This window comes from Styela clava, chromosome 14 (assembly GCF_964204865.1).
Source record: "Styela clava chromosome 14, kaStyClav1.hap1.2, whole genome shotgun sequence".
NCBI classification, from domain to species: domain Eukaryota; kingdom Metazoa; phylum Chordata; class Ascidiacea; order Stolidobranchia; family Styelidae; genus Styela; species Styela clava.
In genome coordinates, this window is record NC_135263.1 from 9,262,322 (window position 1) to 9,406,500 (window position 144,179).

The 144,179-nt window shown below is 32.7% G+C and overlaps 9 protein-coding genes and 1 pseudogene across 12 annotated transcripts in view; 7 read left to right on the plus strand and 3 right to left on the minus strand.

Annotated features, from left to right (window-relative positions):
• The first annotated feature begins 12,370 nt into the window (after positions 1 to 12,370).
• Positions 12,371 to 35,179, plus strand: LOC120340846 (protein Wnt-2b-A-like). Of its 3 annotated transcripts, XM_039409229.2 has the most exons (9): positions 12,371 to 12,790; positions 26,658 to 26,753; positions 26,828 to 26,967; positions 27,180 to 27,203; positions 29,654 to 29,791; positions 29,977 to 30,116; positions 32,158 to 32,443; positions 32,935 to 33,104; positions 33,499 to 35,179. In XM_039409229.2, the coding sequence occupies exons 1-9, from the start codon at positions 12,666 to 12,668 to the stop codon at positions 33,838 to 33,840; spliced, it is 1,461 nt and encodes a 486-aa protein (XP_039265163.2). In that variant the 5' UTR covers positions 12,371 to 12,665; the 3' UTR covers positions 33,841 to 35,179. The 3 variants fall into 3 exon arrangements, with proteins under 3 accessions (XP_039265163.2, XP_039265164.2, XP_039265165.2); XM_039409230.2 differs by lacking the exon at positions 27,180 to 27,203 and having other exon boundaries at positions 29,633 to 29,791; XM_039409231.2 differs by lacking the exon at positions 27,180 to 27,203.
• A 6,195-nt stretch (positions 35,180 to 41,374) lies between these two features.
• Positions 41,375 to 44,638, minus strand: LOC120341130 (uncharacterized). Of its 2 annotated transcripts, XM_039409574.2 has the most exons (5): positions 44,014 to 44,264; positions 43,612 to 43,698; positions 43,247 to 43,291; positions 42,625 to 42,729; positions 41,375 to 42,232 (listed from the first exon to the last, which is right to left on the minus strand). In XM_039409574.2, exons 1-5 carry the CDS (start codon positions 44,042 to 44,044, stop codon positions 42,186 to 42,188), a joined length of 315 nt encoding a protein of 104 aa, XP_039265508.2. In that variant the 5' UTR covers positions 44,045 to 44,264; the 3' UTR covers positions 41,375 to 42,185. The 2 variants fall into 2 exon arrangements, with proteins under 2 accessions (XP_039265508.2, XP_077976023.1); XM_078119897.1 differs by lacking the exon at positions 43,612 to 43,698 and having other exon boundaries at positions 44,014 to 44,638.
• Positions 44,639 to 46,469: 1,831 nt separating this feature from the next.
• LOC120341600 (uncharacterized) lies at positions 46,470 to 49,040 on the minus strand. The gene is made up of 5 exons (XM_039410138.2): positions 48,893 to 49,040; positions 48,473 to 48,559; positions 47,873 to 47,917; positions 47,248 to 47,355; positions 46,470 to 46,883 (listed from the first exon to the last, which is right to left on the minus strand). Exons 1-5 carry the CDS (start codon positions 48,921 to 48,923, stop codon positions 46,837 to 46,839), a joined length of 318 nt encoding a protein of 105 aa, XP_039266072.2. The 5' UTR covers positions 48,924 to 49,040; the 3' UTR covers positions 46,470 to 46,836.
• Positions 49,041 to 52,140: 3,100 nt separating this feature from the next.
• Positions 52,141 to 55,221, plus strand: LOC120341344 (b(0,+)-type amino acid transporter 1-like). Its single transcript, XM_039409832.2, has 5 exons — positions 52,141 to 52,848; positions 52,978 to 53,125; positions 53,456 to 53,643; positions 54,017 to 54,223; positions 54,662 to 55,221. Exons 1-5 carry the CDS (start codon positions 52,141 to 52,143, stop codon positions 54,923 to 54,925), a joined length of 1,515 nt encoding a protein of 504 aa, XP_039265766.1. The 3' UTR covers positions 54,926 to 55,221.
• Positions 55,222 to 56,519: 1,298 nt separating this feature from the next.
• On the plus strand, positions 56,520 to 59,329 carry LOC120341343 (b(0,+)-type amino acid transporter 1-like). Its single transcript, XM_039409831.2, has 5 exons — positions 56,520 to 57,227; positions 57,357 to 57,504; positions 57,841 to 58,028; positions 58,414 to 58,620; positions 59,066 to 59,329. The coding sequence occupies exons 1-5, from the start codon at positions 56,520 to 56,522 to the stop codon at positions 59,327 to 59,329; spliced, it is 1,515 nt and encodes a 504-aa protein (XP_039265765.2).
• A 669-nt stretch (positions 59,330 to 59,998) lies between these two features.
• LOC144432049 (b(0,+)-type amino acid transporter 1-like) lies at positions 59,999 to 63,144 on the plus strand. Its single transcript, XM_078120063.1, has 6 exons — positions 59,999 to 60,021; positions 60,247 to 60,416; positions 61,179 to 61,325; positions 61,662 to 61,849; positions 62,231 to 62,437; positions 62,881 to 63,144. The coding sequence occupies exons 1-6, from the start codon at positions 59,999 to 60,001 to the stop codon at positions 63,142 to 63,144; spliced, it is 999 nt and encodes a 332-aa protein (XP_077976189.1).
• A 1,420-nt stretch (positions 63,145 to 64,564) lies between these two features.
• On the plus strand, positions 64,565 to 67,560 carry LOC144432050 (b(0,+)-type amino acid transporter 1-like; annotated as a pseudogene).
• A 1,698-nt stretch (positions 67,561 to 69,258) lies between these two features.
• LOC120341341 (b(0,+)-type amino acid transporter 1-like) lies at positions 69,259 to 71,843 on the plus strand. The gene is made up of 5 exons (XM_039409829.2): positions 69,259 to 69,966; positions 70,276 to 70,423; positions 70,735 to 70,922; positions 71,057 to 71,263; positions 71,583 to 71,843. The coding sequence occupies exons 1-5, from the start codon at positions 69,259 to 69,261 to the stop codon at positions 71,841 to 71,843; spliced, it is 1,512 nt and encodes a 503-aa protein (XP_039265763.2).
• Positions 71,844 to 73,380: 1,537 nt separating this feature from the next.
• LOC120340800 (uncharacterized) lies at positions 73,381 to 99,629 on the minus strand. The gene is made up of 18 exons (XM_039409168.2): positions 99,452 to 99,629; positions 94,710 to 94,847; positions 94,160 to 94,261; positions 93,513 to 93,619; positions 87,632 to 87,725; positions 87,247 to 87,346; positions 82,373 to 82,476; positions 81,993 to 82,181; positions 81,616 to 81,729; positions 81,144 to 81,292; positions 80,882 to 81,054; positions 78,929 to 79,228; positions 78,562 to 78,645; positions 78,205 to 78,300; positions 75,776 to 75,988; positions 75,315 to 75,476; positions 75,111 to 75,176; positions 73,381 to 74,703 (listed from the first exon to the last, which is right to left on the minus strand). The coding sequence occupies exons 1-18, from the start codon at positions 99,524 to 99,526 to the stop codon at positions 74,654 to 74,656; spliced, it is 2,316 nt and encodes a 771-aa protein (XP_039265102.2). The 5' UTR covers positions 99,527 to 99,629; the 3' UTR covers positions 73,381 to 74,653.
• Positions 99,630 to 134,424: 34,795 nt separating this feature from the next.
• LOC120341449 (uncharacterized) overlaps positions 134,425 to 144,179 on the plus strand; it is a 13,196-nt gene continuing 3,441 nt past the window's right edge. The window contains exons 1-11 of the mRNA XM_039409953.2: positions 134,425 to 134,573; positions 138,437 to 138,574; positions 138,859 to 138,960; positions 139,196 to 139,302; positions 140,093 to 140,186; positions 140,815 to 140,911; positions 142,278 to 142,378; positions 142,507 to 142,674; positions 142,914 to 142,997; positions 143,165 to 143,304; positions 143,514 to 143,659. Of these exons, the coding sequence (XP_039265887.2) occupies positions 134,499 to 134,573; positions 138,437 to 138,574; positions 138,859 to 138,960; positions 139,196 to 139,302; positions 140,093 to 140,186; positions 140,815 to 140,911; positions 142,278 to 142,378; positions 142,507 to 142,674; positions 142,914 to 142,997; positions 143,165 to 143,304; positions 143,514 to 143,659 (1,252 nt within the window). The 5' untranslated portion in view covers positions 134,425 to 134,498. The remainder of the gene's footprint in view (positions 134,574 to 138,436; positions 138,575 to 138,858; positions 138,961 to 139,195; positions 139,303 to 140,092; positions 140,187 to 140,814; positions 140,912 to 142,277; positions 142,379 to 142,506; positions 142,675 to 142,913; positions 142,998 to 143,164; positions 143,305 to 143,513; positions 143,660 to 144,179) is intronic.

The window sequence follows — 144,179 nt, forward strand, 5'->3', positions numbered from 1 at the left end:
AACCTATTCAATACAAAAAAATCAAATAGGACAGTCATTTTGAACAAAACAGGCAAATGTTTTTTTTATTTAAAACAATTGTTTTAAAACAATTCTCTTTGAACAAATCCTTACCGACGACTTATTTATCATAGGGTTGCCATACGTCATATTTTTCCCTGACATGTCCAGGATTTTAGTGGTCAAATTTACGCCAGGAAAAAAATGTTAAAAAGAGTTCAAAAGTCAGAGATTTTCGAATACAGCGAATCCCTGCTACAAATAATCGAGTTTTCATAATATTGCGCATCCACGAAATCTTATTTTCAGAGATATATCACATTCTAGCATTTTTGTGCAACACGGATTGCGTCGCCTTCAGATAATTGTGATGTCACATATAACCTGAATTGCAGGTATTTTGTAATCGGTATTTTGGTTGCACTTGCACTACCGCATCTGTACTTTATTCCGTTCTAGGGTTTAGTAACTAGTGCTAAAGATTAAGCAACAATTTTGATCCTTTCGTTTTGTTCTGTATTTATTCCATTATCACGAGAAAGCGACGACAGCTTGTGTCTTTAAATACATCGCGAATTTTTACCATAATATAAGTGTTTTGGTTGCAAAATCGGTCAATGTCGCTCATTAAAATTTTGACAAGGATTTTATCTCCCCAGATATGGTAACCCTACTTTATCATTGTGATGTAAGCTCATTTCGTTTGAGGCGTCAATCAACTACAGAGGGATTAATATGATTAACCCGATGAAAAAGAAAAAGCTTGATTAAAATTGTGACTCTACTTTACAGTCAAGATTTAAAAAAGAATCACTGTCACAATTATGGACATCTCTTCATAACGAATACCCATCACTAAGTAATCGAGCAATCAAACTGTTGTCTGTATTTTCAACCAGTTACTTATGCGTTATGCGAAAAAAACATTTTCATCACTAAGCTTTAATTAAAACGAAGCAAAGAAATCGACTGCACGCTGCTGCAGAGCTATGTGCTGCAGCAGAAACTTCTTTGAGGCCTCGTTTGCGATCCTAAATTGGAAACGAAACAGAAGCAAAATTCTCACTAGAATTGTTGTGTAATTGAGTGCCCGACATTGCAACATATTACGCAAATATATTATGTTGTTCTGTTCCGGCCATTTCAATTTTTTGCCGGTCCGCGAGTACATTTAATTTAATGTTACCGGTCCGCGAGGGTAGAAAGGTTGGGAACCACTGCTATAGTCAACTGCAGCTTTGCGGACGATCTGAGGACAACGGGTAGGTGCAAAGAGGCGAGATGTCACTGCGCTGGGGGAAGTAATAGCAACTCATCCAATGTATTCTGCCATGTCCAAATTATGAGATGTCTTCGAAAACGAATTAGATTATGATTCCATATTCGACAAGAATATGCCACGACACTAGAAGAAGAAAGCACTTTCAAAACTAAACTGTAACATTTTATTCTGGCGGCAAATTTTGAGATTTGTTGCATGAATTTTTTAATTCATTTATCGTAGAACTTTATTTTGTAAAACCTGGATGGTTTAAAACGAACATTGCTGCTGGACATCAAGAAAGAATGTCACACTGCTGCAAGAAAGGATGAAACAGACTATAATAGACTACTTCAAGCGATTTGGAATTCAAAATATGTCGCAGTCTATAAAAAAAACACCAATCGTATTACAAAATTAAAGAAAACCTCCAAGCCAAATTATCATCAATGTCAACCGCAATATATTTACTGCTTTCAGTTCGTTCAAATTTTTAGTATGGTTAAAGCCAATTATAAAGTCGGTAATATCTTTTCAAATATATATTCCAAAACGATATAAATTTGGTTCAAGTCAAATACAATCTTTCTGAATTTCAGAACTTTTCCAGTCTCAAGCTCTGACATGCATGGAGCAGATTTAACATAACAGTATCATCTTCAAACAAAGTCAAATATAAAGCGAGATACGAATAATAAATCATTGATATAAGAACCAAAACGAAGGTTAACAGTTATTAAATTAATTAACTAGAGATAAATGTTATCCTACATTCGGCCCACCCTGTACAAAAAGAAAAATAAATCGTTAAGTGTAGCACCTTGTGGAACTCCACATTTACTTTAGTCTATTTGATACAAATACATTCCTCATTTTTAACGTATTTCTGATGTTCATCCAAATATGCAGATTCATGTGTGCATTACGTTTTTGTTGAGTAATACATCTTATCCCCTTTTGTGTTTTTAAACCAACTCGAAGATGATCGTGAGTAATTATTTACCTTTGCCGTGAGACCAATATGCATCGACGTTTTTCACAGGGCTTTGTTACTCAGGTCTCGGAGTTGGGTGTACGGAGTTTGAAGTAAAAATTCATGAATAATTCAGCCTTTGGTTTTAGAATCATCTACCACAAGGCCTTTTCCTACAGCCACGGAGTTTGGTATATATACGGGATGAGTCTTAAAACGCTAATGCTTTTTTGGTATCACATATTTTCTGCAGGATCCCTAAGCCGTTGTTTTATCATGAATTTAGCTGGTTTCGGTACGATTGTGCACCATATGTTCAAGTGGACAATTTTAGCCAGCACTGATTAACGAAACAGTCTGCCTCTAACATTATTAATGTCCATATATTTGTGTATATCTCTATTGCCGTTTTTTTCCAACTGCTTCGGTATTTGGTTCCAGTATTTCCTATTGATTACACAAATGATCATATGTAATCATCATCCTTTACTATGACACCACCCAATATGCAGAGACATCCGCCACAAAGATTTGTTTATTCAGGCAATAAAGTTTGGTATATACGTCGGTCTTGTCCTACGGCACAGAAAATGTGATGCTACTGCAGCAGTATGGGAAATTTTATTCTGTTTATTTTTTATCTTTTATGTACTAATACCTTACATCAGTAAGAGATTCTTCTTCACTCCGAAAGTATCATTTCACAGTTCATTATTATTTAGTAATATCGACATATATGTAAATATTTAGTTTTCCGGCTACTTATAATTTGCTCTAAATATGTTATTATGAAGAGTTTATGACATTATCTGCCTCTTTAATGAGTTATTTCATAGAAATATGTCAGCAGTCATGAATCGACCTACTGTGTCTTTTTGTAAATACATGCGGTGACATCAAACAACCAAGATTGCTTGTAATCTTTTGATATCAATGTTAAATGACAGCTGTACAGCGATGGCCTTGCTTAACAGAATGATTATGATCAACATATAAACAAAACACCGAAACAGTTTATTGAAAACATCGTGGGTATGATATTATCATATACGTGTTGTCAAAATAAAAAGTCATTTGTTCGATTTGGGTAATCAAATATAGTTTACGCAATCTAAATGGATTACTGCGTTTTGTTCCAAGATAATTTAAAATAATATATGGATTCTGAGGTGCCCAGCACCAATATAGCAATTTTGAGGTATGTGACAAAGTATAACAAACAATACAATATTCGATATTATAAGGAAGTAAAACGTGGAACCCAATTTATGAAGACACCCACAAATCTTGAATATTTAAATTAATCATCTCGAGGCTGTCTTGCTAAGAAGCTCGGTAAATGAATTTCCGGTGTCCGTTTTTCTTCGACCCATTTTTGAGTCACCACTCGAATGATTCAGAAAATTAACGTGTTAAAATAGATAATTATTTGTCATTCACGCTTTTCTCAAATATAATTTCAGAAATTTGACATGATAAAAGTATTTTTCGGGAATACATATCAGACTAAAATCCATTTAGTTCATTTACCAACATTCTCGTGCGTGTGCTTTTGACAGGTATATCAATCTTTGGGGCAATTAAGACAAACGTAATCATAAATATATTAGATAAGCAACGGAATTTCACTTCAGGTTAGTAACATCAATTTTAACGACGTAAAAACACTTTCTACATTGTAATAAGGACAGAAATCTAGCACCTTTTTTCGGAATGAGTTTTTCTTATATACACTTTCACAAAAAAATTGTAAAATCACTGGGAAATGGTCGGTGATTGATATACAGTAAAAAGTTTTAGTGGTTTTTGCACAGTAATTTTTTCAGTGGAACTCCGCGTGCGTAAAACAGAGGCACGGCGCCTGCGCATTCGCTTCTTACATATCGCGCATGCTTCATGGCGCATGGACTCCCGCCTCGTGTTTCATTTCGAACTGGTTTATATATATTTATATATACTAACATTTTTGTAACACTCGTGGAAATAAAAACCTAATTATAATATACATAAAACTTTATGCAATATCTGGACAATTCTTCGTCTGAAAATCTCCTTGATTACACTGAAATGCAGTAATGAAGTCAATACCTTACCAATTTTTTAAAATTGTAATATGCCTTTTGATTTTTTGTTTATACAAGTATAATTTGATGACAAATTTCAGTTTTTCTAAGTAAATTATTAGCAATATTTAATTTCGCTAATGTATGTATGCATTTACCGATTTAATTAATTTTTGATAATATTGAAAATATATAATTTAAATAGTTCTAGTAAAATAGTTCTATTTTCAGATGAGACAATGATATATATATATGTAAGTCAAGTTTTAGTCCAGGCATTTTCACCTTCCAAACATGATTTTACCCATCGAATCCTTTAGGCTTTTATACAATATTTGTTATACTAATTAACATTTATTAATAAAAGAATTTTACGAAATCACATAGAAATTACCTTAATTAATTATTATTAACTTTTGTGATAACATTCCGCAATTCTAAAAGCGTATAATTAGGTTTTTAATGTTTCCTTTTACTAGTTCTCAATAAAACCACATTTATGTTTGGGATGTGGTAGAATGACGACAAACCCTCGCTAATCTAAGGCAGTATTATTTTTTATTTTATTTTTTAATGAAACGAAAAGTTATATATTTTATATTAAGACGTCAACAAAATCTGTGGACAGAAATCTACTTTTACTCGAATCATATGATACGAGAAATATGAAATATGGACAACCGATACACATTCAAACTTACTCCTTAAAAGTAATAAGTAAAGGGTCCAAATTGAAAATAAATAATGTATCGATTCATGGAAAAAAAAATGATTTCATTAACGATACCAAAAGCGAAAGAAAGCGTGATTCTGAGTTCGTTATCGTGAAATTTTGTTAGGACTTTCCACGTCATATTTGGGTGTTTTACGTCATTAATTTCAATTTTTAAATCGAAAGTGAAGCAATTGACATCAATTTTATAAAACACCGTTTTTTCATTAGTTTTGCGCATAGTTTGCATATGCAAACCTTATACACATCCGAGAGTATTCGAATAGCACGATTGTTGTGTTTGCCTAAAGGAGTAATGGTTATTTTAAACAACAATATCAACAAAATACACATATGTTTAAACTAACAAAAAATACTATAATACGACAATTATCTTTTAATATAGCAAATTATTTCATAATAGCCGTAATTATTATTTTTTGTATTGTTCACCTTTATATTATTCTACCTTATTACGCCTCAAATTCAAAGCGGCTTGTTTCTTGCGTCACACAAATTAATGAAACGTGTATTCAATCTCGACTATTAAAATGATGTAATAATTTCATGAAATTTTATAAAATACCAAAAATTTCTTGATTATTTAATATAAAGATTGTTATAAATATTTATTGGTTTAAAACGTTAGACCAAATGTGATATTATTTTCAAGCGATCTGATTATTTTATGAGCTAAATTAATAAATCAGATAAATATACACCGGCTGTGAGGATAAATTTTACCCATGTATAAAAAACGGTACTCCTGAGGTATTTGAACCAAGATGGCGGACACCGGAAGATAGTATGTGTACCAGGTTAGGTTAGGTCATAATTTTATCCCAATTTTTCTTATTTTAGTTCTATTATGCGTTCGGGGCCTAGCCAAGTGACTGTCGTAGTACTTGTACCTGAAAATATGGCCTAACCCTAACCTGGTACACATACTATACGTTTCGGTGTCCATCTTGGTTGATATACTTCGGGAGTACCCCAAAACCAGTATTGTAGATTACAATAATCCTTACAGGGTTATAAATTTCATAATATTATGTTTTCATATCGCACTGAATATACCAAAAGTGCATTTGAATTGAACTCTCAGCTGATTGCCACTGATGTTATTCGCCATTTTGATTTCATTTGCATTTCAGTAGACGAACTAAAAAACGATTCACTGGCTTATATAATGGGCCGTCCCATTATTTTATTTGATCTAAAAAATCTCTTGTTGTCTATACGAGTGCAAAGCAATAGGCAGTTATAACAAAATGAGTTACTATCATTAGTACTACGTTACGACAACAGTTAGATACATCATAATTAATAAAATATGACTTTTGATGTTTCGCTAGAAGTTACTCACATGTTCAAAATCGTTTGGATGAAGCACCGTGAAACCTGAGATTCCTAGTAGCCAAGCTGTTGGAATATTGAACAACTTTCCTATATATGGAATCTCATAAATAAAAACACCATATAATTTTATATCTCCCAAGAGAGAAAACGAGAATATCGGTTGGAGACCGAAGACTTATCGATCGAAACTGCGGTTTTGATTTATGACTCTATAGTGACACCGCGTGTCCTATCACTAATTAATTATTAACTCGCTAATTATACGACATAATTTATCCTAAATCAATAGGCTCCTGGTCCGAGATATGGTGAATGAACATGCAAAATTTGGAGCAGATTCAACCTCGCCTTCTTGAGATATCGCGTTCATCTAACAGACAGACAGACGTACAGACAGACAGACAAATACCTATCAACATACTTACCGATCTTAAGATCGATAAGTAACAATACATACACACTCTTATACACAAAAACACAATAAGTATATTGAACCTCATCATGGCAGGTTCATCGAACAATTCTATAATTGTTAAGTTCTAGGAAGTCATCCAGGAATCATCTGTATAAATTCTTGAATAATCACAAAATTGAATTATCCTGATTGTGCAACATTCAGTATGATGAGGTGCAACCAAAATGATTTTTAAATTGCATAATGAAGTATTAGGATAATCTTACGATCAAAGTCTGTTTTAATGCTTCTAGTCATTTGAACTAATGATGTGGGGTTATTGTTATTGTAAAGCATAGTTATGTTCTTACTAAGTGCATGGTTAATTTTGCTATCAGGTTCAAAATTGTTAATTGTCGATATGCTTGTTAGCAAATGTCACGGTACTTTAAAATCATATATCTTAGTAGAAATGCTGTCAAAACTGTCTAAAGTTGAAAAGGAGCTACCGACAGAAATTGCAAAATGCGGTTTACAATAATATGATTTATGATATTGATTGCTGTTGAAACTTTCAATACAGCAAGCCAAGACATTGAATGCTTTTCACACATTCATAATACTACATTAGATGACCTGACAATGATCACAACATGTAGATAGATCGCGTCAAACAGACTCATTTTAAAACAGTTCTTGACATGCACCAGTCTGTTTTTATTGCTATCTGAAACAGCAAGGTATGAGTTGATTCATTTCATCTGTTCAATTTCGTTATAATAACTTGATATTTTTAAGAACGTGGATGAATGAAAACATTAAATTATTTTTAATGGCTATTTGTTTTTGTTATATAGATTGATATATTATACTAATTGCTTTGTGTTTGAGTGCATAGTGCGATTTTGTCTTTGATGAAATATTTTTTTACTTAATTTAAAAACAGTATTTCAAACAGATTCTTCTATTCATTTCCAATTTCTCTCGTCAGTTGCTTACATTCGTCAATGCAATATCATTTGATCTAAAATTATCATTATGATTATTGTCTCTGTGAAATCACGCACTTCCAAACATTCAAGTTTGCCAAACCCAGGAATCGAATCACACCCTTTCGACGTTTGCAATGTTAAGAACGTTATTGAGAATTGGTACCGGTAAATACTCAAGAATATCTCTTCATTTTTGCTTTTGTGATCTCGAAATAGATGCGTGGAGTGTTCGGCTATTTTTATTACACAAGTGGCACTATTAAGAGTATGTGACCCTGCCCCTGCAGACTCGCCTTTTCTTCTTGCCCCACGAGCTATCAAACGAAATTTATTTTTTCCCCTTATTTGGCAATTATTTTTTTTTAATTGTTGATTATATGGTTGATCTATTTTTGTTTGTACGAACTGTGATCTATATTCCATATATTAATATTCAAGAACTTTATAGAGTGTATCTATCTACTTGACCTATACTCTATTTTGAAGGCAGAATTTGGACAGGAATGCTGGGCATAAGCTGGTTAAGCACTGTTTTTATTGACTATCTTCAATCTCGCAATCAACTTGCAAATAGCATAAAAAACGTTGCTAATACTATTTTCTACAAAAAATATGAAACTTGCAATAACTTAGCGTCTGCACTGGAAAACTACCGTTTTGATATTATACTTTAAAACCATTTATAAAAGTTCAACGAAGGTAGTAATTACACCACAATTATGTTGCTTAATTATGAATATTTTTATCCTAATCTCCTAATGTTACACAATTACCGAAAAAAAAATTGCAGGATTTGCACCGCAACGGAAGCGGTTAAAAAGCTTCGGAAATGGCATTTTTACGAGCGTGACCCAGCTTTGTGACCCACCCGCGACGATATTTGAACGATATTTACCCAACAAGTTAATACTTCCCCCAAAGCGATCTGAAATATTATCCTTTTCAAGGCATGGATCGAAGCTTCAGGGTGAAATTTATGCCCCATCAGCCTTGCTATATGAAGTCTTATAAGCGGTTGTATTTGCAAGGCCATCGTAGGGTCAATTGTTTTCGACCCACGTTTGAATTTAATATTGGATGCGACGCGTATTAATTTGTTTATCTTTCCGTTTCGTAGGATATCTATACATAACATTATGTTTTGAGATATAAACGAACAAAATAAAATTACCCGAGTTTCTTCTATTGTTTTACTAATTAAATTTCCGCTTCATTTAAAAAAAAAATTTGCCAATGCAAAGGCGGTAAATTTTATACCCATGACATACCCATTAAGTTGAGTCCTTTCAAATCCGATATATGATTTTCAGTCAACACTATATAGACAGTATAGAAAGTGCACGGGCGACTATGTATCGGCATTGCTTGTTGCAAAATTAAATCAAGAAACATTTCAGGTGGTGAACATTTCAGAATATTGAAAGACTTTCTGAAAACTGACATGATGCAATTGTGTCCTCTCGTCCTTTCAGCGGTCATGTAGATCAAAAGGTTGCAGACATTAGAACTAGCAATTTACATGATGTCTTATTGACTTATGTCATGTATAATCAAGTATTAACAAGACAACATCAGACTTAGTACGGTCACTTATATATACGTTGATTGGAGGTTTTAAAGTTTTCGTAACTCTGTGTAAGCAATCGTGCATCTGCTATTGAAAAGTCAATGTCAGCCATTTTGATCATGAAAAATGATTGATTGCATTGTATCTAAGCTTTTGAATTATGAGTTCTTTAAGAATCGCCGTCTGAATAGTGAGGGGAGTATGCAAGTTTGAAAATATTGATATTATAATCACCGAATGTGATAATAATATATTTCAGTATATAGTTTTTTTTTTGTTGTTGTAAAATCATCTTAATTTTTTAGATTTCTTCAATCTATATAAAAAAGAGCAAAGTAATCTTTCACTCTTTCTATTATAATGAACTACACCTTCCCAATATTATTGATATGTGACGAAATAAAGTCCATATCTCTTTTATCCTATATTGACTTTCAAATGATAAAATGTTATGTTTTATACGAATTATGCAAACACAACATGTATTGCTAAAAATCGAACAATTGGATATGGTATCGTTAGTATGTTGCAACAATTTAATCAAAATATTTGAAAATCAGTCCAAAAATTTCGTAATAATTCTATAAACATAAATCTGTTGTTTGATGTTATAAATGATTTCATCCGCACATGATTTGTTTGAATTATTTCCAGTTGTCAAAATTGCAAACACAAACAAATAGTCATTTTTTATCAGGTGTGGATGATTTTAACGGTTCTTCATCATCGATGTTCAATATTACATTTCGCCGACAATATGTGTTAAACTAATTTCATGGATCATTTTAAGTCAAATTTTTTTTATTAAAATTCAGAAGTCTGATATATCCGACGACTTTGCTTAACCTCATACTTTCCGTTCTGTAATTGCAATTTTACGGTCGCGCTGTCTTTCTTTGAAATGATGAGTTGCCGTCCGAAGTGATTTTACTGTATTACTTTGTGTCACTCTCAGTAAACAGAATATGAAGATAAATTTCGTGGGAAAGCGCTTGGATTAAATTTTGAGGTAGAAATATTAATTTTCAAGCAAATGAATACGAGTTTTATTTCAAAATCGATAATAATGTGTTTCTGAATGATTATTTTTTATATTATATTACATTTGCTCATGCAAAAGAAATTGGTTTTCATTTTAAGCAAATAATCATAGTTGGTTTGTAGCAAACTTCATTCTTATCTGTCAACTTGATATATGTAACGAAATTTTGCCTCTCGAATTGAATATATTTAAATATCCAATACGATACTTTACCTCAACGAATATACTCAATAAGATTTTTCCTTCATTCCTGCATTTTTGTCACAATTACATTAAAAAAAATGAATGCTATTGCGGCCCTAAACAGCAAAACATTTTTTAAAGATGTTTTCGTGTCTAAAATAACAATTGTTTTCTTCGGTCTATAGCCTTAATATAGTTTTGTTCCATGTATTCCATTTCTTAGACTTGGTTATAACATAACAAAATATATTTTTATTCCTACATCTCAATCCTGAATTCGCCCCTTTTCGCATAAAGATAAATAAATAATTATTTACCCGTGCGGCGTCACAGTGATATGACTGAAAAAGTGCGTCTTTGTATTGTTACATTGCTGTAATCCGGGTTTGTTTGCCACATTTTGTCGCCAGATTATCGTTATAGAACTGAACAGCTATCGTGTGCACGCGTAAACACTATTGCCAACTACTGAGAAATATTACAATGATTCTAGTAGGTTTTGTCGGAAGCGATATAATCACTTCGCAACATCGGTGTATATATATATATATATATAGATTTCATTTATCCTTGTTCTTACAACATTGACAATGTTGCTGTCTATAGACATTTGAATTCACAATCGTTTAGTCACATTCATTTTCTGTTATATTTTCTTCTCCTGTAAGCTTTTATCTGTCGTCAACAGTACTATTTCTAATGCTTTTGCTCTTTTAGTAGATCAAAATTAATAATCAGTAATTCAGTATATGAAAACTTAATGCAAAGAATATTGTGTTAAATAAAAAGTCAATGAATGCTCTTTGAACTTTCTAGGCACTAAAGGGTTTCTCATACTTGGGCATAAAATGAAGTACCGCAAATTAGAACATATTTTAGCAACAAGTCGTGTTACGAATAATATCTTCGTTTGGCCACCCCTTCAACAGTCCTATGATACAGTTTTATGCCTTGTAATATTTCAGTAAAATGACAGTATTTGATCAACAATCGTGAATATTTAGCGAGTGAAACTAATTTGTAACCAACAAAAACCACAGACATAATGCGCTTGGAAGGCGTGTATGAACCACAGCTACCTCATGATTGACTAAGAGTAAATTTTATCTCAAAATATGATTCCTTTATTACTATGAAATGCTAGTGAACTTGATAACGATTTTTAATTAGAGTATCCTAAATTGGAAAGAATGTCCGAGAGGAAACAAGGGAAAAAGTTTCAGAAACGATTATCGAAGTCGTTGTGTACATGTAGACAAGATTTGTGTTGAAGTATAAAAGGAACAATTTTGAAACTAGTTTACCAAACAAAATGTACAACCAGTGCGGCGAACTTCACTACTATGTAGATTGGATTAATAAAGATTAAGAATTCAGTGAACTTTATCAAGTGAAAATTACGTTCTCGAAATTGCTAATTTTAGAAATGAACCGTGAAACGCTTAAAACAACCTCAGACAAGTTTTATCCATGCGAACGATGTAATTAAAAATCTTATTACTATGGTTGTAAGAAATAGAGCTGAACGTGTACCGTGTTTGTGCTGTGTACGATGTATTCGTATTTGTTTCCAGTAGCACAGAAATTGCTTCTGACAGTAAATTTATAAGTCTATCATCTGAATTGAAAAACTTGGTAGACAAATCTGTTACAGCTCACGTGAAGTCATTTTGGTTAAACTGCAACTTGTTCAAATTGTACGCAGCTCCATGAAATGTAAAACGTTTGCTTTTGTCTCATTGTGATTATAACAATACGTCGATGGAGATACCTAAGGTCTTGTGTTGAATAGGTATAATGGCAGTTCAACATTTTTACAGATATATAAAATAGCAGGAACTGTAAACTTCATTCTAAACTTGACAAAAAGGCAAATCGTCCTAGGCATTCGTAGAATTAGTAGATCGTGAGACTAAACAACGACTTTAAACCTAATCTGATCGTAGACCGACCACTAACATTGGATCTGCGGGAACAAATCATTTACAACGACGCACGCGAATCATATTTAGACCGTCGTAACGTTTATCTGTCTACGTTTTGAAAGATATCAACTTGCTGGTCAAAGCTGATGAATACACTCAATCTTCATAAAACGACAAAAACGAATTGGATATAAATGGCGCTGGAGTTTTTGTGCAGGGACTATTATAACAACTACCATCGACCGACTTCAAATATTATTATCGTTCTCATCATCGTCAACTATTGTGGAATGTTTCCTGTAGCTCAATCTTCATGGCTGTGAGTACTGTTATAACGATTTCTTCTTGACAAGTTAGCTATATCAGCTCGTTAGTTTATGTTTGTTTCAGTTTTTCGTTTAAGACATCGAGTTGACTGGGGAATAATTTTAATGTTCCAAAAGTGTATTTCTAAACATAGCTATCTAATGTGTATGTAACTAAGTGTGAATGAAGCTAATTTTTTTCGAATGCATATGAGAATGGCGAAAAGTACTGTCTTGGAGCCGAGACTCACAAACAGAAAAACTTCATATTTGACTTTTTAGGATTTATAAAAATTAAACTAGTGACTTAAACGCAAGGGCTTGTCGAAAATGTGCTCTAAAAAGTCAATGTTTGGTCATTTTTTTAGGAGAGGATGAAACTATTTACGTTGACGTAATAGGTTTTTATTTTTCCCGTTGCTTTGTTTGTTTACAATGAAATTCGGCAAAAGCTTGCAACTTTTTATACCCCGAAACATAATTCTATTCGTTTCACTGGTCATTTCGCAATTATTCAATCTTCTCTGCAGAGAAGGGTTGAATGAATCATCAACATAAGTTGTTCTCGAGCAATTGAAGTTTTACGAAATAGAAAGAGGTTTTTGAGTGTTGTATAGGTATTTTTAATGCCAATTTGACAAACGATATGCGTATTATATGATTTAATATTCAAAAATTATTACTGCATTTTTTATGAATCGAATTGATTCATTTCACAAACACAAATTTTGAAGATGAGATCCTTCGGTACTGCTTCCTCCCATAAATATTACTGAAAACTGAAAGCGATCGCCCATAAAACACCCACAGAAGATAAAAATTGTGAATCATAATTTGTAGTTCCCAAAGACGGGCAAAACCTCAAATATCTTACACAAACTTGTGCAACAATATGATATTTTATTTTAAGTGTAAATATATTGATGAAATAATAAAATATAAATTCCTCAAATAAAAATGTAGATATAGAAATCACATACCAAATAAAACGCACTGCAGATGAATATTTCATTTATCGTTACCCGTGTTTTTTTAATCTAATGTGTTAATTATTTCAAATCCCTATTTTTTAATTCGTCCCACGTAATGTTTTTCATCAAGTGGTACTCTAAAATATTCTAACACACATGATGTGTAACAAGTGTGAAGCGTTCATATTGTCATAATATACGTCGAAAGAGTAAATTAGATGCCACAATTTGCAAGATGAGTATTACAATAATAATATTTATACATCTTCACATATCTAATAAAAAATCTAATTTTCAAATGCGCTTCGTCATGTGTCACATTTTTGAACTTCGACACAGTGTTATAATACAAGTGTACAACGGTTTCACATTAAATTTTATATCCATTTCATACAATGCAAATCTTTAAAAATACATACATCCGCTCGTGATGACGTATAGAAGTCAGATACCGCTATTTCAACTTCCTATTTGGATGTATCTCTTTCAATAATTTTAGATAAAACGAGCCAATGAGTTAGTTAAAATAGGACTCAAGTGGTAATTAACGATAAATATGCGATAATTTAAAAAAACGTTTCCTAACTTGAAAAAATGATGGATTTGTTTAACGTACAATTGCTTTTTTATTGATATTGATACTTTTAAGGTATCACAAACATTTTTTTAGGTGTTCACACTTCCAAACAGTCATTTTTTGTATCAATAATTTATAAGCAAAATGGAGTATCTTTATCCTTTTTGCATATCCTGCCTAAATGTTCACACCACTGGTAGCAAAGTTAGGTAATCTGCAATCATAAAAAATGTTAGTCCATGATGCCAACATATTGTGGCAGTTCAAAAATTGCAGCATTTCAAATCAGAACTTTCAATAAACTGTAGGTGACTGTAATCAAAACAAGATAACACTTTTAGAATTATGGATGTTGTCAGCGATAAAGTACTGTGAGGCACTTTGATACTCACGAGTGGTTACAATCGCGGCCTAAACCGCAATATTATTGTGTATTTTCAATTGTTGAAACGATCGTTAACGGTATTTTAAATCGAAAATAAAGTGCTTTTTGCCATCGCAGCATTTCATCTTGAATTTTAAACTACACGTGAATGAAGTGCGTATTAATCGATTTTTATGATTAACTTATAAAAAGACGTGGTGGGTGGAGTGTTTTTAGGAATTTAAAGAACCGTTGAATCATTTAATTTTGCGGCAGGAACTTTAGATTGGAGACGAAAATCGTTTTATTACATAACATATTCATGGTCGATATCCGAATAAGACAAAACGACAAATGTTTTCAGATTTAAATGCATGTACTAATAGGGTATTTTGATCTACCTATATATGAACTTAAAATGGCAAAATGGTTGTCTAGCACGGTGGGTGCATCAAGTTACAAAATATGTTAAACGATGAGCGTGATAGAACATGATCTATCTAGAGTTCCAGGCAATTAGACCAAACATTTAATTCGACGACAGAGATCTCCTTTTTGATAATGATAGATTAAATTGTCACAAGATCATGAAAATTGGACTAAAACTACTCACATTTTTATTAAAATAAAATTTTGTATTTGAATGATGTTTTATATCATTTAGGTCCTTTATTATTTTAAATTTCCAATGCTTATCATCACATTTTATAAAACAAGGACATAGTTTATTGAATATGATCTTTTCTATTTCTATCTAAATCATGTTGGCATTGTGGATAAACGGATTAGGATGACAGACAGGGTCAACCACACTTTGGCATTCGGGGATACGGATAATTGGGTGTTGATATGGGTAATTGTAGGTTGAATGTGTAGAAAAGATTATTTTTATAAATTGTGGAAATGATTTTTAGATTCTCTTGGGAACTCATTGAAACGGGCATCGATCAACTAGCGTATTATTTTATTTTGATGTCTCTTTGTTATATTTTGTTTGCCGGCAACTAAGTCAATTTTTCATACATATAACTCATTTATGTTTATTTATTTTATATGATTCCGTTTCTAAATATATGAACAATGCAGCACATTCAAAATTCATCCTCAGGTTAAATTTTTCTGACGCAGCATCTCACATTCGCTTGCAATGCGTTTGGGCAATATTCGGCTTCCGCCTAATTAGAAAATGTTTGAGGGGCTTAGCATTGGGAGCTGGACAAACTGTCGCCGACATATGACACTGATGGGATCCCAATATCAAACGAATTTACTTGACCCAGGCTTTTTTTGCTGACCGCTGACGGAGCATACGAGTCTGCCACACCCAAATCTTTCAAAAAGCCACGCTGTCGTGTAAATTGGGCAAGGCACACTAATCCTGATGAGACAGAAGTATTTTTAACATATTGTCCAGGCTTGCTTATTCTTAACATTATACCTAATTAACTGGGGTTTACTTGATTCTAATAATGTTTTGGTAAATGATATTCACACAAAAGATACTTCAAATATATGTAGTCGAACCAATGTATAACAGTTCACCCAAGTTTGATACTGACATTAAATTTGATTTTCCTAAATTTAATACTTAAATCTGTTTGATCCGGTTTTGGGTAGTATCTAGATTTCATTTATGCTGTTATTTGTTATTATGCCAAAGAGTCTATAATTGGCCTCAACCCCTGTTCCCTTCTAGACTGGCATCTATAAGGTAAACAATTTCAATATTTGGCGCCAGTTCTCGATCGCGACTATGCAATTTCAACTGATAAGATGAACACAAGTGTATATGTAATTTGTTCAGACAAACAACGTTACTGAATAATCTGTCGCAAGAAGACGACATAATTCAGAAGCAATGAATACTTTTGAATAAAATCAGAAACATAACTAGTAGGCTATGTAGTTGGATTTCAACTTGCATCGAACCGGGTATTGTTAAGCCTGGACCGTAGCTTGCTCGTGTCCAGCTGTGAGGGGATCACAAAAAACAGTAGAATACTGTATATGTATATTAGCTATTCAATAATCGTGAAATGTCTACATAATTTACTCATCTTCGCTAATGTTTACCAACAAAGTTCAAATCTTTATTTAAATTCATTATGTATGCATAAAACTTGTCTGGTCAAACTTGACGATTTAGTTTGAATGTGTGGTTATACTTGTAATAAACTGTGTATTCAGCACATAACTCAGTGCAGACACAGGCGCCGTTTCAGAGGATTCTCTAATAGTGCATTATCCAATCCATCCCTTTTTAAACGGCATAGTATGCATACAGTGGTTAAGCCGTTCAGTCGAAAGCATGACGACAATAAACCATCAGTTATTGACAAACTGCGCCGTATTTTTTTCTGCTATCGAAAAAAATGAATAAGTCACAAAAAACAAACGTTGCATTCAAATTGTCAAACGTAGATTTTTTTTGTGTTTCTCGCACTGTGCACTGCCTTAAAAACGAAAGTTTTTCTTGTGAATTCTTTGAAAGAATGATCCAGGTTCTTCTGGGCGGCGTTTCAAAGTTTGAAGTGACACAAAATGACTTGTCGACGGGTGATGAGAAGCGCGCGCAAAATGTCGGATTACTTGCTTGTGCGGTATGTAAACGACTTCGCGATTGACAATCGACACACTACGGTAATTTGAGATGAAATTTCCCGCATAACCGTTATCCTCTCTTCAGTCAATGAGCGTGACGGCCCGGGGTCGCAAGGGACACGCTTCTATTCCCAGGTAGCGTGCTATGCACACGAAAAGTATCAACCCACTATTTCCTTTGTTGACACTTTCGCACGACATTACCGTCTTAAGTAAAGGCCGTGTCAAAACTGACCCCTAAACTACCTGCATCCGGACTCGCCAACTCATTTGGCATAACGTTTCAATAGGCCTGTCAGACACTCCTCTATTTTTCCTTGCACGGCAGTAAGTTGACATCCGTTATATCGTAAAAATCATTTTGCATACGGACAAAAAACGTCTCTTGTCGACAACATTATAAGCGCACGAGATGGGTTGCTCTATTTTGTAGGATTTGCCTAATTGTACAATATGGTACAATTGTACCATATCGTCTCGTGCATTTTAGATTCATCATTTTAAACCCACAATGGTGCACATATGAAATGGGCGTTTAGAACCTTTCAAATTCCTGAATTTACTCTGTTTCTTCAAATTTTAGTGTCTGCCCATTTAAACGGAAAAGAGGATTATGGAAAACAATAATCACAACACGATGAAAATATTATTTCTCCAAAATATTTATTTTGATTTATGCTAAATTATATGAGTCGTGCAAGACGAACCTAGTTTAAATATAGACATTTTTAGTACTAAACAGTACAATTCGAGCATATCAAAACTTTTTCACTCAACACTTTTTACCTTTGACCTCTCTGTGGTTCATGCCCAGTTTTGAAAGGGCTATTTTAGTCGGAATTAACAAATCGTTGTTTATGTGTCTATTCTCCTATTTATGAGCAAAGATGAACATGTAATAACAAAATATAAGGTAAATTGTTTTTGACTGTGTCACATCATGTATCGAAGGAATTGCTTTGTTATTTCTATTTGTCTACAAGTTCAATTTTGTTGAAAAACTGTAAATATAAGTAAGTGGACTCGATATTGAAACCATGTCGTTACAATATTTCAGTTTTTTCATTATTTATTGATCAGAGTAGCATTTTTGTTGATGACATTAAAAATACCTGAGTGAGTTTCCACCTTTTACTCTTAATCCGTGTAAATTATCTTCAGCTCATGATCGTTCACTGCTTCGATCACCATACCGCGTAGCAGCGTTGTACACCATAATTTAATGAGTGCGAATTGTCACTGTGGCACGCCCGGCTATTTAATGAGTAATTACAGTAATTAAATTCTCAACTTTAACCACAATGAGCGACATAACTTCACAAGACTAGTTTTTATCAGCTTGTTCTATGTAATCGAAATTTATAGTATAAAGTGCTTGTCATATTAAACGTTATTGTGCAAATCCATTTTGTTTCTAGTATATACTGAAAATCTACGAATATGGAGAAGAACTAGTTGCATATTCTGTTGTAAATCAGTCGAAAACAGAAACTCCAAGTCGTTGCGGGAAACACTGATAACTTTCAGGGACATCTCGTTTTATATCGGAAAAGTATAAAATTGACCGATATAATTATTCGTATAAAAGTTGAACAATTTTAAACTATTTGACCTTGAGTACTAAACTTTTTTAAAAATATTTGATAGCTTAAGTCACCATGTTTTTGAAATCGCGTGCGGTAAGATCAAATGTGTCAGTTTGACAGCTGCTCAGCGATGGCCTTGCCTAGCAGATTGATTACGATCAACATATAAACAAAACAGAGAAATATTTTCCATAAGTAACCACAGTTTAATGAGAACATCCCGGGTAGATTAGTAAGTATTACCATGTTGTCAAAATATAAAATCCGTTGTCTGCGCCTGATTACTAAACACGCCTTACGTAATTAAACCGAAATCTGCGAAAGAAAAACGCATCGCTGATTTTTGACAGAAAAAATCACAATTACATTCAAAAATAAAATTATACAAACAATGTATTTTATGATTTTTTTTACTCTGCTACTGTTATGAAAATCAGCATTTTGTTTCAGTGGGTTTTAAAATCTTTTTCATAGCCTCAAATTATATGCCATACATCTTTAGTAATTCGTTATATTATCGTTGTTTTAAATTCACGCAGTAGCACTTATTTTGCCATTTCATTGTATACATAGCTTATCAAGAAACATTTCGCCAACAAACGTATTTCTTAAATCGATACACGCAAATAGGTCTAGATAGCTTACTCTTCAAAAACAAATACGCTTTGTAAACAGGTGATGGTATGTAAGTTATGTACGTTGACAGCCAAAGGGAGTTGCAGGCATATTGTTGGTTACAATCTCCACACAACGGAACAGTCGAACAAATTTGTCAATTCAATTTAACTTGTTGATATCTGTGTATAACACATCAATAAATGCACCATTAAACAGACTGAAATTGTATGAATAATAAAATAAATAAAATTGAAACATTCATACTTGTTAAATATCCAAATTAGAAATTGCTCGTTTTTTTTTCTTCTATATATATAGGACTAATTTATTACTCAGTGTGGTACCTCGCTAGCAGTACCTGATTGACTCAATAAATGTATTTTCACCAGAAAAGAGATGCAATGTTTGTGCAATTTTACGGCGCACTAAATGAACATTTTAAGTGTGGGGTAATCCATGAGAGTGGAGACGAAAGGCCGCTTTTACAAATTTTCTGGTTCACGCTAATCGAGAAAACTTTCCTCAAATTGACAAGCCCACTCCATCACTTTCCATATTGCATCTTACTTGGATTTCCGAAGACCTTATTTAAATAAACCTTTCGGAAAGTTAAAGCTAATTATCATTTTACCAAAGAATTTCACGCGAGTTGTCAACATTAGCAATTCAGTTGATTGGAAAACACTCGGTGTATACATTTTTGTCTGCTGTCCGCACAAATGGACAAAGTCAAACAAGTATGGCCGTGGAAACTGTCTAAAATAAATTTCTTGAAGTTATGCTGAATATTTACTTCTTATCAGTCGAGAGAGTGTACGGTAGTCCCGATTTATTTGCAGTTCTAGTTATATTAAACTGTTTTTAAATATCAGACTTAGATATGAATATTATTGCAACGCAATCTGAAAGTTGTCGCGCAATGTTTCTCTGGTTGTGCAAGCACAAGGGTTTCACCACATTTTCTAAAAATACGTTTGGTTACTTTACTGTATTGAAAACAATCCTCAACTTATTAGTGAAATTTTTTTGCAGACATTTTACATGAAATACATGTGCCCATACCTCCCTCACTCCCACAAGAGATAAACAGTCTAAAATAAGTTTACTTCATGAAAGAACTGTATAAATTAAGGAAGGTAAACCAGTCTATGCAATTATTAGTCGTGTTGCAAGAGTCTTGCATCCTTGCATTATATTCATACGAATCACCGACTGATGGTTAAAAACATATATTGTTACTGATAGACTACGATTTTATTGAATAAAACTGAAATTTACGTAATACCAAGAATATTGGGTCTAAACAATCCCAACCAGACTATATGTCTTAACCAAGTTTTTGATTTTCACAAGACTGTTTATTGTCAGAGAAACAAACGAGATTTTGTTCTAGATCTTGACAGAATGATAATCGACATAAGATATATTTGATATGGAAGACTGTTTCATTTCAAAATTTTATAAACAAATTCAGGCAAATACACAGAAAATTCCTAAAAATTTATCTGCAAAGATAGATTTGATTTATGAAGAAAAAAATTCAGAACATTTTTTTTATGGCTAGTCTGGTAGAAAAATTTGTTTGCATTTCTGACTGTTATGCTACAAAATAGAATGCAACATTTAGCATACTGTTGCCATAGAAAACAATGATTGTAAATAAAATGATAAAGATGTTTTTGATATAAAGGGCCGTTTGTCATAAAATATAGGAATGTGTTAAAAATAATCTGCTGCAAATACGACATACTTTGAAAGAATTCAAATCGCTGTAGATTGCTTTCTCAAAATTACTCAAAATTATGTCATATTTTAGGTTTGCTGCATATAAAAATTTAAATGATGAACATTGCTAAACAGGCACTAATTTTGGATATTGGTTATGAAAATATTAAAGCACAACAAATCTCTACAAAACCTATAGAATTAATGTTACATAAGAATATGATACCAGAGTGTCGCTGCTTATGAGTGATTTTATTCATGAGAGCGTCTCTTGCTGCATACTAAGACTTTATGCCATTCTTATAAAATGGCTTGGGCCCACTACGCCACATACAACGACCGAAAAACGAGAAAGTTAGACAAACATAGCGTGTGAAAATATGTTTGTATGCTTCGTAATTTGGTGGCCGTAAATTCAGAGGTATTTAATGCAACGCCATCAAACTAAAAACTTAAAAAGATCAAAACCTTTTTATTTGTATACCACATCATAACCATTTGTCTGTAAAATGTTTTGTCAAAAGCGAGTATTTGCTAATAGCAAATACTACAAAATTGACATTAGACGGCGGAAGCATTGAAGTTTCGGCGATTGATACACATGATATATTCTTGTATTGTACGATATTATAATTGAAATCATTTCAAAATCATTGAAAGTAATTTTTATTATTGAAATATTTGTAGCTTGTCAAACACAGCCAATAAGCTAGCTTGTAATGTGAGCAAGGGTTCCACAAACAACATGTTTTTAAAGCGAAACGATCATTTACATCCGCCGACAATATAACACACGATTATATTGTGTGAGCGTTTTATATCGTTTTACAATACGATAAGCATAAGTTTCAATAGAATTGACTTTTTACCTGTTTAAATCGAGCAATATCATACTAGTGTATTATGTCGTTCAATTGCTGCTTAGTTCTATTGCTGTTCTATTCCATCTTTTTGACTGTAATGTTAAATACATTTTGAGTCATCTTTTCAAATTTTATAAATGTTTTAATTTTTATGCATGAGCTATATTACAAGACCGTATCTTTGAACTATAATACGCCTCATCTGGGGCAGTATTTCTCGAGGTCAACGCCCTATGTCACAAATATAATTACGTTTGGATAAACTTTTTGTGGTTGTATAAAATATTTATTTACGTAATAAAGTTTTATAGTCTGGGTATAAACTGGGCTAATTATTGTGTTATACAGTCAATACAAAGAGTTTATATTTGTTGGTTTGATTATTGAAGCAATTTCTGGACCTCTTTGAAAAAATAACACATTCATATATATACAATAAATACTACTAACAATTTTATAACAATTAAATTAAAAAATGATACAGTGTGATGTCATTGATGATTACAAATTGTAATAAACTGCAATCACTCAAACACCCAGTACAAATAGTTAATTACTTATATATACACTTCGATTCATCAAAAAACTATTTCATTTACGTATATCTACAGATCACATTAAAAAATCTGTTTAATTTTGTCCACTGTATATACTAAACATAAAGCATTTTATGCTACTAGGCGTGCGTGGAATGTATCAATCAGATTGACTGAACAATCAATGTCCTGAACGAGATAATATTAGTCGATATACTTTTGAAGAATTTTCGTAAGCCGTATTCTATTCTAGATAAAATGCCAAAAATTGTTTGTTTTTTCAGGGATTAATTAAAAAATGAATGCTGCAATAAGGGTTGCAGTGGCACTCGTGACTGGTGAAAATCGATTAATGTAATTCGCCAACGCTTGTAATTTCATTACAGAAAAGTTTATTTGGGTTCGTTAGAACAAAAATGAGTGAATAAAAAAACTCATTATGCATGCTTCGCTGAAAATTACCCAGAATGACTTTAGAAATATTATACATGAGATAATGGGAAAACGGCGTTTAACTTCACATCTCGGTTTTTTAACTATATATAATGTTATTAATAAGTTGTAATGTATTTCAAAATCGCAATTTCAAAAAAGCATTATCATACAGTTAACACTTCTAGGAAGACAACAGTTACAAAAATTATAATGTGTCTAAACTAATGTATTTTTTTGAATCATTGCGGAACAAATCCATTTCAATCGCAGCTGGCCGAAATCCGCCATTATAACAGGATAACCCGCCATGGTTCATGGGTTATATTTATAAAACCGTAAATTAATTGACATAAAATAAAAATTTAAAGTAAAATGGTGTATAAATTTTACAATCAGTTAAACAGTGTGGACTGTTACCAAACATTTCAATTTGGATTGCGTTTACGGTACCTCACGCTGCGAGTCTAATTTTGTCACACCTGTCATCCGGAGGTGTTAATGTGCCATCTTCACGCCGAATTAAAATATTCAAGTGTAAAATAATCAACTCATATCGATGTTTATGACTCCCACGGAGGATATTTTATAATCGTGACAATGTCCGGGGGTTTCAATGTTTACGTTTATATCATCTGTGATTTGTCACACGGGTGAGTAAAGACATGATTACGATTGTTAACCTGAAAAAACATTTATTTCAAATGTGTAAGTATTCTTGAACGTATGTCCCGATTTATCTTTTTTTATCATATTGTTGAAACCCCCTTCAGAAAGCAAAAATAACAGTTAAGTTGAACAGATTGCTTTATTGTTATTTTTGCCGAGCTCATTGGTTTATGTTTGTAATTATGAATTGTTCTGAACAAATCAACACGGTTGTAGCGTTGGCTGTGTTAAGTTACGATAGTTACTTAGAGTATTTTACTTGCGGGCCGTTTATTTGAGATAAAAAGTAAAAAGTTCCAGGCATACTTATAATTAATTAGGTATCTGTGTTCTCATTGAGATGTTTATATATGTCAAAATACTTTCATCTCAAACCAAAATAAGCCCGACAGCAGATGTTCATTCTCCGCATTGGTCGCTGTTTTCAAATATAATGTAGTGCTTTATTCTTAATTGTATCAAATTTGAAATCGGGGCTAGCTAGAGAACAACCAAGTATGATTGAGAAAAATTATCTATATTCTACACTTGACAACTGATTAACTTTTCGATACTAAACATCCACGCGTGTGAGCAACGAATATGTATAAATATACAATTAAAATCAATAAAATTAATCCCCAACGAGGACCAGTAGACAAAGTGGTTCAAGACAAACGATCATAATAATGTAAAACAATATTTGATGGCAAACATATGAGGACATAATTGTTCGAATTCCACCGAAGATATGGACAGAAAGCACTTAGTCATTTGTACACAATCGAGTGTTAACAATTTGGAACTCATCGCCCAATGTTGGTCCAACTACGTCAATACCTGTTACTAAATACTTACTAAAGCCTTCCTTATTATACACGGAGTTTGTATTATGTTTGTATTTCACAACCGATTCGATAAAATCTAATTATGCTTGGCAAATCACTTTAAAACACTAGTAACGTCAATTTTCAGCATTCTCGAATAACCTCTCTTATAGACGAAATATACGGATATTAGTATGCAGTTGCTTACGTATACTAATCGAAACATTTCGATTTTCATTTGAGGTGAAAAAGGGAAAACAGACACATTTATTCACTGTTCATAATGGTCGGCAACCGATGCCATCGCCATGATTGTTTAAAATATAAAATCATCGTGGCATGATCATTAAAATAACACTCTGAGCAACTAAAAATGCTCTTTATTGATACATCATTAAATGTTCCTAATTCATCATGTAGCCATTTTGTAAAGCTTTCGGCATGGACCCATTTTACTATGATTATGCAGATTATATGGGTGTAAAAATTGACCAAATAATAAACTCCTAGTTAGGACGGAATTATTTACTCGTAATTACAGAATTTTCATTTTTCAGTCAATAATTTTCGAAAATTTAGTTGTTTATGTTGTGATAACGTTAATCTAAATATCAAATTTTATTTTGAAAACTTTTTGATTTTCAAAGTGTATCAGGAACTGTTTGTATTCATAAGATGACAGGTATATTTATCTCAATTTTAACAACATGTTCGAAATCAGGAAATTTCAATTACGCATCCACCAGTGAACTGTTTTATGTATTACATAAAAATAAGAAATAAAATGAAGCAACAAATTCGAAATTTTCGTATTTTCAATTTTTAAAAATTGCTTTGCCAAAAAGTAAACGTTTTTTTTCTTCAAATGAAAGCAAAAAATATTGTAGTGTTTAAAATTTCGCATCATATTGAACAGGCAGGACTATATCTATTAACAAATATTTTTTTGTTTAGTCGTTTTGTAGTGTTTTCAATGAGCGTAACATAAATATTTTTTTAAACAGCTTTAATGTGTTTTGATAGTCATGAAAACATAACTTAATAATAGAAAAGTGGATTCTATTTTTAGTAACTTCAAATACTCAGCAAAAAATGTATCCACGAATCTAAGTCTGAAATGTTTGGAACAGTGATAAAAATAATTTTTTTATGGCTGCCAGTGCACATTCGCCTGCGAATTGTGTTTGCAATTTGGATCGATTTTCATATGGCTTTGGAGTTATGATAAAACAATCTAATATATGTATCGGATCTTTGCATAAACGAGGGACATTATTATGTTATTAACGTGCAAATAAAATGCTATTATATCCATGACGTAATTAACAATGACGAAATAAACAAACATTAGCGTCGAAATTAAAATAGTAGAAAAAGGGGATGTTTTACCTATTTAGATTTTATTCATTACGTCTAGATAATGTAAAAATAATCCGAAATTCCAAAGACCCATTTAAATTCCTACATTCAAGTTAACTCATCAATTCGTAACTTTTCTTCTAAGATCTCTCCGAACGGTCATTTTAAAACTTTGTGAGGTTTTATGCCTTTTGAAACCATAAGGGTTGATTTTAATTCCTAACACACCTTTTTACCACGAAAGATTGGTATTTTTAAAGCACGCCTGGCTCGGGAAAATATTTTTGAGCGACATGAGCAAATAGTTCGCGAATAACTTTTCTGATCGTACGGACATAAGCTACCTGAAAACTAAATGGGCCATATCGTACCGACATCACGAACGGATTATCGCCAGCGTTTCATGTTTGGGGGTAACTAGAGTTTCAGTCTAAATATTGGCATTTGCTGCCTCACATAATACTTTGGTGAATTATCGTCTAAACAAACATTGATATAGAAAATACTTGTGCACTTTATGTCTGTGGCCAATTAGGACTGATTTACAAGAAGTGCACTTTGTAATTTTTGCCAATGGTAATTAGTGGTCCTGTGTTATAATTGCAATGCTGTTTTTACCCTTTAGTCACTTAAACATTGCTTGAACATTAACCGCCATATTATGAGGGTACAGAATCCTTATAATGCCTTATTATATGGCTAGTTAAAAATTCATTTATGATCGGTCAAAATGGCCATTTTTGCCTCATTTTGATGTTATAAATATTGCTTCAGGTTTTTCAGCAAATTCCAAGGGCTTCCTCATACAATAGGCCCAAGAATATGTGATCAAATGTCTTTAGTTCCAAAGCAAAAAGAAATGTGTCTGGAGTAAGTATAGCTAGAATTGTATTACTGTACTTTACTATAAGTTGAACAAAATAATAAATTTTCTTTCAATTTAGTGATCCTAAAGTGATGGTGAGTGTCGGAGAAGGAGCTTTTAATGGAATTGCAGAATGTCAATATCAGTTTCGTACAGAGAGATGGAATTGTTCAACAATTGAAAAAGGACAAACCGTTTTCGGGAAAGTCATAAATCCTGGTAAATACCATTTTTATTGAACCATATTTCATCGATTTTTAACATTAAGATTCTATATATTTTCAAAACATCACAAAGAAGACAAACTTTTTCGTTTTGTTATCATTTCTTTCATGTGTTACCAGGTATAATTGAAAGCTCGAAATCGACTTATTTTTGAGACAATTTTAAGTTCATACAATACATAACCTATAATATTCCTAACATCTCAGGTGAGGTTAAAAGAGTCGTTGAAGGTGAGAGACAATTTGTGAAAAGAAATAATTGGCTTTGTAACAATTCAAACCGATTTTTCCGGCTAATCAACTTGAGCTGGGTGCAAATTACTTCGCTAAATCAAAAAGTAATCGAATAGCTCAGAGCATGATTTTAACAATTCTTTTGATAACAGACATAAAAGTCAAGGCTTTCACGGTGCTAATTAAAGCTGACTAATTAGATGCTTAGAAATTATTAATGTTTCGACACGAGTCCCTATGATATTTAGCACGCGTTTGTCCAAAAATAGATCAAAGTACCTTAAAATTAAATTTAGTGGTAACGTTTGTATGCGACCTACGAACTAACGTGATGAGTCTTGGCGCAATTCAATGCATTCATTAACCTGTCCTATTATTTTTTCATATTTGAGTTACCATCTTTGTTCAATCCAACATATTTCAACGGAATATGTATTACGGCACCCCTATAAAACGTAGTTAATTGCGAATAAAATGACCATTTATACAATTTTAAAATTTGCAAATTCAAATAAAAAATACAGGGTGTTCATAAAATCTCTTTATAATTTAGGACATAGTGTCATGAATTTTAAATTGACTTCTTGGACACCCTGCTGTATATTGCTAAATTTCTCAAGGAGTTTTACTTACCATCCAAATTTTTCAAGCAAAATCAACTTCCAAATAATCAATTTAATCTTGAAAACATTAAAAAAATCACACAAAAACGAGATTTGTAATGTTTATAATATAAATATATTTATGTATTTTAAACTTAAGAAACTGAATGAATAAGTGCGCACCTGAAACATCCAGCAGGAAGTTTTAATATGATATTGTCTCAATTATAAGACAATTCAAATCGTTATAGGACCAACTTATTATGACCAAGTGTATAATTGAACTAAAAAGCAGCTCATGATTGTACTAATACAATGAAAATGAAACATCTTTTGTCACGAATTACGATGGTGAAAATTATCGAACAATTCATTATTAATTATGTTTTGGAAAGTTTATCCGAAACCACCATCCAAGTTTCTGTTGCGCATTCAAATTTGCCAATAAGTGAAATACCGGAAAAAGTCGCGCCGGTTACCCGCAATAATAATGTGATAATATTCAAACCTTTTCAGAATCCGATTTTCCGTGTTGATAATTTTAGGATTCAGAATTAATTGGAGTATAAAATATTTTGATGAAAATATAAAATTCTTGGAAAACAGTCGTATAATCCAGATCTTGATGTCAAAAGAAAAGTTAACATAAAGCAGACTGTTAGATGCCATCTATTAGAACGTGCAGGAATGTCGGAACGTTTCAATCAACAAGTCTTTGCCATGAACCTTTTATTTACACGTTCAAAACTCATTTCCAAACAGATAAAAACATTTCGCTTTGTAATCATGGATTGTTTTGAAAAATTAAATTCAACAGTAGACTCAGTTGTCAGAACGTTTATATATTCTCCTTCGTCCAAAATGTAGCATTCAATTTTCACATGCAACATCTTTAATATATATTTTTTTTATTGATATTTTTTTTAAAACGCAACCAATTAACCAACGTTTTACCAATTTGATAAAAAGTGTATAAATTGGAATATTGCCGAGTAACATTTTCAATCTTTTTACCTAATTCAAGAAATTAGAGTAAACGCGGAACCATTCGCATCATACGTAACACGATGCCAATGACGTAATACGATTGTGTCAATTGGAAAACTAAATTATTTTATTGGAATCTGCTATTAATTGCATTTTCTATTGTTCGCTTTATATTCAACAGTCCTATTACATTGCTAATTTTCTTTTGATTGTGACCACTAATTACGTTCCAATACGTTTCTAGTAATCTTACTTGGAAAGTAAATTGTCCTAGACTGATACCTTAACAAGCCTGTAGAATAGATATATCGCACTGTATCCACAGTACATACTTTGTACAAGTGAATACATTACGAATCTTGGAATATCTAATTACTATGAAATATGAAATATTTTGGTGCATCTTTTATAGTAATGTGGCTTGTAACTTACGTCAAACAAAATTTGTGTATCCGCGATTTAAGTTATTTAATAACGTACAGATTCTAAGAAGTAACAATGACATAAACGTGGAACTGTGTGATCGCAATCTTTCTTTTAAAAATCATGTGTGCATTGTTTTACCATATTCAGAAGTGATTGAACTATTTTGATATACAAAAACAGTTTAAAAATATAGCTATTAACAAATGATGATGTGGTCGCCTTTTCGTAAACTAGTTCTATGTTATCAAATAGGCTCGATATATAGCGATTTTGCCCGCTTATTATGCACTTCGGATATTGCTAAGAGTGACTAAGCTATGACGATGAAAAGATAAATCGTTGGCTCGGTTTGCTTTTCATTTATTTTATTAGTTAGTTTGATAAATAGTCAACACAAATAATATTATGTAGGCTCTGTATTTTTTCAATTAGGTAGTCGGGAGGCATCGTTCGTTCACGCTATCACGGCAGCAGGAGTAATGTATTCGGTAACGAGAGCCTGCAGCAGAGGTGATATCAATTCTTGTTCTTGTGATCGAAGAAAACGTGGAGATGATGAAGACAGAGAAGGTAAAGAAATACAAAAAATTTGAAGCTATTAATTGAAGGTTTGATGTGAATATCAGAACATATCAGAATGAACTAAATGTAATTAAAATTATAACACATCACACTTAATATACACTTGACATGGGAACGATGAGAAGAGGATTTTTTTCATATATATTTTCAATACGTTTATTATTATAATTTAGGAAAATTTACCTGGGGAGGCTGCAGCGATGACATCGGAAACGGCACTTACTTTGTTCGAGAGTTCGTAGATGCAAGTGAAATTAATGTTCACGATGCAAGAGCAGAGATGAACCTTCATAATAATAGAGCTGGACGACGAGTGAGAATTTTTTTAACATTTCCATTTGAATAACACAATAATGGATTTCTAGTCGATCTGATATAGAACCTTCATATTGCGTGAAGAAGCGTTTGTTGCTAGGTCTGCAGCCAAGTTGATCAACTTAATATCGTATCATGCATTATGTATGCTGTCTACATCAATAAAATGCAAAACACTTCGTTGCATCCAATGTGAAACAAAAGTATATATTATTTTACTAAAAGAATATAACGGGCAATCATTTATCTGAAAACAAGCCACCCCGAGGTGTTGATTGTTAATTAAAAAATTTACCACGATCTTTATTTAAAGAAATATACTGGGATGCGAAAATTATGAAATATTTACAAAAAAAAAACGGGCAGTTCTTTTTAACTCACTTGGTCGTCGTTTCAACCAATTTATTTTACTTGTTTTCTGGAAGAGATTGCTCATACTTAAAACGTGATCAACAGAATATGTTGTATCATATATAAAATACATCCATGTAAATATTCTAGACTAAATACGACTTGACGGTCACTTGATGTTCAAAACTTAAGATAAGGGGCTGAAGTAAACTATGTTTGGGGTGCGGTAGCCAAACCTATGTCAAACAATATTTTTGTGACTTTTGTGTATTCACATTAAAAGAAATTAGATAATACATCTTCAAACCTTGCTCAGAGTATTATGGGAATATTTCTCACGGTGGGTAACGTGTTTATTACAAACGAATGAACGTCGCAAAAATCAATCATAATTATTTTGGTTATATAACGAGAAGAGAAAAAAGAATCAAAATTTATCAGAATCAGAAAGTACTAAGAGAATTTCCTTACGCATTGCTGGGATACGGTTTCATACTCTAATTAGGTATTTCTAAGGGGAATTTGTTGACTTGTCAGCCTATACGCGACAAAGTGTCTCCACTGGTTTCGATTACAAGTTTACTAATGGTAAGTATAATACACAAATTAAAGGAAAATTTTCAATTAATTATGTACAAAAATATGTCCTGAATGCCAGGTATGTTTACTTGCCACCAGAAACAATATTAAATGGGACATCCCGATTTATATATTTAAATCAACATGGAAAATATTAATACACATGAAAAAACGTGTATTTTATTAAAATAAAACGTTACAAGCATGTATTTATGTAATTGAAGATCTTATTTCTTTCGTTAACTAAAACAGAATATCCGCACCAAAACTTACTTAGTCCGTGAGAACTGTCAATCGCTTATTCGATGGTTCAAATCAAAACATTCTTACGTCGCTTTGTATCAATGCATAAGTAGAAATGTTTCTAAATTTAAAACAATATGACGTATGTTACGAATCTGTGATGATTGCGGATTACAAAACATATAATCGGTGTTTTACTCCTTTTAATACGTATCGGAATACCTGCGGTTTGCATTTTGTAATTTGTTTTAATATTAGAACGACTCATGCAAGATGTAAGCTTGCAAGATGATCGTTTTCACGTTTTGAAACAGAATTCACTGTTGTATTTAGTTCGCAAGAATTACAAGTTCAGTGTAATGAAAAACAGCAAAATGAATATGCTTCAATTGACGATTTTTTTTCCAAACATTCCAATTGTCTAAAAAAAATTAATGGAACTTAATCTAGTTCCAGTTTCCACACATTGCGTCATTTGAAATAATGAAATTTCCACAAAGAAAGAATCTTTCAAATATTTGATTTTGACAAACTTGTTGTCGGGATTGCTTTGATCTTTTATTGACAATGTACAATTTTCTTTTATCTTTACTTTTCATTGAATGCTTCGAAATTTCAACATGGAAAGTAAATAAATGTAAGGATTATTAGATTAGTTCACTGAACTCAAGAATCAAATACGATCATATTGAAAGCCAGGGTTAACTATAAGGTAACAGGAGCGATAGAATAAGAGATATAGCCCCCTGTGTGGCCCGATGTGTTTGATTAATTTTCACCTCCAGTGAGTGACTGTGTAAACCCGAAAGACTGTTTTGGAGCTGTAATGTTAAATCATATAATTTGTATTTTTTGTATTCTGACAGGCTGTGAAAAAATTCGTGAAGCGTCAATGTAAATGCCACGGAAAGACTGGCTCGTGTTATTTACGAACATGCTGGGAAGCAATGGGTGAATTCAGGCTTACTGGAGACTATTTGAAAGCGAAGTACAATAATGCCGTTCGGGTCACAGTGACACATAATGGACCGAATACAGCAGTGGAGACAGGAGGCGAACTAGTATCTGCTGATAAGCTCAATCCGCCTTCAAAGAATGATCTCGTTTATTTAGAGAATTCTCCTAATTATTGCACAAGAAACGCAAAAATAGGTGAGAATGTCATATTATTTCCTGAAAATGGGTAAAGTTTCTTTCCAAAGCTGATTTAATCGATGAGGTTTATGAAAAATAAGGTATAACGTCCAATCCCTTACGATAATAATGAGATCTGTGTAAACGACGATCATTTGGAGCGCCTAAATGTTATTTTTGGTATGTATACATATATAACATCTTATGGAATAAGTATTTTTAACAATCATATTAGCTACACCGATTACGTATTACTGATTTAAATTTGAGTAAAAAAAGCGCAGAACGTTGAAGAAGTTTGCCTGCTAATGTAGACAAATTGAAGTGGATGAATCTTCATAGAATTTCGATATCTTCGATTTCTGTGTTTCATAGCTTTAATTATAATGTTGGAACAATTATTAGATTTATTTCTCGAATTCAACTTAATAAAAACCATCTTTCATATATATGTTGCGTATTTTGACGACATTTTTTCGCTTTTATGAAATCTATTTATAATTATCCAGGTACTTATGGGACTGGTGGTAGGGAGTGTAATGCAACATCGACTGGCAACGATGGGTGTGACAAACTCTGTTGCGGAAGAGGGTATACGACTAAAAAAGTAACGAGAATCGAAGACTGTATGTGCGAATTTCATTGGTGCTGTGAAGTAAAATGCCAGAAATGCAATCAGGTATAGAATATCTCTCGGGTTTATTAATCTTGTGTTTTATATTATAAAAGATTAAAAAAGCACATATAAAAAAGCACATATATTTCGGTTTACAATTTATTTTTTGTGTGTGTGCAAAAACAAGCTTCTGTCAATAATTATAATTATTTTGGCTCATTTTTGATTGTTACGTTACAGTTTATTTACGTCAAGTTTGCTTGTCACGTCTGGATGATTCATGGCGACATTAATTCTGATGATGCTCATCTTTCTGTTTAAAATGTAAATGCTCTTGTTGGTTTTGTACTGCTATATTTAATGTACCAGTAAATTGAGTGCAGGCTGGTTCCGGTTAGCATATAATCTAGTAATGCACAATTTACTTCTTTTTTTAATAACAATCGATCTTTTGTAGACGATCGATATCCACACTTGCAAAGAAGAAGATGAATTTGACATCTCACACGTGGATGCAATACCTTCAACAACATCACCATCAACAACCACAGTATCTACAACAAAAGCAAAGCGCAGAAAGGGGAAGGGACGAAAAGGAAAAAGACGAAAAGGATCAAAAAGAAAAAGAGGGAAGGGGCGCAGAAAGGGTAATAAATCGAAAAAACGCGACAAAAGAGATGTCAAAAACTTTTATAAAACAGACAATTACCGTACGCGATTTTTTTCACGAGCAAAACAAGACACAGGTTCTCAGAATCAGAGAATTGTATCAGAACGAGGCGGCACTGTTTTAAGATGATGGCTTCTGTAAAATGCACATTGAAATGGTTTTAACAATTTTGATTGCATATGCTTGAGAGGCAAGGCGACGAAGATAAAATACTCGTACCATGACAGATGGATAAAATTATAGATTGCGTGCTTGAACGGATTGCAAATAGATTTTTCTTTAAAAATTGAGATTTTTTGTGAAGCCAACCACATTGCGACACAATCTACTGCCATTTGGGTGTTACGAAGATATAGTATCATTAGCAGGACATTTAAGAACATTTTTACTTTCGATGTCCGATTCAACGTAACATATCGCCTGACCTGCCGAAAAAAAAATGCGTGAAATATGAATGCTTCCATAACGTGGCAAATAAATGAAATCATACTTATTTCTCGTAAATTAATATTTCATTACATTTAATACGATTTATATACAATTGGGAAAATTTACAATTTAAGCCCAATTATTAGGATGAAGAACGCCGCTTATCATCACATTATGCAAAGAATGCTTGCGTTATATTACTCTATATCGGATGCGTTTGAAATGTTCGCTGCCCAGGGCTTTCGCAATAGCTGGGTGAATTCTGATCGCAAAGGTTTATTAAGTTTATTTTTTTCAACTAGTGTTGTAGACAAATTAAATACTAATTTTGAATAAGAGTCAAAACTATAGCTCTATACCTAGTTTACTGACAGTGCGCATTGAGAATTTGAATAAACATACAGTCGTTAAAGACTGCATTTAGTGGAAAACAGGACATGGATTTCTGCTTGATAATATGATTTTTTTCCTTCTCTTGCGCTATTTTAGAGTAGAATTTCATTACTTTACTAACCAAAGTTCAAACGTCACAAAACTTTTAATATAATGCACTGTCTTTTTGTTTCTTGTTTTTGTTTGTTTATTACGGTTCCTTTCACAAATTGTAGTTCTATCCTAAATGTAATATAAGTTAGATTAGCACGTGACGAAAATATGACTGCTGAGCTAACATATTTTAAACTTTGATTATATCGTACTATAGTAAAACGTTAGATTAGTTTGAACTCAAACGGATAGCGCTTGAATGCCGTGCTTCGCATATTTTTAATTAAGACTCAATGTTCATGAAATGTAAATTGTGCTATTACATCACACGGCTTAATATGATCGTTTGATGTAACAGTACATTTATGTTACAAGCTGCGGCTCTCAAAATCTTTGTTTAAATCTTGAAAAGCTAGTTCATTCCGATGAACACATGTTTTATTAGAATCATCATTCATTTGCTTTTTCTTTTCAGTGATAATATCTTTACTTTGCTTTTATTAATCTTGTTTTTATATTTGTTTATTTATTATGATTGATTATTTTTGCAAGTTGAAAGTGCTTTATCAAAAGTTTATTGTTTCTTTACTGGGCAGAGGGGCAGGAAGGTTTAGAGACTACGGATTCATGATAGGATCACCTTTAAATGACAAGCAAGTGAATTACTTGATAACACAAAGCATTCAACGGCCTACGCACTTTAGTGTGCCTCTGGAGTTTTTTTTTATTGTGATTCGCCATAAAGTATCAGGCAGGGCTGGATTTATTTAGGTAAAAGTTAGTAAAGTGTAAATACAAATTTGTTTTCTATCGAAAAACCCAAATTTTCGGTATTATCCTTATCTCTACCTAGACTTCGCCCCGCGCCACCCGTTTCGTTTAGGCCCTTGTTTTGAACGAACAACGAAATATGGTGATAGATTATGTGTCGAAGGGGGCATTCGGCCTGGGCAGCAGTTCGCAATGTGTTTTTATTTATTTAAAATCATTGAGTTAGAGTTTAGGCTGACATTAGGTTATAGTTTTGTGTAAGTCATTGTAGTGATGGCGAGTCAACAATGGATGTTTCCCCGACCCTTGACCCCAGAAAAATTCTCCATCTGATTTTTTGCCATGACGACAGTTTCGCACATGCGAGGCTGCAAAGTTTATGTTTGATTCCAGTACGACGATTACTGCCGAACACGACGATTGGTTTTACTTATTCTTCGGTTTTCTTCTTATGTAATTTGATATCTCCAAATTTGATCCCACGGACGAAGCGAATACAACCAAGCGGGGATCAATATCATCGCAAGAAAAGACGCACGGAAGCAGATGATACTGTCCTGAGAGGCTCTTTAGATGTGTGGTTGAAAAAGCAATACGTCGCGAAAAATCAATTGGGTGCTGAAAATCATGAATTTGTGACTGTCGTCCAAGGTGAGGTCAGTAGTCCAGTTAACACTTGACATTGTTCGTGACAATCAATCGCACAATTCGATTCCAGATAACGCTGGTGATTTTGCCGAGATGAGTGCTAATGCTGAGGCAAATGCTGTCACTTTGAACAACGACACTGAAGGTAACAATAACGATGGAAATTTCATCGAATTATAGGTGACCACGACCTTGGGCGTTTAAGGAAGCCGATATCTACACATTTAGTAAAATTCTTAGTTCAGCAAAGGACCAGAGAAATTACAACACCAAGAAGATTCTTTTGCTAAAAGAGAAGAAAGATCTCTTTCTAAGCAGAAACTTTGTCAAGTAATGCAGAGTGTATGTAGAGAAAATGGCTGATATATTCGCAATGCAAGGCAGCCTTTTTCTTTGTCTGTTTTTTATTTTCAAAATGTGAATCACGTTTTTGCGAATAATCAATCTTATTGCCGGTATAATTAAGAAGAATATTATTTCTGAAGTAAAGAAAGCTAAATATTACACTCTGATGTTAGATTCTACTACAGATATATCACGAGAGGATCAAATTACCGAGATCTTGAGATACGTCCACATCAGTGAGAATAAGGATGTCAAAATTAAAGAGGTTTCTTTTGGTTTTTTTCAAGTTTCTGAGAAAAACGCCGTAAGCTTAGTAGTAACGGTGATTGAGAAATTGAATGATGATGGAATTGACATAAATGATTGTCGAGCACAAGCATACGATAACGCGGAGATGTTATGAGTGGTGTACGAACTGGAATACAAAAACGAATTTTGGATATCAATCCACAGGTCCAGTTTGTCAATTGCGTAAACCACAGCTTAAATTTGGCATGTGTTCATGCAGCTGAAGTTCATCCAACAGTGGTTACATTTTTTGGTATTATGGACAAAATTTTTGTTTTCGTTTCATCTTTAACAACACGTTGGGAAGTACTGAAGTCAAAGGTTAAGAAAACTGTCAAGAAGCATAAATGATATAATGTCTCGAGTATTTTGAAGATGGCAAATTTTCAAGTGAGACCAAATCTGATGCTTGTTCACTTCGCCATTCGTTGCAGCAATTTCCATTCGTTTCTCTCTTGAAATTTTAGTACCCCATTTTGTCATCCGTTCAGAGAGTGACAAAACGCTTACAACATCCATAGATTGATTTAATTCAGGCGAGTGATGATTTTGATGGGCTCAATAGAATTATTGATCTGAAATCTGAGGACATTATTAAGAATGCAGTCAGACCGGCATCCGAATACTGCGAGGAGTGGGATGTACCCTTGACAAGAGTCGGGCGTAAAAATGTCTGGAGAGAGTGCCTGGAGAGAGTGTGAAAGACTGTGGCTTATCAGCAATTGAGGAAATGAAAATAATTAGGAATGAAATCGCAAACAGACTGGAGACCGAACTTTCAGAACGCTCAGGTCGCGTTAGTAGACTCGCTGACAAGTTTTCCTTCTTATTAAAGTTGAATTCAATTGATGTTGAAAATATGGAACATTTGAAAACCTTGAAACGACAGTGCGAGATTTTTTTCTAACCATTTTGAGACCGACGTAAACGCATTCTCCCTCTACGAAGAAATCGTTGATTGCATTACGCTTTCCCGAAGTGGAAACAGAAATTTTCCAAAAAATGCTGAAGATTTTCTTGCTTCATTGGTTGAGCTTGGTTGGGATGTTTTTCTGAATTTGTGCATTGGATATCGTTTGTTACTCACAATTGGCTACTCAATTGCTAGTTGCGAACGATCTTTCTCAAAGTTGAAACAGATAAAAACATATTTGAGGTCTTCAATGTCAAATCAGCGCATGTCGAGTTTGTCTTTGATAAGCATCGAAAAAAAATTCCTGACAAGTGAGGTGAAAGAGGCTGTCGTTCAGACATTTGTTGACAGCAAAGTAGCGATTGGACATAGAAATTAATAAGTGGCTTGCTGTTTTGTTAGGTTTGTTGCTTAGCTTGAAGATTTATTTAATAAATCAAACGTTCCTATCTTACTTGATCTTTATTTTATTTATTCTCATGTATAACGACATCTATAAGCTGTTTAACCCCCGAATTATTCATGAAGTTAGGTATAAGAGGCAGCCTTTTAGAAACTCGTCCCAGGCAGCAGAAGACTTTGGCGCGCCCCTGCGCGTGAACCCCCTCGATTCATTACCAGAGAACGTACTACCTGAGATAAAGCGTACTTTTGTAAAATCAGAACAACCAGAGGAGCAACAATCAAAAATTTAGAAACAAGATCCACAGTCTGTCTTAGCTTTTCTTTTACGCTGTTCAAGTTTCGATCTGCGTAGTTGACGCGGTTGTAGATACTTTCACTAGCAATGTTGAAATATGTTATCAATTGGTGTTACACATGAATATATTCAAATGTTTTTCCAGTAGAGTCAGTGCCATATGCATATAGAGCCAATGTCATATGCACATACAGCCGTCTATTATGTACATACAGCCAATTCTTTTGCACATACAACCAACTCATATAAAGTCAAAGTCGTAAACATATACAGTCAAGGTCATATAGAGCCAACCAAATGTGCACATATAGCCAATATCATATTCACCTTATATGCATATACAGTCAACTCATATGCATATACATCAAATGTTATATGCATATATAGCAAAATCATATACATATAGGGTCAACTAAATATGCATATATATATATATAGCGAACTATCCTACATATATATTTAACCCTCATATTGAGTTGGCTGTATATGCATATGACAATGGCTGTATATATATGAATGTGGCATTGGCGCTACATGTATATGATTTGGCGGTATATGTTTATCTTTGACTGTATTTGCATATCTTGTTACCAACCCCACTTCCACTAATCACTCCCCCTGAACTCAGTTCGAATTTAACGAGTACTGATGTTTTTACTCTGTAGAACAGCTGAATTCACATCGTTCGTATATCACGTTATCAACCCCACTCCTACTGATCATTCTGCCTTAACTCAGTTGAATTCCACGGATTCTGATAATGCCCTGTAGCACTGCTGCTAAATTCACCGCGTTTGTATGAGAAAGTTCAGGCGGGTTGATGATAGCTTTCCATCAGGTCCATGCAATTAACACTACTTAGCTAAGAATGGTAACCGGTGAAGGCTGTTGAACCGGCTGTTGTTCTGATTATGATATAGGTCGTATTATAGGTTTCACTCCACGGTACAAATTTGAAAAGTCTTGAATATTTATTAGCAAAGTAATATTGCAAAATACATAAATTAATATGCAAAGTTATATTCTCACCAGTGATTTCCAAAGTGGGCGATATCGCCCCCTGGTGGGCGAAAACGATACAGAAGGGGGCGAAAAGGCCGAAGGGGCCTTAGAGGGGCGATTGCGCAAAACCTGCTTTTGTGCGGTGGCTGGCGCATCGTGCACTTGATCCTGTACTCTGCGTGTGTTTGCAGGTTTGAATCCCGTGAGTGATAATCACACGCGAGAGGATATCTGGATTCCTTCCCGCGTAAGGTAGTTCGCGTAGCCCAAGGGTTCGGCAACCTACGACCCGCGGGCCGGCTTCACTGAATAAATAGCGACGAAACGGCCGCGCTATTACGATGAATTAATTTTATAATCTAGTAGATTATATTTTTTACGTAACAGAATTTAGTGTGAGACACGTTTAGACTGCGTTGGTCTGGCTTGCGATTTCCAAGAAAAAGGGGATGCATCGTATATTATTCCAAAATTTTTTGACATAAAGTTTTCCCACGAACAAGCTAAGAGCAACAAATAGTTATGAACATATGAACTTAATGAAGGATAATGAAATCGTTGACTTATCTAAAATTCGTTGAAATGTTGATGAAGCTCCAGGCCGTCTGGTAAGAACTTTTGTTTGTATTTACAAATTAAACTCCTTTTTTTAATGCTTCGGCTTAGATAACTGGATAAACTGTGGGTGATGAATCAAAAGTGGATGACAAATGATCGGTGAAATATGAGCAATAAACCTGAACTGGTGATTATGCCGAGTGCGGACTCTTCACCACTCTGTACACTTCTACAGGAGACTGTAGCGACGCATCGAGTATTTAAAAAGGTAATTTGATAATGGAGTTCATTTTGACGCATTGTAGTCTCCGTAGTTTGAATTCGAGATGTGAAAGTTGTTTGTAAGTAGGAAACCAATTAGGTTCCATTACATTTGAACCCACGTACATTTGAACTCATGACAATTGCACCTGCATACTATTGCACCTATGGAAATTTTTTGTGTTTTACGGATATTTGAACCCATACTAACTTAACCCATGGGTTTTAGCACCCGCATATAGATTAAACCCGCGGATATACACATGGGTTCAAATGTACATGGGTTCAAATGTACGGTCACCAACCAATTATATTGTAAAATATTACTAACAATATTATTTTTGTTTTACAGATAAATTGTCTTGCAAGGCGCGTCGAAGTGACTGTCACAATATAAATGCGGTTCCTCACTAAAGCATTTAATTCGATCTCAGCTAAAATCAAACTATAGTATTTATTGAACTTGAAACACTGATCAGACAATTAACACCGTCTGATTCTAACACTCTGGAATTCAGTGTGGCTTCAGATTATTGGTTTTAAGACTTAACTCGGGGTGTCAATGCCATCTAGCTCGAGAACTAAATGTCGAACTCAGAAACATTAAACCGCGCCACATCAGTCTAGTAATGACGTCTAACTCAACTCTGGTCAGTGACTTTGGACTGTTAATGGCAACATCGAATTAATTTGTAATGAAGTGTGTTTTCACATGTGTTGGACCGCAGATGCATACCTTTATTCCTGCCTGTATTAGATTTATAGCCATGGTCGATTACATTTAACACCTAGCAATGAAGCCAACTGGGGCTGTTTGCGTCGCCTCAGCCAACTTTCTTCAAGTTTTACCGGGGGCTTTTCCCGTTTTAATTTATCGAAACATCGCGTTGTCAAGGCCAACAAAGAATACCTCAATAGTTATTCAAGATTTGCCTGGTTGGGGTGTTGCCGCCGATGTACTTTGCATGATCAGGCTACATCAATCGTTGATGTTTCCTATTCTATGTTTTATTCGAGCATATCTTGTGACCTTACCACTGGGTAAATGTTTACTGAAACATAAAACTGTTACCATTCTGTACAAAACACTTCCTTAAATTGTAGTACGTGATGGGGAGAACAGCTATAGCGTATATTTCAAGCCCACTCGCGCGTGTAATTTTTGAATTGATTGTTGAAATCGAAAACTTCCTGTGGTCCGCTCCCTGGTTAATTAAATTTGATACCAAAACTAAATCACTACCTGGGAAATCAAATAAAAATAAGTGAAATGAAACATGTATTACAAAAACTTTAATACTAAATGTTTCAAAACATACCCAACTTGTATATATATATACTTCAAATTATGCATACTGTTGTCGATATTAATTTTTGAATAAATTTCATGAAAAAAATTGTCGTAATTCGTATCCAAAAGAAGTAATTATTTATCTTTTGCACTGTAAAAAATGTACAAATTAATTTAATTAACGATTGGCATTTTCACTGAAATTCAGCTTATCAATAATAAAAATTTGGTCTTTAGTCTTAAGAATATATAAATCACAATAGCATGAGAACTTTTATTTATCATTTAGTAACAACAAGAGAGCTATGCTCCAATATGTGGACACGGAGGGCAAAACGAAATATTTTATCATCAATTCCCCGAAAAACATATGCGGTAAATCACCAGTACCTGAATCAGGGTAACGGTACAGGGACCGTCACAGTATTTTTCCCAGGTCCTGTGACGATGATCTATTCTTCGTGATTCGATTTCAACGTGAATTGAAATACCAGGTGACCCGAGTCACGTCATAACACACAAAACAAATCCCATAGAGCTCACAGAAATATTGGAAATGAATAAAGCGAGAAAATACAATCTTTCACCACTGAAAATTTCAAAGCAATTGGCCCAGTAATCAAAAAGAAAGGCGATTGGGGGAAAATTCCAAGAACAACAACAACATATTAAAAAAAAACGATCCGCAGGTTTACTCCGTGTTCAATAAATCAGTAAGAAGTTTGCGATGGAATAGTTTATCCGATTATGTACACAGGACTCCACACATGCTCGACCATCTTCTATTCTTGGAGATCGTTCTCCCAGTCTCGTTGCCTTCGTTGTTGACCTGGAATTATAGGTCAACAACGTTGTTATTACAAGTTTTGAGGTTATTAAAGGTTTGTTGCAATATTTGCACTTAGAGGGCATATAAAATATCTCGAGATTTATAGGGGAATAAAATTATATGTGTGTTCACCTTTCGAAACAATAATTTGTACTTGATAACTAATAAGCTACTATCAACAATTCGGTTGGATGTAACAAAAGGATTTTTGTTTGTGAATTGTATATGTAAGTAGAAGACGGAAACTTTTAGAGTGGAAACATGTTCATTTCCTTGGAAATTGGTGTTGGATATACTACAACAGAGAATATCATTATCTTCCGAAAATTGTCTAATTATTAACTGCAACTTGATGTCGTGATTTATATTTGTTGTCTTGTGTTTAAGTTTACCTTCATTTCCAAATGTTTCTGAAGATTTGAACTCAACTTCAACTGTGTTTCCAGCTCCCAGTATTATTTTATCAGCTTCTACATTATTAGTATTGAAGGTGTGGCCTGCAGACAGAAAAAGCCTTGTTATGAAAAAAACAGTACCGTTGTACAACATCTTATGTATGTATTCTCATTTGGTTTGCCCAGTTGAAGGGACAACCCAATGATTTTAGAAATCTATGATATAATTCGGAATCGAATAGGTTTACAAAATTGTTATTTCATAATGTCAAGATTTGAACTACGTAGCGCTAAAGCAATAATAGGGCTAAAAACAGTTCACACTAATCATAAGGAACACAGTTGAGTTCACACTAAGCACAATGAACACAATTAGAATCTTCAGGATAAGGTCGGCCACGCGGAGAATCATGTTTTTTGCGGTATAGTTTGCGAATTCCAGTCAAAGCATTTTGCTAAATCATGGATTCTGTCTTCGTAATACTGCATAACTGGTCTTCAATTCATACAGGTGTAAAATTATTTTAATTTTCGAATCAAATTATGAGACGGTAAATGAGCGCTAGAGAATTGAGTAAGTACCGAAATGGCTTTTGCGAAGACAAACTTTTTCACTTACTTGACTTTGAAGGTTTTACTTGTGAGAGATCCACTTTCGGAAGAGCTAAATTGAAATTGAAAGCTAAATTACGGGTTCCTTTTCAAAGTTTAATTAAATCAATGACAATCAAGAAAAGCATATAGTTTATAATTTCAAAATATGTATATACATCAGTTGCAACGCATTGAATTGATAAAATTATTCTCAAAATGAACCATAGTACAGTCGGTGGTTTTACTCTGGTATTCAAACGAAATGAATCAGTTCAAGGTTAGTTGAGTTAAAGTATTTGTATAATGCCAAAGATTTTATCATTATTGCATTTGAAGAGAATGATAAAATTTTAATTCAGCAATAACTTTTCTACTATATATATGCAACACCTGGTTTTTGCTCAGTGTTTTTGAGCGTAATATGGTTCCCACTGCCAGCAATCAATTCTTTTGTTTTCAGATCCCCGAGGTTGAATACTATGACGTAAATTATTAAATAAACGATTGGTGTATGTACTGGTAAATTCCAGGTTACAGGTTTTGTAACGTTTTAGAAGTGACAGTAGAAATATATTTATGACACAATATTCCACCAGTTGGATCGATTTATAAGTTTTCTTTTAAAAATAGGACTACAATTTTTTTACCATTTTACTGTGAGACAAGTTTTAGGCCCTGAACAGCACAAGAAGTAGAAAAATTAAAACTTATAATGTCTTCATACCTACGATACCACATTATAATTTAAAATTTGTTGTGCAATTGACGTTATAGAATACCCTACATATTTACCATTATTTCCGGGTGTATTCGATTCTGCCATTGTTAATTCTGCTTTGCCGATCCTTACACTCAATACAGCCGATTGGGGCTAATGCTTATGATGGCAGCCACCGCTACTTCTGATAAAATACAGTACATATCACGATATTTGACCCCGGACTTCCCCCGTTTTAGTTCTTAAAACACGGGTCGTCTATGATCTTCACAATGTTTTTGCTCAGTTTTCCGTTTCCCTTGCGTGTGCCGCACATAACTAAACACTTCCTCAAAATGAGTACACAATGGGTAAGACAACACAACGACTATTTACACTATTACACAACAGACTTGGAAACCTTAAACCCATTTGTGTGTGCTATTTTTAATACATACACTAGGCCTCAGATGATTAGTATGAAACTTGTGACTCACTCGATACTTGGGTTGAACTTACCAAAACTGAATCACACAGACTCACTCTGTACACAATGTAAAATTATGTTCCAAATGTTAGACCCCTGTCTAATTCATCTACTACTAAATAATATTCCAATTTCAGAGTGTATCTAACTTCGTTACAGCAAAAATTCTCTAAGACTGAAGAAGCCATGGAAGTATACAAGTCCTACCTGGTTTTCCAGCAGTAAAAACAGTCACACAGGCATGCAAGCAGTTTAACTATAAATTAATATAAATAATTATGTGACAGCTTGTGGCACTAACTTGTGATACTTCTGGTCGCATTTGAATATTAATTGTCCTCAGAATTTCACGCAGATCCTGGCAAATTGATCATCAACATTACTGTAGATCAGGGGTCGGCAACCTTTTGTCGCTCGCGGGCCAAAATTAAAGGTTGCAAATTGGCGGGCCGCACATATTTTTAGAAAGTTAAAAAATCTAATGGATGACCGACGAATCACATTTTATCACACAGATCAGAAGTTAAATTTTAAACAGCGCGCGAAGACTGACCATTTGAATATTTTTTGCGCCATTAAACCCTTTGCACTTAGCATCAACTTTTCTGCGTTTTGTTGCCATTTGTCTAACTAAATTATAGACTCATTAAACGAGTAATTGTGAATTATATACTTGTTACGTTATAATACAATTCAGTCTAACGTAAATTCTTTTGCGTAAAGAATATAATCGTCAAAACAGCTATAATTTGTTACTATAATGAAGTGAAGCGTCGCGGGCCGGATTATATTGCTCCGCGGGCCGAATCCGGCCCGCGGGCCGTAAGTTGCCGACCCCTGCTGTAGATGTAGCTCGCCCACATTACTCAATTTACCTAATTCCGCGGAGGTGACAGCATATTTCCACCCACGTACATTTGTACCCGTAAACTGCACCCACGACATTTGCACTTTCATCTTTTGCACTCATCGACATTTGCACCCTGGTAAATTGCACCCATGAACGTTTGCACCCACGGATATTTGCACCCATGTACATTTGCACCTACATACATTTTCACCCATGTACATTTCCCCTAATGGACATTGGTACCTACATACATTTGCATCCATGTACAATTCTACTAATGGACATGTGCACATACGTACAAATGCACCCATGCACATCTGCATTCACAGACTTTTGTACCCATGACATTTTCGCGAATATGCATTCGCCTCATAAACGCACCTATAGTCCTGTTTGCGAATACCCGTGTTTCAGACAAACTCACCAGCTTTGAATATAAATTCAAAATGAAGACGGATTACAAATTTTAAGTAACCCTTATTTATGGTGAGGGTTGCTATGTTTTACTGTCATTGCAAGTTACAATCCTATCCCACTTCTGATTACACTGCATAGATCAGTTACACCTAACAATAAAGTCAACTGTTTGTGTCGCTTCAGCCATCTATTTACAAGTTTTACTGAGAGCTTTTCCCGTTTTCGTTTCTCAAAAACATTGCGTTGTTAAAGTCAGCAAAGAATACCTTAATAGTTCACGATTTGCCTGGTTGGATGTTGTCGCTGATTACCCCTCTCGTGCATGGGACTGCACACAGTGGTGGGATTCAGCTGGTTCGCACCGGTTCTATAGAACCGTCTCACGGAATTTTACAAAATCAGCGAACCGGTTAGCATTAATAGTTACTGTCAAAGTTCTGTTTGTAACTGAACCGGCTGAAAAATATGACTCTTGTGAAGAAACCGGCTGACAAAAAAATTGAATTCCCCAACTGACTGCACATATACTTTGCATGGTTGAGCTACATCAATCGTTGATTTTTCTCATTCATTTTTTTATTCGAGCGTATCTTGTGACTTCACCACTAGGTAAATGTTTACTGAAACACGAAACTGTTACCAGTCGGGCAGTCTGTATATTGCGTGATGAGGAGAACAGCTATAGCGTATATTTCAAGCTCAATCGCACCTCTTATTTTTGAATGGATTGTTGAAATCGACAATTCCTCATAGTCTGCTCCCTTGTTAAATTCGATACTAAAATTAAATCACACAAACACAGAATATTAGATTGAATACAAATGAGTGAAATATGAAATTATTACTGAAACTTCAATATGAAATGTTTCAAAACATACCAAACTTCTATAGATACTTCAAATTATACATAATGTTGTTGATATTAGCTTATGAATAAATGTCATAAAAATAAATTGTCGCAATACGACAATAAAAAATACTTGAAGAGAAAAGCGATTTTTTTCATTAGAATAGGAAGAAAAATTTCAAGAACAACATAATAAGAGAACGAAATATAGGGCCACTCTGTGTCCAATAAATCAGGAAATAGCGTAAGTTTTGTATGTAAAGTTTATGACGGAAAAGTTTATCTTATTATGTACACAGGACTCCACATATACTCGTCTACTCTTGGAGAAAGTTTTCCCAACCATGTTGACCTCGTGGTTTACCTGAAAGTTGTTATTACAAGTTTCGAGGTTAAAGGTTTGTTGCAATATTTGCTATCTTAAGATTAATAGGAAAATATTTTATAAATGTGTCTAACGTTTAAAACAATTATTTGTACTCGATAATTAATGAGTTACCATCAACAACTCGGTAGGATGTAACAAAGGATTTTTCTTCGTGAGTTGTATATTTATGTAGAAGATGAGAACTATTAGAGTCGAAACGTTCATTCTCTTCAAAGTTGGTTTTGGATTTATTACGAAAGAAAATATCATTATTTTTAAAAAATGATTCAATTATCAGTTTTATAAGAATTTTGATATCTGCACGTGGTGATTTATATTCATAGTCACGAATTTAGTTCACCTTCATTTCCAGTTTTTTTGGAAGAATTGTATTTAATTTCAACTATGTTTTCACACTCCATTTCTGTTTTATCAGATACCGCATCATTCCGCACAATAAAGATGTTTCCTGCAGGTGGAAGCCGTGTTAATAAAAATACAGAAAAATATAATACCATTGTACAAAATCTGATAGAAACCAAAAATACTTATTTTGTCTTCTCAGATGAAAGAAATAAACAATGATTTCAAAAGTCTATGAATTAATTCGGAACCGAATAGGTTTATAAAATTGTTATTTCACAATGTTAAAAGTTAACCTACACAAAGTTAAAGCAATATTGAACTCAAAAATAGTTTACACAGGCCACAGGAACACAATTGAGTTCACACTATAAGCACGTACAACACAGTTAAAATCTTCACCAAAGGTCGGTTTTTGAGTTATCGTCTGCTAATTCCAGTCAAAGCGTTTTGCTAATTCATGGATTCTGTCTTCGTAACTGGTCTTCAATGCACTAAAGTGTCGGATTTTTTTCTATTGTTCAATTTAATTATGTGACGCTAAACGTGCTCTAGTCATGAAAATTAAACGAACTGATTGAGTACCGATAATAGCTTTTGCGACAATAACTTTTTTCACTTACTCGACTTTGAAGGTTTTACCTCAGGGAGATCCACTTTCGAAAGAGCTGAATTAAAATTTAAAGATAAATGAAGGTTGTCTATTAAAGTTTAATTCAATCAATGACAAGCAAGAATAGCATATAGTTTATATTGCCAAAATATAATATACATCAGTTCCATCGCAATAAATCGATGAAATGAAACATAGTACAATCAGTGGTTTCACTTTGGTCTTCGAACGGAATAAATCAAACTAAGGTTAATTGAGATAAAATATTGGGATCAAGACAAATAAAATAAAAAAAACAAAAATACTGATAATTTGATAATTACAAAAATCATATTTCACGTCAGATTTTTCTTAATGTGAGAAAACCATATAAAAGATTTTATTATGTGTAGTGTCCTAAGAGATGTGTTTAAAAAACGACTCCGTATGCATATTTAGCAGTCAATCAAACGATACATATGTCTGAAGAAAAGTAATATATATATAAAACATTCTTGCGGAGAGTACTACGGAAAATGATTCAAGTAGCAAAAATTTTATTATTATTGCTTATGAATAGTATATGATAAAATTTCAATTCATCAATAACCGTTTCTAATATATACGATACCTGATCCTTGCTCAGTGTTTTCATGTGTAATATGGTTCCTACTGCCAGCAATCAAGTGTTTTGTTTTTAAATTCCCAAAGTTGAATACTACGACGTAAATTAATAAACAAAATATAAGTCTATGCACTGGTGAATTCCAGTTCTCAGGTTCATTAACGTTAGGACCGTTAAAAGTGGCAGTAGAAATATGCTTCTGATACAATATTCTATCTGTTGGATCTATTTATAAGTTTTCTTTTAAAAAACGACGACACAGGTATTTACCATTTTACTGTGAAGCAAGTTTTAGATGTTGAATAGCACAAGAAGTTGGAAAATTAAAAGCCACACGGCGTCATATCTACGATTCCATATAGATAAAAATGAATTCTAAATTTGTAGTGCAATTGACGTTATAAAAGATATTTCTTACATACATACCATTATTTGCGGGTGTACTCGATCCTGCCATTGTTAATTCTGCTGTGCTGATCCCTACACACAATACAACCGACTGCAGCTAATGATTATGATGGCCACCACTGGTACTTCGGATAAAATACGGTACATTCTTGAGATTGAACCCTGGACTTCCCCCGTTCCAGTTCTGAAAAAAACATGGGTTGGGTAAGCTTTTCACGATGTTTTTTTCGCTTCCCTTGCGGAACTAAACACTTAACTAAACGCTTCCTCAAAATTAGTACACAATGGGTAAGACAACACAACGACTATTTACAGTTTACACTATTACACAACAGACTTTGAAACCTTAAAACCATTTGTGTGTGCTATTTTTAATACATACACTGGGCCCAGGTAGAAATTGTTGAAATAGGAAACTCTTTGTGACCTCCTTGGGCTGAACCCCCGTGCGCAAGACTTGATACATGCATGATATAAAGAACCAAAATTTCGATGTAGATGACCGAAACAATCACACCAAAATCACGAAACATACTTCAAGCCCGAATAAAATACTAAAAATTTAAAAAAATCTGCTTATAAACTCATAAGAGCGGGACGCAGTAAACAGCCTGGCCACATTCTCAGCCTATTAGAGTATTACACTACTTTGTCCAGTGGGTACCGCTAACAAAGTATCGAACTGCTACGAAAGGGTATTATGACTTTAAAATCTTTATAAGAAGCCATCAGAAAATGCCAGGCATACGTTATGCATGAATAGGTATAGGTTAGATAGATATTACATACCGTTGCCAATTTGAGCATATCATGTGTTCTTGTGTACCTACAAAATTCGGCACGGTACACCCCTGGTACACCCCCTATCGATGTGGTACCATTTTTGAACTTTTTGGTACACCCTGGGGTGTACTATACACCTGGTTGACGAGCACTGCTGTAGAGTCTAGAAGTGACTTTTCTAAGCAACGTAAGAAGCACACGGCTTCTGCCATTTCCGCCTATGTATTCGTCATATACTCCGTATGCAAACGGAGCATACATCGCTAAACGTTTACCCAATGGAGACTGAAATTCATGATTTAAGCATTTCATTCCAGTTTATAAAGGGATATCACCGGATAAAGGTTGTGCTATATACTTAGTTCTGCTACTGCTACACCAGTGGTTCTTAACATTTGTGAGCCTGCCGAACCCATGCGCTATTCTGCAAGCACCCGTCGAACCCCATCGTACTGAACGGTTGTTGTTGTTTTATTTTACAGAAATAGAGATAGGATATGACTCGGCGCAAGATCGAGATTGTCCTGAATGGATCATGATAATTTCGGGCAAAGCTCAGCATTTAAAAATCGAACGAATCATCTAAACATAAAGCGTCGACTAATCGAGAAAGAGACTTGACACGACACTATAAGATAATTTTGAGCGAGTCCTCGGAATAGCAAAAAAAATCCAGTGAATAAAGTTATACCACACCCTTCATTTTGTTTGGAAAAAATTCTCTAGTTTTTTTGCGGCAGTAACTTGAAAATGAGCCGTGCTGATGTCGATGTATAGTTGATAACAAATAAGCATAGGATTGATTTTCTCATTTATCTGGGGGGAGGAAAGTCGACATGGCGACTGAATTATATGGCGTAACACGCCTTTCGCCGTGTTGATATTCTATGACAGTACGACAGTATTGTACGATACCTCCAAGTCCAGAGCATTTTATCTACAAGTCATGCAAACCTAGATTTGTATTTCGTTGTTTAGATCTTTACACAAGCATCACTTGTATCTGAACTGAGTATATTTCTGGTACTCGATTTAATGAAAATCATGTGAGAAAACATGAGGTTTTAAAGGGTGGGGAGTTTGTAAGGGTATTTCACTTTGAGAGAATTGTGTTTTCTGCCAATCCATTTGGGCAAAATTATTCTAACGACGAATTCTCTGAAAAAAATTAATTTTGCACAATCACATCTTAATCGTAGTTCCAAGGTAACTGTTTTACACGTAACATTGAAATGTTTTAGTCTAAATTTATTTGAGCTATAATAATGGCGTTACAGAGAAGTAATTTGTAAACTGATTGTAAAAGTTTAAAGAGACAAATATAAACCCCCAAAGAAAATAACTTCCCGAAACAGGAGTCGTCTAAAATAGATGGTAACCCGTAGAAGTTGACTGACAAGTTCAATTGTATTGTTACGTTAGTAGAAGAACCTGCAAATCGACAGACCTGAACTACTATAGTAGTTCACTTATTGTTAGAATGGAATTGATCACACAAATTATATCACACAAATCACAAGTATGTTTTTTGCAATAATTTGTGACCTGGTGGGCGACCGCAAAAACACGACTTTGTGAGCTAAGTATGTTCTTTATAATATCTACTTAATTATGAATTATTATTGTAGTTTCTGATGACAAATCGATCTTTACGTTTTGTCATATCAACCAATTTGAAAGTAAATTTTGTTTACAATCAATTATCTTATTACACACCAATACTTTTGAAATACTCATCGTAATTTTATATAAAAGAGTGATCGATAATACTACTAAAACGGGAATAGTCATGTAAAAAAGTCTCCTATGAACTGCCCACATTTGTGAAAAAGATACGAAGAAAGATAGAAAAACTTTTCTTTTAAATTTTGTGAATTCAAAACTATTTCACTTCAAAGCCTAGCGTTGGTAAACACGCTTGACTATTGTTATTGTCTAATGCAAATACGGGACAAACAATTTGACAAATGCTTCCAATAAAGCTTGTTTAATTTGAAATGAGATCAGCCCCTACGACATACATAAAGCTAACTAGATCAAATATTCCCGTTGTATATCCATATTTGCGGGCGACAATGAGAAGCCGCGAGTAAAAACATTTTTCTACTATTTGTCACCACATAGATTCGGTTAACTCAGTATTGCGCTGAGGTGACAGAAATATTTAATATGTTGATTTTCAGCAACCAAATTTTTGAACGTTCGGAGCGTCAAAAATTTAGCATTTGATTTGTAATAAATAATTAGCAATGCAAATTTGCATTAAACTAGACAAACCGCAAAGAAGATTATATAGGTATATAAAAAGAAATATAAATATTATATTGTACCGAATTCTTTGTTTATATATAGTATGGATTACTCAACAAAAAGTTTTCTTGATAAGTAATCAAGGCACGCAACTTGTTTCTTGTTCTCAATAGTGTTTGTACTGAAAACTCTGATATCCTTTTTTTACAAGCTTACGTTTGTATTGCCAAGGCATGGAAATTCGAGCGGAAGCCGTGAATAATGCAGCTTATTCTGGTACGAAAAACAAACAACCCAAAGAAGTATTCGAATTAAAGAAAAAGATTGGATTATGGCGCGGGGTTTCTATTCTTGCTGGAATTATGGTCGGTTCTGGCATATTTTTGTCTCCCGTTGGTGTGCTGGCCGGTACCAATGGTAGTGTTGGAATAAGTTTAGTACTCTGGGTTGTCTGTGGCTTATTCTCAGGTCTGGCGGCATTGTGTTATGCTGAACTCGGAACAACTGTAGTAGAATCTGGAGGTGACTTTGCATATTTTAATGCAGCTTATGGAGGACCCGTTGCTTTCGCCTTTTCTTCGGCGTATCTTTTTGTTATGTACCCGACGGGGAATGCAGCTAAAGCCGTTGCGTTGGGAACATATATTGCTACACCTTTTTACAATGGAGATTGTGCTCCACCGACCACAGCTATCAAGTTTGCGGGAGCTGCAGCAGTTCTTGTGGTGACGTTCGTGAATTACTTCAGTGTTCGAAATGCTGCTAGAGTTCAGGTTGTATTCACCATTGCTAAATTTGTCGGGTTGGCGGCTATCATAATTGGTGGAATTACACGCCTGGCGGATGGAGACCCAGTTGCAAATTCTAATTTTGTGAATGCGTTTGACCCCAAAGCATTAGCCGGTCTCACTGCAACGCAGATTGGATTAGCATTCTACCAGGTATACAATTCTTTGTGCGGTTTTACTATCAGTTTAAAAGTTCGACCATGCAAAACTTACATTGTCTTGTTAAGAAAATTACATACAGTTGTCTCGAAACTTGTTGTTAGTGTAAATGTACATTAACAGGGACTTTTTTCGTATGATGGATGGGCAAATTTGAATAGAGTGACAGAAGAAGTTAAAGACGTGGGAAAAACTCTGCCAAGATGTATTATGATAGCCATCACTGGAGTGACTGCATTTTATGTTCTCGTTAACATAGCTTATTTTTCGGGTAATTTTTCATTCTAAGCTAAATAATGATAACTATAAATTGTTTTTGTGAAGACCTAAATATTTTGAGTGATGATTTTATTTATATATAGCGTCGACAGTAAGCGATAATAATTACAACAATGCATGAAAATGTGGCCGTTAAAAATTGAATTAGTATGTCCTCATTGACATTTTCCTGATTAGCCAACGTCACGGAAATAGCACGTGCATAAATCCATTGGAATAAAGTCTATGGTTCCAAAAATAATTAGGTGTGTGATGGTCCCCAAAAATTTACTTCCGAAGTCACTCATCTGACCAAATATTGAGTAGATTTGACATTTTTCAGTTCTCACTCCTGAAAACATTCTGTCTTCAAAAGCAGTGGCTGTTACATTCGGGTATCGAGTTTTTGGATCTTTTGGTTGGATAATGCCATTGGCTGTGTGCCTTTCTATATTTGGATCACTGAACGGATCTTGTTTAGCTGGTGGAAGAATTGCATTTGCTGCAGCTAGGAGAGAGCACTTGCCTCAAGTAATCTGAAACGCTTTTATACCTTACTTGACAACAACATTCATTTATATATCTATTTTTATGAATCCACTTTTATAATGAATAATTCTTATCGACTGGCAGTATCTCTATAAGATATTTAAAATATATTAGTATAACAAGATTTTGCTCTGATAACGCAAAATATGAGTGACAATAGTGATGAATATCATAAGTTTTAACTGCTACAAGTCACGTGAAAACTCTTGGCAAGAAATGTATATGATTATTAATATCAGATATTCAGCAAATTTATATTCTATCAACATAAACTTTGCTTCTTTTTTTTTATAAAATTTGAAGACGTTTTTCTGTAATATAAATGGCAGAATATCTTATCATTATTTTTTTTTAGATATTTTCTATGATTCACGTCGAGCATATTACTCCGGGACCATCTCTCCTTATTCATAACTTACTCGTTTTAATAATGCTTATACCTGGTGATTTTGACACTCTTCTCAACTCCATGAGTTTTGCAACTTGGATATTTTATGGTTTGGGAGCAGTCGGAGTTCTTGTTCTACGAAAAACAAGACCTGACTTGCCGAGGCCTTACAAGGTTACATAAATATTTTTTTAGATTTAAATCTCACTTTTTGAAGTGATCACTCAAACTTATATCTATATCAAATATGGTGTAAATAAATAGTTACATGATTAAATACACTTCAACGCTATATACTACTCTGGTTGAAAGGACTAAATGTTTGAATTTTAAATTATAGTAAATTTTGGGACCTCCTGAAGTATGCGCACCAAGATGACGCACAACCTGAACTCAGATTGTGTACTAGGTTAGAGTTCAGTTCGTGCGACATCTTGGTGCGCATACTTCAGGAGTACCAAATTTTGTACTGTTCATGTATTTGCCTTGAATGAATAAAAGATTTTACATATACTTATACAAGGAAATTTGAGAAGTCCAAAGTACAAACTTCTTGAAAAATAACAAAACATAAAATCATTAAGAGTCCAATTCTTGTAATTTATTTAACAGGTTCCTGTTGTTATACCTGTCATTGTCGCTATATTTACAGTTTATCTGACAATTGCTCCATTAATCGAAAACCCGGATATTTCTTACTTGTATGGTGGAATATTCATACTTTGTTCGCCGATTTTCTATTTCCTGTTTGTCTACAAAAAGCTTCGTCTGCCAGGAATGGATCACTTCACAATATTTTTGCAAAAATTTCTTGATGTTTCACCAACGGATTGGGAAGACAAGTTGGCAATAAATGCTTCTGATAAGAGTGAATAATTAGTACATCGCACAATGTACATTTTCATAAACATTGACATTAATAAACAGATATTAAACATACTTTTTAGTTTGTATGTGCTAACTTGGCTACTTATATGCTTATGAACTATATTTCATTTCACTTTCAATTGTTCTGTGATTCCACTGATTTTGTATAAATGTGTATGGTGATTTTGTCGTCTGGAATTCTTCAGATCATAAATCAAAATATTAGCGCTATGTTCAGTTTGCGTTTACGTTAACTTAAAGAATATCTTTCAGATGAAATAAATCCACGATATAGTTTTAGAGAGATTTCTGCTTATAAACTTAACTCTGATCCCACTTGTTAAAGTACCATAATAGGTAAAAAACACTAATCTTTGTTGGTTATTGCATGAAACATTCATGCGAAAGCGAGGTAGTCAATTTGTACCCCGAAAGACGTGATGCGTCATTTTGTAAATGGATCTGTACACGAAATGTAAACAATTGTTACTTCGTTACTAAACGCATATTTTTGTCTAAGACTTGTTTACAAAGTGGGGTGATTTTTCTCGTCAAAATGAAATATGATGTGTTAATATTTTATCTTGCATAAGATAATGGTAAACTTTATATTGAATCTGTATACAGTATATAAATTTATATGCAGCCTTCTACAGAATGTGACGCACCGAATTTTATATGATTGCAGAAAACAAATATACTTCATAAGGCCACATTACCTATGTACACAAACTAATGCCATTATTTCAATACGGATGAAAAAGTGCTTCACAAATTAGAATTTCGAAAAAAAAAACTTGGCATTGATGTTAATATTTGTTTGACAATAAACGCAAAATTTAGTTCAAATACTGCTGTCCAATTATGTCCTGAAAGTATTGTTCAAACAAACGATCTTTTAGCGTAGGAAGATAGATATAGCTAGAACATACCAGGCAACTATAGCAGTATTGGCAGAAGAAAAATTAATTTCAGAATCAGCAAATGAAATTTCCATTATTTCAAGATTTTAATCATTAAGAGACGAGATATTAAATGTCATTGAAAAAGAACGTTAAAGGTTCAACCTTAAATTAATATTTGTAACGATAGTTTAATTTTTTTAAATAACCAAAATTTGAGGTCAAATTCATTTATGGAATCAGTTACTATATATTTCGCGTGTAAAATCACAACAAAAAAACTCTATTCGGCAAAGTTTATCTTCTATACCCATATCATAGTTGTGCAGTTTCCGGTCATTATTTTCCAGAAAACTGATAGCTTTCACGAACTAAGGAGTTTTTCACCTAAATAAGGAGTGGAAATAAAATCAATTTGCGATCCATATATATTATGAATAATAGAAAGGGTAGAACTACTATAGGAGTTCACTTATTGTTAGGATGGAATTGATCACACATATCGTATTATGTTTTTTGCAATAATTCATGCCCATGCGAAGTCCCCAAAAACACGACGGGTCACGGCTCTGTGGGCTCAGTATATTCCTTGTAATTGCTACCTAATATAAATAAAGTACTTGTTCCTTGTATTTAATAGTGTTTGAACTGAGAACTCTGATATTCTTTTATTTACAAGATTACGTTTCTATTGGCAAGGCATGGAAATTCGAGCAGAAGCCGTGAATAATGCAGCTCATTCTGGTACGAAAAACAGTCAACCCAAAGAAGTATTTGAATTACAGAAAAAGATTGGATTATGGCGCGGGGTTTCTATTATTGCTGGGATTATGGTCGGTTCTGGCATATTTTTGTCTCCCGTTGGTGTGCTGGCCGGTACCAATGGTAGTGTTGGAATGAGTTTAGTACTATGGGTTGTCTGTGGCTTATTCTCAGGTCTGGCGGCATTGTGTTATGCTGAACTCGGAACAACTGTTGTAGAATCTGGAGGTGACTTTGCATATTTTAATGCAGCTTATGGAGGACCCGTTGCTTTCGCCTATTCTTCGGCTTATCTTTTTGTTATTTACTCGACGGGGAGTGCAGCTAAGGCCGTTGCGTTGGGAACATATATTGCTACACCTTTTTACAATGGAGAATGTGCTCCACCGACCACAGCTGTCAAGTTTGCGGGAGCCGCAGCCATTCTTGTGGTGACGTTCGTGAATTACTTCAGTGTTCGAAATGCTGCTAGAGTTCAGGTTGTATTCACCATTGCTAAATTTGTCGGGTTGGCGGCTATCATAATTGGTGGAATTACACGCCTGGCGGATGGAAACCCAGTTGCAAATTCTAATTTTGTGAATGCGTTTGATCCCAAAGCATTAGCCGGTCTCACTGCAACGCAGATTGGATTAGCATTCTATCAGGTATACAATTCTTTGTGCCGTTTTACTGTCAGTTAAGAAGTTCGACCATGCAAAACTTACATTGACTTGTTAAGAAAATTACATACAGTTGTCTCGAAACTTGTTGTTAGTGTAAATGTACATTAACAGGGACTTTTTTCGTATGATGGATGGGCAAATTTGAATAGAGTGACAGAAGAAGTTAACGACGTGGGAAAAACTCTGCCAAGATGTATCATGATAGCCATCACTGGAGTGACTGCCTTTTATGTTCTTGTTAACATAGCTTATTTTTCAGGTAATTTTTCATTGTAAACTGAATAATGATAACTATAAATTATTTTTGTGAAGATTTAAATATTTTTAGTGATGATTTTTTTATGGCGTCGAAAGTAAGCGATATTAATTACAACCACGCATGAAAATGTGGCCCCTGAAAAATTGAATCGGTATGTCTTCATTGACATTTTGCTGACTAGCCAACGTCATGGAAATAGCATGTGCAATAAATAGCATGTATTCATTGGAATGAGGTCCATGGTTCCGAAAATATTTAGGTGTGTGATGGTCTCTAAACATTTAGTTCCGAAGTCACTCATCTGACCAAATATTGAGTAAATTTGACATTTTTCAGTTCTCACTCCTGAAAACATTCTGTCTTCAAAAGCAGTGGCTGTTACATTTGGGTATCGGGTTTTTGGATCTTTTGGCTGGATAATGCCATTGGCTGTGTGCCTTTCTATATTTGGATCACTCAACGGATCTTGTTTAACTGGTGGAAGAATTACATTTGCTGCAGCTAGGAGAGGGCACTTGCCTCAAGTAATCTGAAACGTGTTTATACCTTGCTTGACAACAACATTCATTTATATATTTATTTTTATGAATCCACTTTTATTAGAATGAATAATTCTTATCGACTGGCAGTATCTCTATAACATATTCGATATATTTTAGAGCTTAGTATAACAAGATTTTGCTCTGATAACGCATAATATGAGTGACAATAGTGACGAATATCATAAGTTTTAACTGCTGCAAGCAAGTTATGTAAAAACTCTTGGCAAGAAATGTATATGATTATTAAGATTAGAGATATTCAGCAAATTTATATTCTATCAACATAAACTTTGGTTCTTTTTTTTATAAAATTTGCAGCCGTTTTTCTTTAATAATAAATGGCAGAATATTGATCATTATTTTTTAGATATTTTCTATGATTCACGTCGAGCATATTACTCCGGGACCATCTCTCCTTATTCATAACTTACTCGTTTTAATAATGCTTATACCTGGTGATTTTGACACTCTTCTTAACTCCATGAGTTTCGCAACTTGGATATTTTATGGTTTGGGTGCCGTCGGAGTTCTTGTTCTACGAAAAACAAGACCTGACTTGCCGAGGCCTTACAAGGTTACATAAATATTTTTTTAGATTTAAATCTTACTTTTTGAAGTGCTCATTCAAACTTTATAGCTATATAAAATATGGTGTAAATGAATAGTTACGTGAATAAATACACATCAACACTATATACTACTCTGGTTAAAAGGAGTGAATGTTTGAGTTTTAAATTAGATGAATTTTGGGACCTCCTGAAGTATACGCGCCAAAATTGCGCACAACCTGAACTCAGGTTGTGTATCATGTTGAGGTTCAGGCTGTGTGACATCTTGGTGCGCATACTTCAGAAGTACCAAATTTAAATTCAAGTACTGTCCATGTATTTGCCTTGAATGAATAAAGTATTTTAAAGATACTTATACAAGAAAATTTGAGAGGTCCAACGTACAAACTTCTTAAAAAATAACAAAATATAAAATCATTAAGAGTCCAATTGTTGTAATTTATTTAACAGGTTCCCGTTGTTATACCTGTCATTGTCGCTATATTTACAGTTTATCTGACAATTGCACCATTAATCGAAAACCCGGATATTTCTTACTTGTATGGTGGAATATTCATACTTTGTTCGCCGATTTTCTATTTCCTGTTTGTCTACAAAAAGCTTCGTCTGCCAGGAATGGATCACTTCACAATATTTTTGCAGAAATTTCTTGATGTTTCACCAACGGATTGGGAAGACAAGTTGGCAATAAATGCTTCTGATAAGAGTGAATAATTAGTACATTGCACAGTGTACATTTTCATAAACATTGACATTAATAAACAGATATTAAACAATTAAACATACTTTTTAGTTTGTTTGTGCCAACTTGGCTACTTATATGCTTATGAACTATTTTTCATTACACTTTCAATTGTTCTGTCATTCCATTAATTTCGTATAAATGTGTATGATTTTATCGTCTGGAATTCTTGAGATCATAAATCAAAAAATCGGAGCTATGTTCAGTTTGCGTTTACGTTAACTTAAAGAACATCTTTCAGATGAAATAAATCCACGATATAACATTTTTTGTTGAATATGCAAAATAGAAAAAAATTTTGTGTTAGATTTTTTTACAAAATTAATTTTTTTTTATGCACAATCAATAGTTTTAGGAAGATTTCTGCTTATAAACTTAACTCTGATCCCACTTGTTAAAGTACAATAATAGGCAAAAACACTAATCTTTATTGCATGAAACATTCATGCGAAAGCGAGATAGTCAATTTGTACCCCGAAAGACGTGATGCGTTAATATGTAAATGGATCTGTACACGAAATGTAAACAATTGTTACTTTGTTACTAAACGCATATTTTAGTCTAAGACTTATTTACAACGTGAGGTGATTTTTCTCGTCAAAATGAAATATGATGTGTTAATATTTTATCTTGCATAGATAATGGTAAACTCTTTATTGAATCTGTATACAGTATAAAAATTTATATGCAGCCCTCTACAAAATGTGACGTACCGAATTCTATATGATTGCAGAAAACAAATATACTTTAAAAGGCCACATTACCTATGTGCACAAACTAATGCCATTATTTCAATAAGGATAAAAAAGTGCTTCACAAATTAGAATTTCGAAAAAAGAAAACTTGGCATTGATGTTAATATTTGTTTGACAATAAACGCAAACTTCAGTTCAAATCCTGCTGTCCAATTATGTCCTAAAAGTATTGTTCAAACAAACGATCTTTTTTTTTTCCTGGCGGATGGAAACCCAGTTGCAAATTCTAATTTTGTGAATGCGTTTGAACCCAAAGCATTAGCCGGTCTCACTGCCACGCAGATTGGATTAGCATTCTATCAGGTATACAATTCTTTGTGCCGTTTTACTGTCAGTTTAGAAGTTCGACCATGCAAAACTTACATTGCCTTGTTAAGAAAATTACATACAGGCGATACAGCTGTCTCGAAACTTGTTGTTAGTGTAAATGTACATTAACAGGTGTAGGTAATAAACGGTGCTATCACCTAACTATGATGTGGAGTGATATCGTGTGATCCAATGTGCGAGTAACACCAGAAATACTTGAAAAGCCCGATCCCAAATAGTTCATTCAACATTTGTTGCTTTGACTTTATTGCATTATCGCAGTAGTAATGAACATCCATGAGTCAGTTTATTCCAGTTATTACACACAATTTAATCTAATTTATGAACATCACTCCAAATATTGACTAAATAAATAAAACAAACATGAAAACATAACTTACAAAATAGCAAATTCCAAGAGCTAAACGACAGAAATGCGCTCACTAAAACCACTAAAAGAAGAGAGCGGCGTGCTGAAGAATTTACAGATTCCAGATTATTGGTCAGAATATACTGCCAAGTTGGCTCAATAAAATATATATTTGGGACTCCTCATGTATTAACCATGTGGAAATAATTATTAGTATCAAATTTTGGATAGGAATCACTTCATTTAACTGAATATGAATGTACCACGCTTATGAAATTGAACGACTATCGCAAGACTGGTATGATTGCGAAAATAGATATTACGAAACACTTTCCTGGAACACAACCTAGTGCCCATAATTAATATAAAGGGAACATTTCTCACAACGGACTTTTTCGTATGATGGATGGGCAAATTTGAATAGAGTGACAGAAGAAGTTAACGACGTGGGAAAAATTCTGCCAAGATGTATCATGATAGCCATCACTAGAGTGACTGCCTTTTATGTTCTTGTTAACATAGCTTATTTTTCAGGTAATTTTTCATTGTAAACTGAATAATGATAACTATAAATTGTTTTTGTGAATATCTAAATATTTTGAGTGATGATTTTATTTATGGCGTCGAAAGTAAACGATAATAATTACAACCACGCATGAAAATGTGGCCCCTAAAAATTGAATCGGTATGTCTTCATTGACATTTTGCTGACTAGCCAACGTCACGGAAATAGCACGTGCAATAAATAGCATGTATTCATTGGAATGAGGTCCATGGTTCCGAAAATATTTAGGTGTGTGATGGTCTCTAAACATTTAGTTCCGAAGTCACTTATCTGACCAAATATTGAGTAGATTGGACATTTTTCAGTTCTCACTCCTGAAAACATTCTGTCTTCAAAAGCAGTGGCTGTTACATTTGGGTATCGGGTTTTTGGATCTTTTGGTTGGATAATGCCATTGGCTGTGTGCCTTTCTATATTTGGATCACTGAACGGATCTTGTTTAACTGGTGGAAGAATTACATTTGCTGCAGCTAGGAGAGGGCACTTGCCTCAAGTAATCTGAAACGTGTTTATACCTTACTTGACAACAACATTCATTTATATATTTATTTTTATCAATCCACTTTTATTAGAATGAATAATTCTTATCGACTGGCAGTATCTCTATAAGATATTCGAAAAATATTAGATCTTAGTATAACAAGATTTTGCTCTGATAACGCATAGTATGAGTGACAATAGTGACGAATATCATAAGTTTCAACTGCTGCAAGTCATGTAAAAACTCTTGTCAAGAAATGTATATGATTATTAAGATTAGATATTCAGCAAATTTATATTCTATCAACATAAACTTTAATTCTTTTTTTTTTATAAAATTTGCAGCCGTTTTTCTTTAATAATAAATGGCAGAATATTGATCATTATTTTTTAGATATTTTCTATGATTCACGTCGAGCATATTACTCCGGGACCATCTCCCCTTATTCATAACTTACTCGTTTTAATAATGCTTATACCTGGTGATTTTGACACTCTTCTCAACTCTATGAGTTTTGCAACTTGGATATTTTATGGTTTGGGTGCCGTCGGAGTTCTTGTTCTACGAAAAACAAGACCTGACTTGCCGAGGCCTTACAAGGTTACATAAATATTTTTTTAGATTTAAATCTTACTTTTTGAAGTGCTCACTCAAACTTTATAGCTATATCAAATATATATGGTGTAAATAAATAGTTACATGATTAAATACACTTCAACACTATATACTACTCTGGTTGAAAAGACTAAATGTTTGAGTTTTAAATTATAGTAAATTTTGGGACTTCCTGAAGTATGCGCACCAAGATGGCGCACAGCCTGAACTCAGGTCGTGTACCAGGTTAGGGTTCAGGTTATGCGACATCTTGATGCGCATACTTCAGGAGTACCTAATTTTGTTCTGTCCATCTATTTGCCTTGAATGAATAAAAGATTTTACATATACTTATACAAGGAAATTTGAGAAGTCCAAAGTACAAACTTCTTGAAAAATAACAAAACATAAAATCATTAAGAGTCCAATTGTTGTAATTTATTTAACAGGTTCCTGTTGTTATACCTGTCATTGTCGCTATATTTACAGTTTATCTGACAATTGCTCCATTAATTGAAAACCCGGATATTTCTTACTTGTATGGTGGAATATTCATACTTTGTTCGCCGATTTTCTATTTCCTGTTTGTCTACAAAAAGCTTCGCCTGCCAGGAATGAATCACTTCACAATATTTTTGCTAAAATTTCTTGATGTTTCACCAACGGATTGGGAAGACAAGTTGGCAATAAATGCTTCTGATAAGAGTGAATAATTAGTACATCGCACAATGTACATTTTTATAAACATTGACATTAATAAACAGATATTAAACATACTTTTTAGTTTGTATGTGCTAACTTGGCTACTTATATGCTTATGAACTATATTTCATTTCACTTTCAATTGTTCTGTGATTCCACTGATTTTGTATCAATGTGTATGATGATTTTGTCGTCAGGAATTCTTGAGATCATAAATCAAAATAGTGGCGCTATGTTCAGTTTGCGTTTACGTTAACTTAAAGAATATCTTTCAGATGAAATAAATCCACGATATAACATCTTTTGTTGAATATGCAATATAGAATAAAATTGGTTTAAATTACAAACTTTGCAAACTTGTGTTATATTTTTTCACAAAAAGAATTTTTTTTATGCACAATCAATAGTTTTAAAGAGATTTCTGCTTATAAACTCAACTCTGATCTCACCTGTTAAAGTACACTTCAATAATAGGCAAAAAAACACTAATCTTTGTTGGTTATTGCATGAAACATTCATGCGAAAGCGAGGTAGTCAATTTGTACCCCGAAAGACGTGATGCGTCAATATGTACATGAATCTGTGAACGAAATGTAAAAATTCATCCTTTGTTACTAAACGCATATTTTTGTCCAAGACTTGTTTACAACGTGAGGTGATTTTTCTCGTCAGAATGAAATATGATGTGTGAATATTTTATCTTGCATAGATAATGGTAAACTTTATATTGAATCTGTATACAGTATATAAGTTTATATGCAGCCCTCTACAAAATGTGACGCACCGAATTTTATATGATTGCAGAAAACAAATATACTTTATAAGGCCACATTACCTATGTGTACAAACTAATGCCATCATTTCAATAGGGATGAAAAAGAGCTTCACAAAATAGACTTTTGACAGAAAACATTCGGCATTGATGTTAATATTTGTTTAACAATAAACGCATTCTTCATTTCAGATTCTGGTGTCCAAATATGTCCAAAAAGTATTGTCCAAACAAACGAGTTTCTAACGTCAGAAGATCAATATAGCTAAAACAGGGGTGGGCAACCTTTTTCGGCTCGCGTGTCAAAATCGGCTAAATTTAACGACAAATTCTCCCGCGTGCCGACCAAAATTAAAAACAACGCTTCGCTACTTTCAAAGCAAAAATACACAATAATAAACCTTTTAAACATATACAGACAGATTCACTATTCGGGAAAATATAAGTCCGACAATTAGATTTGATTACTAATCTTATTCAAATCAGTGAGCCCTTTGCTGCTGTAATACCGCTGATAGAGATGTTACATTGGATTTATATTTTGTAACTTTCAAAGAAATACACGAACTACTGGTTTCATCTTTTAGGCTACACCTGTTACAAGATTTGACAAAGTTCATAACGGAGAACAGAGATTCACAAGCATATGTAGATGAAACATGGAAAGTAATGCGGTTGCAAAGTTTTTAAGACACAAAAATCGGGAATGGCATCCCAATCACGCAATAGTTCGTTCACGCAATAGTTCGTTTTTTTTGAAAAAAAGGGTGGCACAGACGAACTATATTACGTAAGAATGTAGCCAAGTGAATGATGCGCTCTTCTCGACAAAATTTTTCGAGAGCTCACTCATTTGTTACGTCATAATATATTTCTTTGTATCCAATGTCATGAAAGGACAAAAAGAGTTTAAATAAATAACAGATTGTTAACCAACGATATATAATGAATAAACGAATACCGAGTTTCATCAGATAATCCAGAGTCTTGAAACTTTTTATCTGAAGAAGTATGATCTCGTTTCTGAGGCCTCGCTCGCGTGCCGCATAAATGGGCTCGCGTGCCAAGTTTGGCACGCGTGCCAGGGGTTGCCCACCCCTGAGCTAGAACTTATCAAGTAACTATAGCAGTATTGGCAAAAAGAAAACTAGTTTTCAGAACCATCAGATTACACGCATACTATGTTCAGGTTGTGCGCCATCTTAGTGCGCATACTTCTGGAAGTCCAAATGTTCTGTATTTTAAGTTTTTAATTATTGAGAGACAAGATATTCCTAGCAAAAATACCGAAAGAACTGAAAAAGTCAATATAAGGTTTAACCTAAAATTATTATTTGTTATATGATTGCTTACATTTTTAAAGAGCCGTAATTCGAGGAAGTCAAATTCATTGGAAGAATCGGTTTATATATATTTCGCGTGAGAATTAAAAAACAAACTCTATTTGGCAAACTTTATCTTTTATAACCACATCATAGTTGAGCAGTTTCCGGGTATTATTTTTCCAGAAAACTGATAGCTTCCATGGGCTACAGAGTTTTTCAATTTGCGATTCAATATTTATCATAAATAAAAGAAGAATAGTATGATATATATAGTAAACAAAATGCGACTTGTAAGCAACATGCCTTCGTCTATTATAACGAAGTCGAGACCGCGCAAAAAAAAGAGTTTGAAATGAAAAAGAAGATAGGATTATGGCGTGGGGTTTCCATCATTGCCGGAATTATTGTTGGCGCCGGTATATTTATATCTTCCACTGGCGTGTTGGCAGGAACCAACGGTAGCGTTGGCTTGAGCCTTGCGTTTTGGGTAGTGTGTGGTTCTCCGGCATGCCATCATTATGCTATGTAGAACTCGGAACGACAATTGTGGAATCAGGAGACGAATTTGCGTACTTCAATGCAGCCTATGGAGGACCGGTGGCTTTCGCATTTTCCTCGCCGTATGTGTTTGTCATATATTCGACTGGTATGGCAGCTAGTTCAATAGCTCTGGGAACATACACTGCAAAACCCTTCTACAGTGAAGATTGTGTTATTCCCACAATAGCTGTCAAATTTGCCGCTGCAGCATCGCTTTTTACTGTAGCATTTATGAATTACATCAGCGTTCGATCAGCCACAAGAATGAAAGTCGTGTTCACCGCATCGAAATTTATTGCATTGGCAGCAATTATAGTTGGTGGTTTTATGCGCCTGGGAATTGGAAATTCTGTTGTCACTTCTAACTTTATCAACGCGTTCGATGGGAAGTGGACTTACAGTAACTCAAATTAGTGTAACTTTTCATCCGATAAACCAGGAAAATTTCAATCTATTTCAACTTCATTTATGGAATTGAGAGAATACATTTATTTTCTGAATTTATATACAATGATAGGGTCTGCTCCCGTACAATGGATGGGCTTATTTGAACAGAGCAGTAGAAGAAGTTAGTGATGTCGGAAAACCCTGCCCTGATGTATCCTATTAGCAATGACCGGAGTGACTGTTTTCTATATTCTTGTGAATGTTGCTTATTTTTCAGGTAATAATATTTTTAATAATATTGCACAACATCAAATGTCCAATCAATTAAAGGGGGAAATTAAGTATGTTGCACTGTGCGGTAGAATTGTTTAAAAGAGAACGACGCAGCTTATGTAACAAAATTGATAGAATCTGTGTACATCTTAGAAATAAGTTTAATGATATTTACAAAAGTAACGAAAATATATTAATAGTTTTATGTGACAATATCTCTTTGGCGCTATGTATGACTATCATGAGGCAGTAACGTCAGAATGATATTTTTCAGAAGTACTTCGTATCTATTTATAGTTTGTAATACCGTATATTATTAACATTATGATGAAATAGTTTTATCGTAGGAAAATCAAAGTTGTTGCATTGGTTAACAACTTATAAATGCATTTGGCGTTTAATATTTTACTATGTATATCCAAATTACAAAAAAACAAGCATTAGTACTTTTGTTACTCCTACAGTTCTGACTCCTGTCGAAATATTATTTTCGAAAGCTGTAGCTTTAACATTTGGAGTTCGTGTGTTTAAATCTTTCAAGTGGATCATTCTATTAGCCGTCTGTCTTTCGATATTTGGTTCACTGAACGGAGCTTGTCTTGCTAGTGGTAGAATAGCTTTTGCTGCAGCCAGAAGAGGACATTTACCTAGCGCAAGGCAATTTCAAAGCAACTTTCTGACTGGACTTAAATTGAATTTAATGATGAATATGAGTATTACTTTATTCTACTTTTTGTTTCAGATATTTTCCATGGTCCATGTAGATCACTACACCAGGACCTTCACCCCCTATATATTCACTTGTACTGGGTGTGCTTATTCCAGGAATTTTTGACATCCTACTCGTTGCAATGAGTTTTGCTGGTTGGATATTTATTGGACCCTGGGCAGTCGGCGTATTACTGTTACGAAAAGGCCTGATCCTCCAAGACACTACAAAGTAAACATATACTTTTTTATTGACGTTTCTGTACTCAATTACTAGTAATGGATCACTCTTATGTAAAGGATCTGTATGATTTTTAGATTTTGATGAAACATATCTAGTGGGAAGTCGAAGTCGAAGACCAAGAGATTATGGACATGGACCTCACAAAATACTACAGCATGAATATTTTGACCAATTGTGAACCTGTAATAAATATTTGCCAACAAATAATATCAATATTCGATAAATCATAAAGCTAAAATATATCGGATGGTTTTAATAGATGTAAACCATCCTTATTGCCTCTTAATTATTGTGGATTTGTGGGTAAATAAATTTCAAAACACAGAGCCAAATTATTGCTAAGCTGAAGTAAAAAAAACAGTAAGAGAAGCTTAATTATATATATCTTTTATTTTGTAGGTTCCTATCGTTATTCCTGTTATTGTCTCAGTTTTTGCTGTCCATCTCACGGTCGCTCCTATGATCAACAATCCGGATGTTTCGTTCCTGCGCGGAGAAATTTCCATCATTTGTACACCAGTATTGTATTTTACATTTGTGTACAAAAAGGTTCGACTACCAGGAACGGACAATATTACTATGTTTATGACTATGTTTATGCAAACATTTCTCAATGTCCCACCAACAGATTGGGAAGACAACCTATAGAAGAATTATTTCGATACAAGCGATTGATTATCAAATCGCGTTCCAATAATCACTCACAAATCCTGAATGTTTTGTCGTGGAGTCAATCGACAAATTACACCAACTGTTTAGCTGTCTTGAATTACAGCGTTTCGTAACTTGATGAAATTTTTGCTTTTTGGTTTATATCCAGTTTGAATAAAAAAAATTTGTCAATCATCTAATTTCAATATTGAAAAAAAAAACATGGTTGCAACAGTAAACACCACATAATATTATGATTTTTTTAGGATGCTTAGGGATATGCAGGGATATGCTTAGTTTACATTACGTCTAAGAAAAATGGTTAGCAAACTAGTTGCAATATTAACCATGAGTTTAGTTCAGATTTGATGTTTGGTATATTTTGTAGAAAGGCCCCGCCACTAATGCAAAAATGGGAGTTGGGAAAAACAGTCCCGCCACGTTTTAAAATAACAAATTAGTATAATTACCCAGTTGGGGTTAATTTTCTTATTTTGAGCTTTTGCGGGGATGTTTATTCGGTAGGTTTGTACGAAAGATCCGGTGTTTGTGTCAAATGCAGATACGTGTATAGCATTAAAAGATCAAGATTATAAGATTACCAACTAGCAATTTCAGTCCACAGTGGCTAGTCTTAAGTGCACTAGTCTTAAGACAATCGGATTCATCGTTCAATTGAGCCAAATCCTCAATATAGACATCAAGTCAAATGTAGCTGTGCATCAGTGGTGAATTCGGCACCATTCTATCCCAGTCGTTCCGCAAAAGCACATTGAGGGAAATAATTATAAATCGGAAAATCCGGTTTTGTGATTTTGGTGAGGACATTTGTCTATGGCTTGGATGATTCAAGTAACTCACTTTATTGAAAGTCGAGTCAGTATATCTTTGTACCCAAAATGTCTCTCAAAATCTGTAACATGGCGACAACGCATTTTTCAAGCAGGCGTAATTTATGACGTAGATAGACAAACATGCCGGCTTAAATAAATATTTGCCATATGTAGTTTTGCATTGTCATACTTGTTTAGTTGACTCACTCAATACAGACTATTATAAAACTAAAATTAGGATGTATTCTATTGCTAGGCAAGCAGGTTATCGTATTCGAGTGAAGCGAACAATATTAAAAAAGCTCATAGAATTTCATTTATGTACATTTAGGAACTAAAATGTTTTAATTTAAATTGTCATTATTCTCTTATTCAGAGTAAACCACAGTATTATGGACGATTCAAATTCATTAGAAGATGACGTAGATTCACTCGATGTGAAATCCACACCATCATCAGAGACCTTCGAATTGAAGAAAAAAATCGGAATATGGCGGGGTGTTTCGATTATTGCCGGTGTTATGGTAGGATCAGGTATATTTGTTTCACCTGTTGGCGTATTAGAAGGAACTAACGGCAGTGTCGGATTGAGTCTCGTTCTGTGGATAGCATGTGGATTGTTTTCCGGACTTGCGGCATTGTGTTATGCTGAACTCGGAACTACCATTGTGGAATCCGGAGGGGAGTTTGCTTACATGAATGCCGCTTATGGAGGATCCATTGCTTTCGCCTTTTCTGCCTCGTATGTTTTCATTTTATATTCTACCGGAAATGCTGCAAAAGCTGTGGTGTTGGGTACCTACATTGCAACGCCTTTTTATGAAGGCGATTGTGCACCGCCAGTGGTGGTTGTCAAATGCTCTGCAGCGGCAGTAGTTCTCATTGTAACTTTAGTCAACTACGTCAGCGTCAGGGCGGCGGCAAGAGTGCAAGTCGTCTTCACAGCAGCAAAGTTTATTGGATTGGCAGCCATTATTATCGGAGGATTGACGAGATTGGGAATGGGAGACCCTATTGGGATATCGAACTTCAAAAACGCGTTTGATAAGGAAACCATGGCTGGAATTACTGCAAGCCAAATAGGGCTTGCATTTTATCAAGTGTGTACATATATATATATATATATTTCTATAATTGATGAATATGGGTTAACTAACTTTTTGGGATAGATAATTATGCTGTTTCACGGCATTAGAGAAAAAGCATGCTAGCGTGACACTGATTGATTTAGTACTCGAGTCCCAATAGAAGCTGTTTTATTCTTGTCTACTAATAACTAAACATAAATCTTTTTTTTTCTTATATATTTCGTGAAGTTCATAACGCCCAATTTTCTTTATTTGCTGAATTACCTTATTGAGATTGAACTATATCATTTATTAGAACCATTATTATTTTGTCACTAACAGGGCTTATTCTCATATGATGGGTGGGCAAATCTTAACAGAGTAACTGAAGAAGTTAAAGATCCAAACAAGACACTACCAAGATGCATAATCATAGCAGTAACCGGCGTTACTGTTTTTTACGTTTTGGTGAATGTTGCATATTTTTCAGGTATCAAACCATTAACGCTTTTGAATCTGATTTTTTTTCTGTTTCTATCGAAGTTGCATCTTGTTCGTATTTATTGCAGCGCCCATAGATTAATAAGAGTTGATATGAAAAATCACATGTACTTTAAGTCATGTCATGGCTGAGAGGAGGTGTGACTGTGTGTATTCTGGTTGTAAATCATGTAGTGTATTTTTGAATATGATAAATTGTTGCGAATATGATAAATCTCACATCCATACGTTTAGGTGCTACCAGCGTTTAATGACAAATTATTGGATGTGATTTTCCTAAAAAGAAATTGTCGTTTGCAGTGCTAACACCAAGGGAAATATTGTCCTCAAAAGCTGTGGCTATTACATTTGGAGATCGTGTATTCGGAGCGTTTTCTTGGACCATGCCTCTTGTAGTGTGTTTGTCAATATTTGGATCTCTGAACGGTTCTTGTCTAGTCAGTGCGAGAATTGGCTTTGCTGCAGCAAGGAGGCGACATTTACCGCAAGTAATGTTTTTACTTCTAGACGTTTCCGTTCTAAATTATGAAAAATAGATTAAAAACCCAACACTAATTTCAATTTTAGATATAAATCCCACAACCTCTCATACTTTTCATGGCAATCATGTTTATTATTTTAGATATTTTCAATGATTCATGTGGACCATCTCACCCCGGGCCCAGCGATTCTTCTAGTAAATGTGTTCGTCTTAATACTTCTTATACCTGGAGATTTTGACTCTCTTTTAAATGCCATGAGTTTCACATCTTGGATATTTTATGGACTTGGCTCCGCGGGAGTTCTCGTTCTGCGAAAAACAAGGCCCGATCTTCCAAGACCCTATAAGGTATTTTGAATTCGTGAAGTCGAATTTACACTTGTTTAATGAGTTGCGGGGTTTATTGATATAAAATGACACCAGTCTTAGGAATTTCCACTCTCTTAATTTCCCACTGCAGTGCAGTATTACTAAGAATCAAAGCGGTACGTCTGTTTTCTTGTAACTGGCTCGTGGATTTGGTAGACTATAAAACCTATTTTACAACAAAATTCTATGAAAGAAACTTTAAAACTGTTTAAAACATTTCAGATGAGGCAAAAAAAGTAAAGCATTGCCATTTAATTAGATTGTGAATATCTAAAATATATATATTTCTATTTCGAAGGTTCCACTGGTCATTCCGGTAATCGTTACAATATTTGCCATCTACCTAACGGTTGCACCTATGATCGACAGTCCAGATTTTGCATGGTTATATGGCGGTATCTTTCTTTTATGTACTCCTCTGTTTTATTATCCTCTTGTTTATAAAAATATCCGTGTTCCTGGAATGGATTCTATAACCATATTCTTACAAAAATTTCTGAATGTTTCTCCAACAGATTGGGAGGATACATTAGCGATTGATTCTAGTAAGGAAGATTAATACTGAAATCAATAACGTGGCTTCATTTTCAATATTCAAAAATTATAATTTCATATATATGTTGTAACAGTTTTCTGAATATTCGAAATGCATGACATGAATTATTCAAAGTTTATCCTAACATGTTTAGTTTTCACTTAGTTTTCGAGCCCATGATATCCAAGCCTTTGGCCTAACTGAGTGCAAAGTTGCGCGTTCGATGCCGTGAGTACGAAAAATGGAAAAGTCATGCGCCTGTCCCGCCGACTTCATTGGAGCAAAGTCGGCGGCGTAAAAATTGAGATTCGAGCACTTGCTCAGAATTTGTCACTCAGATAGATTTTTAAATATGGTTGTAAACATTGTCCCGATTTCCTAGTTTTAAATGTTATTTGTCATCTTTAGTGTAGATTTAAAACAAATGCCGCAGTCATTTCGTCTTGGAAGAGTTTTCGTTTAGTTTCAGTAATCAAAAAATGATCAAGAAAAAAGTCGGTTCAGGTCAAGATTCAGGAAAACGTCCGTTAATTATGGATACCTGTCATTGCTAATATTACGAGGATGCTTTATGGCAGAAATTTCTCTTTCCAAACCATTTGTTTCCCCCGACTTTAGTTCTTCGGTATATAGGTGGCGATACGTACAAGCATGCCAAAAACTGTCACCTGCTCAAATATCAAAATTTTGATTTGACGGAAATTTCCCTACCATGGTGGCCGTGGCTGTGGTACCCAGCCTACGGGATCCTCCGCCAAAAGCCGTTTGGCGAGCTGTATTGGCGATTCTCAAAACCACATATATATCATTGTTGTTGATAGTCTTGTTGCTTGTGTGACTGTCTTTGTTGTTGCTGTTTTATTTCATTTTCAATGGGGAGGGACATTATTTTATTCCGTCACGCATGAACGCCCCCGTCACACTTGTCAGTTGTTTTGTTCGGCGAACTTTACCTTATCGCATACGCAAACACAATATTTGTCAGTAAAATGAGATCGTCTGGGAGTAAGACGATGAGAATAGTGCCATTTCATCCTGAGCTGTGCTCTTTGACGTATAGTTATTTGACTTTCGTGTTTATATATTTGATCGTTGCCCGCTTGTTTGACATCATATCTGCGATTGATTTTATATAATAGGCCGTAACTACTCATGGTGTGTTGACATAATATTGTGTCCTTGTCAACTTTTCGGCACACGCTGATCCTAGTTGGAGAATGAGTTGAACATTGCTGTGTGCATACGTGTATACTCAAGGAGAAATGTACAAACAATGAAGCGCAATAGATTGCATGATATTAAATGCAAATATGTACTACATACAAACTACGTTTTAATCTTATGTCGAAGTATGTATTTATAATAGAGCACAGTCAATATTTCCCCATAAAGGGTAAAATATTGGGGTTAGTTGAAATATTTTTATGTCGAAATAAATGGAAGCCACATGCTACAAAGGAATATTGAATAATGCTAGCGTGATTATTTCACCTTATACGCATTCAGGGTGATTGTGAAGTAACCCAACCTCAGACAATAAAAGCTTTGTATATATATTTTGCATTTATTTAGATACAAGACATACCAGAATACCGTTTTAATTTATTTCTGCTTAGAATATACCAAAATTCTGATTTGAATTGTGTGGTATTTGAACAAAATACAAAAGTTAAAATGTCTTTAGACAAAATTAATAACGTATTAGACCAACATACATGTTTTACTTAATACATTGAAGCGTTTATTCATATTATTTCTGCTTAGAATATACCAGAATTCTGATTTGGATTGGCTGGTATTTGAACAACATACAAAAGTTAAAATGTCCCTAAACAAAATTAGTAACGTCTTAGACCAGCACACATGCTTTACTAAATACATTGAAGCAAATATTACTAAATTGATCGTAAATCTTCATTTAAAATGTTATAATGACCAAAACATATTTGTATATAAATTAATGATTATAATAAAATGAAATATACTTAGTGTCATGGCACATAACTCACTTTTATTTGGTGGAATATAATATAAATTTTATAGTACAAAGAACTTTGGAACTGCGCAAAAATTAATTAAGGAAAAATTGGGATGGATTCGAGATATAACAAAGTAGGACGACCAATTCAGGGCGTAAGCTGCCTTTAACAATACATATTTAGATTTGAGCATCAATGTGATAAAAATGCCAAAGCATTAATGTTAAATATGATAAACCGGTTTTATGAGCGCATGAGAGTTGTAAAATAAATTCTTATTTAGAGTTCAATGTTTTAATAAATAAATCAAAGACCCGTGTCAACAAATAATGGAGCATATATATTGCTTGGATGTATTATGCAATATAACAGCTGAAATCATAACATTCTTAAAAAACAAAAACAAAATTATCTAAATACAATAATCTGCGCTAGGGGAATAAATTCGCCCTAGAGACAAGAATGACCTACTCTTATTGTATTATTGGAAGATACTCTGTAATATTATGATAAAAATTAGATTAGGTTATATACAATGTTTCATTCAAGCGTTGACTGGTAAGTTGCAAAACTAAGTACATAAGAAGATAATAATTTTTCATCTCATCCAGTGAGATGGCAAAGCGGAGGATGTAAAGTTCATGTTCACCAAATTTATAAAATTAGTAAATCCTTTCGCTGAGATTTAAGTGGATGATCATTGACTGTATACCTTTAAATATTTTCGGATTGCTATTTGATTTCCATTCTAATGAGTCTATGACTTCAAATTCATGTTTATTATTTTATTTAAATTAATATACATAACTTCTTGCACTTAAAAAATTTCTGAATGTTTGTTCTTGAATTTCAGTTTTATTGTGACATTGTAGTTTGGAAAGAAGCTTTGAAAAACATGTGAGATCCTGAAATTAAAATAAAGAAAAATAATTAAGAAATATATGTAACTTATTTTGTCTATTTTATCCGTTGTGTTTTTTTTTTTGAACCCTTTTTCATCAAATCGATTTTCGTTCAAATATAACGGAAGGCGGGTATATAAAAATTAAATTAAATTAATTGCAAACAAATTCCTATGTTTTTGTAGATATAAGATATATATAAGATACTATAGATAGTTTTTACATTGTGAACAATTGTACTCGTCTTCAAAATTATGTTCACATTTCACTTAATACCAGAATGCAATGCCAAATATTAGTTTTCTCGACTCTGCACTACTACTTTAAATATGGTTTATTGTCTTTTTTTGAACGAAACAGCAAAAATCCACTAAGAAGTGAGTCGAAATATATTGTATGCAAATCCTTACCAGGATGAGCTGACTGCAGTGGTAGATCTTTTTTCTGAGATATTCCTTTCACACTTAGTTCTTGTCCTTAAAACGGTAATTGGACCAATAAAAACTAAAATTCTTTGTGAAAATTCTCAACTGAATTTTATTTTGTATTATAAATAAGTCAGGAAATCCTCATATTTTCATAATATTGAAAATTGACGATATTAAAAATCTCACCTGTTAATGTTGGCGAGGGAGAATCTCTAACAGATTGTATCAAAGTATTCTTGTTATTGTTATTATTGGAGCTTGAGATATTCATGAACTGACGTGATGAGAATGGCCCGCATTCTCTTGAGATTAAATGGGACGTATCATTTGACATACTCGATGGTGAGGCTATTAAAATATGGTAATTGTGTTAATGTAATTTTGCAATCTAATTAGTCTAAACATAGCGTACTAAGACTATGAATATGTGATTATTACACCTATATTTATCAGGGTTGTTGCATATTTTGTACTTAAATTATTTTATTATGGTAGATAATATATTATCACATTATCTGTGTTAAAGTATTGTCTATATCTGATTAGAATCAGATTGGATTGGAAATAGATGCCGTTAATGTATATCAAATTTTAATGTATCATGAGCTTTATATAAGATTAAAAACATGAAATTGCATTTTAATTACCTTCTGAAATAGTTTGTGCGATTGGACTTGAATTGCAGTCAGTTTCGGCTGTCAAAGGACTGGATACTTGCTCACAACTAGAGAATTCATTACACAAATATTTCTGACTTTGAGGCAGTGATTCAGATTGTGGTTCAGATGTATCTCTCTCCATACCAATGACGCCCCGGATTGGTATACTCGGCGCTGATGCAATCCCGTCGTGTTTTTCGCCTATTAAGTGCAAAGTCATATGATAAAACCACCATCTGCTTGCATTTGAAGCCAGGTGATTCAGTTTAGGAATTTAAAAAGGTCTAGTTTGATTAAAGGTTGTGTAATCAGGTAATGCCTCTTGCTCGTTTTGTGCAAGAGCCCATGTACCCACGTAGTCGCCAGGTGGCGCTGTTTAATTACGGTAATACGTGACATTTTTGACCGGGTTATCAAAACGGTGTGTGTTCCAATTGTACTCATTATACTTATATTTTCGAACAATTTTTTGATATTACAATCGTAATCAGCTTTCACGACAGTTATATCAACAGCCAACGATATTTTTTGTCCTTCCTTTAAAAGAGATTATCAACAAAATAAAGATTCGAATGCAAACTATATTGGACTGAATAACAAAAGCGAAGCAATTTAATAGGTACTATATTTGTAGATCTGCACCTATTCAGTTCACTTTAGCCAATACAAAAGTAACGAAATACCAAGGTGGGAAATCTCATATAAATATCAATCGAATGATGGATTCAAAGGTCAAAATGTTGAACGTCAATATGTAAAATTTTCAATGCTGATAAAAACTCGAATTAGCAAGTTCTACTCTTAATCATACTTTTACGTTTTTATTTATTTGCTACTGATGTTATCTATAACACGTTCTTGGAAAAACATTATCAGAAATGCGCTTTGAGGTTGTACAAGAATTTTTGTTCTTCTATAAGCAGGCTTGTAAATAAATGCCATTGAAGCAAAATAAAATACGTGTTATAATTCAAGTTACTGCTGTAATTCATACAAATATTGATATCAAATCGTGACTTCGGCAGACGGAAACATGTTTTTGTGGGAGCTTAGACGGATATGATATTGTCTGTTTATATTATTCACCCAAATAAGAGTTTCTTATTTATGTTATGACCCGCAGATAATTCCCGCACCCGATCGACGACGATTTCATTTTTTTATTAATATATTTACAATAGGGGGTATGCGATATAAGAATTGTTTCGTTACCCATTAATTCATAGATTTTGTATGTAATATTTTACCCTTTTAGATTCGAAGAAGACTCAAAGCAAAAGTATCCTACGACTCTCCTACGATTGGTTGTAGGTCTGAGCAGACTGCATTCTAGATAACAGTCTTTAGTCGGTAGTTTTAAGAAAAATTTTATAAAAGTAGGAGAAGAATAAAGTTGAAACTTTATTATTTAGCATGATTACTTTGATATAATACTATTCGGTTCAAACATATCAACAAATGCGAAAAAAACAAGTATACTATGTCAAGAATTTCAGTGTTTATAGTTCATTTCACATTGATAATGACGACACCTAATTGTAACTGGTACCAAATATTTCCAAATTGAAAAACAATCTTTTATTTGATTGCCTCAGGCCTAGTCATTTACTTATATTGTATTTTGAGAAATTTCCGTAAATATAATGATTCTTAATTGTAATCGAACATTTGGATACTGACAAAATTGTCGACAGAAGACCTGCCATACGATTGTATTATTTTAAGAGCCTGATATTGTTAACTACGTTGAGGTAACATCGAAAAATTTGAAATACTCGGAACCGCGTTTATTATTCTTACTTTTTTACTTTATACCATTGTATATCATTGTTTAAATATTTATCGAAATTATTTTTAAATTTCTTTTCTGTGTGAAATTAAAAAGTATACGAGTAATCTGATTATCAAATCAATAAACGTAATCACATGGGCGCGCCGCTTCTGGCATAATAAATAAATACTCAACCGAAATAACCACATATATTATTTCGCAGAAGTCGAAGTATTTTTCTATAAATTAGTCTAGAAACAATTTAGAGCTTTTCATTGGTCAAATGGATGATAAATACAGTATTAATATCAACGAATAGGCAACACAGGAACATATCTAAGCTTATATCACGCACGAGGCTTGACATATAATAATTATTGAATATTAAAATCTAATTGTTTCCAAAAACAAATTCCATTGGTCGTGGAAACGAAAAATGGCGTATAAATGTCAAATCGCTACAAAATAGATTTTCAATGACGATTTCATTAGAAAGATGATGAAAGTCATCTAAATCTCATGGACGAATGCTATTTATACTAGCGCAAGACTTGATGCAATATCGCGAAATATTTCTATAGCAGTTGAATAACTATTTCTTATTTCTAAGATATACTCTATCTTGTAAGTTACTACAAAATCTTACTTTGCCTGTTGTCAATCTTTTGCTGCATTGTTATAAGTTGTTCTTGAAGCAGCTTTCTAACTTTCCGTTCTTTCTTCAGTCTTCGTTGCATCAGAACTGAGAATTACAATAACTGAACTGAAATATATTAAATATTGACCGATTTTGATAATATTCAAAGTCTTAAAAAGGTGAGAATCTGAATATATTTGGATTTATATCTGAATATCTGCTGTGATATGGCAAAAGTCCAATATATTTGTATTTGTACTATATGTCAAGTATTTATGCTGTTTTGCAGTTGTCTTATGGTGAAAATAAAGGTGGAAAAAACTTTGAAATAAATAAATATCCTTTTATCAAGTTATTACAATTTACCCCGAATTCGTTCGCTTTCTTCGAGTTTCTGTTCAACACTTCCTCTTATTTCTTTTTCGTGATTTATTCTGTTTTTCAGATCCGCTGTGTGAATAAAACGAGAAAATTTATTTCTCTTCTTGAAAGATTTTTGAGATTACAAAAACGTATTTGAATCTCTTTCAAACGTCCATTTTCGATTATGTAGCATAATTTGTTTCCACGTATATGTTTTGTTAGCTAATAATAAAAAGCCGGTAGCCATCAAAGTGAGCAAAGCATGGAAATTAAAAAAAAATAGTTACGAAATAGAGTGATTGATCAGAATAATAATGTCTCCTGCTAGTTTTATTGTGAGAATCAAGAGCATATTATGCAGTACTCTTACCCATTTCAAAAGAACTATGTTTCTCCTGCAACTTGGCATTGTCAGCAGCAACCTTAAGTAATCCTTGAATATTTGTTAGCAATGTTTGCATCGATGATATGTTTCCTTGACTAGCAAGGACTTGCGTTATCCCAGTGGCGAGAAGTGAATTAGTGGTCTTTTTGGTATCGCTGTTGTTTTGAGTCACATCATCCACATCAAATCGTTCCTCCTGATTTTCATGGCGAGACGTAATACCTGCATCACTACCTTCCTTTTTCGTCGGAGAAGGAAAATCCTTTATCAACGATTCTTCGTTATCTGTATGTTGATAAAATGTGGAATATGAAGATTATGTGAAGAAATTCACTCAAACTTTTGGTGAGGAATTTGGTAAAACAACTCGCTTTCAATTTTTTATTTCCTAATCCGGTCACGAACACTCTTGAATAGATAAGAAGATTGTGCACCACTTTAACAAGCAATAATCATGTGACCCGTCAACCAAGCTCTATTTCCCTATTTAGAAGACAATTAGGACTTACTGCGCTTATTATTCTAACATCTCAATGAGAATCGAAGATATTAGTACGTTCGTTACTTGTATATCTTATAAATTTGATAGATTTCCCACAAATAAATTGCAGTAACGAGCACAGCTGTGCGATCATTGACTCGTATTTCAAATTTCACAACATCACTCCGGCAATATAAGAATAGTAATAAACAGAAGAAACCACGATAGAAAGAAAAAAAACAATAAACTTTGCAGATGAAGGTCGATACACCGAGGAAAAGATTAAAACACGCAGTGTCAGATTAAAGTATAGATCGTTGTTGACAAATTTTCATCTTGATTTCGGAGAAAATTACGAAGCGTGAGAAACTCATTTTGAAACAGATATTTACAAGTTCCCAAATTTATGAGTACTAATGACCCTCAAACCCAATAACTTGACAGACAAACAAACGGAAAAGAACAACATTCTTAGCGAATATTTTCTCCAATCAAGTAACTAATCCACTTACGCTATTTTTAAGTATATGCTCAGCTAATTTGCGATCAGAGGCGCCGCATAAATAGTCGTATTTACCCATTACTGCGGTGGCATACCAACAAAACAACAAAGGGTACATTTAAAATCACAAGAATTTGAATTTATATATTGTTGTATAATTTTGCTTGTAAAATTTGAAGACGCCTAATCGAACTTAAACGCAAATGAACGCATGATCAATTGAGCTAGCGTGTGGCATGTTTTAGCATGGTATTTATGAGGAAGCGTTGAAATTTAGTCATGCGGTCTAAGACACTCACCCCTTTCACCGCATGAGGTTTTAAGCGTGGTCATGTTGGCTCAAGATCGGATAATTTTGTTTATGGAGAAATAGCACAAAACACATCACCAGATAATCAGTGCGAATACACCGCTGGCCATGGCATAAACAAACCTATATGGGATGTTGAAGTGAAAATGCCAAGTAGGAAGGGGATAGGATGAACGAGAAAATGATTGTTTCATACATTACCAGTGGTGCCAAATGTGCTATACAAGTTTATTATCTCACAGTGTGTAGAAACTTATCAGATGGGCTGTTTTTTGTTTTTTTTAAATACTTGTCGCAACAAACACTTTGAATAAATTTACCTTTGATATTTTTATCATTTACATATAGTTTTATTTAGAATATTTATTTGTAGTGTGTACTTTGTTTTCGATAAAGGATCGAATTGCATTGATGTTCGAATCCCTGATTTTTTTTTTGTAATTCCGTCGAGAGATATAATCGCTCCTTATCAGCATATCGTCTCTCTTCGCTGCGTGCTCATAAGGATAAAAATGGACGCATTAGAACCCTCATTATTTTTCAAAATGCTATTATTCTCCCAACCTTAAAAATGGCTTATTTTCGAGAGTAAAGATTTTACTGCAAGAGAAACTTATTTTTCGTGTTTTTGCCTAAAATATTAACCTTCAAAGAATTTTACTGAATCTCTGCTGTCTGAATTCCCAGATAAGCTTCCGTTGCTAAAATTTTCATCTTCAAGAGGAGAGCTTATACTGCTTACTGGCGATACTCGTCCTTCGCTATCAATACCATTCATGGAATCCGACTGAGCATTTTGAAATATACTGCTAGTGAATCTGTGTGAAATTAAAATCAATAACTGTAATTCATAAAATAGGTGAGAAAATAGACAATGTTTACAATTCCCAATCTGGGCCATACTAACGGTTGCATTCTTTCCTCTCGATTACTAGATATCGGTCCGTCTTTCTGAGATGCGCTTCTTGATCGATTTTCGTCTATAGGGGAATTTGACTTGGAGGTTCCAGTTGCAGCCAAAGATGCCTGAGCTGCAGACTGTGCAGCTGCTGCCACCTTGTCAACCAAATATTTGAAAATTTGTTGAGACGATGCGCTATGCTATACGATATGCTAAATTCTTCGATAAAGTTCTTCATATTTTTTTTTATTCATACATATTTTTTTATTTCTCTGTTTTTATATAACAAATACTGGATCAAGATATTTTATCGGTGTGTATTTTTATTCAAATTTATTACATCTCGTGTTAAAGGTGTCAAAGTTTTTTACGGAATTAATAAAGACATAAACATATGATTGCTATATTATGGTGCTAAACATGTACGACCAATTTGCTAACATGTTGATAAAATTTAATTGAGACAATAGGCATGTACCTGATATACTGCAGCAGCCTGTTGATGCCTAGTGCCGCCGTTTGCCGCTATTTGTGCCGCTGCTGCTGCGGCTGCACTCGTAACTGCGTTTCCATTGACATGACTTTGAGCAAACTTAAAAAATAATTTCATATTTAGAGTAATCGGTAGAATTCGAAAAAATATTGAATAGAATATTTTAGGTCTCTCTTCTGAGATATTTATTGTAAATGAAGAAGGCATTCTTACTACTTCATCTTTTATATTACGTTTATATATATATATATAATAAGCAAGAAATATAAGTTGCAATTTATGTATTGGAAAATATGACATATTCAATTGCTATCCTACACAAAATAAGAAAGCTACATTTTTTGATCATTGTACAACTATACCTGATTTATATGGTTCAGCATGCTAGGTGGTATCCCACCAGAAAACAATGCTGAATGTGACATCATCATGAGTGGAGCTAGAGCGGGATTCATTCCGGCGGCTGCCACGGCTGCATGTGAGGTGTCCAATCCATTGTGTAATCCCGATGTTGCAACTTGTTGGTATTGCTGACGTAGTGCTTGTTGAGCCTAATACAGCAGAATATGAAATTTAGCTGTTATAAGGTCATAAACAGTCTGGCTTCTAAACTCTTTTTCTAGTAAATTCCCGAAGTAATAGTGAAATAAGTGGTATAGGTTTATCCAAAGGCTAACTATTAGTACTATGGTGATTATAAATTTTATAGGAATTGTAATTGTATTTGCGTTTTATGACCTACCTGCAAATACAAATTTGTTGCATTTGGATGAATTTCATTTCCACCGGCCAGTGTGATATCTTTTCCCGGCACCAAGGAACTGTCTTTTGGTGGACTTCCGCTAACTGAAATGATTATATAGTATTGAAAATAACCAAATAGAACGTGATAAAGTGCAATTGAAACATTATTATTGGGCATGAAATAAATCTAAAAACGTTTTGTTAAATTGTTGTTGTCAGTATTTTTGGTATTCTTCTTGTTGTTTTTGTTGTTGTTGTTGTTCTGAAAAATACACTTATATCTTTAAATACTGGAACAAATGCTTTTGTAGTTGAGAATTGTTGTTGTCGATAAAATGATAATATTTTTATTTATTTTAAAATATCTGTGGGTTCTATGAAATTTGTTTTTCACTTTGAAGTTTTTTTGATGACGTCATTTATCATAAATATATATGTAAATGTTCATTGAGTAAAAAATCCGCGAAGTTTTTTATATATAAACTATTTTTATGATTACTGAAATAAAAAGTACGATTCAGATCTTTTCATGGTTTATTTGTGTTTCCTAATTATTTTATTTCAATATAATTACACGTATTTCACAACAGAATTAGACAATGTAAACTAAGCATAAGTAGTTTGGGGACGGAACTTAGTGGTTTTAGACGTTAATCGCATTATAATATTTTCTTCGGTGGTAGCTATTTACAACAACTTAACAAGATATAGATTTGAAAACAAAATAAATAAGCACAAACAAAAAAAAAATAAACTTCCACAAAAATATAAACCATGGAGTTTATTTTATAGCCTACCCGATTAACACGTATTCCTTACCACTTGGTTATTACTTTCTCGTCGCGTTTATTCAGCGGTCACAAAATGACATAGCAATGGTTACATATTCAGTAAATAATTAGCTTTTTACGTCAGTATGAAGATATTGTACAAGATTACTGATTACACCTCGAAAGGACAGGCGAACCCCTGGTCGGCACTCGGCAACCAGCCAGTGACGCATACAGTGTATGAGCAGCGAAGCGCTCAATCCTAGTGGAGCGTAACACTCCACGATAAAGGAACTTCCAAAATGAAGTTGAGACTATATTTTTAATTCCAAATCTTACTAGAAGATGATGAACAAATTTTGAAATTTTTTCATCAATTACAAAACTTAGTATTTCATCGAAAGTATCACACAAGTAACACCTGCATAATTTTCAGTAGCAGTACAAAAAGGGAATACACTTCAATACGAAAACTACACAAAAATCTTTGAAAAGAACATTTTTGCATATTTGCATAGTTTGGCCATTGCTCGAAAACTCATGTACATCACAAACATGATTCCCTTTTCAATATTTCGTATTGTTCTAAATAGGTTTATAAATAGACAAAAAATTAGGTAGTTCCGCCAGAATATATTGTGAATATGTTTCAGTGAGGTGATCATAAAGGGGTGAAAAATAAAGTCTCAAGCCAAAATATGACAATAATAGATCTGGCCTGATTAGGACACTCACTGTAGGGTCGTTCCAGTGGATAGTTGCATAAATCTAACTGCTGGTCGACCTAATCACTAAAGGATTTTTGTTTTGCAAAACTCGACTGTAACATAATGTTTCGACGTTCGACCGATTAATTATGTAAAATCCTATTTTCGTTTACAAGTAATGTTGTCTGATGCCTGATTTGAATATATGTCATTTCTAATTTTCTCTTTGTAATTCAACCGCACAAGACAAGATTCGAAAATATAATTCAGTTCGAACTAATCATGAAGTCCGCTTCATTATTTCGACAACCCTTCGCCAGTTAAAACGTTGGAAGTACGGAACTTCTACAGAACGAACAAGATCATTGGCGTTCGCCCTTCTCTTTGAAAATTAGCGAAGCAAATTCTTATGGCGGGGCACACTCCCCATGGAACAGATGCCACTATTCTTACCGACGTGCGATTGAAATTGTCAGGCGAAATAATACCTTATAATTCGTCACACCGTTCGACCGCGGAAGAAAACTCGCTACCAGCAGTATTATTATGACAGTATGTTCCCACCGAAAACGTACAAAGGGATTAGTGAAACCTGGTATGCCAAATGATTGCGGATTTGACTTTTATGCCTGCATCGCGGGGGAATTGAAACAGACGTGACGGAAAGCATATTTTACAGCAATCGCCGAGCGGTCGGTACAAGCATTAATGTCGGCACACGAATTTGAAATTATCAAGTTTGACATAAAACAAAATATAATCTGCGTAGTAAATGATATTTAAACTTTAATTTCGCTATATTCAATCATTATAGTAAGGGTATTTTTGTATATATTTGACTTGGTAAACTGAACACTTACCTTTGAGGTGAGCGCACATTAGGTCACCAGTTCGATTTGGAATAAAATTTTGTATTTTTAAATTTTTGAAAATATGTATATACATTTGTTTATAAACAGATTATAAATAAATTCCGAAACCCTGCAGAAAAGGCCGTCGGTTATGTTTATAAGTAGAGGTAATAGTAGGAGGGATATGCTGTCAAATGATAATATAAATCTAAGACGAATATAAAGACAGTGTTATTTCTTTTAAACTTATGTTTGAATCTTCACTTAGTAACTTCGATTTCAGATCGCGGAATGGCACCAAATACTTACACGGATATCCAATTCCGATCACATTTGTCATTTTACACTAATATGTGAAACGATGATACGGTAATAACTACAAATATGTTTTGGGTCAGAATCTGATATTATGAATTATGCTGTAATACTTTAGAATATTATATTCTATAAATATGTCGTTATTGAAGTAAACCTTCAAAAGCAATTTCTGATAGGTCAAAATGATGTAAAGGGGTCACCTTTATTGGCATTTGCTACAAAATTGTGTGTAACTATGTTATTTAATCTAAACGGAAAAAGATTTAACATATAACATGCGTAATGGAATTATTTTTTGAGTTGATCCTAAATATAAATGACTAATGTGAGTGTAATTATTTTACTGGAAATTTCCATTGAATTTTTTTTACATATTCATATAAAAAGTTTTACTTTTATTTAAAATATTTGTTCCCTTATACATTTGACATAAGTTTCATGCGTAATGCAACCTGAATAATTCTCTTTATAAATCTGCAGTAAATAGATCTGCATTTAAAAGCTAAAATAACATTATGAACGAAATTGAATCTTGCACAGAAACATGAGCAGATAAATTAGTTCGGTGTGCAATTCGCGAAAAATGATTTTGTTGATTTTTGGTATCGATTGTCAGCTTGTTATGCGGAATACGAGATGACAATTTATTTGGTATCCACCATATTTAGGTTTCCTGTCGACAACTTAAACAACATTGTTGTGAGGATATGTCAACTCCTCAACTTTCTCTTCTACATATTGTAAGTTCACTTATTGTAACATATGCATTAAATGGAGTTCGTGGATTCAAATTTTATTTGAGCCTTGACTCCTTGACATTTTTCAACATATTTGCAGTCATAAGTCACAGGAAAAGTACATTTGTGCTTACAGTTTCTTGAATTGCATACATTAGTCATAATCGGGTTATTTGTGGTGAGATGATCACTAAGTGTCAGAATAATTTGAAATTGCAATCGTCAAACTAAAAATAAATTTTTGAACTGCAGTTACTTTGTGCATGTACTCGGAACTTCATATACATAGTTGAACAGGTTTGAGTTAAACATATTATCCACGTTTTTCCACATCATTAACAACGATTCTTCCTGTATATGACTAGCAGTGGAAACCTTGTTTAATATTCAATAACAGTGAAATAGTTGAGAACCATGTTCCGCATTACATTATTCAAAAGATTTCGTTATGGTCTAGTTAGGTAGCTTTTTAAAACGTCCACCGGCAGTTCAAAACAAAACAATGAAAATCCTTTATCCCATAGCACAGTTTATTAGAATCACACATGGTATTTTAGAACAAAGCAGGAGGAAGTGATGTCACAGTAACTGATTCCCAACTGATACATCATGAGGAGTGAGCACAACGTCGATTATACTTAAAGTTCAAACACTTGAAAGTATATTTGAACTACATATCAATACATCAAATATAACGTCCAAATAATTGAAACTTGATTTTTCTTCAGCTATGATTTCTTAAGAGTCCTTGTCGATAAAGGCCATTACTGATGATAGAATTGCTAGTTTACGGCTGATACCCTAATAAGACGACATCATATAAACTTGTTACTTCGTCGGAAAAAGGTACCATCGATATCGGCTGGGGCATAGCGTGAGTTGTGATGATACATCTTCACATTTTGAGTTTTAGGAAAATTCAACGATTTCAATTTATGTTAATCTTTAATTATAAATGCCATTGTAAACAAACAACATTGTAACAAATTGATGTATGTGCCGTTCAAAGTTTTTTTCTTGTTTGATGTTCTATCATACTATACAACAGCATAACTACTTATAAATATATATAATATAAAAATATTTGAAGTTCTGACAGTAGTTTAATGTGTAAGTTATAGTTCACAGCTATGACCAAGTATCACTAACGCCTAGTCATGTTTTGATGAGCTTTTTACGCCATTGAATTGCTGATACTCGAAATCAACTGTAGGTGACCTGTATACCTTTTTATTCTTTTTTGTGATGTGATCTTGTTTGAATTACGCTGTTTAAAGAGATTCGGGGTCGTGTCACCAAATGACGGTCACATCTGTTATTGTCAATATAACTACCTCAAAACGTGTAATAATCTTAATATTTAAATTCATTTAAATCAGCCATTGTTCATGAAAATGTGAGATGTCATAATAGTACATATCACACGTTCAAGAAGAGGTGATTCATTACGTTACATATGAAAAAAAACGAGAGAATAACGTTGTCTTACCCCTTCTCTCGTGTTGCTGTTGTTGAAGATGTTTTTCAACATCCTGTTCCAATCTCATTCGTTTATGCAGATTACTGATGTCTGATGCCGTTAGCATGCCCTAAAAGGTAAAGTCCCGCGTGAAAGGTAATCATTGTGTCTTCAATGCTATAACCATATTTAGTTTATTTATTATTTTGGAAATTATTACTTTCACTACTGTATCACAAAATTTCTTTTCATGTCTACATGATTCACAATGATATCTTATGGAAAATTGTCACCATGTATAGGCTATTTGATCTAAAATACTGCAGCTTTTAGAGTAGCGCCAAACGTTTACTGATTACTTCATGTCCGGAGAATTCTGGTCAAACTTCTGATAAGGGTAATCAAACAAACTTACGTGAGTGCTATTGAGAGATCTTATCCCAGGATGGTGTGCCATGAGATCGGTCGGTGGCAGCATCGGATAGCGCTTCGGAGGTCTGCCAGGCCGGCTGCAATAATACAATGGTTTTAGTATTGGTTTCAGAAATTAATTTAAATTAGCAAAAATTGTGTGCTAAATTGCTTTTGTGTCGAGTTAAAAATGTTGGTTTCGAAGTTCATATTTAAAATTGAGTTTAGGGAAAATGCTTTTATTGGTATTTTATTTGTGGGTTTTAAACGAATGTGGGTAAACGATATCAATTAAATTTATATAATATAAAAATAAACAATAATCAATAGATTCGGGTGTTTGTAATACAATCAAACAATTATCATTTGTAATTACGTTGCGTTTCTATCAAATAATTGTGCGTTGTATTTAGTTGTACAAATATCAATATGTTCTTTATAGAATATCAGATGAATTGATCACTCAAATAATTTTCTGTAAGTTTTGAAGTTTTTGGCAATCTTTTCTTTTATGCCGTCTTTTTTGTCACATATCACTCGGTTGAATTCAATTGAAACAACAATTATGATGAGATTGCTTCTTCTAATGCACATTTGAATTTTTGAAATGCTTAAAATCATACGCATAACCAAATGTACTGTCAATCTGAAGAAAATCATGGTCCATGGTTACGGAATTGTAATTTAATTAAATTATTTTGTCACCTTTCACAGAGTATAATCCAATAAATCAGCCATGAACTGTCACACTTGAACAATTACGTAAGTAAGACAGACATTTGTTTTGCCTTTTTTCATGGCGAGTTTGGAACATTTTGACAAGGTCGCCCCGAAGGTCTTCAATATTCACTATCTCTCTATAATATTAAAGTCGACCCATTCATTACATTAGGGCTTATTACGGCTTCGCTCAAACGAATCAAAGTCAAAATCGCGCTAGTAAATCTGATTAAACTTCAAGACGGATCAAATTGAGAATGCATTCTGCCATGTTTTGTTTCGCAATTTAAAATATTACACGACATAGCAAGGTCTTCATCTATCTGGAGGTATTAATATTTTTGCATTTAACAACGTAAAACATCACTTCCATTTTTACGTAATTCAAACTGGCAATTGTTACATGTTTGTGTGTTTTGACCTACCAGGGAATATAGTAATGGTGAAAATGTAAATATCACACTTTTAGAGTGTGTGCGTATGTAAATATTCTCACGCAGTCGGTGCCGATCGGAATAAAACTTTTAGCAAGTGTTGAAATAATTTTATTTAAACTGGATTCATTTGTTAGTACTATATAGTACTAAAAGTAGCATGTATATTCGAATTATTGCTTTTTTCTCTCATAGTTGAACCTATTATTTTTCCGTATAAATTAGTCTTGGAAATTCACCACATAATTCTATTTATTTGCGTATGCTATTAGCTACATTGCATCAATGCGTGGTCTAAACCAAATTAAAAGAAAAGGACCTGACAGAAACTACACGATTTTCCACTTTAAATGACGCTACTTGTGGGAAGTAACCCTAACTAGACGTCGCACCACCTTCAAACATTGGGACAAAATTTACGGAATGAGATTAATTAAACCTCAAATATGATTGTATATTTTTTAAGGTTGAAAGAGAGTTATTTTGATAAATCATAATGGCGACCAATGTTCGGGTCTATCAAACATTTGAAAGATATCACATCCCCAAATCTGACAATTTAAGGATTCATAGAAGCATGCACTTGATGAAACCGATTCGGTATTTACTAAAGTTTTAAATTTGATTTGACCGTTGAAATAACTGACATTAGCCATCGTTCCATAGGCCATTTATCATTGAATATAGAGAACGTTACTATAATGATAACCCAACTCCCTTTAAAAAAAGTCTTTTAAATACGGTTATGAATCTGGTTTGAAGGGTCGATGATTATAAAAACATCAGCGAAATTTCTGATTCACTGACTGGATTTATGAACAGGCAGTTAAGCAATTCTTCATTAAATTATTTATATAAATATTACATTGATAACCAATTGAATTAGCATATAGTAATTACATAGTACAAAAAAAAAAAAGCCAAATAATAAAATCTAATAAAATTAAGCCAAATGGACAATCGCTATAATATTACACAAAACTAAGTATACGTTTCTTCCCATTTCCCACAATAAATTTTAAAATAACGTAATTTGCTCAATTTTAGGCAAAACGCATATTTCTTAAAAATATTTGTTTTTATGAAATAGACATTTGGAATAATTTAAAGTTCATGCCTCTATCACACCCTTTCACCCATTTAATCCAAATTTAGAATTGATGTCTTATCTTTTATCAGATGGTAAATTATAGCCTTGGATATTTGTTGGTAGTATTTGAAAGGAGAATGGATCCCTCTGACAGGGGCCAGTCAAACACGAAGAAGTCAACAAAATTTATACCAGACCATTGATGCAGGGGAAAGGTAAGGTAAACATTAGGTGAATTTTAATAGCACGATTTTACCTCTATATCGTATCACTATACTATAAATATTCGAAGGAGTCTTCGCTCGTAATTCTAGTTTGGAATGGGATAGCAGTGTACATCCGCTCAGACTATTTCTATCTATAATCAATTGCATCAGAATGCACTATGTGCGTTTTATCACTATTGGGCGTGATAATTAAAGAATACACTTTCGTAAAAAGCTGAAAAAGTGGTGTTCATGAAATTTGTCAGGTAACTCAAGTGTAATTTGTAAGATTTTTCACTTTATATCCAACTGTGTGACAATAAAAAATTTATCAATTAATCTGATTTTAGTTTTTTCTTCCCATGTATTATTACCAGGTGAATGGAGGGCATTTTAATCTACAAATAAAATGATGCACTTTTTCGAAAAGTATGTCATATGTCTATGTTTCACTCAATTAACGGAAATGCCGATTGAAATGAAGATAATTTAACATGTACACAAAAAAATTACAAATGAGAAAATATCACAAAAACTTCGAAACTTCTTCTTGAATTGGAGTTGTTTTAGGTTGTGTTCATTTAAACCATTTTAATATATATATTGTTTTATGCCATATTGCTTGGCACGGAAAGGTACCAGTGCAAATTTTCCTACAACTTCAGCATTTTTTTTTAATAATATTCTTGATTAAAATCGTTAAATATGTTAATCGAGGAAATATTTAGATAAATTTGAAATAAAACAAATTTTGAAATTACGCAATGTCAACATTTTTGAAATTGTCACGTTTAAATTAACATTTCTTCATTTCAAAATGTTCAAAGCAATTATAAAAAAAAGAACAATCTGAAAAATATTGGATTACAAAACTCGAATTATTAGTAATATTATATCTGATAGTTAATGCGCTCAAAATTCGGATCGAATGGGAATGATTAAATTGTTTTTAAGCAATTATTAAAAAACACTGCAGAATTTGTGGGAAAATGGTTTAAGTATGTTTTCAACATTCATTCAGAGCTGCTTCAGTTATTCGCGAGTTCGTAAGAAATGCTTTCATTGGTATTGATTTAAACTTGTCATTTTGCCCTACACATCTGGTTTTAGTTTTTGTGGTTTTAGTGAAAATTATAAAAAAAACTTCATACTAAACTATTACCTAAAAATTTGCGCCACATTTTTATGATCTGAAAGTCATATCACAATAAAATATAACCAGTTTTTCGAGTTTCAGTACGTTAAATCAATGATCGGAAAAGTATATTTCCCGTTTACAAATACAGCATAGCGTTTTATTTAAATCAAACTTAAATGCCGCATTCTTTTGCGATTGTTATTCTATATTTCAATGTTTTCTGTTGATGAAGAGATTGATTTTAGACTAGATAATTTAACGCTAACAACAAAGTATTTCAATTGAGAAAGTGTCGCATCAAATTTAACCCAATTTCTCTAAATTATGTTTGAAATTCCATATAACTGATTTCAACAAAACATTTCCAAGTCACAAAAGGGTACATTTATTTTGTCGCGCTAGTTTATATACGAATATGGGGCGTTAACGCAGTAACTTCATTCAATATATTATAAGGAAAATCAGACTCATCATAATTTAATTTATTCGATTTATCAACCGGGCATACTTAGTCAAGTATGACTTGATGATCGGACACGCCGTTAGAGACGTGGTCCATTTACGATCTACGCTTATGCAATTGTTATCCGTAGCAAGTGTGGTCGTCTCAATCACTGTTGTATTTCTGGTTGTTTTTTTCTACGTATCATTTAATTTTCGTCAAAACCATATCACACCAACTGTATATTATTCATTTTTGATTGTTTATGGTTTCGCGGAAACAAGAAAAATGAGATTCCATTATGACCGCACTAATGGCATTTGACACTTAGTGACATTAAAGTAATTCCGGGAAAAATGATACAGGGAAAATTGACGTGAAAAACAATTTTTAACTTATATATATGAAATTATAGATATGCATTTTACAAGTTGATATAAATCATCTGAATAAAGATATTGCAATTTAGATTTAACATCGTACGATTTGTTTCGAATGGGGCTATACAAAATCAAACTTATTGTATTATACTTTAATTTTACTTCTGTACGTTAGATATTTTCTTATAAATAAAAACATGCTAAAATACACTTAGTGACCCAAAATTCGTTTCGAAAAAATAAGGAAAGAACAATTTCAATTCGAGCACAAACATTCAATTTCCAGTCATGAGTGTAAATTTAGAATTCGCAATAATATCAGATATGGTCCTGTTTTACGTGAATATGTTGCTTTGTTGGTGTTTATCGCATACATTTTCAGAAAACACCGATATTTCAGATTGCTTTTAGACATTCAGATGTTATCAGACAAGAGTATTTTTAATTAAAGTCATAAAACCGGTTAAAAATCATTGTTAATAAGACGAACGACATGAGAGGGCGTGGATGACCATCTTGTTTTTTTTATTCCCTGCTAACATCCAATGTTTTTATTCAAAACTACATAACTTTATCATATCACTGCTATACCGCACGAACGCCATTTTGTTAAGTAATCGTCAAATTTAGTTTTTAAGTCGATTTTGATTAAGTGTGTACAGTCACGAAGCAGGTAGCCGAGAACAATTTAAAATAATATATTCTGTTTTTGTTTATACCGTTACTTGGATTTGTTCAGACTTGTTTTTAAATTCTTCATGGTATATCTTAGTAGTAATGAGGTATGTGAGTCTCGTATTTAAAGTCGTATAATATCAATAACCAAATTTTTATTTATTGGTCTCTTTAATTAATTGCGCATAGCATTCGTGTAGCAAATTTATTTTGAGCAAAAATTCGCACAAAATAAATAATTTTCTTTTTTAAACTTGAAATAAACAAATCTTAGCAAAGGCTATATTACACTTATCTGAACAAAATTCATCATTTCAGTAACTCATAATCAATTCACTCAACTCGGATGAATATTATTTTTTTATTCCAGATGAGAGAACTGGGACTATATTTATCAACAGTTATATAAATTCATATACTGTATCAAAGACAAAAACTTTCATTTCCATCTATTTATTCTAGGAATAAAATTGCCGTAAAACGCGTCACATAATATTCGTATAGATATGTACTTATTGATATTTTTTATCTGACAATCTGAAAACATATGACATAAATGGACAAAATTCATGCATGCCTAATCGGATGGACTGCTGTCGAATTCATAATAATAATCCGATAATGCAATACTTACGCGCATGAAATGCGTTTTAACTCTGCGTTTGTAGATGTTACTATGCGCATAACTAGCATTCAAAAATCAGTTTAACCAACACATTTTTTCAGATATTCAGCACGGTTGATTGTCGTCGAATAGGAACGCAAAATGGTACCAATGTAAAAAAAAGGATGAGCAATACCTTGCTTGAGTGCAGTCTTGGTATAAAGTTTCGAAGTCTTTTCTTGTGATAAGTTTACATCTGTTGACGCCGGGTTGAATTGCCCCAAGCCCTCGGAGGATTCGAACCTGATGTTCGAAAATATATGTTATTGAATAGCTCAAAAGCAACATAAATTTAAAATCGTTCAATAACAACTTGAATCTTTCTCTTTATCTAGCTTAACTTCTGATATGCTTATGTTAGATATCTATAACTAGATAGTTTTATCACTATAACATTTTGGTAGCAATTTGAGATACATTTCTGCTCATTTAGAATCTCGTGAAAGATGAAACAAACTAGTAAATTCACTACGAACTAACATTTTTTACAAGTAAAGCTGTACAGTCACGCTCTTGCCCCCGGAAAAAATGCTTTGTTCATCTTGCTAACATCTTGTTTATCTTGCCAAAAACTAAATAATTGTGGAATTATAATCATTTATTTATATCAAATTATAGAGATTGGGTGACGTCATTGAAAATATTACTGCGCTCATACCGACAGGGTCGAACAGGCCCTCATTGTCACTCATTTTGCAAACCATTGAAATGATTGCCGAATAGTTGACCGTAGTAATCACTTAAGTTCATAGGTTTTCAGATATACATTAGAAATATCTTCACCTGTTCAACGTTGCATACTACCGGAGAAATGCTCAATCTTTTCAATTTTGTATAAACGGTATGTAGACCTCCTACTAGGTGCTTTAAAAATAGGTCAAAAGCCTGGAGATAAAATTACAACGAATTAATACATAAATAAAATTGATGAGTTTGAATACCTCCCTCATTTGATATTAAAGACATTGTAGAGAGAGATCTAGCCCACCTTTATGGATATTAGTTTCAACAAGGGTGGAGAGAAAATTTTACATATTCAAGCAATCTAGGAAGCAGGATTGAGTGTGATATATCTTTGATGTCAGTCGTCTCAACATACAAGCAGCTTATACTCAATAAAGATAATCTCTTATACAATACAATATTATGCATTGTCAATTTTTTAATGATTTACATTTATATAGGAGTATAAAAAAAATTTAATAGAACTTCCTGATACAATTCACCGTGGTTAGAAATTCTAAGGCGGAAGACATTGTAGTCTTCTAAACACAGATGTCTTCATTTCTGTTTATTTTTAACTGACACATGAATAGAAACACACTCCACTCACTTGTGGCAAGCAGATAAATTCATCACCGCCAACAAAAAAACTTGCGACTTTGGCACCTCGTAGTTCAACCATTCTGCATTCATTGTTGGCTGGTGTGTTTTCAACGGGCTGGGGGGTGCTGTATGCTGGTCTTTCATGCTGGAAAAATATTAGATTGCTTTTACATTTGCAAGTATTTTTAGCATTGATTGAATAAACTAATAAGTTTCTGTTGACAAATTTTAACTTGGTTGTCGTCAAGATCAATGGAACTCAAGGTAGTGTTTTATTGCTTTATGACACTGAAATGCTCATATTTTACGTTCTTGTCCATCAAAAGACAATTGACGTCATCATTTACATTTTAATTAATAATATGAAACAAATATTACCATGTTCATGTTCTATTTTCAACTGGTTGAGGGTGTTAACTAGGTGATTAGAACTCCTAAATTTCAGGATTAATTCGGCGTTACACGTGAGATTTTGACAGTTTTTGTTGTCTATCCGTCTCAATTACAGCAGGTTTAAACATTCCGTCCGGAGAGTTGTAAACAGAGCGGAACCCGAAGGGTCAAAACTTACTATATAAATGGATCGAATACGCGAATGCCATGCATGGCGTCACAATAAAAACAATAATAGAACTGCAACATAAAACCATAATAAGATGTCAAAATGTAATGATTTCAAACTATGCATTCAAGCGTGACCGAATCTGGAACATCATACGACTTCATTTTCAGTGCGGAAACATGAGTGAAGAGTGCAAAAAGTAATGCCATTTTCCTACAAATCTTAACAATGATATTTATTAAACAAAGAAATAAATAATGTAGTACTTTAAAATAATTTTTCAACATAACCACTTGTTTTTATATGAATTATAATTTATAGTAGTATTTTTATGTGTAAATAATACACAGCACAACAAAGATTGATCGGTACTCCTGAAGTATGCGCACCAAGATGTCGTACAACCTGAACCCTGACCTGGTACACAACATGAGTTCAGGTTGTGCGCCATCCTGGTGCGCATACTTCAGGAGGTCCGATTGATCTTATACAATTGTACCATTCATTAAGGGTTTTTAAAAGTAGCAACAAATTTTCTCCCAGATTCATTTTTGTATCTAAAGAGTGGAAACAAAACATAAATTTTGCATTTTTGGAAATTTCTTTAAAATAATTAATGATTGAGGTGACCTTATCATTGTGATTGTCGAGATCAAAATATCGCACCCGATTTCCATCAAACAATTAGAAATAAAATTTATATGTTTTCTTTATGAATAAATCAAATATCAAAAGTATGTTTAAATTGACAATACTTGGCGAGTAATAATTAGTCCGAATTGCTTTTAAATTGCTAATCCAATTTGTTGTGAACAAGGGACAAGCTGGCGGCTTTACCTAACTAAACTCCAATTAGGGCATTTCTGGCATGAAAGCCAAATATACTTCCTGGTGATATCCAGAAATATTAAACATTGTAGAATTGTCAAACTACCAAACAAACATGAACACAGATAAATTTGACTTTGATACGAAAGAGAAAAGATTAATTGATTACTATAAAGTAAATTTCGAGGTTTCTTATCTTTATAATAATGTCGCGTTGTGCACATGATTGGGATTCTAAAATTAACTCGGTCCATGCAAGATCGACGGTGTTATATTTATGTACGTATCTAATTCTGAACAATTAAAGCTAATTTGAACTTTGGCTGTGCCAAATCTTCGAATTCACAGCATTTTCCCAGGACCCTTGATTAAAGTCGAAAACAGCTTGTTTCTAAAATTAGATAACTTTACTTCATTTGTTCATTTTATGTTTTGAGTTTTCTTTCATTTTTCGACTTAGATGAACTTGCCAATCTTTTAGAACTGTTTTTTTTTTTATTTTCTATGTATAAAAATTATACAATAAGTGCAAAAATGAATGAAAATATTTTGGAAAAAAAGTCACAAAAATGAATATATTAAATAGAATTTTAAAGTATTTCAATAATTCTAATGCACTCGGTGTGGGTATCAATTTATCATGTTTATTTTGATAAACGGCTTTACTAATCGCTTACTGAATTGTAATGGCTGTATTTTTATGTTGCCAGATTTAGTTACCACGTCTGGGGGGATTATGTGACATGGTGAATGTTTTTTAACTTAATCAGACTATAACTCCTGGCAACATCCAATTTTTTAACGAACTCGGTAACAGCCTCATCATTGCAAGTTTACGTTACTTCAAAATATCAGTAGACTTCATCAATTTTTCCACCGAAGGGAATAAAATTGATATATTTCAATGCTAACTATGACTGATCTAGAAATCGTGATTGTCGTATCGGGGAAATGATAGAAAATAAAGTAATAAATGTCCATTTCACATGTTTAATGAGTATTTGGCACTCCCACAATGAATAGATTTCCTCGTTCATATCATTTTTCGTGACCGGATACCGACTGAACACAATGGTAAGAAGCTAATATATTTTTCTGTGAATCGATTGAAAGTTTAAATTCGTTTCGTTTCTACACTCATTATCAAAGTGAACAAAAAACGAGTCAACATCCAACATCCATGATCAAAAACACAGAATTTCAACGATAGGAAATAATTTATTGATCGATTCATCATGAAATCGTTAGCTATATTAGCAGAACATGTTTCCCACCCCTCGCCTATAAAATATATAAAAGATGTTAAATGACGGGCCTGATTTCTAACTTCCCGTTTCAGTGAATTTTAAATAGAGAGTAACGTTGCTGAAATAGTTATGACAAACCGCGTTTTGAGCCACACTTTGTGATTGACTTTTCAAAAGGCAACGAATGTATTTTTCATTTTTTCCTCATTTTTATTACCCCATCCCGCCCTGCCTCTTCATACTTTATTTTTCTATGCACAGATTGATGTTCCGTAAGTGGATATCAATTTCTAAATACACTGGTACTTCATTGTGTTGTTTATTGTCCAAATGGTTAAATCGCTTCGATTTATTTTGTAATAGTATTATTGATTTAATATGATTGTGTTTTCTACCAACGTCAATGGATAAGAGATTCTGTTTTGCATCGAAAATTAAAACCTCATTCCCTGAAAAACCTGAGTAAAATTGTCAAATGTTTTCGGTACCATTGCGGTGCTCAATAACTTATCCTGACATTTCTTTATAATTGAGTCGTTTGAGTAATGGCGCACAAGATGAGTGCGTTGAACAACAAATTTCATACTGCAGTTCATAATTGAAAAGTTTTAACAATGACTAATTATGATTATGATTAATAATGGTATAATTGCTAAAATATAGGCAATAAATAATCACTTGTGTGTCACTTGGATTTGAGTGAAGTGGGAAAATTATATTACGAGGAATTATAGAATTGAAATAGCGCCACATTGAAGTGAAACGCACATTACTTACTCGTATTTGACAGTAGATATATTATGTTAATTTCTGCGTTATGTTTCTAATAGTTTATCTAAGCATGTCCAATTTAAACAGGATGCCGTTCACCGCTGTTACTAGATTCCCGTACATTTTGCTAAATTAGTATTTTTTTTTTCAAATGAGCGATTGACGTTACAATGCTCACATGCTTATAAATATTTTATATTTTAAAACAATCTGATTACTAATAATGTTGTTTTTATGTTTTTTGAATTATGAAGAACCACAAAAAACCAAAGATAACAAACAGAGTTACAATTTTTTGACCAAACTACTCAAAAGTTTTCATGCGTATTTTCTTTATATAGACCTTGGACGAACAATAATCATGCACGTTTAATAGTTACACAAGCGACAACCTTAATAATATACAAAAAATGGAATATTTTATTGCTTTTTATTAGAGACACCTGTGAATTATAAATTACACCATAAAAGTGAAAACATGAAGCAAAAAATTCACAAAGCAATGTTGCATAGGCCCAATTTCTGAAAATACAAGAAAGAGATTGCGAAAAGACATATTTTTTTTATAGTCGGATGTATTTCTATTGTACGATCCGCCCGTCGCAGTTACGACACCGGATGCGAAGTGAATCCGCCATTTTTGTTCATAGTTGACCTATGTTATCATAGTAAACCTATGATAAAGTTCGTCATGAAAATTGTATTTATTTTCAATCTTGTAAAATGGAATTTTTCAGAATTCAATCATACATTGTTGCGTCTAAACGTGTACAATTTGAGCATATATTAAAATATTTAGCTTATACTGCAACAAGTGTATCTTTTTTCAATATAGTATTTTTTCTAACCATGCAGACATACATCACTTATTAAAGTGATGATATTTCTTGAAAAAGAAATAGTCAACTGCAGAAATAAAATAAGGATGCAAAGGTAGAAGATAAGTTTTAATTTTTGATGATTCTACGTGTATATTTCTTGTGCAATTCTGCTGAATCACATGTATAACACAACGCAATATTACGTTTGCATGGTAGGTTTTAGTTTTTGATAACAGAGAAATCTGTACTATTTATCTACAACCCTATCACGTGACTGATTATTTTATCAAAATGTTAAAATGGCTCCGTCAATGGCAATCCCGATGTACAAAATTAGGTCCGCGGAATTTAAAGGCGTTCATATCGGCGCAGGCAGATAGGAGAATCCGGCCTTCTGTTGGTTGGATTACTAATGAATTTTTATTAAAAAACAATTGCCTTATATATTTTCTGCAAATATACACGTTTTGGATGTGAAATAAAACTAGAAATTAACTCCATTCTTCGAAATAAACGTTACCTTGTATGTGTGTATAGGAGGTGATGCCATGCTGATTCCATCCCATTTTCCGTGCATTGCTAAACCAAGCGGCATTGTGTGGAGTCCCTGGTGCAAAGGCTGAGAGTGCCAAAAGAGGTGAGTAATAATTTTCTGTCTTTGGTATAATATAATTAAATAATAGATTTCTAAATATCAGTTGTCGAACAAGCAAAAACAAATTTGAATTAGAATTCTAATTTTTATAGCTAAATTTTGTGCGGTGTAATTGAATGTGTTATGCGCTGATCCCAAACCAACTCAAACCTGAAAAACTGTTCTTTTGGGGCGGTCTCTAATAGATTCAAAAGTAGAAATAACTTTGTGCAAATACTCGTAACCATCTTTGAATTAGTACCTGTATATATTGGCTCAATTTAAACGCAATCAATTACGAAACCGATCCGACCTTGGCCTGTCTCGACTTAAAACGCTGAATCTATCGATTTTACACGAGTTCCAATGCAATGTTTTATTCTTTGCTCGTTATTTTCAAGAAAAAAGAGCATTTAAAGCAACTTTATATTTTTCAATAAAAGATTAAGCTGAGGTACTATAATCACACGTTTAGATCAATGACTAGATATGTTATAGAAAATCTATCCAACGTATGAATTATTGCATATTCAGACTTTTAGGCTATCTCAAATTTGATGAACAAAACGTAAGTAATTTTATCAAAACTTCCAAATTAAAAAATGTCAGATGTGCATTCTGTCTAAATCTATCGAGTTTTACTGGTTGAATATCGTAGAATTGCAATCAAGAGTATTTTATTTATGGAAAAATAAATAGTTCATATTGTATATGTTTGGCTCACTTTATGTATGAAAAGGGATAAACTGAATATATACCTCTCAATTCTCACTGTTTTCAAACCAACTTGGTTTAACCCATATAAGTGACACGGCCAGCTACCTTTACATTGCGTCGTCGTGGTGACAATGGTAACCTCTCATATGTCTAAAACTAATGTCTATTCAAGTTGTCAAAATTATAAACTCTGTCCCTTTTACGAAACTTCAGCGACTTTCAAAGGCCGATTGATTGGCCAACTATAAATCTACCAATAAATTGTTCTGACTTCTCGATATTCTCATTTACCAAGCCGGACATACGTTCATGCGATACGCTACAAAAAACTCATTTAGCTAAGCATATGGCGATAGCGTTTGCATATACATTTTAACTTCGAATTTTCCCTGGCCTCATATAAAAAATATATTCTTTTTGAACTATCGTTTTCATGATACTCAAAAATATGCAAACGGTGAGAGTGTGGCAGAGCGAATCCACCAGAGACGATACAAAGTCTATGCAATGAGAAACTGTCTGTGCAGTTGATGTCTACAAAGTATATAAAGCGACAACATTCCGTACGACTATGCAAGCGCGCCATTGTTAATATTTTCGGCGTCGAGACTTATCTAAACAAAATATCAGAAAACGAGTTTTCCTAGATTTTTCTCTGACATTCGCTCCAATCGATATTTCATCATGTTAATGTATTGAAATGGACTTTTTATAAAAATTTTACTCGAACATTTTTTGCGTATACACTTGCAATAAGTCGCACCATTATAATATATATAATGCATGATATCGGAGGTAAATTCCCTACCATATTATGATGATATATCTGACAATTTTGCCGGAACAACATCAGATCTCTTGTATCACAGTCATCGGTGCTTACCGTGTACTTCTGACCAAAGGCTTGATACATAATGAATACCAACAACAGCTATTTTGCAATGCTTTTATGATTGTTTATAAATTAACTGTATGTGATATTCACAAGATCAGAGACCGTCATCATAGATCATACTGATGAAGAAATACAAAGAGAAAATAAACGTCTGAAATTCTGTTGGAAATATTAAACATTCACCGATAATAATTTGAGTTGGTTGTCAAACGTGATCAATGGATATCGTACTTAAATCATGCTCGATTAACCATTATTTTCTACAAAATTCATGACTGTAATTACTCTGTGCAATTTTAGTTCAAAACTATTGTTTCAGTTTAATAGTCATCGAACGACCTCGTTTAAGAAGTAGAAGCAGAATGTTAAAAAACAACAGAAAATACACTGCTACATTAATTAATTTTGGCACCACCGTTCACACAAAGTGTGGGCAAAATAACCTCAAAATTGGACCAATGAGAACTAACACTTTCAAATAATGAAGTTATTTGTATTTCCGATGAAGTTTTACAATGCTATTACGATAAAATGATAGTAAACTTTCTGTAATTGTTATTGTAGTCGCATGAACCTTCAAGGAAACTTTAAAATCGGTTATTCGAGTCTTAATGACGAAAGGAAGTGAGTGATCTTTGATAATATATGGCAGTATTTTATAAGAGCAGATTTTACCAGCACAAGCACATATTGCTTTAGTCTATAAAATTGTTAAACGATTTAAAATTTCAGTAACATTACTGGCATTTACCAATTATTCGTAACTCATAGGCATCAGTGTCATATATAGTTTGTTCATTTATTTATTTTTTTTTAAATAAAAAAGTAAAATGCTGCCATATTTTAACTTTCAATAGGTCAAAAGAAGCGTAAATACAAGTAGTCATTGGATAGCCATGAAATTTCAAAATCTAGAAAAAGGAAATTAAGATATCATGGGCCAGCAACAAAATATTCACTCTTATCGGATACCTATATGACAAAGTCAATGAAACAACCTATAAAAAGTAGATTTAGTTATTTAAGCTTCTACTATTTTATATGTATAACATGTTTTAATCAGCTATTCTTAGGATTTTAATTCGAGATTCAAATTCGCGAGGAAATTCAACATAGTTAGACACAATGATCTAAATCAGGGGTGTGCAACCTTTTTTGCAGGCGGGCCAAATATCAATAACCGCGTGAAACTGCGGGCCGCACTTTCATTTAAAGTGAAGGCACAGGTCCAAAATGGTGTCTTTTTGTTATTGATCTCATGTCATCATCGGGGGTTCTTGCAGAATTTATGAGTTAAAACGCATAAATTTCTTAAAACTGTAATTCGAATATATTGTAACACCCAATTTTGTCACACCCAATTTAAACAAATTCAATGAGAATTTTGATGCTGGAGTCTTTTTCCGATTTCTTTTACTCAAATTTGCTTAAAAAGAAGTGCTAGCATTTCGATATGACGCCCATTTCAGAAAAATATAAGTTACCGAAAAGTGCCATATTTGTAACCATAACCTTTTTGAAATTTGGAAAGGTTGAGATGATTTCAGTAAAATACACCAGGATTCATTTCCAAACACTTTACTGTCAAATCTTATTCTAGGTTAAATTTAGACAAAATCAACTGATAGGCTGGAATCAAAACTCATTTAAATTTTGTATCTTTTTATGTTATTTTTTTAAACTGCTCTCCAATTGCCTACACGGGCCGCATAATTTTCCTTTGCGGGGCGCATTTGGCACGCGGGCCAAACTTTGCTGCACACCTCTGATCTAAATATTGAATCAATACGTTTGATATGTTATAGACAAGGCGTTGTGATCTTGCATTTGTAATTTGTTGTTTATAAGAAATTGATTAATTAATTCCCTTTTATGCCTATTTTCGTCGTCATTCAATACTTCCTTCAGACGCCGTAAGAGGGAGACAAAGATCCATTTCACACGGAAAAAATCAAATAATACTCATTTATTCTCTTTAAAGTAGAGTGTGATTGAGGACTTTTTGTATTTACTTTTCTCACAATTAGTATAATACTTTTTGGCTACTACATTTTGTACTAGTGACGCTCTGTTGCGACTCAGATTTAATCCTAGAAACCGGTTGACGTCAATCACTTGTCATTTACTCTGCCACTCTTCTTGAGAACAATGGAAAACAAGCTATTGTTTTGAAGGATCAATTGATATCGTACTTTATAGAATTTGTTCCGAATTTAGAGAAAATTCAAGAGGAATTCCTGATACAGCTAATTTCCCTGTAATCAACGGAACACAAGAACAATGGAATAGAAAAATATAGATGATGTTTTGTTTATTATATCTTTAAATCATGAATTTTTTTAATCAATATTATATATATGTGAAAAGTGTTGAATTTCTGAAGCCCTGAATGTAAAAAATATTTTAAAGCAATAAATCAAATCACATTGCTTTAGAAACCCTACCCAATTCTGTCAACTTATAAATAATAAAATTTGACCCTACTACGCCAATCAAGGAAGTTGAGATTAAAAATGGAAGAAAGTGGAACTGGAATCGAAACAACTGCAGATTATGCAAACCCTTCGAAAGAAATTTTTCGTTTTCACTTTTAGTGAATAGGAATGAGGAAATGAAGTCTGTGTCTTTCATAATATAATTACACTATAGCAAATGCAATCCACAAAATGTAGTTAATTTATTAGGAGCAAATGAATAGCTAATTAAATTTTATACAAAATTTAATGATTAAGTCAGTCTTGCCATAAACGTTTATGCATTCCTCTAAATTGATGGCGAGGTTCGCAACACCATTCTTGTTACCACTTCTTTATTTTGCGGTTCATAAAATCTAGAAAAAAATTATAAGATCTTCTGACATAACTCTGTACTCTGCCGGGACGGTAAATGTACCTTCAGTATAAAGTCCACAATTTTACCATGTGTAAATATGAGACACAATACCGATCCAAATGCCACGACGCATTGTCTATAGGAGGAATATGAACGACTTATTATTGTATAGAATATAGATGCTTCAACAGTTGGCTCCTTGTGAAATTTTTGTGCATTGTGCATTGTGGAGTTCTAGTTCACGCAATATTTTCCTGGTCGTTTTGAGTCCCATCTATTTCAATTATATTTTGTGAAAATCTAACAAACACGTAAAACATGTAAAAACTGTATAAATGAAGTAAGAACAATCATAACAATTTTTAGAACATAACGTCAAATATTTTCAAGAGATTACAGTCAGACATAATTGGCTTTCCGGCTACTAATCTTAGAACGTAAATTTTGCGCATTAAGTTAAGCATTCGTGCCTAAATAACCAAATAACGCAGCAAATACATGTATTTTAAAGTAAATGATTTTTTTTTAAATTTATTATCGTGCAATCAAAGTATGGTCCATATCTGCTGTAAGAACTAATTGCATTTACAATGGGTAACATAGCAAACAACTTTACTCTCTGATCTTTTCAACAGTTAAGTTTGTTCTCGAGATTATGGTAAGGCTATAATTAAAATCTACTCAAACGTTCACTTAAACCCCTATAAGATTTTAAAAGTCGAAACAGAGGCGGTGAAATTAGATTTTGAGTAATTTGTTTAACTGCACGAACAAATAATTGTGTTGTTGGATACTTAGATATTATGTTTTCTCAGAAAACATGACCTACGTATGCATACGTCTTGTGGTTAAAGTTTAAACAAACTCTATTTTTAAATTAGTAACTTTAAGAAGGTATTTGCATCAAACAGCTTTAAAACTAAGCAGCTCAAATCGCATTATCGTGTTTGGAATAATACAGAGAATAATTGCAATATTACTTTGTTCGCGTTTTAGCTATGTATAATAATTGCCTAATCTGCTTTTATGCAAAAATATGTGTTTTTTTATTGTTTGTACCTTCACATACAACGTCATGTACAGCTCTAATAGCATCGTAAATTTGTATGCTAATCTGTGCTTGCTTTTCAAGTTTGAAGGTTTAAAATATTAAGATGAGCAGACAAGAATTTAATTCAATTTGAAGTGTCTCATTATGCAAAAGTTGGGACTAAATGCTGAAAAACCCCATTTGCTTTACCGAATATAGTAACTGTGTTCGATTAAAAATTTGGCCGTGCTTACACCGACCTTCCATCCCCCTCAATCATTGAAGCTTATGTTGATGCAAAATTATTGAATAATGGTGCATACAAAAGTAATATACTTAGGCCCAATCTATTGCCATAACTTGCAGTATAGGCCTCATGAAACATTATTGAGAATTTAAGCAAATTTGATCGATTTTGCTTAAAACAATCTTTATTATTTCAGAATAAAACAGCGTATGCGTCTTTGTCACTTTTGTTTTAGTACAGTTTTTTGTATTTTTTTCATAGAAAGACTAAGTCATGAACTTTACACTTAATAGCGGCTTGAGGGTCAAAGGTTGTGAGAGAACGTTGCCCATTTTGGTCAGTTGAACTCTGATGCGGAAGTTACTGGCCTTTTTAAAGCTCATCAATCCTGTATTAGCTTACAAATCGCCATATGTCAAATCAAGTTTATTAAGTTAAAAGACATTCACGATAAGATATGCTCCTGTAAATAAATGGTGGCATTTTTCAACATAGGTGGCATTTTCAAAATGGGTTTGATCGAATAAATTTCCGATCTCTCATCTATAATCGCCAAATCTGTATTTGAATATGTTTTAACTAATAACAAGAACTAGGAATACGTTTTCTTTGACATGAATATTGGACTTTGTATAGATTTTATTACAATGTCGCCGAATTTCGCGTCTGTGACATAAACAAGAATCGACCGATGTACATTAGAAACAATACTGGAATTTTTATATAAAGTGTTGTAGCCCCAAATAAAGTATAGCATCAAAGTATTGTAGCATTGTCAAATCAATATATTTTGTTTTTGCTTCACACAAAAAATTGTTTCGGAATCACGACTGGTCCAAAATACATTACACACGTACAAACAGAACATTTTTATTTTAGATAGATCATGCATGATAAAATAACGCAAACTTCAAATATTTCTGTTATTTAATCTCAAGGAAAGTAATGGAAACTGCTATTTCGCGAATGGGTTCAAATTTTATTTGTAAGATGTCAGCGAAATAAAATCTATTTTTTTGGTTCCAGTTTGGTACGAGATGTGCCCGATAAGATATATCTGTCCGAAGCAATGTCTACATTAAACTTTCTTTAATGAGAAGATCATTTATGTATCGACCTTGCCAAATTTAAATGGATGACAATAGGGTGTATCATTATGAGCTCCAATATTATAATAACTGCAATATTTTTCTTCTTGAAAAACCTTTATTTTCATTAACGCTAACTCATGTAAAATTTATAAAATAGTCATTCCCCGTTAAAAAGATAGAGCTATGGCCAAAAGTAAAGCGTTTTCTCAAATCTCAAAAGGTTCTATTTCTATTTATACAGAGTGTTTAATATCGATCTCAACATAACTTTAAGATAGATTATTTTGAAAATTTTACAGTTGTTCTATCAGCTCACACCAGGGTAAACGTGCAAGACTATTTTTATCAGTTCAATCGTATATGCCTGCCAATTTATATCTTACTGGTAGCGTTGTGAGAGCATCCAACTAGCATATTGTTCAACAGTAAAGCTTGCCATTGGTGGTGATACAACACAAAACAACTTTTTATTACGTTAATGCAATAATGGTGACTCTCGCTTTGATAAGTGGTTTATTATCTGATATCTGATTTGTTCTTGTCTACCGTACGCCTAAATTGACAGTGTTTTACCCTTGATAAATGGGTAATTCTCGTAAGGAAAGTTTCAATTTCCAATGAGTATCAATCACTAAATATTTAGAAATCAATGTCTTTTGGTGCCAGTCCTGTTAGGACTCGTTTTAATTTTCAGTTTTGTTACATTTTACGAATTGATCATTTACATTTTATTTATTATTAGTCAGAATCTAACAAATGGAATTATGTCTTAACAAAGCTATTAAATAAACAAATTATCATCACCCTTTAATTTGAGTAATTTTAGTCCGAACGCGCTTGGAGATTATGATAAAGTTACTAATATATGCATTAATTCATCCTTGATTATAGATAGTTTTACAATAGGTTCAACTGGTGGATTATAATTTCAAAATCGTGTGCCATTGAATTTACATGCAATAAAAAAATATAAGTACATCGAAGTGTAATTGTGCGGTGATGAAGCTATTATTACAAAACAAAAAATTACATAAAAATCGAAAGTTTATGATTCAATGTTATGGGCGTATACAAATGAATTCAAAATATTTATACAAAGCGTTATGGGCGATATTTGGGTGGAATTTAGAAAGGTAAGTTTAAATAAAAATCTTAAGGATATATTTGCATATTTAAACTATCGGTAGCAGCTGGATTTTCTTGCGCGATCGACCCGTGTGACGAATTATACGAAGTTATTTCGCCTGACAATTTCAATCGCACGTCGGTAAGAATAGTGGCATCTGTTCCATGGGGAGTGTGTTCCGCCATAAGAATTTGCTTCGCTAATTTTTAAAGAAATGGTCGACACAATTAACCTTATTTGTTATGTGTTAATTCAATGTTTTTGACGATCAATTGACGAGAGACTCAAGTTTTTATAACGTAAAGGGATGTCGATATTATGAAGCGGAATGCACTTGAAATGTATCCTACGAAATAAATAATGTATTCACAAAATTGACAAGCATCTGTATGGTTAAATTGTGTCTCGATAATGATACAATTGTTTAAATAAGACTGAAAAAGAAAATACATACGTGGAAACAGAGACTATTTCTATTATTTTATTTAATTTATGTTACAGTTAACAATAAATTTTTTATTACTAAGGCTTGAACGTAAATTTTTATATCAAAATATTGCAATGTTCTACATCATGTAACTTCAATAACTAAACTCGTAAAAGGGTACAAAACATTCAAAAAAATTCTATTCACATTTGTTATTTATATCAACATAAAACGATACTAATCGATAAATAATATAAATTTTAAATATTTTGTGCTATAATTCGCATTTATATAACTAATAGTTAAAAATATTTAGATTATCAAATATCACAAATGTAAATGCGGAAAAAGTGATTTAATTTGTTAACGTTCTAAAGTTACACTTACAGTAATGCTTAGTCAAACACGAGCCTGTTTGTATAGTGTTAAGTTAGAAATCTTTCATGATGAATACAAATGTTTTGTTTTGATTTGGATTACAAAATCGGTAAAATCGAAAGGATCGTTGTTGTAATAGCAGCGATAAAATGTAATTTATTTGCGTTTATAATTGTTAATGGATTGTTTTTCTGCGCAATGTACGAAATCGGCCTACGACTACCAAATATGAATACAACAATTTTTATAGTTTTTATAATCCTACTAACAAATCTTAACAAAATTAAATATTACTGCGTGAAGTATGACAATTTTAGGTACTTTCGAATATTACTTATTTGAGCTGTAGAATTATATTTAAGTGAGTATTGCTGCACACTTGCATATACATATCTGTAATGTTTTGTATTGGCAAGCATTACTACGGTTTTGTATTGAAAGATATATTACTCATCAAGCAATAAAAAGCTAATTATCCACGCTAAAAATTGGGTATTTGAACATAAAACTAAATTTCGGTATTTCATTCGGCAGACTATTTTTCTTTTAGCGTATTCTTTACCGACTTATACAAAATTTGAAACCAGAAGATGAGTAATTAGCAAACAGACTTTGCCCAGTGTTCAATCAACGTAAGCATATATCAAAGGAGGACTGGCAAACTTTCTGTAAAATGATTATATTTTTAATGGATAAAAGGGTTGTAATGTGATAGCGGGTGCTGTTGAAAAAATACAAAAACTTTCTTCAATTTCGTGACTATTTGGATATGTTTTCAAAAATGGACTCTTAAATGAATGCAGTGAATACATCTGGTTATGAAATATTTGATATTTCTAAATAAAAAAATTTCTATTATTTAAGTGTAAATGCTTTTCTATTGGTCCTCTTTTCAGTTTAAGATTTTGAATATTGATAAGCTGTGTTTTATGGCTTAGTAAGCTATTCGTATTATCGGGACAACATTATCGCCGATTTCCGACATCCATCAGACGACAATAATGGGAGAAAATCCAATGAAATCCGAAATTTGAGTTTACCATAACTACGTGATCATTTTATTGTTCATTACTGTACATTTTCTGTAATATTTCTTCGATTTCAGACAAATCGACTTCCATCCTTGATTTTTCCTGACTTCCTTGATTGACAAATGAGATGGTTTTCAATCAACAATATGACAGCAGAATTGGCGTGCTTGAATCACATCCATAACTCATTATGAAACGCCTAAGAATTTTTTTCATTTTTTATTCGGGGGAGTTACAACCAACACTATTACAAAACAAAAAAATCAATTCATTTTTGATCGTTTAATAAATTTGCTATCGTATTTTTGACAAAAAATTATTATTATGATGTCCTAACTATCTTAATTCTTTCAAAAACACCAATATATTGTAAGGACTGTAATTTTCAAGTATATTTACTGTAAATTTTGCTTACTTCTTTCCTCGTAAATACCTATAAAGTTCTATTTTATGTTTGAATAACAGCCATTGTTAAAACATATTGCTTCAGAGTGTTGACCATTAATCGAACTATTCTTAATCCGAACCCAATTATATGCGGCATTAAGTTGTCGCCATAACAATAGGCAGTCTTCCATTGTTTTGATGAATTCAAATTATTTGAGTGACAGGACCATGATCCGGTATGCAATTTCAAAATGGGAGAGGGAATACTGCCGAGAGAATTAAAGAGAGTGAGGAGAAAAGTAGAAAATGAGAGAGTTATTGAATGATATGCTGAGGCTGGAAGAATCTTTGCGATAAATGTAGGTAGAAATCGAGGGAAACCGGCAATGCGAATTATATCCATAGTGCAGTATAGAAAACATTTAGTACGAATCTCCAAACTTCATAGCAGATTTTATCGTTTGAATAAAATATGTCAAAAATACCTAAATTTTATAACAAAATACAAGCCTGTTTTTGAATTCAGATAAATTGGTTACTATGACACCCCGAACAAAGTATCATTGTAGTTTTACTAATTCCTCTAAATACGAAATTATTATTGCCATAAATTTTTTTACAATTTTCAAAAATTATTTTAGTTACAAGTCGGCAAATTTGCCACATGAACATATCACTAACAATTGTACCTTTGTGATTCTTTTTATGTGTTGTATATAATGTATCTATGTGTACAAAAACACATACAATAATTAGGGTGCTCATTTGTTCATTGCGAGTTTTTACCATCTAAAATTTATGCCTCCGTTTTCGCATTCGATATACAACTACGTATTATTATTCCCTTAAACAATATCTACAGTTGAAGTTATTCGTCTTGATAAGCGGGCTTTTACATTCTGTTTGCTGCACAAATTAATATTGCGGTATAGGACCTTCTCGGGTCATTCTTTCCGTCGCGTGAAAAGTCACCGTGGTTCAATTAGAAACATGCGTTACATAAACAATATTCAATGTAGACACAACTTATATACGCCTCAAGGTGAATTTTCTTCAAAATAAAATTTAGAAAAATACGAATTCTTTATCATTTTAAGTTAATTCAAGTTATTAGGTAGAGACAAACTTTATAACTCATTTTGGTGATATTGTGGAAAATAAAGTTTTGAAACGGTGGTTGCATAAGCCTATTTGGCTATATTGTATTGCAATTACTATGATGAGGAATAGAAAAAAATATTGCCATAGTATGGAGACATATGCGAACGCCGAAAACAACATTGATTTTATTATTAACCTTCGCAATGGAACCGTTGCTAAATAAACAAAATACAAATATTGTACTTTTTTGTAATATTGTACTTTGTCTTATATTTATACTTGTGATTTTGCTATTTAGCTGTCGATTTTTATATCTGTTAATCTCTTGCAACAAAGCTTGACATTTATGAAATATTTCTGAAAGTTTATATTAGATGTAAATGAACATTAAATCAAGGTATTAAATTAATATTACATGTTTAGATGGGCGTTCACCAAAACATACTGATATCATCATTTTATTTTGCATATAATATTTGAACTCGAAAGTTTTACATAAAACTCGAACTTTTCACGATTCAGTTTTAAAATTCAAAGTATGCATATACATTTACTTTGCATAAATACATGGTTAGTGCATTTCTGGTGAGAACAACATCTAAGTTAAGATAACATTGCCTTCAAAATATCTTTTCTAAATTAAAGTTTTAATCTGTGGAATGTTTTTAAACTGGCTTCAGGATTCACCATATTTTTTATTTTGCAATTTGCACAGACGCTTAAAGTATTCATTATTCGTTTGATGGACAAGTTGTTAATTATTTGTAAGCTTACACCTTTATGAATTGTAAGTCTGCAATAATGCTCATTTGCATGCTAAATTAATATTTTCAATGCGGAATAATAATGAAAAAACGTTTAGTTTTCTGTGCACTATGCCATATTCCCATTAGAAGATTTGAGTAAACGTTCACGGTTAGCATTTTGATCAAGTTCAATCCTGAACATAAAATAAGTTCTGAATAGAATATATTTTTCTTCGAACAGAAACGCTGTGGTTCTTAAGTGGCAGAAAGAGCACACGAATCACTTCAGCTTTGATAGATGACAAGACTTATTTTGTAATAATAGCGAACACATGACAACAGCCTTCAATATGAAACACAAAACATCTTGCGCCAGTCATGTCCCTTGAGTCCATAAGTAAAAGTTAATGATACGTTCGTTGTACGACCATCGGTTGTCTCCAGGTTAACCGACAAATTACACAACACAAAGACAAACAGTGGTAAAATTTAAAACAGGGAATAATATAATTCATCAATATTTATTAGATATTAAAATTTAATGAGAATTTAACATAATTATTGAGTCGTCGGTATGCAACAATCGGTATTTCATTTATTGTTTATTGCTTGGTAACGGGTGTCATTGGCTGAATAAATCAACGACGTAAAATTTAGGACTTTTATTTGCTCCGGCAATAAAATGACACAACAGATAAGTTTTTATTGCTAAATAAAAGTGAACAAATTGCCAAAAGTCTGCTACGAGAACTATTGATATCACAATAAAGCAAACGAGGTATCTATTATAACCATTATAAATTCAGTTTCATCTATTTTATGTATAAGTAAATGGAACATGTAAGTAAACATGGTATGGATACTGTTGGCACGCTATGTGTATTAAACATCTTTATCTAATATGTGATCTTTAGTTGCAATTAGTTATTGGTATTTTTCATTCTCATTTTTACTTTGAACAAATTTTAACAAATTTAACCAGGGATTTGGCAAATATCGTATGGTTGTATTTTAATCAAATTAACGACGGAGTTTGATGCAATTACATCATTTAAAGTTTAGAGATGAATAGACGATTAGGTGACTGAACAAGAGTGGATTACATAAAAAAGAATTGTATCGAACTAATGACACACGTTTGTTGAGTGATTACATTACATTTGTATGGAGAATGCAACGCGATACTTGGATTAATTTATCTGTAGAGTACACCATGACTGTTTATCAATTAGAGAAACAACTAAATAAACCACTTAGCACTCCTTGATTTGAAGTGAAGTTGTTTATAATTTACTAAATAACAGTCATTTACAGTATTTCGTTTATCAAACAAATTCTTTAATAAAGCATATTAGCAATTAGGTGTTCTACTCATAAATTCTGTACAATAATAAATTTTATAACGATAAAGCACGAAAATTTGTAAAAATATGTTGTGGTCACCACACCAAGCCACGTTTTTGTCGATTGCGATCAAATTCGATGCGGCTTTGAATATCATATGGTTTTAAAAGTTTAATAAGTTTTTTATTGTTACAGACTCTATTGTTACATATGCTAAGCATATTGGCAAATTTAATTGCCTTATATTTGACTTTTTTAAGTTATTTCCGAGTATGGAGTGACGTGCAAATTAGTAAAGATGTCTAGCCATTGTTTACTACTTATTTAACTTCTGTATTATGTTATTTGAACAATTCTAGGTCAAATTTAAGCCTTAGTTCAATTCCAATAAATGAACCTTCAAAGTGGTTGTCGAAAATTAACACTTATTAAGAATTTACAGTAAACTTTGTTAACGTAATTTGGTAATCTACCATAAACGTCAGAGCAACTGAATGTTGGTTAAACCAATTTTACCATATTATGTTAAACAATGGAAATTGTTGTGCATCCGTTGTCAACACATCTGTTTGTGCCTTCTCCGATTCTTCAAAAAACTGACGGGCAAAACTCAAATATAGACAAAAATATTTATTCGTTTTTGAAAAAACAACTTATACACAGTAACGCTTAACTATCAATATAATCCTTATAGTAAAAGAATTATAATTGAAATCTCGCGTAAATTTTTGATGATATGTATTTGCATATGATGGCCCGTGATAAATTCTTTCAAAACAGGGTCAAGTTTGTTTTCAGTTTTGGAAATTGAAGGTTAATTAATAAGATTGTTTTGAAGATTAACAACATAATTTACACCAAATTTGAGAAAGTCACAAAAATTTTATCTATATAATTATCAAAATTATATATTACAATTGTGTGGTTTTAATATTGGATTATTTACAATTTATTTTTCATAAAAGTATGTTCTGTTATTTATGAGTAATAAATAACAATTTGAACTGAAAATTGGATTTAAAATATTCTATTTGAATTTTTCACTTCCAAGTAGATCACTATCTTTTATAAACTAAAGGTAAAATCAAGCGTTAGATCACGAATTCAATATAAAACACGAGAACGTACAAGTATTGAATACCAATTACAGTTATGGTATGATAAGAATTTAATACTGTTACGGTTTATGTCCATAAAAAGGAGTTCGTTAGTCATTAAACCTCGCGTATGGTTATATTAAACTTAAATTGTGTTCTGTTCAATTTTTTTTTGTATAGTTGAGGAAGGTATGCGATTAAATAAAAATGCCAATAAACTGTCTCGTTTATGTTCATATTATGTTTATTATTTAATCCGCCAGCGGGCGCTAGGAAGAACCAAAATCAATCAAAAATATTCTATGACAGCTATGGTTTTCAACGTTAACTGGCACTAATTACAACATACTTGAAGTTAAATTTTATAAATTGTTTTCAAAAATACTTTTACTAAGTAAGCCAGGCGAAAACTGATTTAAAAAAAAAACGTTGTAAAATGCTTAATATTTCACACGACTAAACGAAACTTTTAAATTTAAGGAATACATTATTTCATCCTCTGCTATAAGTGCTTTTATTTAAATTTTGATCACGTAGTTTTGATTGTTATTTATGTTGATAATTCATCAATAACAAAATGAATCAATAACAACTGCTACCCACTCTACCTACTCTGTTGTCTTCAGTGAGGTGAAAGATGCAACACAAACAAACTTTATGTTCTATTTATTCATTTTAGAATTCCACGGTACGTAATATGTTTCAAATTCTATAAATACTACACGACATACAGGGAAAGTGTATTGAAAATAGATTTGAAGGAAATCTTAGATGAATTAAAACCAAAAATCACATCAAAATTTTCATTATTCAATGAATGAATGTATTCGTAAAATTTTTGTACCTATTTCACTTCTGTAGCAAAAAATTTCCTCGAAAGAAGCAACTGTGTTACAAAGTAGCAAAACACGACAACAATTTGAAGCTTTTTATTAAATTACATCATCTTCCACATTTTAAAATTTCATGTTTTTAAAAATATTTTGTTATTATCCTTTCTTTGAGCCTATAGTTTGAATTGTAAACCATTAAATCAACAGTCTGGTATATTATAGAGCTATATACTATCCACATTCAAACGCTGATTATTTTTCTTATAATTTATTAATGTCTCATTAGCGTATGAATTCGATTTTTATATCGGCACGAAACGACCATTATAAATCACTTGTAACATTGTGGGAGACTCACATTATCTTACTTTTCAATTGAAATCAAACTACGAGGATTATTATTATCTCATTTATTTATTCAGAGTTGTCTAAGTTGATGAAGGATATGATATAATCAACGGAAGAAATAATCCACGGCAAACTGAAATATATCACATTTGTTTGTCTTTCCCGCGACATAGATATTACACAAATAAAACGAATTGACATTTAATACATTTTATCTGTCTCCTTTCAGACGCAACGTCACTCAAATAAATCAACAACAAGCAAAAAATTAACCTCGTTACCATGTATGAGCAAGGTAATGAATAGAAATTATTTTATATTCTCCTGTAATTAATGAGAGTTGTTTTTTCCTAGAAAGATAATGGATGCACAGTTTTATATAAAAAACCACATCTTTCCCCCATTCACCAGTAACAAGCACTTCATATCTATTGTACAATCATACTTAATCAGTGAAATAATAAACTTTTAAATTGACATTTAAACACATGTAACAAAGGCATGCTTTCATTAAATGATGTTTAGAAAAAAAAAAAATTTTTTAATATTTTACATTTTAGTGATAAAAATGGCGTTTCGATAGAATGCTGTCAACCGATGTCGTCAATGTCAGGTCGAATTCAGAAACTTTAGAGTTGTTTAGCGTTCCTCCATACCAGACATCAAAAGCAAATTAGTTGCGAAAATTTACAGCAAAATCCATGGATTAGGTAGATTTTAAATTTAATAGTGCAATCAATAACCATCATTTGGGATCAACTGAAGAATCTCCACCTGTTGTCAATTGTCATAATCACTAGGCATTTGTCTGGTAAATATGAAATGAACATAAATAAAAATTTAAAGTAAGCCTGCCCAAAAACAATCGATAATAATAAATGGTTCTCGGAAATGTTATTTCTTATAACTCAATAGCAATAAATAATTTTATATTTTTTTCGAGGGAAATCCAAATGAAGATCAGCTCATTTCAATTACAAAAGTAACTAGTGCTACCCGTGTATCTGCCTCCAAGTTCTATTTAGACAAGGAATCGCGCATATACTTGGCTCAGTATTTGCAAAACATCTTCGGCAGTCTCTTAAATTTAACTCCGAATCATTAAGTTCCAGGAGATTTACGATACACATTTCAACTCATCCGGATGATAATAAAACTTTGATATTTCGACGTTAACACTTTACTGAACAATGAGAATAAACTAACATTTTGTCGAAAAGGCAATATATGCCACTTTGCTTATTAACTTTACTTCTTTTTATTTGCGGGCACCCATTGCTGAACATGTGGAGGCAGCTGACATCTTTAATGTTATGAATTTTTCAGTTACAGACGGTGTGTTAACCAAAAACCAACAGAGAGTATCTCTGTCAATGAAGGATTGCATGTTTATTTTGCTCAGTACAAGATAATATTTTCACTTTGAAGAAGAAAACCGTAATTGGGGTGAATTTCTAAAAGATCGAGAAAATGGATCCATCCTTGCCCAGGAGTTGAAAAGATCATCGTGGCCCAGAGATTGATAATGTCCCGGAGACATATTTACTTATGATCAATAATTGGCCATTTGCAATTTTAGACCAATCAAAATATACACGAAAATTTGAGCAATGCTATGACAAGACATAAACAAAAAAGAAATTATAGAAACAAAAAAGAAAGTATGTAGACACTCAAAGTTACCGAAACTAGATTGTCTTGTAAAATCAACAACAGCATATAATAGCCTGGATATTTGCCTACGCAAGTTAAGTACATAAGCCTATAATTAGTTATAGAAATTTTAAAATACTTTCGGATTTTACTACGAAATATCTGGTATATTAAAAATGGGAGGGGAAATATTATCTTCATTTCCTTCCTTCAGGTTTCAACAGTTGAAACACACTTTGAAATGTGTTTTGTTACAACTCAAAGCTGTCATAATGCAGCCAGATAAAACATTGCCACTGCCATATGACTGCACTTATATTAAAGTATAAAGTTGTAGAACAAAATTTAATATCGTGTTGATCACAGTTGCGAAACCAAGTAAAAATTCGATTAATCCATCTTGCTTGCTTATTTGATTAAACTCTACCGTTTTTCTTGCTGAATTACACTTAAAACAACAACGAAATTCAAGACATCGTTTCCGTAAACTTTCAACAGAATCAAATCAACAATGGAATGATGAGACTTCCTTTAACTATATGTACGTCGGCTTTTTGAAACAAATTTTCAATGCGGTATCAAACTGGGTTTCTCCCACTTTCGGTTTCGTGTGATAGACAAATAAACATGCAATTAAATTTCGAAATACAATCCCTATACTGATACGTTTTCCGGACGAAACAAGCTTCAATGACTTGTTCTGGGCGATGTAATGCAAAATGAATCCTTCCGGCCTCGGATATGATCAAATTTCATGTCTATTGAAAATTAGTCTTTAGCAGAGAATTACTGATCTAGTTTTTGTTTGTCATACAAATCCTTTTTCTTATAAGTTTCGTTTTGAATTATTATTTCTATGAAATTAATTATAAGCATGTAGGATATCAGTACTACATGTCAATGTAGTTCATCTTTCTTGAAGGATAGTATGTTTAACGACGATATCCAATATTTCATCACTATCCCCATAATTTTAGGTACATATGATACGTGAGTCACTTCGCTAGTCCCCGAACTCGTAATAGAACTAAAATAAGAAATATTGGAATAAAATTATGGCCTAACCCTAACCTGTTACACATACTACGTTCCGGTGTCCGCCAACTTGGTTCACATACTTCGGGAGTACCCTTTTCCCGCTTTGGTAGTATTGATAAGAAGCACTTATCGCAATTATAGTAGATGTTATGTTATCAAATCTAATAAGATTGACTTCGTAGTTTGTTCAACCCCAAAAATGTGCAAAATAACAATTGTTCATCATAATCATATGAAGCCAATCCTTTCATATTATATTCTGAAGAGGTATATTCAAGTTTAACGACATCATATTCTTATTTAAACAATAAATTTTAATTTTTAAGTTTAAAACATAATTTTATGAAAAAAATAATTTTATTTTCCTTATCTCAAACATATAAACATAATTGAAGGACGCAAATTCGTCGCGCGTTTAGTATAAGAATTGTGCTTCTCGATTTTTAATTAAGCTATTTTACTATGGATTTGTTTCTAGTGCGACTAAAAATATTTTAACCAATTAAACAAAAATAATTCGAAGTATTCATGCTCATTAACTCGTATATACATCAAATCTATGTTTACTTGACGGAGTTGGTAAAATAACTGAATATTTTTAATACTATTGCTAGAACTTGTAAAGCTATATCTCATTTCTATTTAGTTAATAAATTACTACTAGAAACAACATTTCTGTGTGATGGATTCGTCGAAAAATATTTGATGATAACCTCTGATTAAACCACAATAAATGTGACGGTACATAATCTAATGTATAAATATTAGCATGAAACTTAACTTCCTTTTACATTTGTAAATTGCTTCGGGTCTATTAACCCTTCTGTAGCAACTTACAAATTGGTGACATTCCATTCAATATAGACTTGAAACAGAGATAAAACTACTCTATACACCGTATATTTTCGATATACCATGGTTGGGTGAGATAAATTAAAATTGAGATGAGAATTAACGGGTTAATTTTGATAGTTGTCACCTATCACTAACAGAGGCAGATACCAATGCACTCTTTGTCTACTTTATGTATTTGCGTTTTCAGATAATATGTTTGTCGCGGGAAAAACAAACGTTTATAGTTTAATGATAAACAGTAATATCAATATTATATATCATACTGTCACTATTTTATAATTTATCGAAGACAAAGAACAAATAGAGAGATAATAATGTCAGTTTTGTATAATTTGTCGTCTGTGTAATTTGTCATTTATGTATCAGAAAAAGAGTTTGAAAAAATGTTAAAATTAAGGAGTAATTTCTTAGTAAATCAAATGTTAGGTGCCTCCTACCTCGTCAAAAATATTTTACAGAAAAACATCAACTGAAACGTTCATGGTATAAAGAAAAAATAACATATTGCTAGCAAATTTTGAATTTAGTGTACCAGTATAAAGTTTAGAATTAGAAAAAAATAATATAATTTATTTGCCAATAAAGACGGACAAAACCTTGAATAGCATAATGGTTCAGCCAAGCGGTGAATTCTATAATAGTACAGTATGTTTCCTATAAAAAAAAATTATCCAATATACTGATTGCCTGTTATATTAGAAAGGTATGCTGATGTTTTCATGAAGGTTGCTCGTTCGCTTTGATGGACATAATCATTACATTACATTACATAAACAAAGCAGAGACAAACTTGAATGATTTTATCTATTGGAAAATCCAGATTTTTGTTATTGTATAATATTATTGAAATTTATAACATATTTGTGAGTGTTACATGTTCATCATTTTAGATTCAATTTTTCTTTTAATTTTGAGGTAATCGTTTATGATAACACAAATCGTATTAGTTTATGATTAAAGTTCTATGTCATTTTATTCTAAACTTACACCTAAATTGAGGTGTGTGTAAAACACTAAACAATCTGAAAGCTAGATGCTGTTACCACGACTTGATATATATACATTGTGTTTGACATTGTTAGAGCGCAATCGCAAGCATGGTCTAACAAGTGTTTACTATAAACTGCCATGACGTATGTTTATATTCCCACAAAGTTATGTCAGCAATATATATATAATAATTGCGTTGTATTTTTATATTCATATCTTTTTGTAAATTTGGTATTTTTGTTGTTTAAAGATATTTGATCGCGCGTAAATTAATATTATTACCACACAATATTTTTTCATGGAAAACGCACGTTTCATATTGTTATGTATATTTTGACGTATATAGCAAAATAATCTGGTTATTTTACTATATTCTATCAGTGCTTTTGTTAATTTTTTCACATATATAGAATAATTATGATCATGTTTGCACGACGAAAGCATAACAAACGAAACATAGATATACCAGTTTCTACTTCTACAATCATTGAATGAAATAAACTCGAGTAACTTTTACTGTGAAATTCAAATCTTTTTGCTTGTTATTGCATTTTGCTATGGATTGATATTTTTCAATATTTTTGTTTTGTTATTTTGTCAGTTTTTGATTTTATCTTCTGCGGGTTGTATCAGGTTGTTTAATTCATCATACACCTTCACCATGAAATGTAATAATATTTGACACATAGGTATTATACATAAATACTACGAAAAGACTAACGATCACGTCTAGCAAAACACGAAAAAATTCAAAACAACAAATAAATACATGTATCGGGAAATAGCTTCACCATTATGGAATGTTGAATACGTGACCCGTGTCATCCTTATGGCTAATCTTTATTAAGTTAACAATACGTGTTTAAAATTTCATTTCAGTTTGTACCAATACCAAATATAATAGGTAATTTTTTTAAAAGCCCTAATGCGACGAATTTTTATATACTCTTTTCATAGCTTTTGTTAACAAAGTTTCGTTCTCAATAATTTGCTTTGTTTTCAATTCTTTTATATTACCCAGTACATTTGCATTTCTGTACCTCACGAACATCTAACTAACATGTTACACAATGAATACACAGAATAGTTTTTTATTTATTCACCATCGAAGCATGAAATATGGCAGAAATGAAATATATATTTTTGGCAATGTTTCATATTTCTATTACAAAGTCATTCCCATATCGAACAATTCCAAACTATAAGCGATGGTTTGTCATGGGTAATGAAGTAAACGTCGCATTTGATTGAAAATTGTTCACCTGTAATTTGTTATTTGGATTGACCCAACTAAAGTCTCGTATTTACAACATATCAAAATATCAAAAGGTATTATTCTCTCTATATCGTACTATCCCTATCTATAATGATGATGGAAAGTGAATTAGATTGAAATTTGATGTCTATTTCAAATCTTAATATATAATTATATATTGTAAGTCTTAACATTTATAAATTATCTAATATTGTCTTGAACTGGTATTGTATGTCGAAGAATCTCGAATTAGCAAGACAATATCTGCATTTTCATATATGCAAATTACCTTTATACATAATCAAAAACTGGACATTAACTAATTCCGATTAATTCAATTAAATTTTTGTCTTATTCCACAATAACATTGCTCAGTTTCGTTGAATATTTCTGGGCTCTGAATTTTACAAACATACCAGTTCCTAAATAAATAGCGCATAAGAATAGTAAAATATATTCCTGTTTCAAGTTGAGGTTGACATAAATATACTCTAGGTGTTGAGTTTAAACAAAATTCAATCAACCAGAAATAAACATTTTAGCTACATATTACAGAATGACTGAAAAAGCCAATCGTGAAATTATGTTTTGCACAACAAAAATATGAGTTAGGTGTTACATGATATCATGAAACCTCAGCAAGACAATTCTAGAAATAATCAAAGCTTGAGTTACAATTTGCTGTATACCTTGTTTGAATGAACTGTAGTTTGGTATGAAATATTTATTTAATTACCATATATAATTGGTGTTTACTTATTTGGTTTTGATTGTTACTTTGATTCTTTAATTCGGAACATCTTGAAATTACACAAATAAATCTTTACATTTACATACTTTTTATCAATGCTTCAGCGGAACATGGTAAATTGTGGCAACATAGGTAACAAAATTGTGATGAGTTTTTGATGTAAGATGTAAAATATTATGACTAATTTTTTTTTTATCAAATTATTTGCATTGAAATAATGAATGACAGAAACGTAACAATTTATCAGTCCATTGCAAAATAGACCAATCTTCAATTGTAAATTAAATTACCTATATTCTGAATAATTGTGTATCTGTATTCTCTACAGAATTTATGGTATGATATTTTTTTGCACAGTTCTGTGGGACTTCCTGAAGTATGCGCACCAAGATGGCGCACAACCTGAACTCAGGTTGTGTACCAGGTCAGGGTTCAGGTTGTGCGACATCTTGGTGCGCATACTTCAGGAGTACCGTTCTGTGTATGTTCAATTTTTGGGCATGGCGTAGTTCGTTATAATTCGTTTACTTCAAGATGTGAATAAATGTATTTATTTACCTCTTTAACTTTTTGTTGAAGCCTTTGCTTTATATTTTGTATTGCACATTAAAAGTATAATTGACTATTCCCCGCCAAACACCTTGCTGCCTTTTTGTTCTGATGGTCCCGAACTCTCACCTGTTATAGTCGGTGTATGTGCGACTTCTTTGGATAACCTCAGTTATGTCTATTAATTCCACACCGCTGTACTGTTTCAATATTGGTCTGACATGCCGGCGTCTGTTGAAATATCAATAGTTCACCTGTAATTTGTTATTTGGATTGACCCAACTTAGGCCTCTTTTTAGAAGTGAAGTTTTCTTCATCCCCAATAGAGAAAATGTTGTTTTTGTAACACTTTATTGCGTATCAATTGCATAACAAAATCTACAACGGGAATCTAAAATTAACTATGTAACGAGTATGTGAGTTTTTCGAATGATTTCACGGTTGGTTGTAAAATTTTATATATCTACTGCGTAAAGGAATATATGTACGTATGAATATTTTGTACAATAGAACTATCAGTTGCTGCTTTAAGAAGGATTGATAATTACGCAATACAAAAATGTACTACGACTATTTTTTGTTTCCTAAATATGGATAGCAAGTTAAATGTTCAATAACATTTAACAAAATGTCTGCCCTGGCAAAAGTTAGATATCTATAAATACTTATGTTGTCACAAACTACTGCAAACTTACGAATTGCACAATGCGTGAACAAACAGTAAATTTCCGAACAACCGTACAGTAATCGTCAATCAATATTTATTCAAGATTAAAACTAACGTCGTGTTTAACAATTATGATGATTGTAAATTGCCATGTTGTGTTGTTATGCGACATTTCTGATTTATTTCTTTTCTTTTGTTATCTTATTTAAATTAAAGATAATTACAACAAGCACTGCTGACAGGCGAATGTGATCGCAAATAAATGATAAACTAAATGACTTTATATGATAAAATAATGTAATGACAAGCGGGATCAAACGTTTATTACCAGATAAATCAAAACACTACCGGAAGGTCGAACAAGAGACTGTCACGAGAATCACAAACAATGTTTATCTGCGTGGATAAATCTATTTTGCTATCATTATAGGTCATGTAGTAAAGTTGTGGCCTTGAATTCCTTTGCTAATGACATCAATTTTACCGCAAGTCTTTCCACTGATTATTTTGTCTATAATGTCAAAAGACAAAGTAAACTATTCTATTCGATTTAATTAGTTAATAACCTGAACATTATATAGGGTTCATATGTGCTAATTTCGAGAAAAAGGTTTTCTGAGTTTCTGCTGTGTTGTTTGGATATTCCTACAGTATATCTATCACACCTGACTAACCATCAAATTGTATAGACTTGAATTGATGTGGATAATATGAAATCTAATATTTGGCTACCTGGCTTGTTCGATTTTGAATTACTTTGGGGGAAAACATTGAAAAATAAGTTTTGAATTTGAACTACGTTTGACATGAACTTTTAACATCTATTTTTATCGTGAGAAACAACGAATTCAATGAATAATAGATTATTGCTGATTCGTTTTAAGAACTGTTGTTTAGTGAGACATCTAATCAAACAGAGACAATTTTTTCAATTTTCAAACGTGTCGTGCAAAATTAAAATTTTGACAAATACAACAAAAGCAATAAAAGTGCATCCACCAAATGAAATTTGGTTTTTATATTGTAAATAAGCGTCAGAATTATTCTTAGATGACATGGTATTTGTGTATAATTTTATTTAATGGGGTTTCACATGGACTCAAAATGTTAGATGAAAACCAAAAGAAACTGCAATGGTGCTAAAACTGACGTATTGTTCTTATCAACGTGACAACATACACCAAAAAAACTAGTGAAAATAACACAGAATTTTATTGAAATATGTCAAGTGGCAGACTTTTTCAAGTGGTATATTGGTGACATCATTTTTTTCCCAAAATTACCGTTTTGTTGCAGTTGAGATGTTTTATTTTTCACTAATAAACCTATGCAACATAGTGCCGCTATTTGCATAAAGAAGATGAAGAATTATTTTGCAGATATTTCCAAATGATTAATAAGCGCTTAAACATAACCCTTTTCTTTCTTACAAAAATAAGATGTGCATATTTATTAACGTAGTCACTTTAATGCAATTGGTTTAAATTACCATCTTACTCTCTTATAAGCGCCATTTGCTAACGCATATTCTTTATATTTCTCAGAATCGCTTATGTATATACAACATTCAAAAACGAATGAAGAACCAAAAAATAACGAAGTCATAATTAATTTTTGAACGTACGTTTAACTGCGCAACGAAATGATCTAAATTCAAGTATTCATTCATCGTGTAATGTAATATTTGAAAACAGAAAATTATTCTTAAACACGATCTATGTTAGGGTCAAAGTTTCATCCATCATGTGGACAGGTTGAAAACCAACTATTTATACAAACGAATGAAATAAATTTTTAATGACATTAGATATTGCCAATTTTAAGCTACCTGAGATATGTTTACAAGATCCGAACGATGCATTTAGCGGCGAGACATCAATTTCAATTTTTGTCGACAACTGAATTTATTTTAACACATAATTTAATTCAAATGAATTGGAATTCTTGTCAGCAAATAAAATCGAAATTGTAAAAAAGACTACGAAACATTTAAAAGAGTTCACTTAGTTTAGTACGTAAAATGAATCGTCTGCGCCAAATTTAACAAATGCCGTCCTGAACGAATCGAGCCTTTTCAGGAAGGAACCTCGTAATCAGTTATATATATATATAATGGTAATAAAATGTTCCAATGCAGTGAGTTTTATATCCATCTTAAAGAAATTGATTTTTACCCATTTATTAGATGTGAATCTCTGTTATCATCAGATATCCACTTACTAGACTAGTAAAGAGCAAAGTTTGTATGCGGTAGATTGAAGTTGATTTAGTCAAGTGTAGCTTGCTTATTCACTTGGGTTTGTGATTCTAGTGGAAGTTGACACTTTTTATACTTAGCGTTTACAGGTATACGTTTTCTTATGTGGCACAAGATGACATTTTTCTAAATTGTCCACTCAGTACTTTTACCCGAATGTCTGATTTATTTCTTACATGGCGACTATTCATTCCATTGACAAAAAAAAAAGCAGAGAAAAATTGAAATATGATGATTGTTCAATTTTTTCATATAACAAATTGAATGAGTCAATATGAGAAATTTCCATTTACGAGAAACAATATTTACGATCGATGAATTGGAAATTGCAAACCAATTCATATCAGATAGCAAAATGCGCATCCGAAACTGAATGACACATCAAGAATCAAATATCTTATGCATTGTGCTATGATATTTGTCCGGCATTTCTTTGTGAACAATATTTTCGCTGTTGAATTTCCCAATTGTTGTCGAAACTGCGAAGGCGACTCATTTGAAGGTATTTGATACCAATGCTGAATCTCAAATATAGTATTGTGTCTTTGTATATCCGATTTTTGAAAATTTACATTTTAACATACTAACTAGGATAACTGAAATGTGTGAAGTATAGAAATCCAGAATTATAAATATCTAATTTGTAACACATAACGAGCAATGCGTCGCCATAATTTTATACATTTTCAATATACACTAATACTTGTCTTAGCGTATAGTTTTGCTCACTCAAATCAGTAACCTTTCTTCAGGCAAATATTCTTAAAAAATAAAACTTGTATATTCGTATATGGCTGAAGACACGGGAATTTCTCACATTTTCATTTCCTATATAAATAAAATAAATGAATGGCAATTATACCAGTGTAAAAAGTGCATTAGTCTTTATTTAAATGATCTTTACTCCATGGTCTCCTCAAGTAATTAAATATCCGCATTCCATCGTTTCGTTCATCATCTAAAATAAGAACGGGTGTCAGTTTGTTTAGATAAATAATACTTAATACCAGTAAATGTATAAATGACATGTATTACAAATAGCTCAACATTATTTATTTAAAAATTTATCTCACCTGGAGACAAATAATAGTATTACATACACGATATAAATAAAACTTCCGATTGCTCCACAAAATTGCAAACCGCCTAACATCAACACGTTTGTGAAATGAATAAACAGAATTTCAACAACAAATCTAAAGAAAATTTGAGCTTGTATGCTTCATTTCGTCTGAAATATAATTCGACCATGGAAAACTTTACTATATCGTGAATGTAACCATTTCTGGTAGTATACGAAGACCAAAACATTACAATATGTTGGCAGAAATTTCTTTGCATACAAATCGAAAGAAATTTACAACAGCGAAAGTGATATCTAAAATGTACCACGTAAAAAGAGCCACAGCGTAGCCTATTTAAAATAAAATTTCCATATTTCATAAGTTGCAATGATAAGGAGACTACAACAAGCTTTTATTTCATTATGCATTGTTGGGCACATATATATAATGCTAGTTTCTGATACATGATAAATTTGTTTATACTATGTTAATACTCATATTCACAAATGATTATTTATGTCACTGTCGAATTATATCTAATTGACATAATCGGGATCGACATAATATGATTTCGAAATACCCTCTATATTTTTGTAGTAGGCGAGTAGTAGTGTTTTGTAGTAGTATTTATGCCTTGATATCCCACCTCAAAAGAGCGCTTATTAAATCAATTTAGGATGATGCCACGAGTGCTTTCATGATTATATTGTGTGAAATGTATATTTGGAGATTGAGCTCTCAATTTCCGTTAGCAATCGATCAGTTAAACATACGAGAAAAATTATTGGATGATTTGGAATGAATGATCGACAAATACTACGCTAGTGTTAATGTAAACTTAATTTTCTCATGTTCAATGTAACACAATGCGAGTTTTTCCATCCATCATACATACAACCCCTAGAAGCAAATAAAGCCTTTCAGATTTTCAATTTATGCTACTGTAAAAATAATATAGAAATTGTCAAAAATAGGATTCGAAAACGAGAAAAAATCACCACACATTCCAATTTGTCAGTCGCATCTGTATGAGAAACAGGAGATTGAACAAATATCAACTGCACGCGATTTGCCTGATGTGAAATATTGAAAAACACAAAAATTTTATTGATTTGCAGGGTTAATAAATAGCTGTTTAAATGATGACATCCAGTAACAAAACATAAATAAAGTAAATATATACAATATAATTATGGCCCAGATATTTTTCCAGTGTTGTCAAACTCATCTGAAGAGCCAACAAAGTTTTGTCAATTTGGAATTCAGGTTGAATTAACACGTTTTTAGTCAATTTATAACTGCGTGAAACTTTGAGGTTTTTTTTACTTTCTTACTCACTAAATGGTTGATTTTGAATTCCAACAATTCATCATTTACGCAAACAGATTTTGTATACGCCCCACACATTGAAACGGAACTAAATAAATCCATTTCAATTATTTTTATTGAAAATAATTGTATTATTTGAATCGGACAGGTGAGATTTTACCGCACAATGGTTGTGGGTTGGTCTTATTTAAATAACACATTCATTTATTTTCTAAATTGATAAAGAGTAAAATTCAGAAGCAAATACAAAAATTTGATCGATGTTCAAAACACGTGTCCGCGTCAAGTTTTTTTTACAGAATAGTATTTACTAATCGTTTAGCTTACTTTATAATAATTTATTGTTACTTTTAAGAATTCTATTATGTTTTTATTTCGTTCAGCTTCACGTATGGGTTGGATAAATGATTCTAAACAAACTATCAAAAAACAACAGTTTAAACGAGTTGCAATCTTCATTGAATTGGTTTATTAATTTGCTAAAATATACGAGGGAAGCCTGAGAGTTTAAAAGCATCTGAAGAGACTTGCTTCACATAACGAATTAGCCAATAGCTTTTAAAAATAACTCTCTAATAGATAACTACATATTCTTTCGACCAGTATTTAGAAAACGGATTATATACGGTCGGATTCACTAAATAGTACATGTGTCATCAATACTCTACTTGCCGCCACAGAGTCATCTTAGCGCTAACAAATTAACTTGAGTTCGACTAGAGGTTTCAAGCTATCAATTCCCATTTCTATATTTTGAGTAACAGTGCTAAACGTCATAATCCAGGCCAAAAATCCTTGTTTGTTTTTGCCGAAAAGTGGATAATGAATGAGATTTGTGTTTGCCACAACAGAGATGAATATCTCACGAAAAGTTGAAAAGAATTCCGGTATCTCGTAATGCCCCTAACAAGATTTCACGCGTTAGTAACGCCGTAATATCGCATACGTCTGTCAATGCAGACATGTTCGCCTTCATGTCATCATCACCTATTCGTGACTGTTTACTTGTGTTAGAAAGCTTTTTTACAGAAGTTACCAATTACGCATGAATAAATTTAAATCTGTAAAATGTGCGCTTTGTTCTTGTTGTCATGGAAACAATTTAATTTCAATATTTGTAACGTCAGAGAAGATTTAATAACCGATTTCTGTACTAAAACCAAATAAAGTGGTTGGAATATGATAATGCGCCATGAACGTCATATTGCCCATACGTAACTGCCATATTTTGATATTTGAGATGAAAACATTTGTGGTAATTTATTATCACAATCAACACTCTGCATTGTATAAAAAAACTCAATAATAACGAAAACTGCTTCATTTTCTATATGTGTCATTCAGCTAATAAACGATATAATTAAAAAACATCTTTAAATGTAAATTGAATTTGAGGAATATTTTCGTTTTTGTGCCATAGTGTGTTAGTTTTAAGGTCGAACAACAAGACATTAATTTGCGGAATTTGTGTTTAGATATCAATAATTTTATCAAGATCAAACTTTCTCTTGTAGATAATAAACAGTCAGATTTAACAAGAGATGTCGTGATTGTTTGATTTTTTTTGGAGAAATATTCGATTTTATCTTGTATTATATAAGTGCAAAATAAGTTGTCAGTAAACAAAAGAATTTTTGTTGAACGAAATTTATATGTCTAAAATCGAGATGATTAATTTTGTAATTGTTTAATTTTAAACAAAAAATGAAAAGTTGTTTTTCAAGTAAAAAAATTTTGATAAAATCATTCTGTTCAGATTTCGTAAATCGTAGTTTTGATCAACTCAAAGGATCATGCAATAGCATAAGAATGTAAGCTTTAAATTATTGTTTAAATTTTATTTGACTCCGTTATGAGCATATTAATGTTTTGCATATTAAAGTTAAACTTTTTTTTGTACAAGCTCCATAATACTAAATCAAACAAAATATGAATATAATTGCAGAATATTGTTGACGATTTGGTTTGTCAAAACCCATTGACTCGACGTCTAAAATGACGTCAACCTGGCATTTCAGCTCTAGGAGTGTTTCACCTCACAAAGCTATAATATATTGAATTTTTTATCATTGTATTGCCGTATCTAAAATTAATCATATATTGTTTTCAGACTAAAACCTTTTCGTACTAAAACTTCGTTTTATTGACTTTTCGCCAAATTTAATTAACGCTACTCACTATAATTGAGCGAATAATTTATCTAAAACTAATTTATTACAATAATCATTGACATTTCCTACCAAATTAATCCAACTAACCTAAATAACAGTCATTTATAATAATATCAAATAGCGATTACAAGAAAAAACATTAGTCCAATTTAATATGCATTTAAAGTAAATTAAGAAAGAGTTTAAGTTACATTATTTTTCTCTATATAAATTCAAGCAAAACACCTATCGCAACGGATCGACAGTACAAAACGTCAATTTATCATCATTTATTCAGCCATTTCTGTAATAATCGAAACAGGAAATTGGGCAATGGGTCATAAAACCGTATATATATTCATTCTCGGAGAAAGAAAGACCTGTTTCCGCAATATTATATGATTTCGTGGCTATTGAATTAATATGTATAAGGTATTCAATGGAGTTTCACCCTAGCAGCTTGTAGCATATTGGGAGATTAGTCGGTTTCCATGCATATAACGAAACGTGTTTCTAGAAATGGTCGAGCAATTATATTAGAATTACATAGACTAGACACCATTTCTGCCTACTATGCAGCATAGTGGTCGAGCACATATGTAGGTACTACAATTTCCTTTTATAACTCCAGTTATGTATGTAAAAAGCGCACTGAAAATTGAATCCAGTAAACATCTTTTAAAGCAAATGTGTTTGTTACTGATCAGTTCGTTTTAGTTAAAATAAGAATTGGGAATATTTTTTTCATTCACGAACTGATTCAAACAGTTCAAAAAATTATAGTCATATTGCCTCTAAAAATCGGCGCACCGTCGGTATAATAAATAGGCATGATTCGAAGCAATATTAATAAACCTATTTGTACTTTTGTTGCAAAAGAAACAGACTAAAGTAAAGATCATAAAATCATATTAGTAATGTCCGGATGTATGCCTCAACCTGTCAAAGATATGGTTTCAAAAAGAGTATTGTTCACCATTTACTGCATTAAATATAGATTGAGTCTTAACATTTAATTCTTTGAATCAGTATATTTTACATTGGACCTTTATATATTAGTAGGTTACTAGGAAGGACGTAGGTTCATTATCCGGTTAAGCGGTTGATTCACAAACACACAGCCTCTACAAGAATGAAATTATTTTTTATTTTGCGGAAATACCATCTTACTTTCCCCTCATGACTTGATAATAACCCGTCATTCAATCGGTTCGTATTATTAAGAGTATTTAGGTACTGGTTCATTCTCAATTTAATTTCAATACATTCTCTCTCAATCTGAGAATAAAATAGATTGCTTATCAATGGGCATCACCTACAGCCGTTAAATCTTAAATAAAGGTATGTTTTTCACCTAGCGGCGATCGAAGTATTTCATACGCAAATATCTCACATTATATTGAAGATCTCTTCAGAAAGTTGAATGTTTCTATTCTTACATCTCGGAGTTGCAATGTATTGTATTTTCTTGCCACGCTTTCTTTTTTGGCTCATATCTGAGCGGCAATTCTCAATCATATCAATTAAGCTTAACTTTTGAAAGACCAGAATATTGCTTTTTAAATCTGTATCGTCACTACAAATGATCAGATACGCAATTTATTGTTGATATTAGCATACCCAGATTTCTATTTTATTCTATTGCTTGACAATGGTTTCACTTAGATTACTTCAGTTTTATAGGTGCTAAATAATTGGAGTTTTGTCTATTTTACCCGCAGCTTTCATTCAAATCATCGAGTCTTGTACAATGTAAAGAATATATGTTTGTGCCATATTTTTGTATTACTTGACATGAGATCCTTAAGCCCATGGGCTTTGTCGATATGTATATTTACAGGCAATCAGAAATAGATTTTCAACTATTTCTATGTGCTTTTCGCTTCCAACTCACATGTATATTTATTTAAAAAGCGTATCAAGCATGTTACATGACGGCGTGACGAATAATTTTGCTCTATTTCATTTGCATTTTCAGTCTAGCAGAAAGGATCATGTCGACAGTGACGCTGGGGGAATTTCTATGTCAGCAAGGGGATTTTATTCGCTTGTAAATTAGCCAATTTGACGGGATTGATATTCGAGAATTATTTTCCTAAATTTTCCTTCATTTTGGATATTTACAAAGCTTTAAAATATCGCAAAACAGGATAAATTTATAGCATAACAAAATGGTGAAAAGGATGTCTTGTTAGGATATCAGATCAAATGACGTTTTTGTGCATTAAAAACTAGCATAAAGCAAGGCAGTTACAAATGTATATACACAATCTTGTAGAGAAAGTAAAACATTTTAATCGCTTGGAGGAAAACAGATATATTCACATTGTATAGATCAGGCTTGTAAGAAAAGCAGAGAAAATGTGCTTGAGCTCACAGGAAATGACTTAAAACCATCATAGAGAAGGCTGAAAATATAAACAGTTCTTTTCAAAGTGTTGCTGCAAGTTGTCAAGAAATTTGTGCATACTAAAAGTGTTAACATAATGACAGCAGATCAACACGGTGTAGCTTTGTGGGTTCTTTTCTGGTTACCAAGTAAAACCAGGTAAAACCGCAGTATATGAAGAAAATACAAAGATATAATCAATGTTTTTACAATTTGATATAAAAAGATAATATCACGAACTAGCAATTAGATGACTACGTTGCATATTTACTGTATAAAAATCTCGCGCCAAATTCATCCTTTCGTGACATGTTGCATATGGAAGTCGAATGAATCATTATAAAAAGTAAAAGTAATATTAAACTCCTTTAATCGCTAAACAATAGAGATATGTGAAAGGAAATGGGGCATGACTTGAAGAATCGCTCAAAAACGGGAAGCTTGACTTCTTGAGAGCCTATGTTATCCCAATCTATTGTTTGACTTGATGATCATTCCACGGATCTTTGTTTTAATGGATCCGCTCATCTTATGCAGGAAGTTCTAAAAAGAGTGTTAGGGTAATATTAATCACAAACATATTGTGTTGTCTTATTATTTTATATAAATCTCATATTATAATTTACCGGATATCCACATACCGTCTCATCTTCGAGCATATGACTCTGAATCGAATATCTTAAAATAATTAACAGATGCTCCTCACGTATGCACTTTTGACTGTTAATTTTTCACTTTGGTATTTCAGAATAATATTCAATAAATCTTCTACTTAATTAAAATCTAATTATTATTCAAAAATGTGATAGTGGACACTACTCGCCAAAAGAAGTTGCATGCTTGTATGTTTTTAAAATTACCAATTACCCACTAGAATAGGCTTCCAATGACCAAATGGTCAATTTGATAAAAGGTTCAAATATCAGTTAAATATACTAACAAAACTATCTCATACGTTGCAACGTATATTGTTGATTCAATAGCTTTTTTATATATTAAAATTATATATTATTATCATTATTTGACATTATAACAATAATATTCCAAAATTTTAGAAATATAACATTTTAAAAATACTGGGCATTTTGAATAAAATTGCAACTGAAGTGACGAAGATTCATTAAAAACTCTAAAAACTGCTGAAAACATCTCATCTATTTTTTTCACGTATTCTAGAAAAATTAAACAGACATGTATCATTGTTCATTTGTTCATCATAAAAGGTCAGGACTACAAAATTTATATTAATATATAATTAATATATATAAAAATAGTCTATATGTTTGATTTTGGACTTCTTCAAGTTGAATTGCGTATGTAAATTTTATGCCTAGATTCTAAAAATCTGTAAACGACCAAAAATTTATCTTTGTTGCCAACTGCGTCTGAAAGCTTTCTATAGAAATGTTTTTTCAACTATTGCATCTATAAAATAGGCAGTGAGTATGGAGTAATGAATGACAATTTAAACAATTTCCACTGTGAACTGTGAAAGCTTATTATATTAAGTTGTAGTAGGACTAACTAACTGACAATGACTTCGGTCAGTTACTAAACGCTTTCAATATTCCTTCCAATATGATAGTGGTTTTGTTTTAGAGAAACATCGCAAAGTTACAAAACGACGTGATGCGAGAGAATAATTTATCCGAGAGAACAATACAACATCGACGATCAACCAACCACACGACTCCGTTCATTTCTCTTTTTATCTCTATTTTTGTTTTGTTGATAAAGGTCTCTCGTTCTTACAATCGTTTAGCGAACGGCATGATGTGTTTAGGATTAACAGGGATCGCATTTTAGTTTTCGGATACGATGCGGATAAGACGGGATGTAGAAAGGAATAGATTTAGATATAATTCCCCGATTTCAATAGAAGTGGGAGACTTGAAGATAACCTATTTAAATGCGTAGATGTCTTCAAGTGTGGTTAAACGTTTCTAGCCCAGTACAAGCTGGGTCGTAAACTGTGCAAAGTTAATTGATATATGCGGATGTAATATCCTATCTATAAAAACATGAGGCAATGTGCATGAGAAGGTATTTTTTAATGAGTTAGATAAAATGAGAAATTTGTTGTGGTTTGAAATTTTCATTATAGTTTTACGGAGATAAATGAGTTTTTGTGTGCGGTTTTAATGAAGCGACTTACGCGATTTGGTTTAAATACTACGGTTTTTTAACGAATATCCCAAATTATTATTTCCTCAACAATTTATTGCTATATTTGAATTGAACAGTTTGGTCAGAATAATAAATAATATGTTCTTTGGTTTCAGATTCAATTAAGTGAAGTAGTAAAAAATATTTAAAAGTTTTCAAAGACAATTGTCCACACCCTACAATTCTCAAAATGTCTCTCGGTCTTATGATGAACAATAACTGGGATCGAATAAGCATGACTTCTCCACAGCTTCAAGCGTACAAGGTATGTTTTCTATTTTTAAATTGGCATGTTCATCTTTTCCGACATTTCACCATTAAAGTTAAAAATAAAAGTTGGTATTCATCGGTATGTGTGATGCGTGTGTTTTTGGATCAAAAACTTGCTTTTGAAATCGCTAATGGTATCAATTACACTTTATGGTTTATTATTAATTTATAATATTAATCGAGCCGCGTTCGAGACATCGGAGTTAGAATAGCAGGTTGAGCGAAAAAAAGAGTTTCAAAACCTGCGGAATAAGCGCGTACACTTCGGAGTAATTGAAGGTGTGCTCTTGATATTTTCTATAATATACACTTCATTGTCATGCTTACAGTTGCACAAAGTTATACATCGTTACTGTTATAGACTAGATAAAACACTCAGTTGTATAAATATGTAATATACTTTTTTTTGCTTTACCCATATGCTACCTTCCGTTTGCGATTATTTGCGCAAGGACGTCAGAACTTGGGACAAAACCATTCACTAACTATGCAGGATTACTATAATAATACTAAAAGATTGTCTGAAATTTTTTTTTTTGCAAACATGCTTTTTGATGATATGAGTTTTACTTCCATAGAATTTGTACATTTCCATGTTACTTCTGGTAACATGAAAATGGCATTATTCCACACAATTACAAACATCAATTATAGATATATTTGCGGAATGATAGATTGGGGAAAAATAAATAAATGAGATTAAAATAAAAACTGTTTATGGATATATTTCGTACACATTTAGCATGATTTAAAAATTAATCGTACACTGATGAAAGCATAACATTCGAAATATTTATACTATTTCTGTTCACTCCAACATATTTTGATAACAAATAGTTATATGAAAGTCAAAATTTCATATATGATAATCACGCCCATTAAACAAAATCAGCACGAGCATCGAACGAGGATAAACGTATCCAATCAACATCCATCGCTAAATTTCGCGTCAGTCACAATTCGAAAAATGGCGGCCCGATTGTGGTTTCGTCAGCGTCGGGCTTACACGTAAAGTAAATTAATAATATTTTTGTCTTTCGATTTCCGTTGGAATTATTAGCAATCAGGCGACTATTAATCAAATTATATTCATCTGTCCATATTACCGAGAAACAAAATGAATCAACAACTAGTTGATACAAATTAGAATGTTAATAAATATCGTATATCCTAACTTAGAAAATATTAAAAGTCGGATGATAAATCACCAATTTTCCCATTTCCTTCGCTACTTATTATTGCTCAATTCAATTCATGTATATCAAATGACTTAACAAAATGCAAATTGACTTCGATGGAGGGGAAACACAAATCTATGCGAGCTCTCATTACACTTCTTCCTTCGTCATTCAACTAACAAAACAATCCAACACGACAAAAGAAAACAAATCAAAATTATTGCATTTGTGCTATGAGTAAAAAATTCAGAAGTAAATGAATTTATAGGACAAAAGCTTCATAAAAAATGCAATTGTTTTCGTTTTGCCTATACTCTCATCCATTTGGAGTTTGCAACATTTTTGATTGCAGAGAAGCGGTGAGTATAATTTAATAGTTAATGCATCTAAAACAACATTTTCTATCATAACTTTAAAATCTTATTCATTTTCATCTATTTCTATTTTAGCGATAGTGGATCCGCTCTCGCACACGCCATTAGCATGTTTTAATATACTGCGGTTTGTACAGACACCTGATGTTGATATTAAAAAACCAAAATTAATATCCACACAATGATAGGGTGTCAAACACGTAATGAAATGGGTTTTGCATTGATATATGTTTTGTTTGACGCAGCCAAATGGAATTCTATTTATGACTTGTTTTGTAAAAAGTTCTTGTAGTTTATATTATGTAAATATTAGAAGATAAACGACATAAAAAGTTTCTATATTTTGTGACTTCAATGTATTCCATTGTATGTGAACATTCAATTTTGGCAAAAAAAAACAGGTCGAAACTGCATATCTGCAAATACATACTTTATTTTATTAATATAATTTGTGAGTTTCATAAAAACAAATAGAAGAGCTATTTAGAGAGATCACGCCTATTTCAACAATAACCTGAAAAAGTAATGAAGATGAATGCTACTTGATATCATATTAAGATTAATCTAAAAAGCCCTTGGCGCAAATGAAATCTTGTTGGTGCATGGCACCAATGGATTTGTTATGAATGAAGTTTATATTAATCCTACCGCTAATGTAAATCATCTAACAAATAATTGTCAATCAAACACCAAATCATATATCATTTAACTTGACTTTACGATTATACAAAATATACATTATACAAGAATAAAATAAGTAAACTCAATCGACACAACCGCTTTTTGCTGTTCGAATATGCACCATATTATATTTTCATTTTATGTCACGCGTTGCTCAATAGGCCGTCACAAACAAAAAGCTAAATACGCGTTAAGAGGATGACAAAATAACGACTCGGAATTTTGAACCCACAACTTGTCGAACAGATTTAGAAATTTTGGCGGTGATCGCCATTTTAATGATATATGCAATGGTGTAGGGAAAGCCGACATTGGACCAAAGTTTAAAATATGGCAACTATCGGGGCTACCTGGGGAGTGATATATGTTTTTAAACACATAAGTTATTTTTTCCCAATATTCAAACTTATCTCTACAAGCACAATAAGATTAGCATACTGTTAATATTTCGAGATCCATGTTACCAAACGTATTCAGTATAACTCCTATGAGTGACTAATTGACTGTGTTTCCGATAAACTATAATCCCCCATATTATTTCATATATTATATTTTATTATAACACCATTGTCTTTTAATCCAGCAATTATTTTGTTGTAGTACAATAAATAGCAACCATGTTATTATAAAATTAGTTTAAATATAAAATAAATACTAATTAATATTGAAACTGTTATAATTGAGACGGATATCGACGTGACATATGAATTATATTTGTACAATCATGATTAGCCCGAGATACAGAATATTTATTTCATTTCTTTTTATATTGTCACGCATTTTGGTAAGCTTGGTTTACAAGGAATGTTACATATAACCAGCAAGCAAAATGCTTCGCTATTGGTAAGTCACTCCCACGTGTTTCAATTTCTTTACTTATCCGAATATATTCACGATCGAGCAAGGTCCATTGATGGAATCTATCCGGTTTATATTCGGATCATGCTCGGGAAGTGGAAATATACATACTGATTGAAACACGAAGTTGTGTAATAATATACAAAACATATGAAATGTTTTAATATTCGATATTTTTGCAAAAGATATTTTACATATGTCAATATTGATGTTTTTACACGGTTTTCAATCTTCTTATACAAACCTGGCATTTTTTTCAAGTAGTTATTATTTTAAAAAGATAATCGTGTATGACTTCAAAATAAATAAATAAAAAATTAATTTTTTTAATGTTAAAATAATTATTTCAATTTTAAATAATATTGTTATTGAATATAAATAAAACTGAAGAACAAAATTTTGCTGTGTTTGACTTGATATGAAAATGTAATGTTTTAATGTAAATGTCATAACATACGACGTGCCGCATTATTAACGACATAGTTAAGTAAATAGTACGGTTGAACGAGCCAAAAATCGTTTACGATGTGCATAGTTATAGAAGTATTTAATTTACGGCAAGGGAGATTAAAATCTTACCTTGTATTAATGAACATATTGTAATATGTCTTGCTTAGGTAACTGTTAAATAATGGAACATATTTTAGGTATGGTTTACAACAAAATGGAAGTATAATATTACCAGCTAATCATATTTATTGTTTTACTGTGCACAAGTCTATTCCATATATAAATATATAAAGAGTGAATATTTTCTATTTCAATAGAATGAGAGACCAGTGTACAGTACGCCACATCCAGTTCAGAGCACTCCAGCCAACAACGAATGCAAACTGGTAGAACTGAGAGGAGTCAATATTGCAAGTTTTATGATCGGCGGCGAAGAGTTCATTTGCTTGCCACAGGTATATATTCCATAACCACTCACATTCTCGATAACCAATATTGAAAAAAGCCTGATAGCTGTCACTTTCTGTCAAGTACTTGTGTCTGTCAGTAAACTAATGATGTTATATTTGCTCAGTAATGATGATAATGTAAACAAATTTTGCGCAGCGAACACTGTGTGTGTGATATTATATTATATACCATCATATTTCGCATGATATATGTTTTTAAAAGTTACATAGATAATGAAGTATTTGATTCCCTTGTATTTCTATACTTTCATGCGGTTAAAATGTTACAGGTTTTTGACCGATTTCTCAAACATCTCGTCGGAGGATTGCACACAGTTTATACCAAACTAAAAAGGCTAAATATCGCACCAGTTGTTTGCAATGTCGAACAGGTAAGACAGAGTCACATTATACTCAAAAATTTACAAAATAATATTCTGAGCGTGAAACAGAAAAAGAAGCGAAAAAAAATAATAACCGAAAGAGTTTCGTTGGATAGATAATAATATACTTCCGACAGGGTTTGATAATGAAAAATGGTATTATGGAATGATTATTTTTATTTATTTTGCGAAGTCTAATTTATGAAACATCTTCATCATAATTATATTAATATTATTATCACAGGTTCGTGTTTTGCGTGGACTTGGTGCCATTCAGCCGGGCGTCAACAGATGTAAACTCATTACACGAAAAGACTTCGAAACTTTGTATCAGGACTGCACCACTGCAAGGTAATCAAATCGGTAGCAAATGGATGGGCGGAAAATAATGATAAATGGAATCGAGTGTTGCATAAGAAAGAATTTTTCTTGTAGCTTCCACAATGTGGCTCGCGTGTCCTGCGAGTTCATTTCCTCTACCCTGCTGTGAATTTACATAGGGGGTGGTTTCATGACATTTCATTAACAAAGTAGATGGCAAATATGCCAAGTCCATCACCTGAAACAACACGACCATAATTAAGAATATTTTAATCTTATTGCAAGAATTTTGATGACACCTCAATTCAGAACGCGCGCCATTGCACCACGCCCCCGACGCGAATTTAAGTGGAAATTCGTGTATTTTTGTCAGGCATTTTTCGTCATAATTCGGTTTGCCCGCTGATTTGACATAATACGCAGCGGCCGTTCAATTGCTTCGTTGGGACAATTCAATTATACTAATGTTTCAACTTGACATCACCAGCACAAAGAGGTTTAATATAGAGAAAACAGCGCCATATTGTTTGATTTAAGCCAATATTTCTCTGATTGAATGAGAAAATGAATCTTCTCCTAGCGTGAAAACTTTTACATGTTTGTGAGATTACCCAAAGTGATAATCGACAAAGTTTTCAGACAATCGCTATCACTTTTCTATTGTCATGGTTATCGCTTTGAAATATGTTATTTTTTACCAATCAATAACTATCTGTTTGGCACTCGAACTGTTTCTCTATTCCGCACTACTCGCATGTCTATTGTTTCTATATAAATATCCAAGATAAAAACATGTAATTTTCAAAATATTCATTTTTAGTCGTCCAGGTCGTCCTCCGAAACGATATCCGATTCTTCCACCAACTGAACTTATGAATCACCACCCAGGAGCTCGATCAATAAATCCAGCTAGGGTAAGTAAGCTAAAGTATAGATATGTGGTCAACGTTTGTAGATTAACAGACTAATTAGAAATGGGGTTAAACCCATCTCTCCCTCTCTCATTTTATCACGCGTAATTTTGGGTTGATTGGAATAATAAGTTTCTTACTTGTATTGCACAATACCGGTGTGCTTTTATTGGTGCATATGATAAAAGAAAGTTTTTTATAAGAGTAACTTTCAAACATTGTTCAAAAACAGATCCACTTTTGTCTTTGTGTTTTTTATATAACAGTGAATGAATTAAATTTTTGGTAAACAAAAGTACAACTTAGGAAAACGGGAAATAACTGTCAGAATTCCACATAAATGCATTAGTTACTCTACCAAATTGAGAATATGAAATGGTTTCCATTTTTGAATGATCAGGTGACAACATATTCTACACCGTTGAACTTGACTGGTTCCAATAGATCATCCTTCTATTAGAAAAAGTACAATCTTACTATATGGCATGTTAGAAGAAAACGCGATCGATTTCCATCTTGGTATCATATTTATCAAATAGTGGAGAAACAAACATCTATAACATATCACCAAGCTCTATTTTTCTACAATGCAAACTATTATATAACCAAATATTTTCACCTCAATTCACAGGGCATCATGGGAGCGGCTGACCTCAGTAATTTCCATAAACGAATGAGATTAGATCACGAAGCAAATTTTCACCAGCCTACACAGCCAGAAAGAAGAAGTATGTTTGCTTTGTGTTTGTTATTTGTTAAATTTCGTTACTAATTTGAGCATTGTTTTACGTCTGGCTAATATGTAAAGTCTGGCCCACACAATAGAGTAATTGTATGGCACGATACCACAAAAACTATACATCTATCTATCATCAGATCATACTTACGATTGATTTAGTTGCTACAAAACCATATCTAAATAAGTGCCTAAGTTAATATGTTGCTATGGAAATACCATAATTATTCTAATGCAAAAATAACTGCTTATAGTCAGACTCTATATCCGCATACCGTGCTAATAAAGCATATTTGCATAAAGGTTAATTGAAATAACTGGTTTACATAAACAGATAAATAGTCCATTTTAGCGCTACGTAGCTTAATGTAATTCCTGATATATTTATTGTTATACTAAAAGCGAACAAAACTAACAGGAAATTACAAAGACAATAGAGATGTCGTTATTTAAGTGTTTTCTATCTAACTGTTCGAAGGAAGCCAACGTTTTTAATTGTTTGTGATTCAATGTACAATATATAAAATATTATTATAACAAAGTATTTAAATATTGAAATGATTTTCCATCATATGAATATGCTTATAGAATTTTAAGTTGTTTTTAAATCCGTTTCCACAATTCTCTGAATACGTCAGAATTTTTTTTAAACGATTCGGTTCATACTTTCGGAAATAGAAAACGACCACATTTTCAATATGATATATGCACTTTCGAAGACATTTTTGCGCTTAATAAATATAGAGTTACCATAGTAAAATTTACAAATTTCAAGAGATCCCTTCTTTTTTATAAAAGATAGGATTAATAAAAGCTTACCCAGCCTTGTGTTAACCATAATGAAATTACATACGTAATAGAAAGACTGGCTTACAGCAAAATCTGTAGTTATTTTTCTGAACACCGTAAGAACACAACGTTTATGAAATATAAGTAGAAGACCAGCATACACTGTTGAAATATTTCGTAAATTTTGGCGATAAGCTAAAAACTCTTTTAAAAAGAGGCAGCATTGGTACTTGAACGCCACAGACATTGTATTAAGTTATATTTTAAGAGACAATTTATTGACGCTTATACCTGGAAATTACGTCGGTTAACATCAGAATCGTAAATAAAAAATACATTATCCAGACTTGTTTTTCTACATACATTTATAAAAGACTATAAAATATCACTCATATTTACTAAATTTTGACGAAATAATTTTCTGGTTATCAGTGATACTACCGGATCATATGTTAGAAAATTATTAACTATGATTTCGGAACCTCACACGAAGTTGCTGCTTTTTCGTCTTATTTTTTTTTGTATAACCTTCTCTTTTACAAATAAAACATTGAATCATTTGATTTTAGTGAGTACCAGCCCTACAAGAAGAAGTCCACCTACACCCAGAAAATATTCTTCAGGTCCAGGGGCAGATGATCTTTACACAAATGCTAACATTTACATACAGGTATAGTATTTTTGATCTTCGTATAAAAGTATTGAAAAAAACAAGAAATAACCACATTAGGAGTTTCTTATTTTATGACTAAAAGACAATATTTTGGGCTAAATCTGACATTGCATATCATTTTACAGCAAGCCATACGAAACCACTACCATCAGATTATTGCGAATGGAATTCACAATGGACTCAACCTACAGCATACTCAAATGAACGCAGCACTTGCACCCCTCATCGGAATGTCAAATCCAGCGTTGTTCAATGGTGCCATTCCGCCGAACATTCTGAGTCAATTCAACGAAGTACGCATATATTATTACTTGCATGTATTATTGAACACGGTTCACTTTTAAAAAAATCCATTTTTTTCCGAATATATTGGATGAAAAAGCTAATTTGGTCGCATTTGCCATTTTGAAAAAATATTTATCGAGAAATTAAAAAGTATCTACAGACAGAGCCCTAACTTCATTAACCTACTATATGGTAGGCAAATTCCTAACATTAAAAATAGTAAAAAAAATATGATTAACATTGATAGATGGCAAGGAATCCTTCAAATGAAGAGGCTGCAAGTTCGGGAACGAACTCGGGAGCTGATCGCGACCAATCCTCACCAATACAGGTATTATTAGACTATATGTTATAATATATACAGGGTGTCCATAAAGTCCTGTAATAATATATTTCAACTCAAAAAAAGAAAGAGTGATTACATTTTTCGAATAAATTCCAACGTCAAAACCAATCAAAAGTTTTCATTTGGTAAAAAATATGCTTTGATTATAACAGAACAAAGATGACATGGATCATTCAGGAGGATCGCCATATCGTTCAGGAGGAAATAGAAACTCTCCATCGTACGAAGAATCAAAACTTCATCCATTTCATAAACCAAAAATTGTCGACCGTGAAAGCTCGAATGAACGAAGGTACTTTTTTAATTTATTAACAATGTGGATTATTTGTATGGTTTTAGTCTTCAATTAATGAATAAATACGCTTTTTATTTATTGTTAAAAATTGTCGACCGTGAAAGCTCGAATGAACGAAGGTACTTTTTTAATTTATTAACAATGGGGATTATTTGTATGGTTTTAGTCTTCAATTAATGAATAAATACGCTTTTTATTTATTCAAGACAATCAAGAAGTGATGTTGACCGCCATCTAGATATGTGCAAAAGAGAAGAATCGCCTCGTTCTATTGGATCACCAATGGAACGCAGAAGTATTGGAAATATCAGTGTGTCTTCTTTCCATTCACACAAGATGCCATCTGATGCAGGTATTAAATATGATCGTTTTTAAGCTTTTGTCATAAAGATGAAATAAATCTATCATTGATTTGTACAAGTATACAAAATACCATAATTTTATGGCGTTATAAATTGTATTCAACGTTCAACTCTTCTATAGGCCTTTCCCGCAACCAATTCTCCTAACTTGACTGTATAGATAAGACATACCAAACTGATTTGAGACCTCTCAAAATGTTTTGGTATGCTGGAAGTAATTGTCCAGAAGTCCGGCCGTACTTTTCAATTGATACATTTTTATAGGAAATACATTTACATAACGACAGATCTTCAACAGATGAAGGAAAGAAAATGTTACTCATTTAGTAAAGTTCACTGAATCATATATACCCGAGTATGATAAAGCTTAATTCTAGTCTGGGAATATAAATGTTATCTGGATTATGTTCATACAACAACATAAATGTGGCAATCAAACGAAATTGTTTTATTTCAATGACCTCGCCCTAAACAATTGGTATTAGATTCGATGACATATTATATAAGATA

Bases quoted from the DNA above. Each gene is read 5' to 3' on its own strand.
- LOC120340846 (XM_039409229.2), top strand. From the start codon at position 12,666: ATGGCGCTGGAGTTTTTGTGCAGGGACTATTATAACAACTACCATCGA. The intron at 27,204-29,653 runs GTGAGAGACAAT...TTTTTCAATTAG, and splicing joins GGTTAAAAGAGTCGTTGAAG to GTAGTCGGGAGGCATCGTTC. The intron at 29,792-29,976 runs GTAAAGAAATAC...ATTATAATTTAG, and splicing joins AGATGATGAAGACAGAGAAG to GAAAATTTACCTGGGGAGGC.
- LOC120341130 (XM_039409574.2), bottom strand. From the start codon at position 44,044: ATGGCAGAATCGAATACACCCGGAAATAATG. The intron at 42,730-43,246 runs GTAAGTGAAAAA...TTCTGTCTGCAG, and splicing joins AGTAAAACCTTCAAAGTCAA to GCCACACCTTCAATACTAAT. The intron at 42,233-42,624 runs GTAAACTTAAAC...CTATAATTCCAG, and splicing joins AGAAACATTTGGAAATGAAG to GTCAACAACGAAGGCAACGA.
- LOC120341600 (XM_039410138.2), bottom strand. From the start codon at position 48,923: ATGGCAGGATCGAGTACACCCGCAAATAATG. The intron at 47,918-48,472 runs GTATCGTATATA...ATTTTAATTCAG, and splicing joins AAACACTGAGCAAGGATCAG to CTCTTTCGAAAGTGGATCTC. The intron at 47,356-47,872 runs GTAAGTGAAAAA...TTCCACCTGCAG, and splicing joins GGTAAAACCTTCAAAGTCGA to GAAACATCTTTATTGTGCGG.
- LOC120341344 (XM_039409832.2), top strand. From the start codon at position 52,141: ATGGAAATTCGAGCGGAAGCCGTGAATAATGCAGCTTATTCTGGTACG. The intron at 52,849-52,977 runs GTATACAATTCT...GTACATTAACAG, and splicing joins TTGGATTAGCATTCTACCAG to GGACTTTTTTCGTATGATGG. The intron at 53,126-53,455 runs GTAATTTTTCAT...GACATTTTTCAG, and splicing joins TAACATAGCTTATTTTTCGG to TTCTCACTCCTGAAAACATT.
- LOC120341343 (XM_039409831.2), top strand. From the start codon at position 56,520: ATGGAAATTCGAGCAGAAGCCGTGAATAATGCAGCTCATTCTGGTACG. The intron at 57,228-57,356 runs GTATACAATTCT...GTACATTAACAG, and splicing joins TTGGATTAGCATTCTATCAG to GGACTTTTTTCGTATGATGG. The intron at 58,029-58,413 runs GTAATCTGAAAC...ATTATTTTTTAG, and splicing joins GGAGAGGGCACTTGCCTCAA to ATATTTTCTATGATTCACGT.
- LOC144432049 (XM_078120063.1), top strand. From the start codon at position 59,999: ATGGTAAACTCTTTATTGAATCT. The intron at 60,022-60,246 runs GTATACAGTATA...CGCAAACTTCAG, and splicing joins GTAAACTCTTTATTGAATCT to TTCAAATCCTGCTGTCCAAT. The intron at 62,438-62,880 runs GTTACATAAATA...TTTATTTAACAG, and splicing joins ACTTGCCGAGGCCTTACAAG to GTTCCTGTTGTTATACCTGT.
- LOC120341341 (XM_039409829.2), top strand. From the start codon at position 69,259: ATGGACGATTCAAATTCATTAGAAGATGACGTAGATTCACTCGATGTG. The intron at 69,967-70,275 runs GTGTGTACATAT...TGTCACTAACAG, and splicing joins TAGGGCTTGCATTTTATCAA to GGCTTATTCTCATATGATGG. The intron at 70,923-71,056 runs GTAATGTTTTTA...TTATTATTTTAG, and splicing joins GGAGGCGACATTTACCGCAA to ATATTTTCAATGATTCATGT.
- LOC120340800 (XM_039409168.2), bottom strand. From the start codon at position 99,526: ATGCCGCTTGGTTTAGCAATGCACGGAAAATGGGATGGAATCAGCATG. The intron at 94,262-94,709 runs GTGAGTGGAGTG...TTTTATCTCCAG, and splicing joins AATTTATCTGCTTGCCACAA to GCTTTTGACCTATTTTTAAA. The intron at 81,055-81,143 runs GTTAGTATGGCC...AATTTCACACAG, and splicing joins CGAGAGGAAAGAATGCAACC to ATTCACTAGCAGTATATTTC.